This window comes from Moschus berezovskii, chromosome 5 (assembly GCF_049115385.1).
Source record: "Moschus berezovskii isolate FMDL1 chromosome 5, NW_MosBer_1.0, whole genome shotgun sequence".
NCBI classification, from domain to species: domain Eukaryota; kingdom Metazoa; phylum Chordata; class Mammalia; order Artiodactyla; family Moschidae; genus Moschus; species Moschus berezovskii.
Genome location: NC_142464.1, coordinates 115888158 through 116032336, shown reverse-complemented (window position 1 = coordinate 116032336; position 144179 = coordinate 115888158). Strand labels below are relative to the sequence as shown.

The 144179-nt window shown below is 44.0% G+C and overlaps 2 protein-coding genes across 6 annotated transcripts; one reads left to right on the top strand and one right to left on the bottom strand.

Moving 5' to 3' along the window:
- The first annotated feature begins 87027 nt into the window (after positions 1-87027).
- HS3ST1 (heparan sulfate-glucosamine 3-sulfotransferase 1) lies at positions 87028-126248 on the top strand. 5 transcript variants are annotated; one of them, XM_055434595.2, is made up of 3 exons: positions 88033-88229; positions 122722-122905; positions 123659-126248. In XM_055434595.2, the coding sequence occupies exon 3, from the start codon at positions 123770-123772 to the stop codon at positions 124706-124708; it is 939 nt and encodes a 312-aa protein (XP_055290570.1). In that variant the 5' UTR covers positions 88033-88229; positions 122722-122905; positions 123659-123769; the 3' UTR covers positions 124709-126248. The 5 variants fall into 5 exon arrangements, with proteins under 5 accessions (XP_088692619.1, XP_055290570.1, XP_055290568.1 ...); XM_088836493.1 differs by lacking the exons at positions 88033-88229; positions 122722-122905 and adding an exon at positions 87028-87481; XM_055434593.2 differs by lacking the exon at positions 122722-122905 and having other exon boundaries at positions 123659-126247.
- On the bottom strand, positions 87334-88168 carry LOC148777914 (uncharacterized). The gene is made up of 2 exons (XM_088836132.1): positions 87783-88168; positions 87334-87589 (listed from the first exon to the last, which is right to left on the bottom strand). The coding sequence occupies exons 1-2, from the start codon at positions 88166-88168 to the stop codon at positions 87334-87336; spliced, it is 642 nt and encodes a 213-aa protein (XP_088692258.1).
- Positions 126249-144179: the final 17931 nt, after the last annotated feature.

The following is a 144179-nucleotide window of genomic DNA, read 5'->3' as shown; positions in this document are numbered from 1 at the left end:
TAGGAGTAGGAGGGGGCAACAGAGGATGAGATGGTTGGATGGGATCACCAACGTGATGAACATATGTTTGAGCAAGCTCCTGGAAATAGTGAAGGGCAGGGAAACCTGGCGTGCTGCAGTTCATAGGGTCACAAAGAGTCTAACATGATTGAGCTACTGAACAACAACAAAAACAGAAATAACTCACCAAATGCACTCATTTAGGGGCTTCCCAGGTGGTGCGCATGGTAAAGAACCCTCCTGCCAATGCAGGAGAACTAAGAGATGCCAGTTCGATCCCTAGGTTGGGAAGAGTCCCTGGAGGAGGAAATGGCAACCCACTCCAGTATCCTTGCCTGGAAAGTCCTATGGACAGAGAAGCCTGGAGAGTTACAGTCCATGGGGTCACAAAGAGTCAGACAGGATGAAAGTGACTTAACACCGTATTTGCCTTTCCTTTTGTTTGGAATATTCCCCCTCAGATCTTCCCATGATGATCTTCTCATCATTGTGTTTCAGCACAAAAGTCATCTCAGAGCTTCCCACCTCCAGCTGTGGCAGGCTCTCAGCTACTCTTTCTTTAAAGTAATTTTATTCGTTTATTTATGCCTATGCTGCATCTTTGTTGCTATGTGCAGACTTTTCTCTAGTCGGGAAGAGCAGGGGGCATACTCTCTAGTTGCAGTGTCCAGGCTTCTTATTGAGGTGGCTTCTCCTGTTGCAAAGCACAGACTCTAACCATGCAGCACGTGGGCTCAGTGGTCTGACTCCTGATCTCTAGAGCACAGGCTCAGTAGTTGGGCTGCACAGGGTTCGTTTCTCTGTGGCACGTGGGATCTTCCAGAATCAGGGATTGGACCGGTGCATCCTGCATTGGCAGGTGGATTCTTTACCAGGGAGCCACCAGGGAAGTCCTTTCCTCAGCTACTCTTTTGTGTGTGTGTGTGTTAGTCATTTTGTCGGGTCTGACTCTTTGTGACCTCATGGACTGTAGCCCGCCAGGCTCCTCCATCTGTGGGATTTTCCAGGCAAGAATACTGGAGTGGGTTGCCATTTCCTTCTCCAGGGGAATCTTCCCAACCAAGGAATCGAACCCAGGTCTCCTGCATTGCAGGCAGATTCTTTACTCTCTGAACCACATCAATTTTCCCTTTTTAATAGCTCTTACCAGGACCTAGCATTATCTTCACCACATTTTTGTTTACATGTTCCTTTTCTGCTTTTTTCTCTAGAATGTAAGTTCTTTAAAGGCAAGGACTAGGTCTCTTTTGTTTCCACCAATACCAGGAACAATGTCTAGCCCATAGTAGGCACTATACACCTGTTGACCAATTGATTTCTTTCTGAATGTGCAGGTTCAGCCTACTACATGGAAGCTGTTCTATACCTTCAAGCAGCTACCCTGTATGGTGAGCTTAAGAAACCAGATTTCATGGTAATTAGGGAGTTCTGTGGCTTTTTAAAAGAGAGTTACTGTTTCTATGAACCATTTGAAATAAGATGAAGTTTCTTGTTTACGTGTCACAGCTATTCTTTTCTTTAAACCATTATATAAAAAACACGTTTGCACAAAAAAGATGTTACATCCAAAAATAGAATTTTACAAACATTGTTATGTGTTCACCAAAAGAGAGCAACCATGTGCGTCATCTTGTTGCATCTTAAGAATTATCTCTGCTTAGTGACACCGAAAAGGCAAAGAATTAGGATGAAAATGCTTTTTGGAATAAAAGTGGTGAAGTTAAAAATAGTAAACTATATATATATATATAAAGTCAAAAAATATCAAATAAGAATAATCTCATTTCTTAGAGAAACTACAGAGAAACAGCGCCTCTGAAACAGTCTGTACCCTACAGATCTGAGAATAGAGTGTAAGCTTCGTGAGGGCAAGGAAACCTTTCTATATTCACCATCAGTTTATCCCCTGGCTGTACCTCGGGACTTGGGAAACAGTCTGATAAATTGTTACAGAATGAATAAAGTGGACTCGTGCTCATGCTCAGTCATGTGAGACTCTTTCAACCCCATGGACTGTGGACAATAGGCTCCTTTGTCCATGGAACTTTCCAGGCAAGAATACTGGAGTGGGTTGGCATTTCCTTCACCAGGGGACCTTCCTGACCCAGAGATCAAATCCGAATCTCTTGTGACTCCTGCATTGGCAGGTGGATTCTTTACCACTGTGCCACCTGGAAAGCCCAGATAAAGCGGAAACCCTTTATAAAGTGTACTATCAGTTCTATGATCAAGGAATCATCTATTTCACAGGCCCCTGCCATATCCCAAGCGCTGTGTCCGTGGCTAGTGATAAAGAAAGCCTTAAAGAGCACCCTATGATGATGGACAGAGGATGTGAGGAACTCCACAGACCGTGTCTCTTATGTGAGTTCTGCCTCTGTGCAACTTTGGACAGGTTCCAGGACCCCTTGTAACGTACTTCTGCTTTGACTCTTGAGCCATATACTTAAGTATCTATTTCAAAGAAGGTTATCTATATTATCATAAGTGACCAGTCCAGGTTCGACGCATAAATTTTCCTCTGTTCATTTCTTTGCATTTGTGCTTTTTTAATAAAATTCTTTTTTAGAAATAAAAAAAAAAATAAACTAAAAAAAAAAAATATGGCAAAAAAAAAAAAAAAAAACAAAGAAGGTTATCTAAAAAACACACAAAACCAGACTGCAGGTCACAGGACCAGATAAAGATCCAGCACCCCTTCCCTGCCACCAAGTGCCTTTGATTTAGAGATCTTCTTTGGTTTAAATAACTGACATTTTGGGTCACTTGATTTTTTTCTTCCCTTGCTTTAATTCCCCCTCGCATATACTAAATTCACCAATAGAAGTTTGGGATTAACATAGATGTACTGGTGGCTCAGAGGTTAAAGCGTCTGCCTCCAATGCAGGAGACCCGGGTTTGATCCCTGGGTCAGGAAGATCCCCTGGAGAAGGAAACGGTAACCCACTCCAGTACCCTTGCCTGGAGAATCCCATGGATGGAGAAGCCTGGTTAGGCTACAGTCCATGGGGTCGCAAAGAGTCGGACACAACTGAACGATGGAACGGATGGACGGACGGACTGCTATACATAAAACAGATAACCAACAAGGACCTACTCTATGGCACAGATAATTATACTCAATATTTTGTAATAACCTGTAAAGGAAAAGAATCTGAAAAGAATATAACTGAACCACTTTGCTTACACCTGAAACTAACACAACATTGTAAATCAACTATATTTTCCTAAAGGAAATCAATCCTGAATATTCATTGGAGGGACTGATGCTGAAGCTGAAGCTCCAATACTTTGGCCACCAGATGCAAAGAACTGACTCATTGGAAAAGACCCTGATGCTGGGAAAGACTGAGGGCAGGAGGAGAAGGGGACGACAGAGGATGAGATGGTTGGATGGCATCAGTGACTCGATGGACATGAGTTTGAGAAAGTTCTGGGGGATGGTGATGGACAGGGAAGCCTGGCATGCTGCAGTCCATGGGGTCAAAAGGAGACAGACATGACTGAGAGACTGAACTGAACTGAACTGATGCTGGAAAAGATTGAAGGCAAAAGGAGAAGGAGGGCAACAGAGGATGAGATGGCTGCATGGCATCACCGACTCAACGGACATGAGTTTGAGCAAACTTAGGGAGATAGTGGAGGATAGAGGAGCCTGGCGTGCTGCAGTCCACAGGGTCCCAAAGAGTCAGACACAATAGAAGTCAAACACAACTTAGCGACTGAATAACAAGAACAGCAGTGACTCAGGATGAGCCGTGAGTCTGATTCTTCAGTGAGCTCTCCACGTGTGTGATTCAATTTAATCCTCGTCATTGATCCAAGCTGTGAGTTGTATCCTCATTATTAACTGAACCTTGGGGAGTTTATGATATTTGCCCAGTGTCTCAAGTTCAAGGAGTCTGGGACTGAACCCAGCTATTCCTGACTACAAAGCCCAGGCCTTGAGCTTTCCACCTCATGTTGACTGGGGATAGTCCGAGCCTTACGTGGGTACCATGTGCCCAGTAGGATTTTTACTTTGGGACTCGTGGTCCCTCTCTGTTAGAGACAATCATCACATGTGCTCTGTTCCCCCTCTGACTTTCCCCAGAGCCTAGACAAAGTGAGGGACCAGATAGTCATGGAGAAGCTCAGGTGGGGCATGATCACTTGCCTCTGGTTCAAAGAATCTGAGTGGGATCAGTTCCTACAAGGAGTCAGGTGCTGGAGAAATCCAAATTCATTTGCCTAAATAAGAATATGAGTGCTACACTGGTGGTAAGGATTATTATAATAATGGTGGTAATAAAAATAAGAGCAAACAAAACAGTCAGAAAATTAAACATATTTTTCTAACGTAGATTATGTAACCAATTAAGTGCCTCTTTCCCCTGGAGAAGGGAAGGGCTACCCACTCCAGTATTCTTGCCTGAGGGATATCATGGACAGAGGAGCCTGGCAGGCTACAGTCCACGGGGTCGCCAAGAGGCAGACACAACTGAATGACTTTCACTTTTGCATTTCAAAAAGCCCTTACTGGGGATTTGTTCTTTGTCAGAGAAACCGAGGCACTTTATTACCAACATTTTCCCTAAAATTCCTATTCTTTGAGGCTCTTTCCTGTCTCATCTCTAAAATGGAAATAACAGACCCAACCTGACAGAGTGATGAGTGTGTGTGTGTGTGTGTGTGTGTGTGCGCGCTCAGTCATTTCTGACTCTTTGTGACCCCATGGACTGCTGCCTGCCAAATTCCCTCTGTCCATGGGATTTTCCAGGCAAGAATACTGGACTGGGTTGCCATTTCCTTCTCCAGAGAATATTCCCAACCCAGGGATTGAACCCATGTCTCCTGCATCTCTTACATTGGCAGGCAGATTCTGAACCACCAGTACCACCTGGGAAGCCCACGATAGAATGAAGTGATTATCATTCAAAGAGGAAAATGCACTGGAGGGATAAACGAAATGTGCAATCCCCTTTAGTCCCAGTGTCGAGACAGAGTTCTTTATAAACATCAGTGTGTTCATGTACTTTTTTATTCATTGAATATTTTCCATACATGAACCCACATACTCATTAAATAGATGCTTGAAAGAAAAACTGAAAGTGAAGTCGCTCAGGCGTGTCCAACTCTTTGAGACCCCATGGACTGTAGCCTACCAGGCTCCTCTGTCCATGGGATTTTCCAGGCAAGAGTACTGGAGTGGGTTGCCATTGCCTTATGCTTACAACACATATTTTATATGTGAGGTGTGACATGACCACTGGAGATGAATCCAGGTATTACTTCTGAGATGCCTTTCTAGGCAGGTGCCTTGAGTAAGAAGAGGAAGACAAAATCCACAGAATGCCAGGGACCAGGCATCAGACTGGCACTTCACAAACACAATTTCATTTAAATTTCACAGCAGCCCTATGAGGTAGAGGTTCCAATTCACACTCTGCAAGTGAGGAGCTTGACAGCGGGGAGCGTAAGTGATCTGCCCAAGGTCAAAGGTTTGCTTGCTTTCCAGGCATGAAAGCCTGTCTTCTTCCAACACAGCCCCCTTTGTATCCATGAACCTCATGTACTGCCTCCTGGCTTCTTTCATCATCCAGAGATACAGCGTGCCAAAGAGTGATTTAATGCCAATAATAACCACTTCCCAACCACAGAAGCCTTTGCAGTGTTCCCAGCTCTTTCACATTTATTATCTTGTGCTTCCTATGAAACAGGTTCACACCCTCCTCGCTGCCTTTTATTTTCACAGGCATGGCAAGTACAGGATGTGATAAACACCCTGAACAAGGAAACGTTTAGCCTAAGCTAACTATTATCGGCAGCATCTATGACAAATGACTTAATATAACCCCAAAAAGCCCAATGTGATGACTAATTTGTAGTTAAAAGTAGTTGGAAATTTACTCTGTAAAAAAATTACATGGAAGGAACTCGATTAACTTTGAAAGAGAGAAAAAGCCAAGGAAAATACCCCCATAATGATTTACTCTTCCTGGCAGGGGTAGCAATAAAGATAAGAATTACAACCCCAAGAGCACTTAGAGAGGCAATGAACATGCTCCACTTTGCATCCAAATGCACAAAATGTATCAGGGCAGGCAGGGTAAATAGGAAAGCTCTGGGACTTCACTCACCAGGGCAAATTCACTCCAGTTGTCTAGCTCCATCTCCTCACTTAATGGAAAGAAACTGAGTCATGTGTGGGAGTGTCTGATTTGGGATTCATGGAGACAAGATCTTCCCCTTGGCAGGGAAGGAAATAAAGCTTGGTGTCAGGGAAAGACATGAACTCTGGGGTCCTGGCCTCAGCTCGCTATCTCCATTCTGGGTGTCTTGGGACAAATCACCTAACCCTTCTGAGTGTCAGACTCTTTGGATGAAGAATATGATTAATAATGCCAAGCTCCTAAGATTATAAAAGGTAAGTGGCTTATTCCATATAAAGTATCCAGCAAGTGCCTGGCATGCAGTAGTTTCAAAACAAAAATATTCATTGCTTTCTTCCTCTGCCTAGCTATTGTTTTCCCCATGGAAGGTCACATCAGATCTTTCCTAATTCTCTCTCCAACTCTACTCCTCACCGGAGAAAACTGTAAGACTGTTATTGACCCCATAGGAAAAGGATGAAGTCATCTAATCACTGCACAATGTGTTTGTAAATACTTAAGCCCCAGGATTCTATCCTAAATTGTCCAAAAATAAGGGTGCTAAATGTTCACTTTCTCACTATGATTGTTTTGGCCATCATTATACTTATTTGCTGAACTGAACTGAACTGATACTATTTGTCTTCACTTTCATTGTCACTGTTGCTGCTGAATTGCTAAGTTACGTCTGACTCCTTTGCGACCCCATGGACCATAGCTTGCCAGGTTACCCTATCCATGGGATTTCCCAGGCAAGAATACTGGAGTGGATTTCAATTTCCTCCCCCAGGGGCTCTTCCTGACCCAGGGATAAGGTCTCTTGTGTCTCCAGGATTGGCAGGTGAATTCTTTACCACTGAGCCACCAGGGAAGCCTCCACTTTCACTAACTGCAGTTTAGTTAGTGCTCTGGCATGAGGCATGGTGGTTATTCAGGGACTGGAGGAAGTGACTGGACAAACACGACATCCCAGGCAGATGGAAACCTTTCCTAGTCTTGAGCACATCTGGGAAGATAAAACTGCTATTTCTCTGTGATTCCTGATAGCTCTACCACTGCTAATTCTGTGTTGTTAAGACTTTCCCCAAACCTATCCTGGAGACTTTCTACTGTCCCTCTCCTAAAAGGACTACTCTGTTTGTTCTTAAGCATAAAAGGCAAACTCTGTAGCATGGCTTTTGAGTGCTTGGCACCTGTCTCCACTCCTCATGGTCTCTGGCCCCTCCTTTCTCCCCTTGAACTCATCAGCCCTCTCACACTCAGGAGGTTTGCCCACACTTTCACATCCTCCTAGAATGACTTTCCAGAACTGCTACTTTCACCCTTGCAATTGCCTGCTCAGATCTCACGTCCTTTGAGGTGACACTTTCCTGAGTATCGTATTCTAAGTATGCTTCCCTTCCACCTGGTCCTGTACCACGTTCCTTGGGCTAACTTTAAATACAAAGTATCAAAGTTCTGTACCTGTGTTGACATTTATTGGCCTCTACATCCAGGATTGATCTCCTTCAGAATGGACTGGTTGGATCTCCTTGCAGTATAAGGGACTCTCAAGAGTCTTCTCCAACAGCACAGTTCAAAAGCATCGATTCTTCGGCGATCAGCTTTCTTCACAGTCCAACTCTCACATCCATACATGACCATGGGAAAAACCATTGCCTTGACTAGACGGACCTTGGTTGGCAAAGTAATGTCTCTGCTTTTAAACTGCAATACTTTGGCCACCTCATGCGACGAGTTGACTCACTGGAAAAGACTCTGATGCTGGGAAAGGTTGGGGGCGGGAGGAGAAGGGGACGACAGAGAATGAGATGGCTGGATGGCATCACTGACTCTGTGGACATGAGTTTGAGTGTACTCCGGGAGTTGGTGATGGACAGGGAGGCCTGGCGTGCTGTGATTTATGGGGTCGCGGAGAGTCGGACACGACTGAGCGACTGAACTGAACTGAACTGGACTGACTTCTGTTGCCTCCAGTAATGTGAGCTTAGAGGGTGTGTTACATTCCCAGGGCTGCTATAACAAAGCAACACAGAGTGACTTCAAACAACAGAAGCATATTTTCTCCCAGTTCTGAACGTGGTCTGAACTTCTCCAACACTGTTGGAACCAAGCAACTGTGTTGGTTCTTCTGGAGATTCCGAGGGAAATTCTGTCCTCAACCTCTCTCTAGCATCTGGTGGCTCCAGGCAGTCCTTGGTGGTCCTCAGCTTGTAGACACATCACCCCTGTCTCTGCCTCAAATGACCATCTCTGTGTCTGTGTGTCTGTGTCTCAAATTCCCCTCTCCTTTTTCTTGTAGGGACAGCAGTCACCGAATTAAAAACCCACCCTAAATCTAAGATCTCATTCCAAGATTTTTAGCTGAATTACATCTGCAAAGATGTGATCTATAAATAACTTCATCTTCATGGTACCAGGAATTAGGACTTGGACATCCTCTTTTGAGGGAGGAGCATAATATAACCTGCTACAGAGAGCAAACACCTTCTCTCTTGGGGACCAGCTGAGTCCCTGATCCTAGAATAGTACCTTTGCTTTAACAGGTTTCATTAAATATAATTTTGAGTTAATAAACACTGTCACTTTATGACATTCCCTCTCTGATCCCAAAGCCTTGGCAGGTGGCCCCTTCAACCATGAAAGCTGCAGTTTTCTGTCTGAGCATCGCCTCTCCCATTATAGGAGATCCATAGGAAGCCAGGTCCCTGGCAGGAGAAGCCCAGGAGGACTACATGGCTGTCCTCAGACAAACAGTGTCAAGTGATGCTGTGCATGCCACTCAGGGAGTCAGAGCAGACTGTATGTGCTGGGCTCCATGGTGACAAATATCAGGGCTCTTGTTTCCTGCTCAAATGACCTTCCTTTCCCCAGACATTAGACATGGTGGAGTCATGGTTACAAAAATGCCTCCTCCCATTGCCACCCTGACATCACCTATTGGTTTTCCCTCTTCCCTTGATCTCGATCATTGAATTTGTCCCCACCCTAAAATCCCTCCCATAGTAATAAAGACCACTGAAACTGTAGCCTAATCTAGTTAGTTGAATGATTACATGCTCCAGTTCAGTTCAGTTTTTCAGTTGTGTCTGACTCTTTACAACCCCATGGACTGCAGCACACCAGGCTTCCCTGTCCATCACCAACTCCCAGAGCTTACTAAAACTCACTTCCATCTAGTCGGTGATGCCATCCAACCATCTCATCCTCTGTCATCCCCTTCTCCTCCTACCATCAATCTTACCCAGCATCAGGGTCTCTTGCAAGGAGTCAGTTCTTTGCATCAGGTGGCCAAAGGATTGGAGTTTCAGCTTCAGCATCAGTCCTTCCAATGAATATTCAGGACTAATTTCCTTTAGGATGGACTGGTTTAACCTCCTTGCAGTCCAAGGGACTCTCAAGAGTCTTCTCCTACACCACAGTTCAAAAGCATCAATTCATCAGGGCTCAGTTTTCTTTATAGTCCAACTCTCACATCCATACATGACTACTGGAAAAACCATAGCTTTGACTAGACAGACCTTTGTTGGCAAAGTAATGTCTCTGCTTTTTAATATGTTGTCTAGGTTGTTCATAGCTTTTCTCCCAAGGAGCAAGAGTCTTAGCTTTGTGGCTTCAGTCACCATCTGCAGTGATTTTGGAGCCCAAGAAAATAAAGTCTGTCACTGTTTGCATTTTGTCCCCATCTACTTCACCATGAAGTGATAGGACTGGATGTTATGATCTTAGTTTTTTGAATGTTGAGCTTTAAGTCAGCTTTTCCACTTTCCTCTTTCACCTTCATCAAAAGGCTCTTGGTTTCCTCTTCACTTTCTGCCATAAGGGTGGTGTCATCTGCATTTGTCCAAGTACTCAGTCGTGTCTGCCTCTTTGCGACCCCACAGACTGTAGCCCACTAGGCTCCTCTGTCCATGGAATCTTCTAGGCAAGAATACTGGAGTGGGTTGCCATTTCCTTTTCCAGGGGATATTCCCAGCCCATGTCTCTTACATCTCCTGAATTGGCAGGCAGGTTCTTTACCAGCTCAGCCACTGGGGGAGGCTGACTTCCCCAGTCATATCCACTCACCTGCCTATCTGAGGTTATCAGTATTTCTCCTGGATATCTTGATTCCAGCTTGTGCTTCATCCAGCCCAGCATTTCACATGATGTAGTCTGCATACAAGTTAAATAAGTAGGGTGACAGTATACAGCCACAACGTGCATCTTTCCTAATTTGGAACCAGTCCATTATTCCATGTATGGTTCTAACTGTTGCTTCTTGACCTGCATACAGGTTTCTCAGGAGGCAGGTAAGGTGGTCTGGTATTCCCATCTCCTGAAGAATTTAGATTACATGCTTACACAGCATATTTTTCCTTCAAAAGACTCAACCCATCAATAATTAATTGTTAGTGTATTTTCTCTTTTATTATTTTTATTTATTTCTAATTTTTAACCGTGCTGGTTCTTTGTTTATGTGTATGGGTTTTCTCTAGTTGCAGTGCACAGGGCTACTCTCTAGTTGCAGTGCATAGACTTCTCACTGAGATGGCTTCCCTTGTTGCAGAGCATGAGATCTAGAGTGTTGGGCACAGTAGCTGTGGCGCATGGACTTAGTTGCCCCCCAGCCTATAGGATCTTCCCAGATCAGGGATCAAACCTGTGTGTGCAGGCAGATTCTTAACCACTGGCCCACTAGGAATGTCCCTAATGTATTTTCTTATACAAATCTGGCTTCCTGAAAAATCTTGAAGCTACATGGGGGCAGCTTCTGTTCATTTTATAGAAGAGTTCAGCCTCCACGCCTGCCAGCTAGAAGATGCTGAACACGTGCAACTGACCACTTCCACTGGGAATGGCCTCAGCTAGAGAAAACTGCCTTACACAAGGTCACACCTCCTTCCGCAAGGCAGCTGCCTGTGGGCACTGCTAATCAGCAAAAGGGTATAGAGTCCCAGTTCCCTTCTCACAATTCAGAACATCTCTGATGAGCCATCTCCCCTTGGGGATATCTGAAGACTTTGTTGGGGCTGAATCAGCTCAGTTTCTCCCTCTGCAGATTCCTGCTTCCTCTCTCCTTTCCAAGGCCGTACCTCTTTCTCCATTCCACAGCTGTAGATCTCAAGACACTCCTGGAAAAAACGATTCCTGCGTGCTAATCTCCATCTCCAAGTGTCTTCTCAAGGAGTCAGCCTGTGATAATATTTGCAGATGCTATATCCTCTGCCTGGATAGTATTTCTGTTTTATTTTAACCTGCCAATCTATGTATTCTTCACATCCCAAATCAAATGTCATCTAGATGCACATTTCAAATTTTTTCTATATCAACACATATTGCACTGTCCTATAATTATTACTCAGACATTTTCCTTTCTTGCTAAAATAACCGTGTTATGCAAGGATACTGTATTAATTAGCTACTTCTGTGTAAAAATGCCATAAGTTTAATGGCTTGAAATGTTGCTTAGTTGCTAAGTCGTGTCCAGTTCTTTTGCAACCCCATGGACTGTAGCCTGCCAGGCTTCTCTGTCCATGGGACTTCCCAGGCAAGAATATTGGAGTGCGTTGCCATTTCTTTTTCCAGAGGATCTTCCTGATCCAGGGATCAAACTTAAGTCTCCTGCATTGACAGGCAGATTCTTGACTGCTGAGCCATCAGGGAAATAATCCCTTCTTATTATCAGGCTGGTCTGTTGGTTGGTAATCAAGAAGAGCTCAATTAGGTTCTCCATTAAGTATCTCAAAAGACTGAAATCAGGATGTCAACCAGCCTGGCTCTTCCTTGGAGGCATTGGGGAGAATCCATTTCCAACTATTCAGGTTGGTAGAACCCAGTTCCTTGTGGTTGTAGGACTGGGTTCCCTGTTTCCTTGCTGGCTGTCCCCTCAAGGCAACTCTGCTTCTAGAAGCTGTCCCCATGCCTTCTCACATGGACCTCTCTGTCTTCAAAGCCAGGAATGGTGCATCAATTCAACGTCTGCTTATGATCTGAAACTCTGTGGTTTTGACCTTTGTCTTCTACCACTAGCCAAAAAGCTTTATGCCTTTAAGGACTTGTGTGATTAGATCAAGCCCACCTAGATATTATCCCCTTTTATGGTGAACTTTGCCTTATAACACAATCATAGATGTGATATCTCACATTCTCAGGGAATAAGAATTAGAGAGGGCATGGATTCTGGTAGCCTTATGTAGAAATTCTGCCTATTGCAGATGGAAAGGGAATCTTACTCACAGATGATGCTTCTCGGCACCTTGCAGAGCTTCTGATATTAAAGATAATTGATGTTTGTATTAATTTTTATGTCAAACTGACTTTAATTTCAATGACTATTATGCTTTTAAATGCTCTGTTTTAGTTGCATGCATACTGAGCAAAATACCTCAAATGGGGAATTAAAATAATTTAAAAATGAATTGCAATTTTTTCATGATGAGCATTTGATCCATAGAAGAGATAAAAAAATGTAAATGTCAAAAAATGGAAAGAAAGAAAAGCCTCCTGAGATATGAACATGTAATTTTGTAGTTTGGTATATTTTACAGATGAGTCCATCAACTTCCAAGCTCAATAAGCAAATGGTAGTTATCAGTTACCAAAGTTGCTTTACTGTTAATGCCTTGATTCAATTAATGACAGAAGATTTTCTAAACCTGAATCTGCTTAAATTTCAAATATTAAATAGAAATCCAAATTGGGGTTGTAGGAAAATAAGAATCAGTAGACTGCCCCTAGAGTGTGCTGTGATGAACTGATGGTTTTGATTTGGAGATGAGGTTATTTTCAAGCATATACTTATGTTTTTGTTTATCTACATCACTGCCGTGTGTTCAGGGTTGCTGTCTCTCTACATATACACACGCCAATACTGACACTTTTTAGAGCCTCCTTCCCTTCTGCTTATTGAAACCTTCACTTCATTTTGTGCTCAGGCATACAAAGTGACGACAAAGGTGGACAGTTGTTTCTGGCTGAAGCTCGCCCGAATAAAACTGTTTCAGTTGATTCAGAGCACTGATGTCAGCCAAGACCCTATACTTCTTGACATTGCATTTTTCCCAGTGAATAATAAATCACTGTTTTCACCAGCAGCCTCTGTCCCTCTGCCTTTCTTTTCTTCCACCATTAGTCATGCTGCTCCAACTCACCACCTGTCACTTGGCAAGCTTCTGCAAATACTTTTACCCACGTAGAGGCAGATTTGGTTTCATTGAAGTTGGGAACACACCTGTGCTGACTTGAGCCCTCAGCGCACAAGATGTAGTCCTTTTAAAGTTTTTTTTTTTTGGCTGTTTGTATATATTGCAATCTGCTGTTTCTTGGTATGAACTTTTCAAACATTTCTATCATTAGAATTTTGAATTTCAGATGATGTAAATATGCCTCAGGACAAAATATGTAAGTAGTTAAACACATAGTGGATAATCTCGAAAGAGGATTAATGTTACCTAATTAATTTGTATTTAGTTCATCTACCATAGCTCCTTTAATTCTCCCAACAAATCCAATGAAGAGAAATTGCACATTATTTTCAATAAATAGATGAGAAAGTTAGACCCAGGAGGAGCAACATGTCTGTATCATTTACCAACTAACTGAAAGATCCTGAACTCCTTGTAAGGAGTGTCTGATTTAAAGCCCTTGTAATTTTCACTTTGTATGCTGCATTTTCTACTTGGTAACACTGATCCCTCATACCTAGTTCCTCAACATTTGAAGAATTCCCTGCTATGGTGCTAACAACAGAGGTCTGTACAGGCAAGCACACAGTCTTATCCCACATATGCTGGTGCCTCAGCAGAGTAAATGTTCATGTAAACAATTATGATGAAGTTTTTATTAGAAGTTCTGTAACAGAAGTAAGTCTCAAAGTAGATTTATGTAGAGCTGTTCCTCCAAAGAAGTGATCACTACTCATGTACGGTTATTTAAGTGATTAAAACGACTTTGTATGTAAAGTTAGGAATTCAGTTCCTTTCAAGCTCTTGATAGACACAGGTAGCTGCTGCTGCTGCTGCTGCTGCTAAGTCGCTCCAGTCGTGTCCAACTCTGTGCGACCCCACAGATGGCAGCCCACCAGGCTCCCCCATCCCTGGGGTTCTCCAGGCAAGAACACTGGAGTGGATTGCCATTTCCTTCTCCAATGCATGAAAGTGAAAAGTGAAAGTGAAGTCGCTCAGTCATGTCTGACTCCTAGCAACCCCATGGACTGCAGCCCACCAGGCTCCTCCATCCATGGGACCTTCCAGGCACAAGTACTGGAGTGGGTTGCCATTGCCTTCTCCAGACACAGATAGCTAGTGTCTATCAAAATGGGCAGTGCAGAGAATAGAACACATCCATCATTGTACTACTTTCTATTGGACAGCATTAGGCTAGAGGATCAGAAAGGCTTCACCTTCACCTTCAAGTAGCACTTGAGCCAAGGCCTGAAGACTCAATAGAAGCCTTCACGCAAATCAGCAGAGGGGAGAGATTCCAGACAGAGGACACAGAATGTGCCAATGCAGGGAGCTGATGCAAGAAGACAGATTTTCTAGCAAAATGAAAGTGAATCAGAATAACCCCAAGTGTTTAAAGATGTCCTGGAATTGGGAGCATAACATGGATTGCCTGGAAGGTAGGGGCTGCCTCAGTGATCACCTTCTATGATATTATATGTTATAGTATGAAATAGAGGAGGAGGGGATATATGTGGCAGGATGTATGTTGTATGTGTAAGTTGTGCATACATGTTGTTGGATGGCATGTGGGGTTCCTCCTTCACAAGTTTGCAAATATTTTCTGTGACAGGCTTTCTGAAATTCCAATACTTTTGAAAGTGTTGAAGTATTGAAACTCCAATACTTTGGCCACCTGATGTGAAGAACTGACTCATTTGAAAAGACCCTGATGCAAGATTGAGGGTGGGAGGAGAAGGGGACGACAGAGGATGAGATGGTTGGATGGCATCACTGACTCAATGGACATGAGTTTGAATAAGCACCAGGAGGTCATGATGGACAGGGAGGCCTGGCGTGCTGCAGTCCACGGGGTCACAAAGAGTCAGACACTGAGCGACTGAACTGAACTGACAGGCTTTTTAACTTTTCAAATAAAATACTATTGAGAATCCTTTGACATAAGGCAGCTAAAAATAGAACTGGAAGCCTTGTCTCTCGGGCATACCTGGATCCTGAGACATCCTTACTGAACCCTGGGGCTCTGAAGAGCTAGTGGGCACATCAGAGACACACTGATGATTTTCAACATGAGGTGGGTGATCGGACACTGTATCAGGATTATCCCTCTGTCCAGTTTGAAGGAATGGTGGTGGGGACATAAGATGGAAGCCGGGGTGGATGAATACAAAAGGCATGGAAATAGATGAAGAAAAGATGGTAAATGACACTTTAACTAGAGCAGAAAGAATGGTCTCAGGATTTGAAGGAATCTAGACTATAAGAAAGAGAAGCGGAGTCATTTCCGTTTATCCCCCTTGAGCAATTTGGTGGCTGGTGGTATCATTTTTCATGATGTGGTATTCTAAAGGGATGGTTTACTTATTGGTTTAAATTCTCAAGGCCTCGAAAAATAAGAGGATGGGGAGCATGCTGGTTTACATTTAGGCCTTGAATCACGGCTCTGTCATTCTGTCAAAGTCAGAGGAAATATCCCCCAAATCCTACTCACATCAATGAATAATGTATGTCTTATTTCTTTATTCTTCCCCATAGCAAACACCAATCAGAAGCATCTGAAACAAACAGACCCCAGAAACTAGAGTCAAACCAGCATTTTGTCAACTGATTAGATAGCAGTTAGTTTAATGCTAACATTAATCAGGGTCTGATTGCTCCATTGTGAGGAGCAAGAACTGTGTGCAGAGATTAATACGCAACATGTGTTTCAGAATTCTTCTGTAGAAACCCCCACGCAGTAATTAAGAAGAGCACCAAATGAAGGTTATTGATCCATTGTGTTATTGAGAAACAACATAATTGATATTTCAGATCTTAATTGTTGGTTCCAAAGTAAAAGAGACAGTCTGTACAGATCATTAGTAACACAGAGTCTTTGTGTGTGTGTGGTTTTTACCATTTAAACTGAGACATGGAGTTCAAATGTTCAGTTCAGTTCAGTTCAGTCGCTCAGTCGTGTCCGACTCTCCGCGACCCCATGAATCAGAGCACGCCAGGCCTCCCTGTCCATCACCAACTCCCGGAGTTCACTCAAACTCATGTCCACAGAGTCGGTGATGCCATCCAGCCATCTCGTTCTCTGTCGTCCCCTTCTCCTCCCGCCCTGGTTCAAATAAACATTGATTTAATTATCAGGCAATCTTTATTTGTAAGTGTTTAAAGCGCTCACCATTTGGACAAATCAGAGCTTTGTTGTCAGTTTCCATGTCTGACATCTGTGGAGTGAGGTTTTTCATTGTTAAATGAAAGACCGCTATCTGGGTTTCAACACTCTTTCGCAAAGTGACATTGATAATACCCACCTCACAGATTTGTTGAAAGGATTCTGGGAGAAAGTCAGTGTTAAAGAGTCAGTACAGCTTACTGTTTAGGAGCAGACACTGGATCCAACTTCTGTGTTTCAAGCGCAACTTTGCCACTTATTAGCTGTGCAAACGTGGACATATTGGTTAACCTCTCTAGTTCCTCATCTTTTTAAAGAGGTATAATAGCAATAGGCATTCATGACAGGGTTAGTGTAGAATTTTAAAAAAATATGAAAAGTTCTTAGAAGAGAGCCAGGCAGATTATAATCGTGATATAACCATTAATAGTTTTTATTGTTATAATTTGAAAGTATTCAGGCACAGAGTTTATTCTCAATAAATATTAACTACATCCTTTTCCTCTCAACAGGAATTCAGTAGCTGGGAGGCTGGCTTTTTCTTTTTGTGCAGCAATGAGCAGGTAAGGAGGCAAATAGAAGGAAAGACTCTTGGTCTGCATGCCTTACCCACTTGGCCACAGAGCTTCCAGATCGCATCTTTTTGTCTAATTCCTAAATATGACTAGACAACCCAGAAAAAGCTGAAACGTGAAGAAGCTGTGATGGAGAAAGAGTAAGTGAGCTAGTTGAGGAATGAAGATCAGGAGGCAGATTCTAATTAGTACCGACTGGAGACTAAGGGCACACTGCTGTCAAAAAGGAATAATCTGCCATGAGAAGCAAACCATGAAACAACACAGAGGAGTTTCTTTGGAGTTTACACACACACACACACACACACACACATGTATGCACTCATCACTGGAAGGACTGATGTTGAAGCTGAAACTCCAATACTTTGGCCAACTCATGCGAAGAACTGACTCATTTGAAAAGACTCTGATGCTGGGAAAGATTGAAGGCAGGAGGAGACGGGGACGACAGAGGATGAGATGGTTGCATGGCATCACTGACTCTATGGACATGAGTTTGGGTGAACTCTGGGAGTTGATGATGGACAAGGAAGCCTGGTGTGCTGCAGCCCATGGGGTCACAAAGAGTCGGACATGACTGAGCGACTGAACTGAACTGATATATATATATATATGATAAAATTAAAGGAAAAACATATACATGGGTTGAAGATAATGTCAAATAAATGACACAGAAGCTAGAGCTAAAAAGATAAGGAAGAATTTGAGAAAAAGATGAGAAATAAGTCAATGGGCTCGGCATTGGACTCAAATGAATTCTCAAAAGGAGTGATGGCATTGATGGGGAGACTGGTAGAGGAATATTGCCAAATAAATAATACAAGAAAAGTTTTCTGAACCTAAGTACATATGAATACTCCAAAGGAAAGAGTCCAAATCAGAGATACAACTACATATATAACAAAATGTCTAACATTAGGAAATAAATAAAATTAAAAGGGAAAATACTAAGTGATGGGACAATGAGGAACAACCAGTACTCTCATACACTGCTGGTGGGAAAACAGAAAGGTGCGTTCAACTTCAGAAAACAAATCGGCAATATCATATAAACTTAAACATGTAATTATGCTGTGACCCAAGATATGTTGCTTTCAGTTATTCACACAAGAGAAGTGAAAACAAATGACCACAAACAAGTCTGTAAAGAAGTGTCCATGGTAGCTTTATTAATATGATATTTAAAAAATAAATGCAAGTGACCAATTCATCAATTGGTGATTGGATAAACAAATCATGGTACATCCAAATAATGGAATACTACAGAAACCAAAAGGAATACATTACTGATATATGCAACAACATGAATAAGTCTGAAAAGTATTTTAATAAATTCAAGATGTGAGACATGAATGCCTACACACTGTTTGATTGCATCTGAACAACATTCTGAAAAAGGCAAAACAATAGAGACGGAAATAAGATTAATGTTTTCCAGGTTTGGGAGATGAAGGATTAAAGATTAAGAAGTGTTGGAAAGATTCTGTATCTTGATACAGTGGTCCATTTATAATGATATGTTTTGTGAAAACTTGTCAAAATGTGCTTCAAAAAATGGGTAAAATTGCTTGTGAATTTGCCTTTGATAAACCCAGATTAAATAAAAAGATAGAAGATCTATTGAATCAAAAGGTAATATTTTAAGACCCACATTAAGAAATTTCAGGAATGGTGGCAGCAAGATGATAGAGTAGGAAGCTTTGGAATCTCCTTGCCTGTACAAACACCAGTTCAGCAATAATTCATGGACAAATTATCTTTGTGAGAAATTCAGAAATTAGATGAAAGACTCTTACAACCCAAGAGAATGTGGAGCCAAGCAAACAGAAGCCAGCAGGGAGATTCAGGTTACCTTCTCACCTCTGGACCTGCCTCTGACACAGCATCAAATGATCAGCTATTTCTCCAGGATAGATAATATGTTAGATCACAAAGCAAGTCTTAGAACATTTAAGAAGACTGAAATCACACCAAGTTTTTTCTTTTTCTGACCACAATGGATTGAAAGTAAAAGTTAATAAAGGATGCTGAATCTGCAATAGTTCGGCCACTGGAAGAGAAGAGCTGACTCATTGGAAAAGCCCCTGATGCTGGGAAAGATTGAGGGCAGGAGGAGAAGGGGACGACAGAGGATGAGATGGTGGGATGACATCAATGATTCAATGGACACGAGTTTGAGCAAACTCTGGGAGATAGTGAAGCACGGGGAAGCTGGCGTGCTGCAGTCCATGGAGTTGTAAAGATGCAGAGTTGGACACAACTTAGCAACTGAACAAAAACAACAATAGCAGAAGGAAAACTGAAAATTTCATAAATGTATGGAAATTAAACAACCCACTCTTGAATGACCACTGAGTCAAGGAAGAAATAAAAAAAAAAAGAAACAGAAAATACTTCGAGACCAAGGAAAGTGAAAACACAACCTACCAAAAACTTAGGGGATACAGTAAAAACAGTATTAAGAGAAGTGTGTGTGTGTGTGTGTGTGTGTGCGCGCGTGCACTCAGTTGGTCAGTCACGTCCAACTCTTTGCAACTCCCTGAATTGTAGCCTGCCAGGCTCCTCTGTGGAGAAGGCAATGGCACCCCACTCCAGTACTCTTGCCTGGAAAATCCCATGAACGGAGGAGCCTGGTAGACTGCAGTCCATGGGGTCGCGAAGAGTCAAACACGACTGAGCGACTTCACTTTCACTTTCATTTTCATGCATTGGAGAAGGAGATGGCAACCCACTCCAGTGTTCTTGCCTGGAGGATCCCAGGGATGGGGGAGCCTGGTGGGCTGCCGTCTATGGGGTCGCACAGAGTCGGAAACGACTGAGTGGCTTAGCAGCAACAGGCTGTCTATCCATGGAATTTTCCAGATGAGAATACTGAACTGGGTTGAGAATAGTTCACAGAAATAAATACCTCTATTAAAAAAGAAGAAAGATCTCAAATAAACTACCTAAATTTCCATCTAAGAGAGTGAGAAAAAGATGAAACCTGAAGTTAGAAGAAGGAAAGAAATAGCAAATATTAGAGCAACAATAAATAAAATAAAGAATAGAAAAATAATCAACAAAAGTAAGAGCTTGTTTTCAAAAAAGATGAACAGAATTGATAAATCTGTAGTTAACTAAGAAACATATGAGAATACTCAAATATATAAAATCAGAAATGAAAGAAGAGACATTATAACTAATACCACAGAGATAAAATGGATCACAGGAAATTGCTATGAACAATTATAAGCCAACACATGGCATCACCTATAAGAAATGGATAAGTCCCTAGAAACATATCTTGGTTAAACAAAATCATGAATGAATAAAAAGTCTGAACAAACATATCACTCATATGAAATTGAATCAGTAATCGAAACCTCCCAACAACAACAAAAAACCCAGGATCTGATGACTTTGCAGGTGAATTCTACCAAATTTATAAAGAAGAATTAATGTCAACCCTTTTCAAATTCTTCCAAAAAACTGAAGAGGATGAAGCATTTCTGAAATTACTTTATGGGCCCAGGAATACTCTGGTACCAAAGCCAAACAAAGATACAGTTAGAAAAGAAGACTACAGGCCAATAGCCATAATGAACACAGATACAGAATTTCTCAACAAAACACCAGCACACTGAAACCAACAGCACATTAAAAAAATTATACACCATGACTAAGTGAAATTTACCACTGAGGGGCAAGGATAGTTTAAGATAAAACACTTAATTAATGCGACACACTACCTTAAACAAAACAAAAGGCAAAAAACACATTATTGTGCCTATAGATGCAGAAAACATTTATCAAAATTTTGTTTGACAAAATTTAACCTCCTTTTATAATAAACACCATCAACAAGCTAGAAATAAAAGGACATTCAGTTCAGTTCAGTTCAGTTCAGTCGCTCAGTCTTGTTCGACTCTTTGTGACCCCATGAATCACAGCACGCCAGGCCTCCCTGTCCATCACCAACTCCCGGGCTTCACCCAAACTAATATCCATCGAGTCGGTGATGCCTTCCAGCCATCTAATTCTCTGTCGTCCCCTTCCCCTCCCGCCCCCAATCCCTCCCAGCATCAGACTCTTTTCCAGTGAGTCAACTTGTCGCATGAGGTGGCCAAAGTACTGGAGTTTCAGCTTTAGCATCAGTCCTTCCAATGAACACCCAGGACTGATCTCCTTTCAACATAATATAGGCCATACATGACAATGTAATGTCATACTCAATAGCAGAAGATTGCAAGTCTTTCCTCTAAGAACAGGAATGAAGCGAGGATGCCTGCTGACTCTCACCACTTCTATTCAACACCTTACTATGAGTCTTAAAGTAATTAGACAAGAAGAAGAGATAAAAGGCATATAAATTAGAAAGAAAAAAGTAGAATTGTTCCCATTTACAAGTGGCCTGATCTTATATATAAAAAAACATAAAGACTCCATTAAGAACAACACAAACTCTAGAACTAATAAGAACACTAACTCCATTCATGAAAGGTACACCATCATAACCTAAGTACCTCCCAAAGTCCCACCTCCTCATATCATCATATTGAGAATTAGGATTTCAAAATATGAATTTTAAAGGATTACCAACAATTGGACCATATCACATACTCATAACAAATTAAACTCCAACGTATATAAGGAACAATTCAGTGGTGAAAAACAAACAAATATTTAACCTTATTTTAAAATGGGCTAAGGACTTAAATGAACATTCATCCAAAGAAGATATACAAATGGTCAGTAGGTAAATGGAAAAAAAAATGGTCAATGTTGCTAATTGCAAATAAAAACCACCATGAGATATCACCTTATACCTGTCAGAATGGCTGTTATCAAAAGTAAGTAAAAAATAAAAAGGTAGCAAGTATTGGTGCAAATGTGGAGAAACTGGAACCCTTTTAAACAGTTGATGGAAATGTAAAATGGTGCAGCCTCTATGGAAAAGAGTAAGGAGGTTCTTCAAAAAAATAAAAATAGAACTATCATATGATCCAGCAGTCACACTTTTGATGTTTATCTGAAAAAATAGAAATAAAGATCTTGAAGAGATATTAGCACTCCCATGATCACTGCAGCACTACTTACAATAGGCAATACCTGAAAATAACCTAAAGACACATTTACAGATAAATAGATAAAGAAACTGTGGTACATATATACAATGGAATATTATTTAGCCTTTAAAAAGAAGGATACTTTGCAATATTCAATAGCATGACTGAATTATGAGGACATCATGCTTCATTTAAAAAAGCCAGTCACAGAAAAGCAAATACTTCACTATCCCACTTGCAGGAGGTTTCTAAAATGTTCAGGTTCAAAGAATCAGCGTGGAGCGGTGGTTGAGGACTGGGGGTAGGGGTAAATGGAGAGGCAGTCATCAACAGGCATAAAGTATCAGTCAAACGAGATGAATAAGCTTTAGAAATATGCTCTAAAACTTTGTAACTGTAGTCAACAATGATGTATTATACATTTAGAACTTTGTTAGTAGGCTGGGTCTTATGTTGTGTTCTTCTCACAATAAAATAAAATTTAAAAAAAGAGAAATTTCAGTACACTCAAGAGTAAACAAAGTGTTAGCAATCACAGGGAGAAAAATAGGTTATCTATAAAGAAGTAAATGACAGGGGATTCCCTGGTAGTCCAATGGTTAAGACTTTGTGCTGCAAATGCAGAGGGCATGGGTTGCATCCCTGGTCAGGTAACTAAGTCCCCACATGCCCATGTGGCATGGCCGAAAGACTTAAAAAAGAAACAAAGGCCAGAGTATCTTCAGACACGTTAAGAACACAGGATGCCACAAAGCAATAGAGAGAGGATTCCAGAGTAATAAGGGAGGAATGATTTTCAAATTCAAAATTGTATACGATGGCCAATTCTTTAGGACAGACAAGAAGGTATGAAGTATATACTCCAAACATGCACTCCTAGGAAGTTACCCGAGAATATACTCCAGCAAAATTGAAAATAAAAACTAAGAGAACGACATGGCTTCAAAAATAAAGATAGTAAATTTAAATCAAGACAGCAATGAATGTAAGCCCAGCGAACAGGGTGCTGTGAAGCCATTTCAGGAAACGTAAAGTCCACATTCAACCAGGACATGGAAAGACGGATGCCATAAGAAAAAAAGAATTAAACAGAATAAGAATAATGCTGGAAAATGTAGTTCGGCAAGAGTGACATCACCAAGACGGCGACAGTTTATTCCCAACTTTGCTTCTCCCCACCACACACACACCAGACAAGAACAGCTACCAACTATTCATGGACAAGACGCCACTGAGAAAATTCTAGAATCTGGTGCTGAGGTTGAGGCACCCTCTGCACCACAGAGACTCAGAAAGAATGATCGTATGACAAGGGCACAGTTTTCAAGAAAAAATTTTAAAAAGAAAAGGAAAGCTACTAGAAACTTTCAGAAAACAAAAATGGCTTCAGGGAGTCATAATCTTTATTTGAAACAGCCCTGGAATTTTGGAACAGACAGTAGGCTTTGAGATCTTTCAAGAGGATTCCAAGCACCCCTCCTCACAAATTTCAATACACAATATGAGAAAACAAGGCAAATTTGAAGATGCATTGATTTAAAGAGTTTAGCACTGAAACCACATAAAACAAATGCCCAAAGTGACTCAAAAAACTCACTGACACAGAAAATGAAACTTAGCAGAATTACATGTTTATATAGCAAAAATCAAATTTGAGTAAACTGCTGTAGAAAATTGATCTGATGTGTAGGAATTAATGTCTTTTTTTTTCTTTTATCATCAAAACGTAAACTAGGCATATAAAATAAATTAAATATGAAACTGTGCAGAATTAAAACAAGGATTTGGTGGATACGACATAAACATTGGGAAGCATAAACATTACATGTTTCCCTACTTCCCCATCATTCAAGTTAAATTGTTATAGGGAAGAGTGCCAAGTTCATCGGTTAACCTCGTATATCATCTTCCCTGCGCCCCACCCCCACCCCCGCCAGCTCACCAGCATGCAGAACTTGCCTCTTGGTGTAACAGAGTTTGAGAACTTATCTTAACATGATTTTCACTTACTGACTTCAGTCATTGCCAACTGGCACTGATACTGTAAGTACATATGCTCTCTTTTCAAACATCTCTAGCTGGGTCTCAAGGTATCATATTGGCTCACCAGAATGGAGATTTTCTTAAAACCACAGGCAGGTTCTTTTCCTTTATTAAATTCTTTCAAAGAGATCTATTCTATTGGAAAAAAAAAATCTTACTGAATTAAGCAGCCTTCCCAGTCTATGGTTCTGTTCTCAAGTACCTAAATCACAGATATTATGTTCCTTCAATCTACTTGAATAGTATTGAGAATTATCTCAAGTAAGGAAAGTGAAGGTGAGATTTACCTAAAACGCCATAGTTCACTTATTCAGCCATTCATCATTCATGCGATGATGAGTTGTGGTGCTGTTGTTGTTTAGTCACTAAACAGTGTTTGACTCTTCTGCAACCCCATGGACTGTAGCCTGCCAGGCCCCTCTGTCCATGGGATTTCTCACAGAATACTGGAATGGGTTGCCATTTTCTTCTCCGGGGCATCTTCCCAGCCCAGGATTGAGTCTGTGTCTACTGCATTGGCAGGGGGGTTCTTTACCACTGAGCCACCAGAGAAGCCTGGGATGATTAGTTATTGAGCATCTAATACTGACAGGCACGGTGCTGTATTATGGGGGTACAACTGTGAACAGATTGTTATGTAATAAGATATGTGTTTGAAAAAAAACAAAAAACAAAACATAGTTGGCTGCAGGGAGTGAGAAAGTGCTGAAAGTGGAAGGAGACGCCTGAGTGATGGATAACCCAAAGGCCTGATGTTGGGGGAGAGAAAGAAGGATGTATAGAGGTCACCTCCTAGGTGTCAAACTTCTTACCCAGATAATGTTCGAAGGAGAACCTCTAACAACTATCCTGCTGAGTTATGGAAGGAAATCCTTTTCCAGGAAAACCCTGAGAGGCCTCTCGTTAGGGAGGTGTGTCACCACAGGCTCTTGGCTCATCTCAAGAGTTTGTGTGCTCATAAATTCATTGAACTTCAAGACTCACTAATTACATTCTTGTATTTTAAGCCTAGGATGGAAGAAATTCAAACCACATGGGTCTTTGTCTACAAGTCAAAATTTGCTCAAGATAAACCAGTGGTAATAACTTAACCTCAGGCCCGGGGACTCGTGAACATGCTTAAACCTTGATGATTTAAGGGGGATGATGGCTAATAAACATGTTGGAATTCTTTCCAGATGGAAAGCAAATATTTTCTCTTCCTAATTCCCCCTTAAACTTGTCATTATTTGGCAGAGCTGGTCAAAATAAATGTACCATGCTTCAAAGCAGCCAGCACGTGAGAGGCCAGATAGCAGCAAGATGGATCCACTTGTCTCAGCAGACATATGCTCTGAGCACAGATGTTTGGGAAATGGAGGGTGGGCACTTGTGATAATGTATTGCATCATTTCTTTGACCTCAAGATAAAAGCAAACAAGAGAAGCAAAATATGCCACTCACCAGACTATAAAAATGAAACTGCCACACAACTCTGATTCAGTGCATGAATTCTGTCTTTGCCTGAAAGAGTATTTTCATCAGAAGGTCAGTTATTCCTGGTTCTGGAACACATTTTTTTATGAAAGAGTGTACCACTTATTTGCTAAGTCACGTCCAACTCTTTGTGACCCCATGGACTGTAGCCTGCCAGGCTCATCTGTCCATGGGGATTCTCCAGGCAAGAATACTGGAGTGGGTTGCCATGCCCTTCTGCAGGAGATCTTACCCAGATCTCCTGCATTGCAGGTAGATTCTTTACCATCTGAGCCACCAGGGAAGCCCATGGATACTACAGTGGGTAGCCTATCCCTTCAGGGAAACTTCCTGACCCAGGCATCAAACCAGGGACTCCTGCATTGCGGGCAGATTCTTTACCAGCTGAGCTACTAGGGGAGCCCTGAAAGATGGAGTATTTTTATCAGAAGACCAGTTATTTCTGGTTCTGTTATGCTTTTATGTGTGTGAAAGAGGGATGGAATTAGCAAATAGGAAAGAAGGGTTTAAAGTTTCATTTAATTTAGCTATTACATTAGGCCACATTCATGAGCTGCTCCAACCTGCTGAAAGGATAAAGAAAAATGAACACTTAACCAGCTTCTAATGTCACAAACTCTGAACACATATCTTTACTCCTGTTCTTGGCAATCTTGTGAGGATGCAATTATTTTCCCCATTTTCAGATGATGAAGCCAAAGTCTAGCAGTTACACAACTTGCCTAACACCAAGTAGTCAGGCTTTAATATGACCAGGAACAAAACTTGAATCTAATTCTAAAGCTCACATGGCCACCTAAGTCTCCCTTCTTCTCAGTGGTAGATGCTGTGTAAAATATAAGGTTGTGTGGTTGTAATAAATATAAATGAAATAAGATAAGAATAATGGAAGATGGCTCACATTTGAATACTAAGCCATGTGATGCTTAGTGCAAAGCTACAGGATTTCCACAGAAATGTGTAGTGAAAGGAATATGATCTTTGAGATCAAAAAGTCCCTAGTTCTGGAATAGGGAAGAACTAATCCGACTCCATAGTAGACTGGTGTCTTTTAGCTTGATCTTTGTATTGCTTTGCTTCCAGTGAAGAATGTTGGTGGATGAACCTAGAGCCAGTTACACAGACTGAAGTAAGACAGAAAGAGAAAAACAAGTACCGTGTATTAACACATATATATACATATACATATACGTATACATAGACATACGGAAGCCTGGTGTGCTGCAGTCCACGCAGTCATAAAGAGTCGGACATGACTGAGCAACTGAACAATGGACAACAGTATGGAATCGAGGAAAATGGCACTGATGACCCTCCGTGCAGGGCAGGAATAGAGATACAGACCCAGAGGACGGACTTGAGGACACAGTGAGGGAAAGAGAGGGTCAGAAAACTGAGAGGGTAGCACTGAAATATATACATTATATGAATAAAATGGACAGCTAGTGGGCAGTTGCTGTGTAACACAGGGCTCTCAGCCTGGTGCTCTGTGAGGACCTAGAGGGGTGGGATGGGGAGGGTGGGGTGGGAGGAAGACTCTAAAGGGAGCAGACATGTGTATACTTAGAGATGATTCACTTTGTCCTATGGCTGAAACCAACACAACCTTGCAAAGCAATTATCCTCCAATTAACAATAAATATTTTAAAAAAATGTTGCCTCTAGTCTGAAATATATAGGATAGCCTATTCTCAATGCTCTTACCTGTAAGAGTATAGCACTTTTCCATTTATATATAAAAACTCAACATTCAGAAAACTAAGATCATGGCATCTGGTCCCGTCACTTCATGGCAAATAGGTGGGGAAACAATGGAAACAGTGACAGACTTTATTTTGGGGGAGGCTCCAAAATCACTGTAGATGGTGATTGCAGGCATGAAATTAAAAGACGCTTGCTCCTTGGAAGAAAAACTATGACTAACCTAGACAGCATACTAAAAAGCAGAGACATTACTTTGCCAACAAAGGTCCATCTAGTCAAAGCTATGGTTTTTCCCGTGGTCATGTATGGATGTGAGAGTTGGACTATAAAGAAAGCTGAGCATCGAAGAACTGATACTCTTGAACTGTGGTGTTGAAGATTCTTGAGAGTCCTTTGGACTGCAAGGAGATCCAACCAGTCCAACCTAAAGGAAATCAGTCCTGAATATTCATTGGAAGGACTGATGCTGAAATTGAAACTCCAATCCTTTGGCCACCTCATGCAAAGAGCTGATTCCTTAGAAAAGACCCTGTTTGCTGGGAAAGACTGAAGGCAGGAGGAGAAGGGGACGACAGAGGATGAGATGGTTGGATGGCATCACCGACTCAATGGACATGAGTTTGCGCAAGCTCTGGGAGTTGGTGATGGATGGGGAAGCCTGGCGTGTTACAGTCCATGGGGTTGCAAATAGTCAGACACGACTGAACAACTGAACTGAACTGAAGAAGTTTCAGAATGGAGAATATCACTGGTTTTGTTGAAAGTTTACAGAAACATTGTGATCTGACCTACCCCAACAAAAATTCCTGCATCAAGAAGTTTGCAACAACCAACCTTGCTCCTCGCAAACTTGTCTTTAAAAATATTTTACTGAAAGCCTTCAGGGAGTTCAAAGTCTGGGGGGTGCTCATGAACAACCTCTTTCCTTACACATACTTTCCAATATTTTCCGATATTCTTTCCTGGATAATTTGATGGACAGAGGATCCTAGCAGGCTGCAGTCCATGGGGCCACAGAAAGTCAGACATAACTAAGCAAATGAGTGTGCGCACACACACACACAGACACACACTCCACCTCTCTCCTTGTATGGCCCTGCAATAAACCTTTTTCTGCTCTAGATGCCAATGTTTCAGTATTGTTTGCCCTCACCATGTATGGTCACACAAACATGTGTTCTGGGACATTTAGAGTCTCAGCTCTTACCCTTACTTACCCTGTGACCTTGAGCAAATTGCATAACCTCATAGCTGCAGGTTCATCATCTAAAAAAGAAAAGTTGCCCATATCATAGTTTTTGTGAGAATTAAATGAGATGATGTGATTAAATTACTTGACATTATACCTGGTCCATAGTACCTGCCCTCAAAATGTCAACTTCATGTCACCTTGAGCTAGTGACACTGAGAAAGAAAAGTCAAAGAGGAATTCATGAACCAAGTTAATATCTACAAGGCAAGCTGAAAAAGCATTTATGGTAAAATTATGTGTAGACTTCTGTATATGTTTGTACATGAACGCACATATATATGTACCTTTAAGTTTTATGTAGCTAGAAAACAAGTTCATTTCAGAACTCTGCCATTATTCTATCCGAGACATGTTACCCCAGTTCTCTGCCAGAAAAAAAAATGTAAATTTCCTATTAGTTTCACCAGCACCATGGGTGATGCACACTTGTACATTTCCAGCCCAACTCCCAGGAAGAATGAGTGTAAATGCAGCAATTAGCACATTGTTTCACTAAGCTTCAAAACCTTGTCTGCTATACTTAGTATCACAAACTTGACACTGGAGCACAGTTTGGCAAGGAAAGAGTTTATCTCTGGTTAAATAAACACTGTTTTCCATTTTTAAAAATGATAACTCCAATTGTACAAAAAATAGAATATACTCCTCCCCTAAAAATGTCTCTTAGTGCTCCCAAGAGATATTGCCTCTTCCTGTAATGGTTGTTAGCAGAGTTCGCTCACATTGTTACAGTTTTATTATAGATACCCTACCATTTTACCCAGGCTTTTCCTTCAATATCACAAAGATCATTTTTAGCAGAGTGGTTAAATCTCTGAAATGCTCTCTTCCAACAACACAAGAGAAGATTCTACACATGGACATCACCAGATGGTAAATACCAAAATCAGATTGATTATATTCTTTGCAGCCAAAGATGGAGAAGCTCTATATAGTCAGCAAAAACAAAGCTAGGGGCTGACTGTGGCTCAGACTATGAGCTCCTTATTGCCAAATTCAGACTGAAATTGAAGAACGTAGGGAAAACCACTAGACCATTCAGGTATGACCTAAATCAAACCCCTGACAATTATACAGTGGAAGTGAGAAATAGATTCAAGGGATGAGGTCTGATAGACCGAGTGCCTGAAGAGCTAGCCTGAGTGCCTGAAGAACTAAGGACAAGGGCTCATGACACTGTACAGGAGGCCGTGATCAAGAACATCCCCAAGAGAAAGAAATGGAAAAGGCAAAATGACTGTCTGCGGAGGCCTTACAAATAGCTGAGAAAAGAAGAGAAGCTAAAGGCAAAGGAGAAAAGGAAAGATACCCAAAGATACATTTGAACGCAGAGTTCCAAAGAATAGCAAGGAGAGATAAGAAAGCCTTCCTCGGGGATCAATGCAAAGAAATAGAGGAAAATAATAGAATGGGAAAGACTAGAGATCTCTTCAAGAAAATTAGAGATAGCAAGGGAACATTTCATGCAAAGATGGGCAAAATTAAGGACAGAAATGGTATGGACCTAACAGAAACAGAAGATATTAAGAAGAGGTGGCAAGAATACACAGAAGAACTGCACAGAAAAGAACTTCATGGCCCACGTAACCACGATGGTGTGATCACTCACCAGGAGCCAGACATTCTGGAATGGGAAGTCAAGTGAGCCTTATGAAGCATCACTACAATCAAAGCTAGTGGAGATGATGGAATTCCAGTTGAGTTATTTCAAATCCTAAAAGATGATGCTGTTGAAGTGCTGCACTCAATATGCCAGCAAATGTGGAAAACTTAGCAGTGGCCACAGGACTGGAAAAGGTCAGTTTTCATTCCAATCCCAAAGAAAGGCAATGTCAAAGAATGTTCAAACTACTGAACAATTGCACTCATCTCACACACTAGCAAAGTAATGCTCAAAATTCTCCAAGCCAGGCTTCAACAGTACATGAAGTGTGAACTTCCATATGTTCAAGTTGGATTTAGAAAAGACAGTAGAATCAGAGATCACATTGCCAACATCCGTTGGATATCAAAAAAGCAAGAGAGTTCCAGGAAAGCATCTACTTCAGCTTCATTGACTATGCCAAAGCCTTTGACTGTGTGGATCACAACACACTGTGGAAAATTCTTAAAAAGATGGAAATACCAGACCACCTGACCTGCCTCCTGAGAAATCTGTTTGCAGGTCAAGAAGCAACATTCAGAACAGGACATGGAACAACAGACTGGTTCCAAATCAAGAAAGGAGTACATCAGGGCTGTCACCCTGCTTATTTAACTTATATGCAGAGTATATCATACCAAATGCCAGGCTGGATGAAGCACAAGCTGGAATCAAGATTGCCAGGAGAAATATCAATAACCTCAGATATGCAGATGACACCACCCTTATGGCAGAAAGTGAAGAAGAACTAAAGATCCTCTGGATGAAAGTGAAAGAGGAGGTTGAAAAATTTGTCTTATATCAAGAAGTCTGGTCCCATCACTTCATGGGAAATAGATGGGGAAACAATGGAAACAGTGACAGACTTTATTTTTTTGGGTTCCAAAATCACTGCAGATAGTGACTGCAGCCATGAAATTAAAAGACACTTGTGCCTTGGAAGAAAAGCTATGACAAACCTAGACAGTATATTAAAAAGCGGAGACATTACTTTGCCAACAAAAGTTCATCTAGTGAAAGATATGGTTTTTCCAGTAGTCATTCATGGATGTGAGATTTGGACCATAAAGAAAGCTGAGCACTGAAGAACTGATGCTTTTGAACTGTGGTGTTGGAGAAGACTCTTGAGAATCCCTTGGACTACAAGGAAACCCAACCAATCAATCCTAAAGGAAATCAACCCTGGATATTCATTGGAAGGACTGATGCTGAAGTTGAAACTCCAATCCATTGGCCACCTGATGCGAAGAACTGACTCCCTGAAAAATTCCCAGTTCCTGGGAAAGATTGAAAGCTGAAAGAGAAGGGGATGACAGAGGATGAGATGGTTGGATGGCATCACTGACTCGAAGGACATAAGTTTGAGTAAACTCCGGGAGTTGATGATGGACAGGGAAGCCTGGCATGTTGGAAGTCCATGGGTTGGAGAGTCAGACAGGACTGAGCAATTGAACTGAACTGAACTAAATATCTGAAAACCAACTGTGATATCTAAACATCCCCTTTACCTGCTCTGTGTCCCTGAGCTGGTTACTCAAAGTCTGTAAACATCAAACTTTTACATTCAAAGTGAGGATAATGAAAGCCACCAACTTATTACAGGGCCTTGTGAGGGTAAAGTGAGATGATCCATGTAAAACTCTTAGGAGAATCCTGGGTAAAAAGTAAGAACTCAATAAAATTATTATTGTTTATAACTATCAGGACTTTTTTGGATTGCAAATAACAACAATAACAAGAAAATTAATTGACTTCAGTATATGGAAGCACATTTATTTCCAAAATGCCAAGTCTGCACATAGTCCTGGACAGAACTAATCAGAGGGGTGGTTCCTACTCAGAGACAAGCCCTGCCCATCAGGTCGGGAGCAGGTGTTGGTCCAGTCCTCCACAATCCTAATGCCAGCAGAGAGAGCCTCTTCCTGTTATCACATGTACAACTCCCAGGAGTCCTTCTGAATGGATCAACCTGGGTCACTTGCTCACCCAAAACAATGACAATTGCTTGGGGGATTTGATGCTTTGAATGACTAATTGTGGGAGGTCAATTAATAGCCCTCCAAAGATGTTCACTGATCCCAGGAACTTGTGAATTAGATACCTTACAAGGCAAAAGGAACTTTTCAGGTGTCATTTGATTAAGGATTGCGAGAGAAAAAGATTACCCTGGACGATCTCGGTCCCCCAGTAGAATCACAAGGGTTCTTATAAGAGGAAGGCAGAAGGGTCAGAGGTCAGGCAGCATGACAATGGAATCAGAAATTAGAATAAAATAACCACAAGCCAAGAAAGGCCAGCAGGCTGTGCAATCTGAAAGTGACAGGGAACATATTCTTTTCATAGGGCCTCTGAAAGAAAACAACCTGCATGCTGAGACCATGAGATTAGCCCCATGAGAACCATTTTTGACCTCTGACCTCTAGAATGGTAAACCTCTACATTTATGATCATTTGTTACATTTGCACCAAGAGAACCAAGATGCCAGTCTTGGGTCATGAGCTTCACTTCCCTGTGTATTCAGATCACATGCAGGAAAATGGAGGAGGAATAATTCTCAAGAAGGAAAACGGAGATTCTGTCATCAGAATAGAACGAATATTGGGGTAAAAGTTCACGTCTGCATATCAGTGTTGGCTTTGTTGCTGTAGCCTTTTGCTGTTATTCTTTTTTAAAAGTCTGTATAAAAAACTCTACCATTGTTGACTATATTTTTGAGTAGCTTTCTACGGTATGTTTACTTCATCTTCTATACTTCTAAGTTGTATCCTTAAACAAGGTATTTTTCTTTGTTCATCCTGGACATGCATGATGCTGAGATAACAGCAAGGTGACCTGTGAAGTCATTTGGCAGGTTATTCTCCTACTAGTGTTGATCACATGACAAAAGCTACCTTACAATAGTTGTAACCATGATCAGACAATCGAACAACGAAGTCAGCTCTGGCAACTTAAGTGCTAGGCCTTCTTCTTTCCCTAACAGGTTTGTCCATCTTAAAGACCCCGCTTTCCTTCTTTGGGTCCTGATTCATGATCTGCAGATTGTGTGTGTTCTGTGTGTGTTCAGTCGTTCAGTCTTGTCTGACTCTTTTCGACCCCATGGACTATAGCCCACCAGGCTCCTCTGTCCATGGGATATCCCAGGCAAGATTACTGGAATGGGTTGCCACTTCAGTCTACAGATAAGTGGGAATTGAATGAACAAAGTGATCTGAAAGTCAACTTCTGGGTTTATGGCTCTGTAAGTCACTCCACATTAGTGGCATTGATTGTTAAGCGAAGTGTTTTCTCTCTTATGTACTATCACGCTTGTGCTCAATCAGGTCCGACTCCTTATGACCCCATGGGCTGTAGTGCACCAGGCTCTTCTGTCCATAGGATTCTCCAGGCAAGAACACTGCAGTGAGTTACATTGCCTTCTCCAGGGGATCTCCCCAACCCAGGGATCACGAACTTCATGAATCCTTATCTCTGTGTCTTCTGCATTGGCAGGGAGGTTCTTTACCCATGTGCCACCTGAAAGACCTCTTATGCAAATGTAAGAACAATGTATACGATCCACAGCCAGGATAGTAGAGGAGAATAGTGAGTGAGGAAATGGACAGGGAAAATTATTTTTCTGAGAGTGGCAGCAGTATACTGAAATCATCTGGGAGATTTTTGTTTTAATTGCCAATGATGGAATCACAGAAAAATGCCCCTCAGCCAAGTTAATTCTGATAGTGTCTTTAAATGTCAGGATTCAAGGCGCAGGGTCTTGGACAATGAGATCAAAGTCTCACAAGTGATTTTGGCACATCTTCATTCCCCAATCTACCCCAGCTGCCCACCCGCATTGGGTCTAGATTATATGTAATGTCTTTTGCCCTTTCTGTCTTAATTTGGATTTACCTTCTATGCACTGCTTTTCCCTGTGCAGGAACTCAGTTCACACTGAAGAAAGACACAGAACTATCCCCATCACCTTATTTTTCCACCCAATAACTTTTCCTGGGCCACGGTGCAGACAGAGCTTTATGCCAGCCATGTCCAGAGCTCAGATCACTAACCCAGCCCAAATCTAACTCCATCTGACAGGTTTAGGTGACAGAGGTTCCCCCAGGGCTCAAAGGTAGAATCTTGAGCTTCCCAGACAAAGGCACACAGATCAGAAGTCAGAAGTGGCTAACACAAAGAGGCTATCCCCCACACTGGGCTTCTGGCCACGACACAACATGGCAGGTTCAGAAACTTGATTTTTCCTGACAATTCAGTGTCAGGCTCTGACAAGACAAGGTACTTCAAGATCTGTCTGGTAAAGAGGGCCAAACAATTTTGTTTGATCTGTAATGGTCGATGGGGGTAGATGCTCTATCCAGGGAAATGTCTGTCATCTAGACCCATGCTGTGTTGGACCATTCACAAGTCTTTCTAGGACTGTTCTAGAAAAATAAGAACATCTTTACCTAATGTGGGGTCATTATCACTATTTATGACTGAGAGCAAACATTCAAATCATGGGGAGATGGAGCAATTAAGCAAATGAGAAGAGACTGTTGCTACTGCTAAATCCCTTCAGTCGTGTCCAACTCTTGTGACCCTACAGGCGGCAGCCCACCAGGCTCCTCCATCCATGGGATTCTCCAGGCAAGAGTACTGGAGTGGGTTGTCATTGCCTTCTCCAGAGAAGAGACTAGAAAACTAAATAAAAAGAACCACTGGGCCATAGGACATCTCTGCTTTATCAAAGACATCAACACTTAAAAAATTAGAATATAATTGCTTTACAATGTTGTGTTAGTTTCTGCTGTACAATGAAGTGAATCACCTACATGTAAAAATATAGCCCCTTCCTCTAGGACCTCCCTCCCACCCCAGCCCCATCCCAAACATCAGGTCATTACAAAGTACCTAGCTGAGCTTCCTGCTAGTAGGTTCCCACTAGCTAGCTACCTTACACGTGGTAGTGTATATGTGTCAACCCAAGTCTCCCAATTTATCTCACCTTCCCCTTCCTCTCCTGCATCTGCTTGGTCAGTCTCTTTGTCTGCTTTTCTATTTCTGCCCTGGAATTAGGTTCATCTGTACCATTTTTATAGATTCCACATATATATATTAAGAAGCCATAATTTAAAATGAAAAGACTACATCATGCCTTTCACAAGGAAACGAGGAGTCAAAAGACCTATATGGAATGATTTGAAAGTGAAAGTGAAGTTGCTCAGTTGTGTCCGACTCTTTGCAGCCCTATAGATTGTAGCCTACCAGGCTCCTCTGTCCATGGGATTTTCCAGGCAATAGTACTGGAGTGGATTGCCATTTCCTTCTCCAGGGGATCTTCCCAGCCCAGGACTTAAACCCAGACCTCCCGCATTGTAGACAGACGATTTTACCATCTTAGTCACCAGGGAAGTCCTTTACTTTATGTCAAAAACTGTGTTACTTCCTTCCTGTTCACAACCTTATTTAATCTTCACAAATTTAGAACTGTGTTGATTCTATAGATGAAAACATTGAGGGACAAAATACCAGAATGTATTGCACTGGTGCATATATGAGAAGAAAAATCTCTCCTTCTGCCCTTTCTCGCACAACCTAGATGTATCTCTTGGTTTGAACTGAAGACTCTTTGCCCTGTCATGCAAAATATTCCAGGGCTCCCTTCCTGGAGGAGTTAAGGGGATGGAGGTGCCTAGAACAGGACCTTAATAAGGTGTTAATAATACCCACCAGTCCCTGCGCACCCGATCAGATGCTTGTCTGGGACTCCTTGACAAGTCACATGTGTGATTTTAGAATTTTGTTTCCCAGTGACAGAAACCAGCATCAGTTAGCAAAAGTAAAACAGGAATTTGGTATAGACCAAACATTGGGGCATTTGAACAGAGGGGCTAAATGAGGTGAGGGGATCAATATAGGATCTGTTGGTTTTTAAGACAACTGAAACCAGGAGCACAGATTGCTGCCAGAATACATTCTCTTTTTATCCCTATCTTGGTTTATTCCTATAGTCTCACATGACCCTCAACCTTTTGCTAAGGGTGGACTTTCTCCATGTAGTAGGAAACCTGCCTCTCACCTTCCAAGAGGGACTGACTTATATTCATTCTGGTCCCAGATTTAGAAATTAGCTCGCCTCATCTTCTTTATCCTTTCCTCTGTTGATGGACACTTAGGTTACTTCCATGCCCTGGCTATTGCAAATAGACTGCAATGAACATTGGGGTGCATGTGTGTTTCTGAATTATGGTTTTCTCTGGGTATATGCCCAGTAGTGGGGTTGGTGAGTCACATAGTAGTTCTATTTTTAGTTTTTTTTTAAGGAACTTACATATATACGATGGAATACTGAAAGTGAAAAGTGAAAGTGCTAGTTGCTCAGTCGTGTCCAATCCTTTGTGGCCCCATGGGCTGTAGCCCGCCAGGTTTCTCTGTCCATGGAATTCTCCAGGCAAGAATACTGGAGTGGGTAGCCAATTCCATTCTCCAGGGGATCTTCCCAACCCAGGGATCAAACCCAGGTCTCCCAGACTGAAGACAGATTCTTTACCAAAATGAGCCATCAGAGAAGCCCCAGGGGAATACTATTTAGCAATAAACAGAAATGAAATTGGGTATTTTGTAGAGTCTAGATAGTCTAGACTGTCATGCAGAAAGAAGTAAGTCAGAAAGGAAAAAGCAAACACCTTATATTAAAACACACATATAGAATCTGAAAGAAAAATTGGCACAGATCATCTTATTTACAAAATAGAAGGACAAACGTATGGATAGCAAGGAGGAAAGGGAGGAATGGGATGAAACAGGAAGTTATGGATACCATGCATAAAATAGATAATTGGTGAGAACCCGCCATACACCCAAGAACTCTACTCAGGGCTCTGTGGAGACCTAAATGGGAAGGAAATCCAAAAAGAGGGCATGCATGCATAGGCACAGCTGATTCACCTTGCTGTACAGCAGAAGCTAGCACAACATTGTAAAGCAACTGCTCCTGCTGCTGCTGCTAAGTCGCTTCAGTCATGTCCAGCTCTGTGCGACCCTACAGACGGCAGCCCAACAGGGTCCCCCGTCCCTGGGATTCTCCAGGCAAGAACAATGGAGTGGGTTGCCATTTCCTTCTCCAGTGCATGAAAGTGAAAAGTGAAAGTGAAGTCGCTCAGTCGTCTCTGACTCTTAGCGACCCCATGGACTACAGCTATATATCAATAAAAAATGTTATTAAAAAAAGAAAGAAAGAATTTCACCTCACGTTGGGTGTCCACCCTTGGACTATCAACTAAGGCCAGAGAAGTAGCTCTGTATGTTCGTGGCAGCTCCTGTTCTGACCACACAAATAAAGAGGAAAAAGAGAACTTTCCAGAATAGTAAGCCTACTGGGCTTACCATACCTAACTATACCTAACAGAATAGTAAGCCAAACTGTACCACTGGCACCCAGGACAATGGAGGCAAACATCCATGGGGCAGGAGAGAAGTTTCTGCTAAGTCTAAGGTAAACATTTCAGCATCCTGGAAACTCTGTTACGTTTTAAAACTAGGAGTAGGCGGTTGTCAAGACTTTAGAGCCTGCCTGCACTCACTTATTCATTCCTCAGACATTTACTTGTGCTAAAATAGAAGAGAAAATAAGAATAAGATATGATCCCTACCCTCAGAGTTTACTGCCTGCCGGGGGAAACAGACAAGTATACTAATGATGTCAGTATTGTGAGCGGAGTGTATTAATGAAGGTCCGTAGAGGGCAGTGTTTTTCACGCTGTGTGTTGAGACCCATTGGCAGGTCATTAAATCAATTTAGTAGGCTGCAGACAGCATTTTTAAAAAAAGAAATAAAACAGACCAGAATATATCAGTGGGCATTGCACAGCAGTAAAGATGCAAGAATTTTGGTGAGACAATTGCATTTCAACTGTGTGGGAAGCTGTGTATGTGTTGGCTTGCACACCAAGTCATGATGTAAAATATACTTCTAACTTGAGGTCACTGTCAAGAGTCTTTGAAAGATGCTAATATGGTGTGAGTGGGATCATGGAGTAGAGATATCTAGATGAGACTCCTAGGAAATAGTAGAGGAAGTTTTCTGAAGAAGGGAACTCCTCGGCTGAATCTTGGAGAAAAGGCAGTAATTCCAAGAGAAATGGCTCAGTCGTGTCTGACTCTTTGCAAACTCATGGACTATAGTCTGCCAGGCTCCTTTGTCCATGGAATTTTCCAGGCAAGAATACTGGAGTGGGTTGCCATTTCCTTCTCCACAGGGATCTTCCTGACCCGGGGATTGAAGCCGTGTTTCCTGCATCTCCTGCATTGTTAGGCGGATTCTTTGCCACTGCACCACCTAAGAGAAATGTCAGCTTCTGAAAAAGGCACAGAGAATTCATTCAGAAAGCACAACAGACTGAAGAAGTCTTGTGACTGCAGAGTAGCAGTTGTTGACTTACAATGGGTCATGCCTTGTACCTTGATCCCTCAAGTTACCACCCGAGGACCAAGAGCTGATGTCGAAGACATGGGAAGTTGAAGAACACGTTTATCAGTGCAGGCATGAAGTCATGAATGACAATCAGATTAAAGTATTACAAAAATTTAGAAGTGTCAAATGTTGCTTTTGCTTAAGAACCCACGAAAACTTCATGAAAGAGAAAGTGATTATTTTAGTTATCTATGAGTATTTCGCAAACTTGGCACAGGGATCAAACAGGCAGGGTTTATGTGCCTGAGTGTGGGGAGCTGGGTGGGGAGGAAGATTGAGAAAACACTCCAGGAAAATTTCAGAGCCAAAGAGCAAAAGGAGACTTTGAATAAGGGCACCTCTTGCATAAGTTGCACCTCCCTCCAACCAATGGTTATTGTTGTTTAAGTTCTTTGTACAATGGCAGATAAAATCCAATTCATTATTTGACACTCACACATAAGCTCATCGGAGGGAGTCCATCTTGTATCTTAGTTAAAAGTCTAAGATCTGCAGACAGGCTGCCACTCACTTGCTGTGTGATGTTGGACCAGTTGCCTCATCTTTCTGGGCTTCAGAGTTCTCATGGGTAAAACTGATAACCGTGGCTGCTGTGGAAGTCTGCTGCTCAGATCCTGAAGAAAGAACTTGACAGAAAGCTGACAGTAGTGTCATTAGCTATCAGCCTTCAGCAGCAGTACCACTGGTTTCCACTACAGAATTCAAGCTGAGGCCATGCCCTTCAGTGAAAGTGAAAGTCGCTCAGTCGTGTCCAACTCTGTGACCCCATGGACTGTATAGTCCAGTGAATTCTCCAGGCCAGAATACTGGAGTGGGTAGCCTTTCTCTTCTCCAGGGGATCTTCCCAACCCAGGGATCGAACCCAGGTCTCCCACATCGCAGGCAGATTCTTTACCAGCTAAGCCACTAGGGAAGCCCAAGAAGACTGGAGCGGTTAGCCTGTCCTTTCTCCAACGGATCTTCCCGACCCAGGAATCGAACTGGGGCATCCTGCATTGCAGGTAGATTCTTTACCAACTGAGCTGTGAGGGAAGCCCTATGCCCTTCAATGGCCCTAGTCAATGACAGAGCATGGATACACACAACCTACCACCTTTTGTCCAACCTGGGGCCTTGTTAAAGGGCAAGCTTCATTTTGGATCTCCTCCTTGGCATTGCCAAGACATTGTCAAGGCTTTCCCCATCCTCTCCTGCATCTTCCTTCTTTATCTTTCACTGGCAAAACGGCTAAGGAGCCCTGTAAACTGCTCAAGCATCTATTTCCCTGAGTGGACACAACACCCAAATACTGACTGCTCCAGGTCTCAGTTCTTGAATCGCTGTTCCTTCTTATTTCCCAGGTAAGCCCACTTCATTTTTTAGGGTTTTAATGCCATTCCTATGTTGAAGTCTCTCAAATTTGTGACTCCAGCCTCAAACTGTCTTCCGAACTCCAGATATATCCAATCCCTCTTTAACATCTCAACTGGCTCTCCAACAGGAACCTAAGACAAAACTGTCCAAGTTTAAACAATCCATCTTTTATCCTAAAGCTGTCCTTTCTTCTTTCTTTCCCATCTCGGTAAATAGCAACTCAACATTTACAGCTGCACAAATGCTTTAGAGTCATCTTTGATTTCTCCCATTCTCCATATCCCACTCATCAGCAAATCCCACGGGCTTTACCCCTCAAAATATAAATAAACCAAAAGAACAAAAAACAAACCACTGAACCCAAGCAGTTCCCATCCCCTGCGCCAGTACAGCCCTGTCTCAGCCACCTGTCCGCCTCTCTGGATTACTGCCATGGTCCCCTATTTGGGCTTCTGAGTTGACTCACTGGAAAAGACTCATGCTGGGAGGGATCGGGGGCGGGAGGAGACGGGGACGACAGAGAATGAGATGGCTGGATGGCATCACCGACTCGATGGACATGAGTTTGAGTGAACTCCGGGAGTTGGTGATGGACAGGGAGGCCTGGCGTGCTGTGATTCATGGGGTCGCAAAGAGTCGGACACGACTGAGCGACTGAACTGAAGTGAACTGAACTGAACCCTGCCCTTGACCCATCCAATCTATTCTCAACACAACCAGTGCTGGGTGCTCTGCTATGCTCAGTCACTCAGTTGCGTCAGATTCTTTGCGATCCCAAGGACTGTAGCACACCAGGCTCCTCTGCCCATGGAATTTTCCAGGCAAGAATATTGGAGTGCATTGCCATTTCCTACTTCAGGGGATTTTCCTTACCCAGAAATTGAACCTGAGTCTCTTGAGTCTCATGCATTGGCAGGTGAATTCTTCACTACTGAAACCAGAATACTCTTTTAAAATGCAAACCAGCTCATGTCATTTTCACCTCAAACCCCCCAGTAATATCCCCTGCCACTCAGAATGAGCCCTTCACAGAATAATCTGTGAGACTCCTGTTAGCTGTTCCTTCCTCTACAGCGTTCTCCTTGTTCACTCATTTCTTATACTCTATGTATTCATGTATGGATGTCTATGTACGTATGTCTATGTACATATGTCTATGTATGTATGTGCTTAGTTGCTCAGTCATGTCCAACTCTTTGAAACCCATTTACTTGACTGTAGCCCACAAGGCTCCTCTGTCCATGGGATTCTCCAGGCAAGAATACTGGAGTGTATTGCCATTTCCTTCTCCAGGGGATCTTCCCAATCCAGGGATCACACGTGCATCTCCTATGTTTCTTGCATTGCAAGTGTATTCTTTACTTGCTGAGCCAATGAGGAAGCTCCTGTACTCTAACTACATGAAATTCACTCCTGATCCCAAATATTCCAACATGTCCCTAGCCCAGGATCTGCATGCACATCCTGATACCTGAGTAACTCCCCCTCTTCCCTTCTCCCCATTTCTGCTCATATGTCCCTTATCAGTAAAGTCTTCGCTGAGCTCTCTCTGAAAAATTTCCTTAGCCCAGCACTCCCTTTTCCCTTCCTTGCTACATTTGTTTGTAACACTCTTAGCATTTAGCTTAATTGATGTTTGTCTTATTGCTCTTATGCTCTGCTAGGATGTAAATTCCAAGGGGCCAAAATGTTACACTTATTTTAATCCCTATCATATTTCCTAATGCCTAACTCAATGCATTGGGCTTCCTTTGTGGCTCAGCTGGTAAAGAATCTACCTGTAATGTGAGAGACCTGGGTTTGATCCCTGGGTTTTGAAGATCCCCTGGAGAAGGGAAAGGCTACCCACTCCAATATTCTGGCCTGGAGAATTCCATGGATTGTATAGTCCATGGGGTTGCAAAGAGTCAGACACAACTGAGTGACCTTCACTTTCACTTTCATTTCAATGAGTTGTATGTGGCAGGAACCTGATATGTGTCTGGTGTATAAATTAATGAATTAATATAATAATAGTGCTGACTTCATACAGGGGTTGTGGTCTCCAATAATTGATGTAAATACTTTAGAATAGTAACTAATACATAATAAGTACTCAACAGCTGTGAGTTTGTGCTACTAATATAAGCATTAACAAGTATTAGTCATGTCTCCCTTGTATAAAGGGAACACATAAATGCAGTCTCCATTCTGGGGACAAGGTTTAACTGCAATAATCAGGTAGGGGCTACAGAATCTAGACACATCTATAAAATGGTCTGTCCAGGAAAATTTAGGACAACACATCCCATGCAGGTGAAAATGTAAAATTCACCCACAAAATGAGAACTCTAAATAGCTTACTGTCTTCCTAATAAATACATTGTACTGTAAATACTGCACAGTTAGATTTCTAGTGTAAATGTCAATTTCTTCTTCAATAATGTGAAGGATTTTAGCTAGGTTGAACTGAAAGGCCAACTCTAGTTTGGTTTGCCTGGATTTTTTCCTCTTTCATCTCCAAAGTTTAGAAACCATATATATATTTTTTTCAACAAATATTTTTGGAGTGCCTGATATATCAAGGCACTGTGTAAGGGGAAAATGATTCAGCAGTTAACACAGGCTTGGTTGCTGCCTTCATAGAGCTTATGCTATCAGGGGGACTTCCCTCGTGGCTCAGCTGGTAAAGAATCCACCTGCCAATGCAGGAGATGCAAGAGACAGGGATTCGATCCCTGAGTTGGGAAAATCCACTGGAGAAGGAAATGGCAACCCACTCCAATATTCTTGCCTTGGAAACCCGTGGACAGGGGAGCCTGGTGGGTTACAGTCCAAAGGGTCTCAAAGAGTTGGATATGACTGAGGGCTCAAGCACACGCACATACTTAGGCTACCAGGAAAGGGGCTAATTAAATAAAGAAATCACAGTAGAAAACTGCTACAGTAGTGGAAGCACAGGATGCATATGATAGAAACAAGTAACTTAACTCGGGGTGAGGAACAAAGATGGGAAAAAAGAACTCTTTGCTTCTCCAATAAGAAGATAATTAAGGTGTGTGACATTGTCCTTATAAAGATTAAAACGCAGGACAAAATCAAATAAAAACCCTCCTAACAAAGAAGTTATCCTGGTAAAGTGAAGGATACTTGTAGACAGATGGGAAATATGTACAATGGCTTGAAGCCTGGCGAGAACATCATATCTCCCAGTCTTAAAAGTTCTGGAAGGTGTTCTTTAAGGTAAAACAAGGCTTACCTGCTGTGTCACATGAATGACTTGCCCATAATGAGTTGAGTTTCTCAGACTCCATTAGCAAGTACAGAAAATTCTTAATCTTCCTTTAATGCATGTTCAAAGTTGTCATTAAATATTAATAAACAAGGTTTCATTTTTAATATGGTACACTCCAAATATGTCTCCTGAACACTTTTAAACTCTGGCCAGGATTTCCTGTCTGTTCTCATGGCCCTGCAATCTGTCTCACTCAATGGCAAGAGTATACAGCTGGCCTTCCCTGCTGGCACAGGGGTAAAGAACCTGCCAGCCAATGCAGGAAACACACACAAGACACAGGTTCAATCCCTGGGTCAGGAAGATCCCCTGGAGAAGGAAACAGCAATCCACTCCAGGATTCTTGCCTGAGAAATCCCATGGACAGAGGAGCCTGGTGGGCTACAGCCATGGGGTCACAAAGAATCAGACATGACTGGCTTTGGACATTGACCTTCTTTCCGGGCTGACTACTATTGCCCCTCCAACTTAGTACTGGAGACAGTTCAGCTTAGTCTCTCAGTCGTGTCCGACTCTTTGTGACCCCATGGGCTGCAGCACACCAGGCCTCCCTGTCCATCTGGAGGCAGAGCTGAATGTAAATCCTGAATGCAGGCACCACAGGAGAATTTGCAAATTCCATCTACTATCAGGCCAGAACTACAGATGTTCTACAGGGTGCTGGAGAGAGTGGCAGATCCCAGGAAATCTACAGAGTGAATAAGGAGATAGGGCATGGAAACGCAAAAAGACACTTAACAACACAGTATGAGCTTTGTGGAGCGACCAGTGGTTTCCCCAGATAATAAAATAGAAAATCAAGAAAAGGAAAGACAGGCATGATCAGGAAAGATATCTCAAAGCAATAGCAGTTTGAACTGGGTCATGAGGAATGAGTGGGCTTCTGAAAGATGGGTATCAGCTGGATAATTCACTCAGGGAGAGGGAAGGCGTGAGAGTGGGAGGCAGAGAGGCAGTGGAGAGAGCATAAGTCATGAGATTTGTAGAAACCTGCGACCAGCCCTCTGAGGTTGCAAAGAGACCCTTTCAACCTTGGTGATCTCTCTGCTTGCAAACTTAGACTCATTCACACATCTAAATGCAGACGTGGTTATTCAAAACCTAAGATTCTGCAAAGTTTTAGGATAGGATTTAAATCAAACCAAGGAAATAAAAACCAATGTTTAAAGAGTAAAGTCATGAATCATAAGAGTCAGCTATTTTATATTTTGAGCTATTTAAGTTTGAAGCTCAAGAAATTACATGTTTAAGTGCCTAAGTAGTCTTCAGCTGACTTTTAATTAACCTCTTTTTCCCATTTCTCAGCTAGGGAAATTGAAAAATATTTTTATAGGCCAACAAAAACTTACTATAGAAAAGAATTACCCAAATTTGAAAGTCACTTCTAATAATCGTTCAAAACACATGATGCCTGCAGTTGAATCAAGCCAAATTGTATTTATCCCTTATCAGTCCTAGTTATCTTGGCATCATTCTCCTATTAATAAGATTCAGGCAAAGCTCAGCCTTCCAGTGCAGAAGTGAAAACGCACAGTGATTTTGAAATGATTTTCTCTAATCAGGTTGCATCTCGTTCGTTGTGATTCCTTTCTTTTAGATTCTGATGTTTGCAGATGCTTTTTGTGGTAACAATATTTAAAATGTTCCCCCAAGTATACGCCTGCCTCTTCCTACAGATCCTTCTTTCTCTGTCCTTCTGGGTTGGAGGAGAAAGATTTTTTTTTCTATTTAGCTTAACCTATATCTCAGTACAGAAAAAGGAAGGAGTTTCTATTTCTTTACACCTCCACCTCCAGCTCTAAAGAACAAGATCATGGTAGATTTGCCATATATATATATATATATGGGGGGAGAGAGAGAGAGACAGGTTAGGTCATTCATTTTCGATTTTGATGGTGGTAAGTGGAGTCGCCTAGCCACTTTGGAACCCCAGATTATGAGATTCTTATGCCTCCCCTGATAACTAGCCACTGAAAAATGATCCCCTAGCATGTCAGTCAGGGTAGGCTAGATTGCGCTGCAGTAACAAATATACTTCACAATCATGGGGGCTTAGAACAACAGAAGTTGATTTCTTCCACATACAAAGTCTGATGTAGCTTGCCCGGGATTTTCCTCCATCCTGTGATTCAGAGATCCAGGGTTTTTCTTCAGCTTATAATTTAGCCTCTTTAGCATGTTCCTTCTTAAGGTCACTTTAGCATGGGGAAGATAAACGGAAGAAGCTCACTGGCTTGTTAACTGTCTCCACCTGGAAGTATCATATCATTCTTTTTCAGATTCTTTGGACAGAAGGAATCATTGGCCTCAACCTAATGGCAAGTGCAAGCGAGAAATGAAGGGAGATGCCCAGAATATTTGTTGAGAAATAACCATCTCTGCCTCAGTCAGATGATTGATTGCACTTGGTTATCCTAAATCAAGCTCAGAAGAAGCAAATGGAAAACATATTATTTTCAACACATTGAAATGAAATCACTGTCCAGAAGTAACCTGGAATGCAAAGCATATACATTCTGGAGAAAAAGTATACTTATTGTCCCTTTCCAGCAATAAGACTTTTGGCAGGTCTCATGGACACTTTGAGTCTCCATGTCTTCATCTGTAAAATGGAAAGAATACCGATAAAACAGTTGTGAGGATGGGAAAGGATGTAGCAAAAATACTACATATTCAATTTGAAAAGCAGTCATTATTATGATTGCATTTTGTTGATACTAATAAAATGGTGATATCATTATCATCAAGCAAAATCATGTTTGTCATATTTAATTGACCAAAAATAATTAAGACAATTTTGAAATGGAAGCATCTCTGAGACTTCCTAGTTAAGCTCAGAGGTGGCTTTTGAGCATTTAACTTACTATTAGCAGGAAATATAGCATATTATTACCTTCAGAATTTCTCATTTCAGATTTTTTTTAAACACCAAACTTTTGAAGTAATGGCAACAATTTTAAAGAGACCTCAGCATAAGCAGAGAGGTGTGTTTCCATGACAATATCTGAACAACACAAAGGGAAGAGAAGAAGGAAAAGGGGTGGGCATTTAATGAGCACCTACATAATGTAGTGTAGTGTCCTTTAGATTCAATTTCTGTCTAGAATGTGGGGAAATGCTATGACGTTAGTGTGATGATCACAGTTTTATGGAGGAACAAACAGGGTTAAGGGTAGAGAGACTTTCCTCAACCATTTAGAATGTGGCCCGAGTGGGATCTGACCCATCCTTTGCCTGCAGCTCCTGCCCAGGCTCTCCCTGAACCACTGAATCTCCTGCAACTGCAACTTCTTTCTGATTCCTGTGCTGAATTTCCTATGATCCCTTGGCTATATTTCTCTTTGTTCCGAGACATTCTCGGGGCTTCTTGGGGGTTAACATATAAATTTTCATCTCCTGCTTGCTCTCTGACCAACATACTAGTCCCCAGTCTCTTCTGAAAATAGGATAAATATCCTTACATGCATCACCTTGCCTACTCAAAAAGAGTTCTTTCTTATTGTAGAATGCCTGTGATAAAAGTGGAGAGAGGGGCCTTCCCTGGTGGCCCAGGGGTTAAGAATCCATCTACCAAAGCAGGGGACATGAGTCTGATCGCTGGGAAGATTCCACAGGTCGTGGGGCAACTAAGCCCCTGTGCCACAACTACTGAGCCCTCACACCTAGAGCCCACTCTCCACAACAAGTGAAGCCACTGAAATGAGAAGCCCATGGACCACAGCTAGAGAAAGCCCACGCATAGCAATGAAGAGCCATTGCAGCCAAAAATAAATATATATATATATGTTTAGAAAAATGGAGAGAGCTAGAGTACTGGAATCACAATGCTGATCTATCCTAGGGAGGATCCAGTAGCCAAGGATCATCGATGCCGATCCAAATCTAGGGGAAGATGTGGTGAGGAGAAGAATACTGGCATGATGTCAAAGCAACTAAGATTGCTTCTTAGTTGCAAAAGGAAGACCAGTCACCATACACTGGTGAGAACAGATGACACTTAGGCTTCGTGCTCAGAACTAACCCTAGCAGTGAGGAGCAGGCGGAGATCACAGCCTCTGGATGTAATGGGTTGAGGAGGAAACACCATCCCTTACAAGTCACCCGAATCTAATCAAAAGGGAACAATCAGGCAAACCCACAGTGAACAGTCTATAACTGGTCTGGATTCTTTAAGGACGGAGAAACCTTCCAGAAAAAAGGAGACTAAATAGACATGACCACCAAATGGCCACCAGACCCTGTACTGAAGGAGAAAGAGCTTAATAGACATCATGGGACGAGTGACAAACATGGGATATTGGAAGGTAGATTTAGTGAAAGCATTGTAATAATGTTAAATTTCCTAAATGGAACAGTGAAAGTGAAGTGAAAGTCACTCAGTCGTGTCCAACTTTTTGTGACCCCATGGACCATACAGTCCATAGAATTCTCCAGGCCAGAAGAGAATGGAGCGGGTAGCCTTTCCCTTCTACCAGGGGATCTTCCCAACCCAGGAACTGACCCCAGGTCTCCCAAATTGCAGGTGGATTCTTTACCAGCTGAGCCACAAGGGAAGCCCAAGAATACTGGAGCGGGTAGTGTATCCCTTCTCCAGTGGATCTTCCTGACCTAGGAATCAAACCAGGGTCTCCTGCATTACAGGCAGATTCTTTACCAACTGAGTTATCAGGGAAGCACCAATGGAACAGTAGTATGGCTGCTTAAGAGAATATTCTTATTCTTAGGAATTACACACCAAAATATTAATAAGTAAAAGGGTGGAATATATGTAACCAACTTTCAAAGGGCTCAGAAAAACAATATTTTAGAATTTATAATTTACACATACATAGGTGCATGTATATGCAAACACATGTGTATGGATATATAGCTGTTGATGCTGGGAAAGGTTGGGGGCGGGAGGAGAAGGGGACGACGGAGAATGAGATGGCTGGATGGCATCACCGACTCTGTGGACATGAGTTTGAGTGTACTCCGGGAGTTGGTGATGGACAGGGAGACCTGGCGTGCTGTGATTCATGGGGTCGCGGAGAGTCGGACACGACTGAGCGACTGAACTGAACTGAACTGATGTATGCATATATATATACGTATATATATATATACGTATATATATATGAAGAGAGGACGATAAACCAAATGTGGCAAAGTGTTACAAACTGGTCAATCTGGCAGAAGTATAACTATAAGTTCTCTAGAGAGAGAGAGAGACTGTTTTTCTGCCAATTCAATGAGCTTTAGAAGTTTAAACAAATTGAAGTTTCTATTAATAGTGATTAATTACTGTGTGCCCGTCATTTGCTATGGTGTCCTAGGTAGGTCACAGGCATTCTTTCTAATTTTTTTCAGTAGCTCTGGATGTGGAAATCATTTTCATGTTTTGATATGAGGAAATGGAAACAGGATACACTCACTGCTGGATGTGGCAGGGTCCTGGATCTGAGCTCAGACCGGGCTCATTTTGTATCACTAGAAGGGATCATTCATTTGTGGTCAGGCAGAAAGAGGTGGGGCTTTGGCCTTCCAGAGCTCACAGACCTTGCAAGGCTAGAGAAGGGATATAGAAAAGACAAATACCATATGATAACCCTTACACGTTAAATCTATTAAACAATACAAAATACCTTATTTACAAAACAGAAATTGTCCTACAGACATAGTAAACAAGCTCATGGTTGAGGGAGAGGGATACATTAGGAAAACGGGATTACCACATATACACAACTGTATCGGGACTTCCCAGGTCACTCTGCAGTAAAGAATAAGCCTACCAATGCAATAGCCTCAACAGACAGGAGTTTGATCCCTGGGTCAGAAAGATACCCTAGAGGAGGAAATGGCAACCCATTCCAGTATTCTTGCCTGGAGAATTCCACGGACAGAGGAGTCTGGTCAGCTATTCGTAAAGAGTCTGATGTGACTGAGCAACAGAGCACACGCATGCAATACTGTATATAAAATACATAAACTGTAAGTATCTATCATACAGCACAAGAAACTATGCTCAATTTCACAGTGACCTACAAAGGAAAAGGATCTGAAAAAGAACAGATATGTGTATATGCATAATTGAATCATGTTGCTGTACACCTGAATCTAAAACATTTTAAATCAACTGTTCAGTTCAGTTCAGTTCAGTCACTCAGTCGTGTCCGACTCTTTGCGACCCCATGAATCACAGCACGCCAGGCCTCCCTGTCCATCACCAACTCCCAGAGTTCACTCAAACTCATGTCCACAGAGTCGGTGATGCCATCCAGCCATCTCTTTCTCTGTCGTCCCCTTCTCCTCCCACCCCCAATCCTTCCCAGCATCAGAGTCTTTTCCAGTGAGTCAACTCGTCGCATGAGGTGGCCAAAGTTTCAGCTTTAGCATCAGTCCTTCCAATGAACACCCAGGATTGATCTCCTCTAGAATGGACTGGTTGGATCTCCTTGCAGTCCTAGGGACTCTCAAGAGTCTTCTCCAGCACCACAGTTCAAAAGCATCAATTCTTTGGTGATCAGCTTTCTTCACAGTCCAACTCTCACATATACTTCAATAAAAAAAAAAAAAAAAAAAAAAACCTAAATAAAGAATAAAAGCTTAAACTTGAAAAAAGGGAAAAAAGTAACTGGATGGCATAGAGTGCTGTGAGAAGTACTGCTATAGTCTTCCAACACTATTCATTGAGGACCTTCTACGTGCCAGGTGTTATGCTAAGCTGTCTGGGGCCAGAGCTATGGGGAGCAGGGCCCAGAGCTCCCGTTGCAGTGGGTGCAGTGACGCTTGAGGCAAAGTACCTCAGGAGCACCTGTGATGGACGGGCGGCTCATCCAGACTGGGGGCTTCTCAGGGAGGACGTGCCTGCTGCCTTAAGATTCCTAGAGATGATGAACCTGTGAGATCTGGCTCACCTCTATGTTCTCAAGCCTAGCATGTAGGGAACTCACTCACTGGTGAACTTGAAAATAGAGGTATTCTATCTTGTGTACCTAGAGAAGGAAATGGCAACCCACTGCAGTATTCTTGCCTGGAAAATTCCATGAATAGGGGAGCCTTGTAGGCTACCGTCCATGGAGTCACAAAGAGTTGGACACGACTGAACGACTTCACTTTCTTTCTTTCTATAGTTCTTTTGGAGAAGGAAGTGGCAGCCCACTCCATTGTTCTTGCCTGGAGAGGCCCATGTACAGAGGGGCCTGGTGGGCTACCATCTATGGGGTTGCAAAGAGTCAGACACGACTAAGCAACTATCACACACACACACACACACCCATCTTGTGTACAGACTGCAGTGTTCCTAATTGAATGAGTGAGTGAATTCATGAACAAGTGAATAAATCCTCACCTGCAAGGAGCATAGTGAGACAAGCTCTCCCTTCAGGTGAGCTTCTCTGTCATCCTTCCACGCCAGCAGTGTCAGCAAGCCTTTCCTGCACTGATCTAGCATTTAGAGGAATTTTGGGGGCGGCAGCCAGTAATTAACCCATCAGGGTGGTTCCTGGTTGCCCTGGATTCTGTGTTTTCCTTTCAGTTGGAGTAAATGCTTTATTAAGAAAAGACATTCAGATCTCTCTTTCTTTCACCGTCTCTTTCCTTGCTGCTGCTGCTGCTAAGTCGCATCAGTCCTGGCTGACTCTGTGCGACCCCATAGACGGCAGCCCACCAGGCTCCCCCGTCCCTGGGATTCTCCAGGCAAGAATACTGGAGTGGGTTGCCATTTCCTTCTCCAATGCAGGAAAGTGAAAAGTGAAAGTGAAGTCGCTCAGTCATGTCCAACTCTGTGACCCCATGGACTGTAGCCTACCAGGCTCTTCCATCCATGGGATTTTCCAGGCAAGAGTACTGGAGTGGGTTGCCATTGCCTTCTCCCCTCTTTCCTTGAGTCGCTCAATACTTTTTCAAAATCTTACTTTTACCAAAGAAAATCAAGCCACCTTTCTGAAGCTCTGCCTCGGGTTTTGTCTTAGTTAATGTTGGGCGAAGCCAGCAGCCCACAGGCCTTCGTAGGTCAGAAACAAAGGTCCTTCACTCCATCCAAAGACCATAATCATCACAGTAACACAACTCCATCCTTCCGGTTTTGCTAGGGGCTTTTCCATGTCTCTTTTCATGCACAGAGTACTTTAAACAAATGTGTACAACGTGTGTGGATATACCGTTAGGGATTTCCACGTTCCTTTCGATTGTGCTGCAAAAACTAGTTTGGAAGCTTCGGGGGTCCTGTTCTTGGTGGGAGGGGAACCCCTCAGAGCAGGAAGCTCACTTATTTCTCTGCCCTTAGCTCCGCCAACCACACCGGCCAACTCAGCTGCTTGCTCCTGCAGCAGCAGTAGGAGTAGCAGCGCTATAGCTCAGGCATGTCTGACTCTTTGCCACCCCACGAACTCTAGCCCGCCAGGCTCCTCTGTCCATGGGATTCTCCAGGCAAGAATACTGGAGTGGGTTGCCACTCCCTTCTCCAGAGGATCTTCATGACCCAGGGATCCAACCCAGGTCTTCTGCATTGTAGGCAGATTCTTTACCATCTGAGCTACAGGGAAGATCTATACATGTTCCATATATTGAAGTCCACAATGGCAATCCACTCTAGTACTCTTGCCTGGAGAATCCCATGGACAAAGGAGCCTGGAGCAGTTACAGTGCATGGAGTTGCAAGAATCGGACATGACTTAGTGACTAAGCCATCACCACCATGGGTAACATAGATTTCATTTGATACATAGATCTCATAGCAGGGGGAGAAAAAAAATATCAGTTGGAGACTAGTAATCTGTGGCAAAGTTACAATATCTTCTTCATAGTGTTTGTAAAGAAATATAGGCCTGGAAAGGGAAACTGTTCACCTAAAATCACAAAGCTTACTAGTGAGGGAGCAGAAACTAAGTCCTCATCCTGGGCATCATTCTGATTTCTACTACAAAACATGTGACTGCTGCATCTGGCCAAACCACTCACAGTGAATGAAAAGCACAAGTGATCTGAACCAAGAAGGGAAAGAAACATAATGATTTTTTTTAAAAATCTTTAAAACTGAAGTTTCTGTGTCCCTGGCTCCTGAGAGGTTCCAGAAGGCCTGGTGTAGCCACCTCTCCCACTAGGAACCATACATTCCCTCCAGAAATTCACCACCATCTCTTCTGGCTCCAGAATGTTCTTCTAGGCACCCCCATCCTGACTAAGTAAAAGACTGGATCAGAGGCTTGAATGAAATAATGGAAGGGGACACTTTCTTTCTAATATAAAACAATAGGACTTTATCATGTTCAAGCTGCCTAGCAGCAGCAGAGAAAGGCCAACAGCTTTAGGTGATGGAATCATCAGGGCTTCCCTGGTGGCTCAGATGGTAAAGCATCTGCCTGCAATGAGGGAGACTTGGGTTATATCCTGGGTTGGAAAGATCCCCTGGAGAAGGAAATGGCAACCAACTCCAGTACCCATGCCCGGAAAATTCTATGGATGGAGGAGCCTGGTAGGCTACAGTCCATGGGATCGCAAAGAGTCGGACATGACTGAGCAACTTCACTCACACACTCACTCAACGAAATCAAGGACTTCACTGGTGGCTCAGCAGAAGAGAATCCACCTGCCAATGCAGGAGATAGGGGTTTCATCCCTGGGTCAGGAAGATCCTGTAGAAGAAAAAATGGCAGCCGACTCCAGTATTCTTGCCTAGGAAATCCCATGGACAGAGGACCCTGGTGGGCTACAGTCCATTTGGCCACAAAAGAGATGCAACTCAGAGACTAAACAACAAGGGAAACAAGCCTCCACCACAGCTTTCAAAAACCACAGAAGGGAGAAGGTCCCCAAGCTGCACGAAGTTCCTTTGAGAAGGCAAACTCAGATCTATTTTAGCCTCTTCCTGTGAGTGAATGGCAGCCCTGGAGATGATCCTTGGGGGCACGGCCACGTGTTGTCCCCCAGAGGCTCTGGGAAAGTAGGGGAGACCAAGGCAGTGGTTGCAGTTGAATTAGTACCTCCAGGAGGGCCAAAGGACAGTTATTTACAAATTTTCATCACTTTCAGCACACTCTTTCCTTCTGCAAAGAAAGAGATGTTGGTTTATAGCTTCCTTACCTATAATTTCTTGCAGTGGTTTTCATACTGTGTCTTTCTTCCTTTTTTCCTTCATTCCTTTCTTCCTTCCTCCAGTAATTAATCTCTCTCTCTCTTTCTCTGGCAAAAACAATACCACATTTTCCTGTTCAATCCCTGAAGAGTGTACCAGTTACACTTAGTTTAAAATGATGACAACAGTATAATTACCGAAAACCATTAAGAGCAGTTAAATCCTAAAAGCGTCAAAGTGCTGATCCTCCACGAAATTATACTGATTTGATAGATTTAAGAGTTGAACATTGCCTACTTCTGTCATGTGAATAAAATGTTATCTTTTCATCTTAAAAGAAGTGGCTATATTGGTATTTCTTTTATGATGTCTGGGTTGTTTCCTCTCTGTGAAGAAAGAACTTTCATTTTCACAGTCACAAAGGGAATTAAGGAATGCCTATTCAACTTTTACAGATTGGGGCAGGTACTAATATTGCCAGTTTCCTTCCCACTCTGATTACCTGGCTAAGCAAAAGAGAAATAATTTTGTGGTTGTTTGCTGTATTGCAAAGCAATAATATTGACCAATGAACAAGTGAAATGACCTGTCAAATTTTCCACATGTCCCATAGGTTAGAGTTGACCAAGTGGCTTCACAGTTTTTCAATACACTTTTTTTTAAGATTAACCTAACATTTGATTCTCGGAGAAGGCAATGGCAAGCCACTCCAGTACTATTGCCTAGAAAATCCCATGGATGGAGGAGCCTAGTAGGCTGCAGTCCATGGGGTCGCTAAGGGTCACACATGACTGAGCGACTTCACTTTTCACTTTCACACATTGGAGAAGGAAATGGCAACCCACTCCAGTGTTCTTGCCTGGAGAATCCCAGGGACGGGGGAGCCTGGTGGGCTTCCGTCTATGGGGTCACACAGAGTCGGACACGACTGCAGTGACTTAGCAGCAGCAGCAGCAACATTTGATTCTACTCTCTCATGTTTGCTGAATCTGTGAAGCTGAACATGTTACCTTACTTCTCTGAAAGTCTCTTTCTGCATATGTAAAATGGAGACAAGACCAGTATTCACAGGACTGTGGGTAGACTGAGCAAGAAAAGACGAAACTTAGTGGGATGCCTCACATATAATAGGTCCTTCATCAATGTGGTTTCCTCTAATTTCACTGGAGCTATGCTCTGACCTGATGAGGCTGACGGTGCAGGTGAAAAATATAATCCGTGTCCCACATGGAGGCAACTGAGCTCAGAGAAATAAAATGAACTGACCAGAATCTCACAAGGGGTTAACAATCACTTTAAACCACTAGTTCTCAACCAAGGGTAATTTTGCCTCCAGGGGACATTTAGTGATATTCAGAGATCGGGACTTGTCACATTAGAGGGATTATGCTATTGGCATCTAGTGGGCAGAGGCCAGGGATGCTATTAAACATCCTGCCATACACAAATACAACCCCCTACAGAAAAAAACTGTCCAGACTAAAATGTTAATAGTGCCAAGGTTAAGAAACCCTGGCTTAGATCCATGTATTTTGACACCAAATCAAGAGTTCTTTTCAATTCGCCTTACATTTCCCAAAGTACATCAAAGCACCTTGTAAAATGCACGCACTATTTTTGTTATTTGAAAGGCAGTAGAATAGAATAGAAAACTTTAAGGTTTGACATATCTGGGTCTATTCTCAGCTCTGCTATTATTAACATTTAATCTGTGTGACCTCAGGCAAAATTAACTCATCTGAACCCTGGTTTCTCTATCTATGAATTGTAACAGGGCACTTCAAAAGTTAGAAATAATATAACAATGCACCATTCACAGCAGCTACAAATACATTTATTATTACAGTTGACGTATCATTTATGGATGCAGGTGTAGATAAGTGAGGTACTTTCCATTTTTTCAACAGATACTTGGAAGGAAAGTTATGACCAACCTTGACAGTATATTAAAAAGCAGAGACATTACTTTGCCAAAAAAGGTCCGTCTAGGCAAGGCTATGGTTTTTCCCGTGGTCATGTATGGATGTGAGAGTTGGACTGTGAAGAAAGCTGATCACCGAAGAATTGATGCTTTTGAAATGTGGTGCTGGAGAAGACACTTGAGAGTCCTTTTTACTGCAAGGAGATCCAACCAGTCCATTCTAAAGGAGATCAATCCTGAGTGTTCATTGGAAGGACTGATGTTAAAGCTGAAACTCCAATACTTTGGCCACCTCATGCGACGAGTTGACTCACTGGAAAAGACTCTGATGCTGGGAAAGGTTGGGGGCGGGAGGAGAAGGGGACGACAGAGAATGAGACGGCTGGATGGCATCACCGACTCTGTGGACATGAGTTTGAGTGAACTCTGGGAGTTGGAGATGGACAGGGAGGCCTGGTGTGCTGTGATTCATGGGGTCGCGGGGAGTTGGACACGATTGAGAGACTGAACTGAACTGAACTGAACTGAACTAATGAATACCCACTATGTCCTAAGCACACAGGGGAAAGAGGGAAACAATACAAAAGAATGCACATTTAACTCCATGGAAATCCATTATCCCCAGAAGGGGGGACTCCAGACAATCTAAATTATTGGATAAGATTTAATTTTCCAGATAATTTAAATTTAGATTATCTTCCATAACCCAGTAGAATAGAAAAACTAAATAAGAAACAGAAAAATTTCTTTGCACACTTTGGGGGTGGTTGTTTAGTCTCTAAGTTGTATCTGACTCTTTTGTGACCCCATGGACTGTAGCTTGCCAGGCTTCTCTGTCCATGGGATTTTCCAGGCAAGAACACTGGAGTGGGTAGCCATTCCCTTCTTCAAAGGATCTTCCCAACCTAGGGATCAAACCCCCATCTCCCTCGTTGCAGGCAGATTCTTTACCACTGAGCCACCAGGGAAGGGCTTTCAGTGTACTATGAATGTGTGACAAAATAAGAGAAAACAGTTGAGATCAATGTAGAAGTTCCCCAAATGGAAGGTGAGCGCAAAAGCAAAACTGTTCATTTTAGAGAAATGAAAGAAGGTAAACAGGTCAATATCAGGCGGGGGAAGAGCGTCCCCCTGTAAGAGGGCCAAGTCCTCCGGGGGCGTGGGGATGTCTGACCTCATCCTTTGCGCCTGTCTTTTCTTTCTTTCTACCTTTGAGACTCACCCTCAGTGCCTGCCCCAAATTCTATCAGCCTGTTAATTGAGGATGTGTCAGTTCTCTGCCTGGGAAGGGCCTGACTTTGGTAAAAGATGAATTTATGATTAGGGCTGGTAGATAAAATACAGGATGTCCAGTCACATTTGAATTTCAAATAAATAACAAATTAGTTCTTGTAAAAGTATAAAATCCCAAATGTTACATACAAATATTAGGACATACTTATAACAAAATGAATTATTGTCTTCCTGAAATTTAAATGTAGCAGGACGGTCCATAGCCTTAATCTGGTAACCCTACTCTGAACAATGGCAAACCTAGATTCTGATCCAAAACCAAGTTGAAGGGGAAGAGGGTACCCATATCATCATCCATCCACACTGTGCCCCATCTAGACTGAGGGACAGGAAAGACCTCACCTCTAGTACTCATGAATGTATAAATATTAATACAATACAAATATAACTTTAAATAGAAGTATATTCAAAACTGAAGTTTTGGGGGACAAGTGCACTGGAAGGCTGAAAGTACCCAACCACCCTGGACCTCACCAAGGAAGGAGGCCTTCTCTTTTATCAATTTTATATCAATATTATTGGACCTCACAAAGATCTCCTGGACAAGCATCATTATGTGTATTTCACAAATGGGAAACTTAAAGTCAAGGAGTAAAGCAACATTGAATCTTAGTCAGAAGTGAACTAGTGTATACCCTCTGAGTGAAAGTCTCTCAGCCATCTCTGACTCTTTGTGACCCCATGGAATATAGATTCCGTGGAATTCTCCAGGCCAGAATACTGGAGTGGATAGCCTTTCCCTTCTCCAGGGGATCTTCCCAACCCAGGGATTGAACCCAGGTCTCCCACATTGCAGGCGTATTCTTTACCAGCTGAGCCACTAGGGAAGCCCAAGAACACTGGAGTGCATAGCCTATCCCTTCTCCAGGGAATCTTCTTGACCCAGAAATCGAACCAAGGTCTCCTGCACTGCAGGTGGATTCCTTACCAACTGAGCTACTAGGGAAGCCCCTAGATATATACCCAGAGGGCTAAATTTTTTCTTTCAGCTCTGTGCATATATTACTACCAGAAATACCTTAACATTTTTTGGTCTCTGATTATCATCTTGCGGCAAATAACACAGAGACCACTGGGTAGAGAGAATATTTCATATTTGATGAATGCAAAATTAAAACTAGTACTGAAAGAGGTACCCAAAAACTGATAACTGCTGGTGTTAATTTCTATGGAGTAAGTTTCCCATGAACAGCGATGCTGTGACTAAAATCAGGGACCTGGTACGTAGCAGTCATGGGGACATGGAGTTATTTAATAAAGCAGATTTAAATTCATGCCTAGTACTCAGATAATTTCTTCAAATTAAGCACTGACCTCCCCTATAACCCTATTTTTAAATGTAAATTATAATGTGATACTTTAGTAATATCTTGAATCACACACATGTTTAATGAATTCAATTTATCAAATCAATTTTCTTATTAACAGCAGACTCTGGCCAGTGACATGTCCTGCCTGTAAAGTTCTTCATGGAGAATAGACCCATTCTTGGCTCATCTCTGAGAAATTGGAAGAGAGGGTATCAACAGGCAAAGATAAGGTGGTGGGGAAATCTGGAACACAAGTAGGGAAAGTGAAGGTCAGTGAGTGTTTATAGGAACTCTTTTGATGCACATCTCTTTGATGACAGATATTTTCCATAATTCCCATCTCTTTAAGAAATACAACACCTGTAACATTTTCCAATGAGGCAAAATCATTGTTATTTGCCACCAGGGATCTTAATCTTGCAAAAGGATAAAGTTAGTAATATAATTTTACTAATGATTATATCACTAACTTTAAAGTTAGTGATATAAATAAATAAATAAAGTTAGTAATATAAATATTAGTGATATAGATATAGAGTTAGTGATATAAATATAATATCACTCAAAAAAATTTTGAGTGAAAGTCAGCCTCCCTCATTTATACTGGAGTTAATAGCCAAGAGTCCTGGGACGTGGGAAGTGGAGGGCTGAAGATAAATGCCATTAGTCCATGCCCACACATCACACCTGTTCCCAACTCCAACCAACTTTGGAGACCTTCTTGGGAGCTGACTTGAAGGAGTTTTTGTTTGTACAAACCATCAAACTTACTACTTGCTATTTCTTTAATGTACGATGTAATTAAACTTAGAAGTATATCAGGTAAATTTTATCTAAATATTTAAACAGACTTACTCTATTCGTAAATCAAAATTTAAACTATAAATCATCTTACACATTGAAAGGTTGATAGCAAACCTTAGTCAAATTCTCTACCTCAACAAAAGCATAAACCTAATGTATAACATTCCTTTAGTGCTTCAAACACCTTAGAAACGTATTCACAAATACATGATATTCACAAAGTATCATAATGCTTATAAAATATATTGTTATATTCATACTCAGCCTAGCATAAAATTAGTGATCGTACAGGTTTAGCTAATTTCTCCATTACTCACATACTTTAATATTTTGTAATGCATCTTTCCAGGTTACAGAGATGTATTGAATATAAAGCAAAGAGATTATGACTGATCAGCTGAGATGGTTGAGTTATCAGTGAATTCACTGTTAGTCACACCAAAGGCCACAGTTTGAACTTCTAAAGTGAGTGAAACCCTAGCAGGTATTTCTTATCAAGGTTGTTTCATTTTGTCAATCAGAATGCCCATGGTTACGTCTTTCCCTGCAACTTGCTCTCTCTGCTCTCCACCTTCGTTACTTCTGTGTCATGGACACATTGAGCTCTCTTCTGTCCTCCCCAAATTCCTATTATGAAGTCCTAACCCCCAGTATCTCAGAATGAAACCATAATTGCATATGGCATCTTTAAAGAGACAATTTAATTAAACTGAGGTCATATGGGTAGACTCTAATCCAATATAACCGATGTCCTTATAAGCAAAGTAAATTGGGACATAGATGTATGCAGAAAGAAGACAATATAAAGACAGAGCAGACAGCCACCTATAAGTCAAACAAAGCTGCCTAGAACAGATTCCTCCCTCATGACTCTGAGAAGGAACCAAGCTGCTGACACCTTGATCTCGCATTTCTAGCCTCCAGAATTGAGAAAGTAAGTTTCTGTTTAAGCCACTCAGTCTGTGGTATTTTGTTCCAACAGCCCTAGCAAAGTAAGACATTTAACTCCAGTTTACAATTTAATTCAGCTTACAGTTTTTGCATCTCAGGAAAATTGATGGAGTCATGCAGACGTTTCATCCTCTAGGTGATAAGAGGCTGCATTAACCTATCAGGTCGTCTTCTTGAATTTGACCCATCATATGTGGTGCTGGAGAAGACTCTTGAGAGTCCCTTGGACTGCAAGGAGATCCAACTAGTCCATTCTAAAGATCAATCCTGGGTGTTCATTGGAAGGATTGAAACTCCAATACTTTGGCCACCTCATGCGACGAGTTGACTCACTGGAAAAGACTGATGATGGGAAGGATTGAGGGTGGGAGGAGAAGGGGACAACAGAGAATGAGATGGCTGGATGGTATCACCGACTTGATGGACATGAGTTTGAGTGAACTCCGGGAGTTAGTGATGGACAGGGAGGCCTGGCGTGCTGTGATTCATGGGGTCGCAAAGAGTCGGACACGACTGAGCGACTGAACTGAACTGAACTGAACTGATGGAAACCATAGGGCTTCCCTGGTGGCTCAGATGTTAAAGTGTTTGCCTGCAATTTGGGAGACCCGGGTTTGATCCCTGGGTCAGGAAGATCCTCTGGAGAAGGAAATGGCAACCCACTCCAGTCCTCTTGCCTGGAAAATCCCATGGATGGAGGGGCCTTGTAGGCCACAGTCCATGGGGACACAAAGAGTCGGACACGACTGAGTGACTTCACTTTCACTTTCTTTTTATGGAAACCGACTGGCAGGCTTTCTACTCTCATTTTTGCCTGTGGTTTCTTGTGCTCACAGACCTTTGCTCCTCTGGGTATAATTTCTATTTCCTAGGTAAAGAAACAAAAAGACAAAAATGTAATCCTTATATTTACTTGGAAAAGCAGAATGTAATCAATGACAATAGTTTCTTACCAATTTTAGCTCATTTAAAAATTTCATTCACCCTTTCTTTGTATTATAATTATCACCTTATACATTTTAATGAACTTATTTCATCTTTGAATGTCATAGCTTTCTTATAGACTCAATTCATTCCAATTAGCTGTAGTTAATATTCTTGTTTGATGCTTAAACTGTTATAACTTGACAAGTAGGAGTTTCATAAAACTATCTCTTTTGTCCTTGCAGTATGACTTTTTAAAAAGTTTCCTTATCTTCTGGCACTCACTGTAGCTCAAACTCCATCCTAATTTTTCTCTATCCCATGGAGTCAGCTGATCTCCCCAGAGTCCTGGTTCTCTCTTACCTAGTATTGGAAGATGAGATGTGGCCACTTGGTTTTCATTGCTATGTTTTCCACATAAGTGATGGGAGATGGGAAGACACCAATGCTGGACCACCCTGGGGATAAAACTGAAAACATCTAATTGTCATCAAGGTCATGAGGCTCACACTCTCTAATTTAGCTTTAAGATTAACATGCGTTAAGTCACTTCAGTCATGTCCGACTCTTTGTGACCCTATGGACTGTGTAGCCCTCCAGGTTCCTCTGTCCATGGGATACTTCAGGCAAGAATCCTGGAGTGAGTTGCCACACCCTACTCCAGGGAATCTTCCCAACCCAGGAATCGAACTCAAGTCTCCTGCATCTCCTATATTCCTGGTGGATTCTTTACCATGTGGCACTAGTGGAAAAGAGCCCATCTGCCAACGCTGGAGACAGCGAGAGACATGGGTTCAATCCCTGCAACTGGAAGTTCTCCTGGAGTAAGGTATGGCCACCCACTCCAGTATGCTTGCCTGGAGAAATCCATGGACAGAGGAGTCTGGCGGGCTAAGGTGATGAGGTGGCAACGAGTCGGATACACTGAAGCAAAGCATTCTTTCATTCTTCATTGCCACTTGTGTCACCTGGAAAAGATTAATACTTTATTTTAATTTATTTCCATTTCAATGTGCTTAACTTATATTTTAACCCATCACTCCAATTGTAATCATGTCTCCATTTTCACTTCCTTTTTATGTCTCACCAACCACCATTTGCAATCGCTTTACTGACCCCAAAGAATCGAAAGCACCTCCTAAATTGCCTCTGTGTATCCTCCCTCACTGTCGGGACAGATGCAAAGTAACCCAGCCCCTTTCACACACGCGATCGCAGTTAGGTCCCAGAAGGTGATATTTCAGAGGCTTCAGGCCTCATTTTCTAAGGATGTAATTTACAGGCTGAGTGACCTTTACTTACTCTCTTCCCCTCTTTGGACTTCACTAAGTCATCTATACTGTATTTTATTTTTAACTGAAAAAAGAAAAGAAGAGGAAAAAGAAAAGGCCAAGTCTCAAATTCTATGATTCAGGAATGCATCCGGTCCAGGATCAAGTCTGCTTCATTAGCTAAAGTATCTTTACGGAATGAATATGGAGGGAAGGAAGAACAAAAGAACTGGGAGCTCTCCTGGTTCCTATCAAACCAGACCCCGAAAGCCACTCAGCCATTCTTTGCCGATGCGAACCCGAAGATGAAGAGGGTTAACCTGGCTGTGAAAGCACTTTCTAAACTTAAACCCTGGGTAAATTTTCTGCATTTTTATTACGAATTAGCAATCACAATAATTACTGAGTTAACACAGGCATCAGGCTGTTAAAGCCCTCACCTCCGTGTCAGCAGCAAAGATCTTCCAAAGTCCACAGACCCTGGATTTCCAATTCAGGGCTCCATCCACCAGGCCACGCAGCATTTCAAATATGAAAATGAACTCCGTGGATGAAAAGCAATCATTCACCCATGGGCCAGGCTCTCATCTTTCTCTGCACACCTGTCAGGAAGAGAGCCAACCGGAAAGGCCCCACTTACCTGAGATAAAGGCCAGTCCACTAAGAACTGTGACGCGTTTGCACTGCCCTCAAGGCCCGTAGCACACGAGCTGCATCAAGGTTGTAAGTCACACAAGTTTTCCTGGCCTATTTTATTCATTCCAGGTCCCAGGGATAGTGATCCAAACTCTGAACGAGAGGCACACTTTTGTTTCCACCCCAGTGTAGCCTAAGAAAGCAGGCTCATGATACAGCAGTCTATTTAGAGTTTGCAAATCACTATGCTTCCATTCTCTCCTGTGTGTTACCAGTTGTGTCTTATTTACAGGAGAAGAGAATGCAGCTCAGAGAGGCGGTGGGGATGATCAGAAAAAAAAAAAAGGAAGCAATCTGCCCTCCTCCAGAGGGAAATGTGCTTGTGAGGATGGTGAGGGAAAAGGGTCACAAATTTGCTCTCCCCATTCCCATCATGTGACACTACTCAACATGCTCGACTTGAGAGATGACTCTGGTTAAACTATGTCCCTTCAGCATGGCTGAAAAGTGAGGTGCATGCATTGTAAACAACACATGACTTTTGTAAATTTATTTTTAATATACAGACTCTAAAGTATACTCTTTTATTATTGAAGTATAGTTGATTTACAGGTTGTGCTAGTTTCCTGCAAGGCAGGAGACCTGGGTTTGATCCCGGAATCAGGAAGATCCCCTGGAGGAGGGCATGGAAACCCACCCCAGTATTCTTGCCTGGAGAATCCTATGGACAGAGGAGCCTGGAGGGCTATTGTCCACAGGGCCTCAAAGAGTCAGACACAACTGAAGTGACTTAGCATGCACGCATGCATGACTCTATCAGTTGACACATTGATCTTCATTTCATTTCCATGTTAGAATGGCAAATAAAGAATTCCATTTTGGACATAAGTTTCTAATATCTGAGAGAGATTTGAATGGAGCTGTCAAGTATACAGTTAGACTAGCAATCACAAGAAAAGGTGAGTTGGAGCCATAAACCAACAAGGTGTCAGGACAGAGAGGGGAGTTGATGGGCTCCTTTAGTAACAACGTTTTAAATAGAAGGGAATGCTAACATTGGGCTTGCCAGGTGGCTCCGTGGTAAAGAATCTGCCTGTCATGGCAGGAGACATAGGCAACATGGGTTCAGTCTCCTATGTTGGGAAGATCCCCTGGAGGAGGAAATGGCAACTCACTCCAGTATTCTTGACTGGAGAATCCCATGGACAGAGGAGCCTGGTGGGCTACCGTCCGCAGGGTCATGAAGAGTCAGACAGGACTTGGCATCTGAGCATGTATGCATGTTATCATTTAGGGCTTAAGCAGGAGAGGGAAAACAACTGAAGAAAACAGAGAAGGCAAGTGCAAAGAGTGTGCAGAGAAGCAAGCTTGTTCCCAGGAGAGAGTGGTGTTTCAGAAAAGGGTAGCCAAGGGTGTCAAGAAAGACTGATGAACCATATTACATTTTGCTGGAGGGTTTAGTAAGATGAGAGGAGGACAGCCTACTGGATATGATTCCCGGGATGTTTGATGACTTCATGGTGATCTTAGCAAGAGGGTGGCCATTTCAGAAGACTCCAATGCAAAGTGAAGCACACAGGATCCATGCCCCAGGAAGGCATTTTCTTGTTATTGTTAACAGAAGCGTATTTTATTTTGGTATAAAGAAATACATGCATGTTCTGACTGGAAATTAAGGGAATTAAAGAAATGCATGAGATGACCAACAAAAATGTATTTTAAATTTAATCATCAATAATCCTCACCTAAAGGAAAGCCCTGGAAGAATGTTGTGTGTCCAGTTCCTCTGTTTTCTGTTGGTAGATTCTGTTCCTTTAATTTACTCCATGTAAATTAGATCTAATTGTAATTAGATTTTATGCACTGTTCTTTTTTAACTTCAGTTTTTAACAAACTTTAAATGCTTTGTAAGCATAGTCTACCACAAAGTGTGCACATCATATATTCATCCCATTTCGATTGTTTCTAATTTGAAAGCTATTAAAAATAGAGCTGAAATGAATGTATTTCTAGATAAGCCTTCTCCACAATTATTCTGGATTAAAAAAAAACAGAAATATTCATAAGGAAAATTCTAGGTTAAATGGAAATATAGCTGATTTGGGGCTTCCCTTGTGGCTCAGCTGGTAAAGAATCTGCCTGCAATGCAGGAGACCTGGGTTTTATTCCTAAGTTGGGAAGATCCTCTGGAGAAGGGAAAGGCTACTCACTCCAGTATTCTGGCCCAGAGAATTCCATGATAGTCCATGGTGTTTCAAAGAGTTGGACATGACTGATCAAATTTTGTATTTGCATTGTATTTGTATAGCTGATTTATAGCATTGCCTAAGTTACAGGTGTATAGCCAAGTGACTCAGCTCTATATTGACCCATGTCTTCTGCATTGGCAGGCAAGTTCTTTACCAGCTGAGCCACCAGGGAAGCCTGGTGGGCTACAGTCCATAGGGTCATAAAGAGTCAGACACAACTGAGCAACTGAACACACACAGTCTGTGCAAAACAGTAGGTCCTTGTTGGTTATCTGTAACTTTTTAATGAAAATTTCAAACATACAACAAATTTGAAAGAATTTTACAGTAAGCACCCATACATGCAAACCTAGACTCTACTATTAGTATTGTATTATACAGTGTGTTTGCTAAGGACTTATTTTTAAAATGAATATTAGTATGCTGTAGAATGAAAAAAAAGAACCACAAATTGATCCATAAACAAGATAATAAACTCTTGGTAGTTTTAATTCAGCAACTTCCATGAACATAATTTCTAATTTCCTTTCTCACCATTCAGAATATTACTTTCCTACCTTTACCGCCAAGGATTTAGAACTTGTCTAATACTGGGCAATAGAACATTGCTGCCAGTACAAGAAGACAGAAGTGGGTCAGAGGAGAGAGAAAAGCAGGACAGGAAAGGAAGGAAAGGAAAGGGAAGGGAAGACCATTTGCTACCATTGATTTCAAGAAAGCCTTTAAAATTGTGTAAATTTTTTCCCCACAAATATTTGTGTTGTCCAAATCAGGAGCATCCGTTTCTGCTTCTGGGGCAGCCAGCCTCCTTTTCCTACCACCCTCAGTCTGGTATTTGAGAAACTCCTATTAGGTGGAGTACCAGGGAGAAACACCCATCCCTCACTAGGCAAGGAGAAACAAAACAGTTCTTCTTGTTCTGTCTCGGGTCAGTAGGACGCTGACACATGGACTGCGCTCTGCAAGTTGGTAATCAATTTGAGCAATCAATTTGGATCTTGAGAGAATGACGCACTTATGTGGGAATATAGGTCACAGTCATCACGGTTGCAGCCTGAGCAGGCCAGCCCACACACCTCTGTAGTACCTTCTGCTGCAGTCTTTGGTGGTCATCTGTCCCTGGCTATCACTTGTTTCTACATCTGCTCGTCCTTCTCTTGTCATTTCTATGAGCCCTGAAAACCCTTCAATAATCTCCCTTTCCACCTAAGTTGCCACAGTTCAGTTCAGTCACTCAGTCATGTCCGACTCTTTGTGACCCCACAGACCGCAGCACACCAGGCCTCCCTGTCCCTCACCAACTCCCAGAGTTTACTTAAACTCATGTCCATTGAGTCGGTGATGCCATCCAACCATCTCATCCTCAGTCGTCCCCTTCTCCTCCTGCCCTCAATCTTTCCCAGCATCAGGGTCTTTTCAAATGAGTCAGTTCTTCGCATCAGGTGGCCAAGGTATTGGAGTTTCAGCTTCTGCATCAGTCCTTCCAATGAACACCCAGGACTGATCTCCTTTAGGCTGGACTGGTTGGATCTCCTTGCAGTCCAAGGGATTGGCAAGAGTCTTCTCCAACACCACAGTTCAAAAGCATCAATTCTTCAGCACTCAGCTTTCTTTATAATCAAACTCTCACATCTATACATGACTACTGGAAAAACCATAGCCTTGACTAGATGGACCTTTGCTGGCAAAGCAATGTCTCTGCTTTTTAATATGCTGTCTAGGTTGGTCATAACTTTCCTTCCAAGGAATAAACATCTTTTAATTTCATGGCTGCAATCACCACCTGCAGTGATTTTGGAGCCCCAAAAAATAAAGTCTGACACTGTTTCCACTGTTTCCCCATCTCTTTCCTATGAAGTGATGGGATCAGATGCCATGATCTTAGTTTTCTGAATTCAGTCTTTAGTGCTTTAAAGAGGTCTCTACCTGATCCCAGTGGGCAAGTCCAGGCTGCATTAGGATTTTGGACTTTAGAGTGATGGCAAGTTTCTGGTGGGTAAAAATTCTTTCATCACAGGACTGGAAGGCTGTGAGACCTCCCTGAGAAAGACTGACAGAACAAAAGGACAAAAGGACACACGGGAGTGAATGCCCCCAGATGGTAAGAAGCTGAAAGAAAGCTGCTCAGAGTGACTGACACCCTGGGAGCAAGGACCTTTTCATTTTCCCATCATGCAAAGACTCAGGACACCAGGGAAATGAAGACAAGAGGCTGTGATTGCACCTGAGATTTCCAGGGACAAATGAAGATGCCAGTAGAGGCATTCCATGAGGCTCCTGTGTGACTCCGGAGCGTGTTTTTCCACCTCATGGAGCCAAAAAGAATGAAAAATTGATAATTATCGGTTCTTCTGACAGCTCCTGACTCCTTAACACTCATCTCCAACATGTCAGGTGGGAAAATTCCACCCAGCCTACAGCCCCAACTCCCACCTTCAAGAATAGTTTCCTAACTCAAACAGGGGCTCTGTTTTAACCTAGAGGGTTAGGATGGGGAGGGAAATGGGAGGGAGGTTCAAAAGGGAGGAGATATATGTATACTTATGACTGATTCATGTTGAGGTTTGCCCGAAAACAACAAAATTCTGTAAAGCAATTATTCTTCAATTTAAAAAATTAATTAAAGAAAATAGTTTCCTAAACTTCACAGATAAGATTTTAACGTGAAACTCTGGTTAAAAACCCAGCTTCCCCAACTCTGCCCCCAGAGGGCATGAATCAGAGAGTAGAGGTGAAAGCTGAAACTGATTTTTACTATGACTCCAGTTATCATGGAAGTTTGTGAAACAACATTTTAAAGTCCCTTACCTGGCAAAGGTATAAAGTAGATACCTAGCAGGGATCTCCCTGGTCATCTGTGGTTATCATCACAGATAAAGGTGGTTTGAAGGGTGAGACTAGTGGTTCTTGATACATCCCAGCATCTCCTGGAGTCTCCTGGGGGATCTATGACAAAACAGATCACTGGTTCCACTCCCAGAGTATCTTACTCAGAAGATCTTGGTTGGGGTCTTAGAATTTGTATTTGTGACATTCTTAAGTGAAGCTGAAGCTGCCAATCTTGGACCACATTTTGAGAATGACTGATCCAGAAGGAACACAATGTCCATAGGTATTCGCATTGAAGTAATTACCACGGTAATTATCACTCACCTATATCACCAAAGGAAATCCCTCACCAAATCAATAAACTGGTAGAAAAGGACAGGAGATTCTCAGTCAAGAATTACGTACCCTGAGGCACTGCTGCTGCTGCTGCTAAGTCTCTTCAGTCGTGTCCAACTCTGTGCGACCCCATCGACGGCAGCCCACCAGGCTACTTTGCCCATGGGGTTTTCCAGGCAAGAGTACTGGAGTGGGTTGCCATTGCCTTCTCCACCCTGAGGCACTAGAGGCCAAGATTCTCCCTCCATCATAGTATATCAGACAATAAGATCTAGAATCCCCAGGTTGGTCATCATGTAGACTCAGACATGCAACGCGAATCCTAACCCTCTTTAAACTGAATAAAGTAGGAGGTTGTTGGAACATGGATGCCTGTACAGTGTTTAGTGCTTGTATAGTACAGCCTTGGGAAACCCAAGGCAGAGTCAAAGCAAGAAAATGAGACAAGGACACCTGGGCCTTGGGACCCATCCCTAGTGTCAGGAAGAGGACAGCGGACAGTAGGGAGGTCATTCCAGGGGGGAGGGGACAACTGGGGAGAGTTGACAAAGCCAGGCTGGAGCTTGCAGTTTGCTCTGCCACGCTCTGGTGGGATGCCACTAGGTGTAGAGTTGGACTATAGAACACAATGCACATGGTCTACGTTCAGATGGATGGGAGTTCGCTCAGTTGTGTCCAATTCTTTGTGGCTCCATGGACTGTAGCCTGCCAGTCCCCTTTGACCATGGAATTTTCCAGGCAAGAATACTTGAGTGGCTTGCCATTCCCTACTCCAAGGGATCTTCCCGGCCCAGGGATCCAACCTGCATCTCTTGCACCTCTTGCATTGGCAGACAAATTCTTTACCACTAGCACCATCTTGGAAGCCCTATTATTGGAGTGCTTTGTAAATGCCTGATGATGCAGTGTTCTAAGAGCCTTTCATGAAACATCTCCTTTAACATACCCTAGTCGTGTCCGACTCTCCACAACCCCCACAGCACGCCAGGCCTCCCTGTCCATCACCAACTCCCGGAGTTCACTCAAATTCATGTCCACAGATTTGGTGATGCCATCCAGCCATCTCATTCTCGGTCGTCCCCTTCTCCTCCCGCCCCCAACCTTTCCCAGCATCAGAGTCTTTTCCAGTGAGTCAACTCGTCGCATGAGGTGGCCAAAGTATTGGAGTTTTAGCTTTAGCATCAGTCCCTCCAATGAACACCCAGGATTGATCTCCTTTAGAATGGACTGGTTGGATCTCCTTGCAGTATAAGGGACTCTCAAGAGTCTTCTCCAGCACCACAGTTCAACTGAACTGAACTGAACTGAACTCCAGTTAGCAGGTACTAATAACATTGACCTTTACTGATTAAGGAAATAGGGCACAGAAAAGCCAAGGATGCTGGTGGAAGACACAAGGCCAGCACTCAGTGGAGCCACATATCAAATCCAGGTCACGTGACTTCAGAGGCTCTTGGCTTACCTCAGTGTGTCACTGCTTCTCCTTAAAAGACTATGTAGTTTATGACTTATTGTTGTTTAGTCACTAAGTCATGTCCAACTCTGCGACCTCATGGACTGTGGCCCACCAGGCCTCACTCCATTGGGTTTTCCAGGCAAGACTACTGGAGTGGGTAGCCACTTCCTTCTCCAGGGGATCTCCTCAACCCAGGAGTGGAACCTGTGTCTCTTGCATTGGCAGGCGAATTATTTACCACTGAACCACCAGGGAAGCCTTATTTCATGATTATCTGCCACCTTTAAGTCCTCATTTTAGCCACCTTCTGTGGGGTCTGGAGGAGGGCATGTAAAAGAAAAAAGATATTTTTCCTGGAGAAAGATGATCATCTAGTAAGACAGACAGACCCACTTACAGTTACCAAAACAGATGACAGGTAGAGGTATCTATGTCCAGCTAAAGGCTGTGAGGATGCAGAAGAGGGAATTGAGGGAGTAGATGGTCAATTCTGAAGACCTGGTTGATAGATGCGACCTTCAATCTAGGCCCTAAATGGATTGCAAGCAAAAAAGAAAAGTCCTTCCAAAGCGGACACTTAAAAGAGAATATCTTAGAGGAAGAAGCCCCTGATGCTGAGGTTCTGACCTCATTTTTCAGATTCTCCTTTGCTCTGCATCCCTCTCTGGTTCCTGCTATCACCATGCTGCTGGCCTCAGAAGGTAATGATCTTCTTCAAATACCCTGGTCCAGACAGAAAAGACCTTTCTATTAGCTCCCCAACGTACAGCCTAGGCCAGGCTGGAATTAAAAATAATGAAAATCAATATGTCTTTTGCTGAATGCTCAGGAGCAGAAACAAGGAAATAAACAGTCCTATCATATCAAAACTTTGTCTAAGAGGTCTGCTCCTTCTACATGGGATCCCTGGGGTAAGAGCATCAGGGCTGACGCCTTCCCTTCCTAGACCCTGGTCTCCCTCGACTTAGCAGATACTATTTTCACCCCCGCCTGCTATCAGGACTCCTCAGAGTCTAGACAGGAGGAGGACAATGGTCTTCCCTGGATCTGTGTGCCTGTCCTTTCAGGTCTGGCCTCATGTGTTCCCACCCACCTTCCCTCTGAGTAATTAGAAGTGATTGACTTTCTCCTCTGGACTTTAATTTCTTTACAGCCTTTTAAAGAACACCATGGCTACCTTGTCTGAAATCAAGTCTGGACGCAGCCATGAATTAACTGCAGAAATTTGATCCAAGCGTTTGACTTTTCTGAGTTTCTGTTTTTCTGCTGGCAAAATGAAGGGTTGGAATGAGTGTTTAGTTCAGTCTCCTTTCTGTTCTCTCTATTATTCTAAGGCCATTTAACAGGCATGACTCAAGTTGCTTGTCGCCTAAGTTTTTGCTCTGCAGTGATACATTGGAGGAAATTGCCTGAACCTGAAAGGTCATGGCTAAGATCCTATTGCTTTTAAAGAACAAGCCTGGCTGAGTAGAGTCTGGGCTCCTAGATTCTCTGTCTCTATAGACATGGTATTTAAAGTACCTGAGGGGGACTTCCCTGATGGTCCAGTGGTGAAGATTGTGCTCTCAATGCACATCACAAAACCAGATTCTGAAATGCTGTAATTAAAGATCCCATGTGCTAAGACCCTGTGCAGCCAAAAAAGAAAGAAAGAGAGAGAGGGAGAGAGGGAGTACATTAGGTCTAAAGAAATCCAGAGCCCTTCCTATCTTTTGCAAGCTCAACTGCTTGTAAAAATAGCACGGCTGATACAAACTCAAAAGCCCAATCATCAGCTTCCTCCTCAGGCCCCAGTATCCAGTCTCTGACGTTATAAGCAGGATTCACACTAGATTCATGACAACAAGCACTTTTTCAGAAACAAACAAATTGGTATGGCTGGGACATGCCAATGGGCCATCAGCATATACATACAAACAACTCTGAGCTAAACACTGGTAGTCACAGTTTCCTTTTCATATGGGAAGATGTACACAGAGTTTTACTATGATGATGATAATGACAAGATTCATGTTCAAAGAGTAAAAGAACTCAAGTGAAAATAATAAAATGTTTGAGGTGACGCCACTGCTATCAGCACTATCTAAGATTGTGTGGAAATTCACACTATTGCCTGAAGGCTTTTTACCAGTAAGGATCTAGAATATTAGATGCTTCCCTTTTGGCAGGAGACCTGGGAGAACTAGACCTGAAAAACATAGATATAATAGAACCAAGATGGAGACACCTCTCAATAAAAGTCTAGGAGGCAGCAAAACCAGGAACCCTCATCCAGTGAAGAAACAAAGTTAAGAGATCAGAGTGCAGGAAGAAAAATCAGACTTGGGTACAGAAGCAAGGAATTCAAAGGCAGGAAAACAGAAGAGAGGACCATTGAATGAAATGAATTAGCAGAAGGTCATTTGGACAAATACTAGAAAAAAAATCTTTATTGTCTGAGGTTGGATATTAAGGTGATCTTCTAATGTCCTGATAATACGTTACACAGGGTTCACCAAAGGTTCTATAAGTCAATCCAACCCACCAAAAAAAGACAAAGGATGTGTGTTTTCTGGGTTTCATGATGGCTTTGGCTTCCAACTGAATTGGTTTCATGATATATTAGTACATATCCTGCTACAGATCCTTGAGTAACAATTAGCAAGAAACTTAGCAGCTTAAAACAGCATATCTTTATTGTATCACAGTTTCACTTCAGTATTCTTGCATGGAAAATTCAATGGACAGAGGGGCCAAGTGGGGTCGCAAAGAGTCGGACACGATTGAGCACACACACCATTATTCTGTGGACCAGGAGTCCAGGCCTTACTTTGCTGGGTTCTCCACTTCAGAGTCTCATTTGAAAGCTTCAACTAAGGTGTTGGCCTGGGCTGCAGTCTCACCTTGAGTTTCAGCGGGGAAAATATCCTCTTCCAGGGCCACGTGACTGCTGGCAGCATCACCACTGAGGCTGTGAGACAGACCTCAGTTTCTTGCTCAGTTAGAAGTTCTTCTCAGTTCCTTGTGATGTGGCTTCCTCCGCAGGGCAGCTCATGACATGCCCGGCTTCTTCGGAGCCAGTTAGGAGAACCTTCTAGAAAGACAGTGTTACAGTCTCATGTAACGTTACCATGTGCATGCAGTCACATATTTTCCATCACCTTTGCCATATTCTAGTGATCTGAAGCAAGTTAGAAGACACACAGGCACTCAAGCAGAGGGAATTATGCAAAGGCATGACTGTTAAAAGGTGGGGATCATGGAAGCCCCTTTGAGTCTGTCACCTGTAAATAGAGGTGTTGTTTGTTGCTGGATCTCAGTATTCTTCCATTCCCCTTGACAAATTCAGAGAAGACACCACACGCTTGGCAATGTACATCACATAGTTAAGTACGGGCTGCTGGACCAGACAATGGAGCTCTCTAATCATTCCTTAGTTGATGACACAAGGTTGTTTCTCCTTTCTCTTGGCTAATAGCTGAGTTTCCATTCCCAGAAATCAAATCCTTTTCCCAACTAGACAGAAACCACGAACCAGATGAAATGAGGTAAAGAATTTAACAAGGAAAAGTATTAGGGTTGACATCTGGGTGCCTTAAACCTACCTCACAAGTTGGGGCACGATGTGGTCATAAAGACTCGTGAATAAGGCTTAAGGGATTTGATTGAGTCACTCTGAGTCAGCAGTGTGATGAAGCTGCCAAGAACAGCAAAGGCTGCGTTAGAAGCAGTGTAATTAGTCCAGATGGGCGATTACTCCAGAGGAGATGACCCTTTCTCACTCTGGGCTGCTCTGACCACACACTAAGACTGGTGCTGATGCCAAATCTCATATTCTAGAGGGGACATGGGTACATCATGCTTAGTCGTTCAGTCGTATCCAACTCTTGGCAACCCCATCAACTGTAGCCTGCCAGGCTCGTCTGTTCATGAGATTATCAAAGCAAGAATACTGGAGTGGGTTGCCATTTCCTTCTCCAGGGGATCTTCCCAACCCAGGGATCAAACCTACATCTCCTGCATTGGCAGGCAGATTCTTTACCACTGAGCCACCTGGGAAGCCCATGGGTACATCTCTGCACCGAAAAAGTAGAAACCCCAGGAGGTTGAGGAGGTGAAAGCTTGAAAGATAATAAACCAAAAGGAACAAACTCCTGAATAGTGGACAGCACTGTTTTCAAACCCTAGAGGGCTGTCTTATGGATGGGTATGAGATGGTTTTATGTGAGTCCAAAGGAGAGCACTGATACCCTTAGTGGAAGTCCTAGAGGATCAGAGATCTGCTTAGAATGAGAAATATTTTTCAAAAGGCACAGCTGCCATAGAAGAGGTTAGATGTTCGTCACTGGAGAGCTTCATCAAGTCTTCAAAAGTTGTTCAACAAACTTTTATTAGTTTCTGCTGGCAGCCAAGCACCAAACTGTGCACGTAACCAACAAAGCAAATGCATTCCCTGTTTCAAGGAAGGTACCTTGAATAAAACAAATCAACAGACAATTTCAGTGACAAGAAATATCCAACAGCCTCCAAGCCTTAGTCAGTTCTTGCCGATGGCTCATGTAGGAGACCACAGCTTGGCCCCTGGCATGCCCCGTGCATGCTCCTTCTGGAACCAGAATGAAGGAACTTGGGCCAGGAGAAGAGTGGTGTCTTTGAAAGCTTCCCCTTAGATGAGACTTGTCTACTCACATCACATTGGTTAAAGCACATCACGTGGCCAAGGCCAACGTACATGACTTTACCAAAAAGTACAGTCTTGCCACAAGCAGTGCTACAATGACACAGCATCAGTCAAGTATGTATAACCCTATACAGGAAGGTGGGTTCGATCAGTTCAGTTCAGTTCAGTCGCTCAGTTGTGTCCGACTCTGTGACCCCATGGACTACAGTGCGTCAGGCTTCCCTGTCCACTGCCAAGTCCCGGAGCTTACTCAAACTCATGTCCATTGAGTCGGTGATGCCATCAAGGCATCTCATCCTGGTTGGAAAGGCCTCTGTCATCCCCTTCTCCTCCTGCCTTCAGTCTTTCCCAGCATCAGGGTCTTTTCCAATGAGCCAATTCTTCATATCACGTGGCCAAAGGATTGGAGTTTCAGCTTCAGCATCAGTCCTTTGCATGGATATTCAGGACTGATCTCCTTTAGGATGGACTGGTTGGATCTCCTTGCTGTCCAAGGGACTCTCAGGGGTCTTCTCCAACACCAAAATTCAAATGCATCAATACTTCGGGGCTCAGCTTCCTTTATAGTGCAACTCTCACATCCAGACATGACTACTTGAAAAATCATAGCTTTGACTAGATGGACCTTTATTGGCAAAGTAATGTCTCTGCTTTTTAACACGCTGTCTAGGTTGGTAATAACTTTGCTTCCAAAGTGGGAACAATATCAGGGACAAAAACACAGTTTATACGTTATCCTTGAAGTCAGTTTGTAGAAGATGAGAGAACAATATTTTATGGACTATGTAACTCTCTGAAGGGGTTTCAAGGATGAAGACTGTCTTCTTGACAGTCTTGGACCAATCACTCTCCCTTTCCAAAAATCATTCTCTATTCACACGTATACTTATATAGATTATTACAGTGTGGATGTTTATAATTTAGTTAACTCTGGTCTAAAGGAGATGGTTTTCTTGCCTGGGGAGAGAATTGAAAAAATAAACAAACTTTCCACTCAGGAAAGAAATCTCCAGAAATTTAAATGAGGTAAATGAAATTTAACAGTTGAGAAATTACAACTATGAAGAACTAGGTTAATCCAGGAATGAAACAGAGTGAATCAGGAAAAAAAAAATATAAGAAGCTGAATTTAATTAAGGGACCAAGAAGGAAGATATTAGTAGCTGTTCTCGGTGAGGGATGATAAATGAAAGATTGTCATTTTCGGTTGTAAAGGCCTAAATTACGGTCCTCTGCATGTTTCTCTCCTCAAAAAAGAATGAATTTATCTGTAAAAATTTCACAAATGGAAGGAGCCAAGGCAGGCTGACTACAGTTTGTTGATTTGTTTGTTTATAAGAAATTCTACTCCCTTGGCTACTAGAGGCAATTCCCAAATGGGGAGAAAAGAAATGTCCTTTTTTTCCTAAGTGTGGTTGGTGGACCAAGAGAAGTTGTTTGAGGCAGAGATGGGCACTTAGCCTAAAACACTTCATTGCGCACACTGCATAACTTCAAACACATTTAATTCCTGTGTTTGGAGAGGATTGTGTGTGTGTGTGTGTGTGTGTGTGTGTGTGTGTGTGTGTGTTTAAAGTCCTGGTGCAAAGTCATTCTATAAAAACTTCTGGAATCTTGGAATCAACATGCCAAATGCACAATACAATGGCAGCGAGTTAACTGCTACTTCAGTAATTTTCAGTCAAAAACTGCTTTGTTCTCTTCAGAGGGAAAAACACAATTTTAATATTTTAAAAACAGTGTGGTGATTATAGTAAAATCACAACCAACATTTTCCTCTAAAGCTATGACTAGGGCCTTGTGTATGTTGCTCAGTCACGTCTGACTCTTTCAACCCCACGGACTGTAGCCTGTCTGGTTCCTCTGTCCAAGGGATTCTCCAGGTAAGAATACTGAAGTGTGTCCCTTCCCCAGGGGATAACCCCAACCCGGGAATTGAACCCACACCTCCTGCACTGCAAGCAAGTTCTTAACCACTAAGCCACCAGGGCCCTAGTTGGTCCCGATTAGGGGTGACTAAGGTGAGTTCCCGGAGAAGGCAATGGCAAGCCACTCCAGTACTCTTGCCTAGAAAATCGCCTGGACAGAGGAGCCTGGTGGGCTGCGGTCCATGGGGTCGCTACTAGTCGGACACAACTGAGCGACTTCACTTTTAGTTTTCACTTTCACACATTGGAGAAGGAAATGGCAACCCACTCCAGTGTTCTTGCCTGGAGAATCCCAGGGATGGCGGAGCCTGGTCGGCTGCCGTCTATGGGGTCGCACAGAGTCGGACACGACTGAAGCGACTTAGCAGTAGAAGCAGCAGCAAGGTGAGTTCCAATCTTTCTGGATCTGTAAAGTAACTGTTTGCAAGGCAATGTCGGTAAACGGGAGTTTGAAGCCTCTTTGGAGTTCTGTGTCCATGATGTGCTAGCCATGGGGACCTGACCGGTACCAAACGCAGACGCTTATGGAGCACTCACTATGTGCCACATAGGGTTCTAAGTGTTTACATGCACTAACTCATATAGCCCAGCAACAACAAGATGTAAAGTAGGCGTTACTATTATTCACATTTGTAGGCAGCAAAACAGAAGCACAGTAACCTGCCTCAAACATATAAAGATTTTCTATAAATCAATAAACACAAGACAATAGAAAAATGGGCAAAAGACATGAATATTGTAAAGCAATTACCCTCCAATTAAAATTTTTAAAAAAGATTAAAAAAAAGACATGAGTAGGTATTTTATAAAAGAGGGACAAATTAGGGGTATGGGATTAACAGATACAACCTACCACATATAAAATAGACAAGCAACAGGGTTATGTTGCAAAACACAGGAAATTATAGCAATCATCATATCATAGCCTATAATTGAATGTAACTGCAAAAATACTGAATCACTATGCAGAAACCGCATTCCTAAGTTTACAACAAACATAAATGTTTACATTTCTGCACCAAAAGGACACACACTGGAATGTCCACAGACGCATGATTTGGGAAAGTCCTAAACTGGAAACAACCTGAACATCATCAACAGTAGGACTAAGAATCTCCCAACACTCATACAATATTCAGCAGTAACAAAGAATACCATCTCCAAGCAATGGCATGGATGAATTGTATAAACAATGTAGAAAAAAAGGTCTGGGACTCAGAATAGTGATGTGTGCTGTGCTGGTATTTAAATCACATTCCAGTTTGCAAATGTAATCTCTAACTTTAAAATTGAGGAGAGGGAGTGACTTTGGGGAAGGAGGAGGGGGAGGATGTCTCATGAGGAAGAGGCCTGAAAGTCTGGGGGAGGTAAAGACCTGCTCCTCCATCTAAACCCTCTTCTTCATTCCTGGCTCAAGAACTGGGTGAGAGTGAGTTGCTTGACGAGTTGCCCTTCTTCAGACTTCCATGTGTCATCAGACAAGAATGTATTTGTTCATTTCCTATATAAAGTAAATATCGAAGTATTACTAAAACTGATTTTTTAAAAATCAGAGACCAGGCCCTGGTTTGCACCCTTTCCTAAGAAATCAGAAATCCAAATATACAATAACATTATGTTTAATAAAGTTAAACATAAACAATTTTAAATGCTAAAATACTCCAGTACCACAAACTTGTGATTTCAATTTTGATTTTCATTTCAGTTATTATCTGCTGCTGCTGCTGCTGAGTCACTTCAGTCATGTCCGACTCTGTGTGACCCCTTAGACGGAAGCCCACCAGGCTCCCCCGTCCCTGGGATTCTCCAGGCAAGAACACTGGAGTGGGTTGCCATTTCCTTCTCCAATGTGTAAAAGTGAAAAGTGAAAGTGAAGTCGCTCAGTCGTGTCCGACCCTTAGCGATCCCACGGACTGCAGCCTACCAGACTCCTCCATCCATGGGATTTTCTAGGCAAGAGTACTGGAGTGGCTTGCCATTGCCTTCTCCGTCAGTTATTATCTACCCAGTCTTAATCCAGGAGTTGCCTTCAAATAGTGGTATTATTGTTTTCTTTTTTTCTCGGTCTAATTTTCTGTGATTTTTTTCAAACTAGCTGTAATGAACAAGTATTACTATATAACAAAACAAATGCCAAAGTAAATTTAAAATTTAGCTTAACCCTTAATACTGGGGTGTGGACGTTTAAAAACAGTATTTAGTCCTCGCTTGCGTGTCATTGGTGGCCTGTGTGCTTTTTTCTCCTCTGACTTGTTCAGTAAATTCAGTAGAGAATTTTGTTATTTGAAACTTCTACTGAAACTAAGAATTATGTTACATGGATGTGGCCCAGATCCCACATCTTTGTGAAGGATTCTGTTCCCTGATCAGCTAATCTTTTTCTCTGAATCCATCAAACACTTTGAGGGTAGGGCTTCCCTGGTGGCTCAGTTGGTAAAGAATCTGTCTGCAATGCAGGACACATGGGTTTGATCCCTGGGTGGGGAAGAGCGCCTGGAGAAAGGAATGGCAACCCACTCCAGTATTCTGGCCTGGAAAATCCTATGGACAGAGAAGTTTGGCTGGCTGCAGTCTATGGGATCACAAAAGGTCAGACAAGACTGAGTGACTAACACACTTGCACATGCACAAGGGCTTCCTGGGTGGTGCAATGGTAAAGAAACCACCTGCCAATGCAAGAGACTCCAGTCTCAGGTTCGATCCCTGGGTCAGTAAGATTCTGTGAAGGAGGAAATGACAGCTTACTCCAGTATTCTTGCCTGGGAAATCCCATGGACAGAGGAGCCTGGTGGGCTACAGTCCATGGGATTGCAAGAAGCTGGAATGACTGATCATGCATGAAGCAGCTGTCACATGCATAGAACTTAGTGGTATCCATCTCTTGACTGATTAAATGATTTACTAATTAAGTACCTCAAAATTTGATTCCACGGTTTGGGCTTTCTTTATTTTCTATTATAACATATAACTGCAAAGGTAATGTGAAAATTACAAGAAAAAAAAAATAATACATCATGTAGGGGTGCCATTTCAAAGATTCTAAGAAATAACATTGCATTTCACTGATTTAAGATTTTTTTTACGTTTTAATATTTATGAAACCGAGATTATACCACAGTTGGTAGCATCTCACCATTGTGGTCGGCCAAGAAGTTGTCATGAGGCTGATATCGCTGCCTGCTCGTGGATGGCCTTGCCTGTTGCCGATTTGGTATGTACTATGTACCAGGTGCTTTCCATGTAATAAGAAGAGAAGGGGGCCATTTTCATGATTTTAGAGAAGAAGCATCTGAGGCTAAGTAACTCAGGTGACATAACAGAGCTCATTCTGCAGATCTAGGATCTGAACCCTGGCAACCTGGACCTGGAATCTGCCCTCTTGAAGTTTGTCATATGTCCTGAATGTTTATTTTGGAGGAGTTCACTTCATGTTCTCTTTCCAAGAATGCTGCTGCTGCTGCTGCTAAGTTGCTTTAGTCGTGTCCGACTCTGTGCGACCCCATAGATGGCAGCCCACCAGGCTCCCCTGTCCCTGGGATTTTCCAGGCCAGAACACTGGAGTGGGTTGCTATTTCCTTCTCCAATGCATGAAGGCAAAGTTGCTCAGTCGTGTCTGACAGTTAGCAACCCCATGGACTTCAGCCCACCAGGCTCCTCTGTCCATGGGATTTTCCAGGCAAGAGTACTAGATTCCAAGAATGAGTAGGGCCTAAAAGGCATAAACTATGAATCCAACAGACTGACATTAACCCCAGGAATTGTCCTTGGCCATGGTAACAATTAGAGCACGGGATGGTAGAGAATGAGTGCTGATTACAGGTGGTTCTGGGGTTCAGCTCAATGAAACTATGAGCCATGCCATGTAGAGCCACCCAAGAGGACAGGTCCTGGTGAGAGTTCTGACAAAACGTGGTCCACTGGAGAAGGGGATGGCAAGCCACTCCAGTATTCTTGCCTTGTGAGAACCCCACGAACAGTAAGTAAATTAAGACAAAGGGAAAAAGAGTTCATCAGTTGGGAGATTTTAAATCAACTTCTGTAAGTGGCACGCCTACTCCATGCCCATGCCATGAAGACCAAGATGGACGTCAGCTAAATAAGTCCTTTATTACTGAGGGAAATGAGATTGCAGAAATTTACCATGTGAGAGCTAAGAGAGCTGCATAACTGAACCTCAGAACTGGGCACTTACTCAGGGAAGAAGAGACAGCCTCAGGCCAGAACAGACATCTCTCCCATAGAGATGGATCCCAAAGAGGCAGCAGAGGAGTTGAGCAGGTCGGACACTTCTGAAAGGCATCTTGCTTCCAAGAGGAAGAAAGCCAGAGCTAATGGATAATCTGAAGATATACTTCCCAGTTTGTCCACAAGTAAGTCCATTCACTGGGCTTCCCAGGTGGCTCAGTGGTAAAGAATCTGCCTGCCAATGCAGGGGATGTGAGTTCAGTTCCCGGGTTGGGAAGATCCCCTGGAGGAGGAAATGGCAACCTGCCATTCTTACCTGGAAAATCCCATGGACAGAGAAGCCTGGTGGGCTACAGTCCACGGGATCGCAAAGAGTCAGACACGACTGAGTGACTGAGCACGCACACACACACTGACACACAAGTCCACCCTCTTCCCTATGCAGGCAGAGTGTCTCTACCAATCAGAACAGCTTCCAGGTAAAATGAATCCAGAAAGGCAGGCTGACTCCTGATAAGGAACAAGAGCTGGGAAGGGCATTCAACCCTCCAAAGGATGTTCGGATAACTTCCTGATTTTCAGCTCTAAGACGACAGGGAGTGCTGTCCTGTCCACTCCTGTATCTCCAGGGCCCACCCCTGAGCCTGACACCGACTAAGAACTAAACACTACGTGATGCTGGAATAAAGGAAAGAATGACCAGACACAGAGCTGAGATCTGAAGCCCTGCATGAAATCAAGGGCCACAGTGTGAGACAAAGTTTGCCAGCAATACACCTTCATCACAGATGCATACAGGGCGAGAAAAACAGTTACAATGAGAACTGAGCTTTTAAGCCTAGAGGAAGTTTACTAAATGCAATTACATCAGTATCATGAATAGAGGATTTAAATACCTTATGGATAATTCCTAGAATGTAAGTATCTTTTCAAGGCCTGAAGAGAACCTCTGATTGCTTCTTCATTTGGAAGAGATAGACCATAAACTCCACTGGACTCTTCTTTCTTTTATGAAGTGAATACATGAAATTAAGCAAGGAAACAGAGATTATATCATGAGACAGGGGTGGAGGGGGGAAGATACAGAAGGACTTGATGTTCACCTGGTCCTAAATCCAGCATTGCTGGTTGTATGCCCTTTAGGAACTTCCTTAACTGCTCCATGTCTGTGCAAAACGAGGATAAGAGATATTCAGATCTCCTAGCACAAAGCTTATCAATAAATGCCATGATTTTTATTTATCTCTTCATACCTCCAACTTATTTCTCATGCTGTCTAATACATTTTCCCAACTTTGTACAAGTTAGCCATTTTTAACATGGAATTCAAGCATGGTTTCATCTAATCAAAGTTGCTCAGTTGTATCCGACTCTTTGTGACCCCATGGACTATACAGTCCGTGGAATTCTCCAGGCCAGAATACTGGAGTGGGTAGCCTTTCCTTTCTTCAGGGGATCTTCCCAACCCAAGGCTTGAACTCAGGTCTCCCGCATTGCAGGCGGATCCTTTACCAGGCTTCATCAAGTCTCTGTCCTAATCCGTCCTTGGTCCACTTGTTTTGACATCTTCTGTGTCCTGGAGGTCAGACTTTGTTTCCATGCTGAAGTCTCTCATGGTCACAGGATAGATACAAAAAGGAATTGAGGTATCATATTTACAAGCTACCCATTTTAGCATTTTATAATAAATACTGTTACCAATATATTGAGATATGTCAACTTGATCATTTTAAATATCAATTTTTTTTTTCATTTAGAGCTAAGTTGTCTGAGCTTCAAAGTATTCTATAAAATACACATTACTACCATAAAGGAGAAAAAATGCATATATATATAGCTAGTTCTTTCTGAGTGTCATTGCAAACTCTTTTATTAGAAAAGTATTACAAAAGTCAGAAAGAGAACTTGTGAGCACCTTTCAAGACTTTTCTCATGGTTTTGATTCTATTTTAAATCTGGAATCAAAATAAGGCTCAGAAGTGAGAAGGCAGCCCTGCCGGTTTTCAGGGACAATAAGGCCACACTCTGGAGGACTTCAGCAGGGACTCCAAGAGGAGAGATCTGCTAGAAATAGCAAGTGCTGCTTGAAGCTGCTAGTTCAGGGTAGAATGTAAGGGCATGAGAATCACATCCCAAATGTTCCATTGACCTTGCTAGTACACAGGGAACCTGAGCGCATGAGAATCGTCAGGCTGAATTGTAATTTTTATGTTCTGCACATCTGTGAGCCCCTTCGGGTTAGGGCTTACACTTTATTCTTCTCTGTACATCTCCACCCAGGTACTTACCACTAGGCTGCTATCTAGGACGTACCCAGTAAATGTTTCCACTGAATTGACAGGGCTAGAGAGAGAGATAAAGATGCATTTTTTTTTCCCCTGAAGAGTTTGAACCTCTCAGGATCCTTGAATAAGGCCTAAAAGAGAGAATCAGCAAGACCCACTTGTCAAAGCGTCATCAGCTTTGGTCCCTGCAAACCTGAAATCAAAGAGAGTGCCACAATTTCCCATGGCCCTGAAGGTTTTCTGGCACTCAGCAGGGTCTAACAATTTGAACAAGAGGACCACTTCAGGGCTGCAATATTGCAATTTTTGCAGCACTGATGTGTGTAATTTGGGGCAAAGCTTGACACAGGGCCAGAAATAAAAGCAGCATGTTTTCTATAGTTGTTTATCCAGCATAACAAATGGACCTTGGCGTATGAGTCTGGAATTGCGGTTTTCATACATACTCTGTGTGATCAGTCTCTCAGTCATGTCCAACTCTTGGCAACCCCATGGACTGTAGCCCTCCAGGCTCCTCTGTTTGTGGGATTTTCCAGGCAAGAGTACTGGAGTGGGTTGCCATTTCCAGGGATTCTTCCTGACTCAGGGATTGAACCCATGTCTCTGTCTCCTGCATTGGCAGGCAGATTCTTTACCACTGCACCTCCTTACAGAATCAATTAAGCATTCATCCCCAACAACATCACCACCAACACAGGGCCAACCACTGCATTAGAAGTCTTGAGAGCCCAAGGTACTTTCAGGGCCTTTCAAAAATAGTGTAATTTCATTTAAACTCCCAAGAAATACTAATTTGGGGGGCCTCAGAAAATATTTAAATAAATAAAAATAATATCAGTATATTCTTTACTGGAGAAGGAAATGACAACCCCTTCCAGTGTTCTTGCCTGGAGGATTCCATGCACAAGGGAGCTTGTGCCTGGGAGTCAGATCACGACTGATCGACTGAACACGCACACACATGCTTCTTTACGGCAATGTAGACATGCCATGCAATTTTAATGTTTAATTAATTACATAAGCAATATGGGAGAAGGATAGGCCCTATAAAGGCAAAAGTTAGAACTGAAACTTGTCACCACATGTGCCGTGAGTATGTCCAGTGTTATAAAGGGGATTAAAGTCCTGTTTTCAGAAAAACATCCCGTAGTCTATTAATCACAAAGGCGTGAGTCATTTTCAAGGACACACAGATAAGGCTGGGAGTTGGACAGGCTGGTGGGGTAGGCAGGTGACAGGTGCGCTGACTGGGAGGAATCACAATCCTACGTATTTTCTGGATATGACCATCATTTTTCTACTCTCACAAGCCTTCTGCTCCAGCTAATTAGCAAGTCAAAAGAAATGGAAACAATTCTAGACCTCAGCACAATCAAATTAGAGGAGTTATTTGAGGATACCATTTTCACACAGTGCAATCACACTCCCTTTGTTTTGGTCAAATGAGTGAAAACTATCTTTCAAACCGAACGCCCTCTCCTCTCCCAACCAGCTCTGGGCACAGCGGCATTTCATATCTGCTCTCATCCATTATACGTGATCTTTTCTGTGAAGACAGGGATGCACAGTCTACAATTAAACGACACCCATGCAGCTTTCTCTACAACAAGGACCTTTTAAAAATACATTGACTTTTAAGGTGATTCAGCACTGAAAGCCATTAGTGCATCATCTAAATCAAGACTTGGAAAGTTTATTAAAATTGGATTTTTAACCTGATCCCAATTTCCTCTGCTTATAAAGAATCCCATTGGACTCCTTAATATTCATGCTATTAACCTGAAAGTTTCAAATGGCCATTAAGGGAGGAAAGGCTGAGGCTGTACAGGGGAGCCTTACAGATAAAATCAGGTTGAGATCAGAAAGGTAGAGTGACTCTGTGTCCTCGACGTCTTTCGAGGAAGCAAGCCCTCTCTTTCCCTCTCTCTCTCTAATTCTCCTTCTCCTGACCTCTCTCTTCCATCATACATTTGAGGAAAAGTAGAAAACCAGAGACAACAAAAGCAAACATAAATTATTCAAGTACAGAAAGCAGTAGGCTAGGAATTTTTTCATGGCAAATAGATGGGAAAAAATGGAAACTGGCAGATTTAATTTTTTTGGGCTTCAAAATCACTGTAGATGGTGACTGCAGCCATGAAATTAAAAGATGTTGGCTCCTTGGAAGAAAAGCTATGACAATCCTAGATAATGTATTAAAAAAACAGAGATATCACTTTGCTGATAAAGATCCATGTAGTCAAATCTATGATTTTTCAAGTAGTCATGTATGGATGTGAGAGTTGGACTACTAAGAAGGCTGAGCACCAAAGAACCGATGCTTTGGAACTATGGTGCTGGAGAAGACTCTTAAGAGTGCCTTAGACTGCAAGGAGATCAAGCTAGTCAATCCAAAAGGAAGTGTTAGTCGCTCAGTCTTGTCCAACTCTTTGTGACCCCATGGACTGTAGCCCACCAGGTTCCTCTGTTCATGGAATTCTGTAGTCAAGGATACTGAAGTGGGTAACATTTCCTTCTCCAGGGGATCATCCTGACCCAGGGATCAAACCTGGATCTCCCACATTGCAGGCAGATTCCTTACCATCTGAGCCACCAGGGAAGCCAGGAAATCAACCCTGAATATTCATTGGATGGACTGATGCTAAAGCAGAAACTCCAATCCTTTGGTCATTTGATGCAAAGAGCCAACTGATTGGAAAGGACTCTGATGCTGGAAAAGACTGAGGGCAAGAGGAGAAGGGGGCGACAGAGGATGATGTCACCAACTCAATGGATGTGAGTTTGAGCAAACTCTGGGAGACAGGGAAGCCTGGCATGCTGTAGTCTATGGGGTTGCAAAGAGTCAGACAGGACTTAGTGAGTTAACAACAATAACAGCAAGAAAAATAAGAACAAAATAACCAGTGAATACTTTCTTATTTACCTAAGCATAAGAATATTGACCATTGATCAGTGAACGCTGGCCAAAATCAAAAAAGAGAGAGAAGCTAAAACACCAGTCCTTGCCTGTGGCCAGATCTGTCTGGGGCCATTTGAGGCAAGAGAAGCTTGTAACAGAGTCTCAGGGCTGCAGCCTGAGGTTCTAGTTCCCTTTTAGGGCTTGTAGTGGGGAACTGAGTAGATCAGTTAACCCGACTTTGGCTCCCAGGGTGCAAATGGAATCACTGCCAGTCTCACTGTGCATCTCACAAATTAGTTGTGAAATCCAGACTGTGGGCCCTTAAGAAAAAGCAATCTTACCAACTTAGGACATCAAAGTGGCTCCCTATTTTAAAAAAAACTTGTGATCTGCGCTGGGCTTAGCTGCGCTGGTAGGAGCTTAAGGACTCCATTACTTGGCAAGGGTATATCTGAAACTACCATTTGACCTGCACAACCTCATCATACATAATTTTACAGGGTTTCATCGAATGAGGCAGGAAAAGTACTTTTTTTAGAAGCTAATGCAAATTTGAATGTTAAGCCTTTTCAAAGAGGGGCTTTAAACTGACTGTTTTTTTCCAGGTTTACTGAGATGTAATTGACATACAACACTTTAAGGCGTAGAGCCTACTGGTTTGATTTACATCTATTGTGATATGATTATGACAATGAGTTCAGCTAACAGAAACCTTCTCACATAAACCCAATAAAAGGGAAGGAAAAAAGAAAAGAAAAAAGTCTCTTTGTGATGAGAACTCTTGGGATTTACTCTATTAGCAACTTTCCTATATACCATACAACAGTGTCAGCTGCAGTCATTATGTTGTACATTATACCTCTGATATTTGCCTATCTTTTAACTGGAAGCTTGTACTTTTTGACTACCTTTCTCCACACCCAGCCCCCACCCACAAGTTTGATTAAAGTGACTTTTTAAAATACATACGTGTGTGTGTGTGTGTGTTTAGTGGCTCAGTCGTGTTTGACTCTCTGGAATCCCATGGACTGCAGCCCACCAGGCTCTTCCGTCCATAGAATTTTCCAGGCAAGACTGTTGGAGTGGGTTGTCATTTCCTTGGGCTTCCCAGGTGGCACTGGTGGTAAAGAACCCACCTACAAATTCAGGAGATATAAGAGAGGACTGTTGGATCCCTGGGCCAGGAAGATTCCCTCCAGGAGGAAATGGCAACCCACTGCAGTATTCTTGCCTGGAGAATACCCATGGACAGAGGAGCCTGGTGGGTTACAGTCCATAGGGTCACAAAGAGTGGAACATGACAGAAGCAACTTAACACAAAGGTACTCCAAATGCATTTTAAAAGTTCTAAAATAATATGTCAATATTAGTCTGGCTCAAAGAAGCCATCAGGATCATGAAAACTCCTATAATCTTATTTTCCAAAATAAGACTTGGCTTTGGCCTCCAGGTTCTACTGGTTTTATTAGACAGCCAGAAAATGCTGATTGTTTTGCTTTCTAAAAGGGCAGTGGGTAACATTACACAAGAAAGAGGTCAATTTCCTACAGGATTTATTACTTAGGTTGGTGTGTATTTTTAATCTGAGCTAAGTTAATGAGAGGTTTTTTACACTTGAAGGGCAAATTTGATTTCTTCCAAACATTTATTTTCCAATACTTAAGATATGGAAGAGCGACTGAAATTTCATCTAAAATAAATTACTTTGACACTCATCTGGAACGTTTTCTTTTTCTTTTATTTAATTCCTTAACGTATTGGCTGATCTGCCTTTTAGGGCCACTAGTTTGGGCTCGGATAGACGGGCAGCCTAGCTTCTCTCTCCGAGGGGATTCCAACCCCGGGTCCCTGGAAACCTTACATCGAAATTAGACTGAAGGCTGGTCTAGTTCTGACACAAACTTCCCAGATACAGGAACGCGGGGGAAGGGGGCAGGGGGACCGGCTTAATTTCAGAGCTGACGTTTGCAATCCCAATGCACTAGCGAAGGCAGAGCTAAAAGCTCTGCGCTCTCCGAGTGAATCCGCATCCGCTCCGGGGACGCGAAACCGAAGAGGGAGGGAGTGTTCAATGGCGACACCGAGCGCTGGGGAGCCGGCTCCTCGCGCGGATCTTCGCTCCGGCTGCCCGGCCGCCGGCGTCCGGGTCCGGCTGCGGTGCGAGTGGATGGCTCCGCTCGCTTCCTGGGCGGCGCAGGGAGCAACCGATGCCTAAGGTGGGCACCTGCCCTGACGGAGATCGGCCGCGCTGACGCACGTGGGAGGACCCGGCGCGGCCCGGGAGTGGAGGAAGACGTGGGCTCGGGGTTAGGACCTCGCCTTCCCTAACAAGGGTGACGGTGGAGACAGGATGCCCCAGGGTCGCAGGCACGGCGGTCGCCCGACCCACAGCCGGCCCCACCCTCCCGGGAGCGCGCGCTGGTCCCCTCCGCAAGTTCCATCCCCACCCCCAGCTTCCCGGGGCTGAAACCCCGGGACTGCCGCGCCAGGGAAGGGCGGGGCTGACTAGTGCCGTACCTGTCCGCTGGATTTCCCCAGCCCTGCCCGGCCGCCCCGGGAGCGGTGCGGCGAGCCGGACTCCGAGCCGACCCGACCCCGGGGCAGCACCGGAGCGGACCGGGCAGCAGTGGGCGCTCGCGATCCTCCGCGGCCCGACGCGCTCTCCCTGCGGGGCCGGCCTCCCCGGTCCCCTCCTCCCGCTCCCGCTCCTCCCCCTGCTCCTCCCCTCGGCGGCGGTGATAACCTCGCCTCCCCGCCTGCAAAGTCCCCGGCGCGAGGGCAGCCGCGGACCGCCGCCACCGCCGGGTCTCCGCGGGCGCCTGCGCCCGTGTCTCGCGCGCCGGCCCGGGTCGTCCTGAAAAAACTCGCTCCGCCGGCCGCCGGGGCTCCACGGCGCTGCCCATGGCCAAGCCCAGGAGCCGACCTCGGGCGCCGGACCGGCTGGACCGCCGAGGCGCGGCTCAGGTGAGTGCGGCGCGCGCTTGCGGCGGCGGGGGTCGCCGGTGCGGGGAGCGGCAGGACCGGGGGCCATCGAGATGCCCCGACCTGGCATCCTGGACTTCAGGGCGAGAGCAGAGCCCAAGGTGAGTGGAGGCTGGCGCAAGTGGAGTGCACGTAGGTGGGGGAAGGACGGAGAGCCCAGAGCTTTCCCCATCCTACTAGCCCCCTGAAGTCGTCCCTCAACTAGGCAAGTCTTCAGGGACTGGTTTTTTTCACGCAGGTTTCTGACTTAGTGGATTTTTTTTTTCTTTTTTTTCCCTTACCCCCTAGAAGAGTCAGGAGGTTTGCTTCTGCCCGACGCGTCTCTCTAGGACCGACCGTGAGGGGCAGTAGGAGCGCAAAGCGCCGCGGAGCCTGGGTACCACTCTGGCTGGCAACTGGGGAGGGGATAACAGCACAAAGTCCGCCTTGAGGGAGCATCCAGGGTGGGGAAACCTCAGGGCGGTTAGCTTTGAGAAGGAAGCAGAGATGGGACATCTCCCGAGGGGCGGGGAAAGCTCGGGAGGAGAGCGATGGAAGCGGCGGACAGTAAGTAGCCTACCCCCCCGCCATGCCAAAGATGCTCGGTTCTGGTTTTTCGTGTTACTTTTTACTTTTTTTTTTTTAATCTTGCGTCTGTTTCTATTTCGAGCACCTTGAGTGGTGATGGCAGATGAAGGTGAGGGGAGGAGGGGCGCCAACCCGCGGTGGAAGCGCGTAGACCCGGACTCAGAACCGGGCACACTCGCGGAGCCTGAAGTCTCCAGGTGCGCCCTCCCGGCCAGGCGGCCGGCAGCGCGCGGCTCGCGCTTCTGACCCCAACCTGTCCCGGATACCGGCAAAAAAAAAAAAAAAAAGAGAGAGAGAGATGGAGAGGCGAGAGGGAGCAAGAGCTGGATGCAGGGCGCGGGGCCGGGGCGGGTTGGGTGCGGGGAGCGTGAGGTGCGCTGTGCTCCGCGGCGGTTTGCGAGCTCCGCGAGTCTTCCATCTCCTCCCCTCGGCGAGGCGAGCGTCCACGCTTCTTCGCGCACCCAGGCCCCTCTCTTGGGAGGGGATCGCACCCCTCTTCCTCCGCCCTCCACTTTGCAGGACCAGTCGGCTCCTTGCTTAGCCTTGCGTGAGTCTCGCTCCTCCCTCCCCCCACCGGCGCGGTCCGCTGGCTATTTTTATCCACTACTTGTACATAGATGCTTTCGGGGGGGATTCTGGGGAGGCGACTCCAAATCTGGTGTCTTCTCGCTCCGCTCCCAGAAGCGGTCCACTCCTAGCAGGGAGCAGCCGCGAGGAGCGGCCGAGGGATGAAGACGGAGCTCTGGAAACCCCGTTTTCACCTGCCCCGCTTCTCCGCCTGCTGCTAGGTGCGGGCGCGGATCTCCGAGGGTACCATAGCGCCCGGGCGCAGGTGCTTAGCTGGCTTTTGTGGCCGCAACCCGTTTACACTCAGGATCCTTTGGGTCCTAATTGGGCGTTACTGCTCTGCAGCCACATCTTACCCTATTTTGTTGAGATGCAATTGACCACTAACGTTCAAGGGTTAATTTCAGGAATTTTATGTTAAAAATAGAAAGAAAGGAAGGGAGCTAACCCAACTTCTGCCTCCTTGCATTTCGGAATTATTCTTCCTTTCTGCTTCCTCGGTACTGATTGGGTGCGACTCGAATAAGCCTAACCAAGTGAAATTCCAGGAGATGAACGCTTCAGCTGCAGATCCCCGCGTTGCTCTTTGTATTTCTAGCGGTTAGATTTTTTTTTCCCTTTCCTCCCATAGGATTGCAGAAATAACATATTGAAATGGTCCACTGTGTTACATAAGGTTTTCTCCAGCGCTCGGCAGAGCAAAATCAACTTCTCATGGAGCGTTTCAGGGCTTCAGCTGGTCCCTCTAACTCAGCCGAGTTTGCCTGGGATCAACAACTTCGTGACTAAGCACTCTTAAGTCGAAACAGTTCATTACCATGACAGCATCAGCTGAGGATCCCTTTCTGAGGCATCCTGAGCCTTTCTTTTGGGGCTTCTGATCCAGGCTAATGCTGCCTGCTGTACAGTGCACTGTAGCTTTAAGCTGAGAGAGTCTTTGCTTGGGAAACTGGTGAGAAAGTGATACCTGGAACTCTACAGGGAAGAACAGAAAAAGTCCATGGTTCTTAGCTGTGTTATTGGTGTGCCTTGTGTGAAATTTCAAGTCTTCCACGTTGTTGTTCAGGAACCCTTTACTTGTATTATCCCATGTAATTGGGGATGTGCATTTGTTCTGAAAAGAAGACCGTTCTCTTACTGGAAATGTCCAGAGAGCTCCTTGAAGGGAAATGCAGTGTGGAAGCTTTCCTTATCTTGAATTAAAATTTGATGATGGAAGGCAATGGCAAGCCACTCCAGTACTCTTGCCTGGAAAATCCCATGGATGGGGGAGCCTGGTAGGCTGCAGTCCGTGGGGTCGCTAAGGGTCGGACAGGACTGAGCGACTTCACTTTCACTTTTCACTTTCATGCATTGGACAAGGAAATGGCAACCCACTCCAGTGTTCTTGCCTGGAGAATCCCAGGGATGGGGGAGCCTGGTGGGCTTCCGTCTATGGGGTCACACAGAGTCGGATACGTCTGAAGTGACTTAGCAGCAGCATTGGAAAGAGCCTAGGGAGAGGGACTGGCTGATGTAATGTGCTTGATTGGTACACAGTGGCTTTTCCAGAACAGAGCATCTACCCAGGGTGGTCCAAACCCACAGTGAGTCCTGAGTAACGTTCTGGCTATAGAAGCCAGTTTGGAGAAAGGGATAGTACAAGGTACTGATGTCCTGGTGGAACTGAGTCTGTGTTCAGGATCAGGGCTGAGAATGCAGGCTCCAGGGCCTGCTTCTGTGCCAGGGTTCTTGTGTAAGAGACAGTCTTGGAGGAGTAAGGCAAGTAGAAACTTTGGTGAGTAGCAGCAGCCTTCTGGCTGCTCTGTGGGAAATGAAGTGACTTTCTGGCTGTTGCTGAAAGCTGTAACTTTCCAGCTGGTATTAGAAAAGATCTGCGTTTTCCCCCATCACTTTGATGTAAGTATCTTCCTTCAACCCCACTTATGGCCCAGTGCTTCCCAGTCAGGCCAACCTTTACCAGTGGAGAATGACAAGACTGCTAGTGGGATTTGGAACCAGCTTCTTGCCTCAGGACCCTAAGCAAATTCTTTTTCCTCTCTGAGCCTCAGATTCATCCTCCAAAAAATAGAGCTCGAAAGATTATTATGAGAAAGTGGGAAGATATATGTGGAGAGCATTTGGGCAGTTCTAAAACACTGGTGAAAAACGGACTGGGTTACTTAATTTCCTTTTCCTGCAAATTTCATTTGGTCTATTTTAATGCTAATTTTCATTTTAGTTTGTGAATGTCTGTGTGAATTACATATTCTAAACATTCAATGAGGAAGAGGATTTCATATAATGTGCCAGTATCTCCTGATTATTCCACCTGAAATTCACCAGCATCAGGCTTCACTGCTTCTGAAGACCATTAGTTTCTTATTTGTAGAATAAGAGTTAAAGTTTTTGGATGCTTTTCTTTTCTTTTTTTTAGCTTAATGCATTTTGTATATCAGAAGGAAATGTATGTTTCAGGAAGGGCCTTGGTATTGATTAACCAAAAAAGGAAGAATGTTGCAGATGAGTATTAGCAGTTGGGGAAAAGGGATACATGATCAGTTTTAGAAGATGACCTGGGTCTCCGTTGTCTACATCTGCCATCTAGCATAAAGCACTGTCTCTTTGTTGCATTTTTGGTGTTCAAAATTTGTCCCCAGGTGCTAGCTAAGTGGCTTAGTAGATGCTCAAATAGTAATTTCAAAATAAGTGAATGAATGCTTGAACTGAATCTTCACAGCAAGCTCATGCGGTACACAGGCAGATGGCAACATTTCTATTTTAAAGATTTGGAATCTGCCGATTAGAAAAGTTAATTAATTTTCCAAAGGTACAAAGGATTCCAGATTGGAGTTGAGGTCTGCCTGTTCTCATTCCATTCCGCTCTTCAGCCTGTGTTGCCCTCTCTCCCATCACCACTTAAAATTCTCCTAATCCATAGTGGACTTTTGCATTTTGTAAGGTTTCCAGCAATCAAACACCCTTCTTCAGGGAGGTACCAATCTTCCCTCAGGTTGGCTTAGCGGTAAAGAATCCACCTGCCAGTGCAGGTGACATGGGTTCAATTCCTAGGTGGGGAAGATCTCCTGGAGAAGGAAATAACCCACTCCAGTATTCTTTGGAAAATCCCATAGACAGAGGAGCCTGGCATGCTACAGTTCATGGGGTTGCAGAGAGTTGGACAGGACTTAGCCACTGCTGTTGCTGCTGCTAAGTCGCTTCAGTCGTGTCCGACTCTGTGCGACTCTATAGACGGCAGCCCACCAGGCTCCTCCATCCCTGGGATTCTCCAGGCAAGAACAATGGAGTGGGTTGCCATTTCCTTGTCCAATGCATGAAAGTGAAAAGTGAAAGTGAAGTTGCTCAGTCGTGTCCGACTCTTAGCGACCCCATGGACTGCAGGCCACCAGGCTCCTCTGTTCATGGGATTTTCCAGGCAAGAGTACTGGAGTGGGGTGCCATTGCCTTCTCCGGACTTAGCCACTATTCAACAGCAACAGCAACCTCCCCTCATGGAGGGACTTTTCCATGGGGTGGCAGGGGGTGCTCTTTCTCTGTATCCATATCTCTGAGCTCTGAACTGGGGCTCAGCCTGGTGATCCCACCTGAGGCTTGGAATCTCAAAGGACTGACTGAAGGACAAAAGGACAGTTGAGCGTTTATTTACCAGCGTGAGTAATGAATCGAGAGGCGTCAGCTGCAGCCTCCGTGTCTTGGGATGTCCCAGGGATGCTATTCCACGGGCATAATCCCGATGCTTCCAGCTTCTCTTCGTTCCTTCTCATTTCCAAGCCTGACTTTCCAGCTTCTCATGAATTCCTCGAGGTAATTCATAGTCTTCAAGTAAATTCCTTCCCTCTCGGATTCAGTCAGTATTGTAACCAGCTGATGTCAGCCTCTCACAATCCATCTTCAGGCCTGCCGCGGGCATGAAGCTTTCTCAGCTTCCTCTACCCACAAGGAATTAAGTTTCATAGCTTTTTCAGGCCCTTAGAGTAATATTTACTGGGCCATAGTATGTCAACAGTTATGTGATACTACCAGAGTTCTAGAAAAATGAATACATTATTCTTCTGAGAAATAGCCTGAACATAACGGAAATAGGTCCCAGTGGGCATTTTCTCTCTCTCTCTCTCTTTTTTTTTTTTAATTCATGCTGTGTGTTTTTTGGTAACTTTCCAGCAGGGGTTGCTCACTCAAATGCCTTCAGCAACCTGGCTGAAGTAAATAGCCTGAGTGAAACAGGTCTAGAGACAGGCTGGGTAAGGGGGATGTCTTGGCTCTGACCCAGCACCCAAGGTGGGACCTCAGGCTCTGTCTTGCCGAGTATGATTTTATTTTCCAAGATAGGCTGTGAGTTTACAATTTTATGTAGAATCGACTGACTTAAGTTGTTGTGTTTGTTGTTCAGTGTGTCCAACTCTTTGTGACCCCGTGGACTGTAGCCCACCAGGCTCCTTTATCCATGGGGTTTTTCAGGCAAAGAAGACTAGAGTGGGTTGCTATTTCCTTCTCCAGGAGATCATCCCGACCCAGGGATGGAACCCACATCTCCTGCATTGGCAGGTGGATTCTTTATTGCTGAGCCACCAGGAAAGGCCTTGACTTTTAATTGTGTCTGTGTGTGTGATCGGTCATATTGGATTCTTTGTGACCCTATGGACTGTGGCCTGCCAGGATCCTCTGTCCGTGAAATTTTCCATGGACAAGAATGCTGGTGTAGAGTGAAATTTCTTACTCCAGGGGATCTTCCCAACCCAGGGATCAAACTCCAGTCTCCTATCAGCAGCTAATTCCGTATTTTTAAAATAATACGATGTGGACCAAACAAAGCACGTCTATGGGTAGACCGCCTTACTCATCTGTACCTGCATCCCACAGGCCTCCAGTTTATGGCCTCTGGGTTCCAGGCATAGAAAAGAAATTGGTGGGACTACAGAGGCTCAGTATAATCAGTTATTCATAAGCTTGAGGCACGAGTGCATCAGAAGTGTGGTGTAAGCAGCGTTCCTGAGTTAAATTTTGCATTCACAGAATTTCTGTTTGCGGTGTTACTTTTTCCTTGTCCTGTAAGCAGCCACACCAATCACATTTATGCCCTTAACACGTTTATTGAGTTCCAGTCGTGTACCCAGTGCTGTTCTTCTCACTGGTGACACAATAGGGGATAACTCGGATGGAAAGCTCTGCTTTCCTGCTTGTCTTCAGTGGAGCAGACAGGTAAAAGCAAGATGGGGAAGGACAGTCCATCTTAGGTCAGACTCTTAGGTGCTAAGAATAAAGATCAATTAGGGGAAATGTCAGGGTACCGGGGTAACAACTTTGGCAGGGGGCCAGGAATCTCCAGGTTCAGTCTCTGATCCAACATAACCGAAGTCAGGTCCGATGTAAAGGACATAAAGGATTTGAGGATTTGGGAGTTCGGACCTAGTATTATATTCCGGGAGTTGCTACTGTGGGTAAACCCCTAAGAGCAGACTCTTCTCTTAGTTTTAATGAGGTCACCTCTTGAGCCCATTCATTGAGTGTCCAGCAGGTGGTAGGTGCTACATTAGGTGCTAGAATCCATTAACACAAAATTTCCCGTCCTCCAGGAAATTGTAGGCCAGTGTGGAAGACATGAACAAACCCCCACAAAAGAGGAGACTGCTAAAACGAGCGACGAGGGTGAGAAGGGACTCGTAACCATTGAATTTTGACACAAGAATGCTGACGTTCAGCATCTTTTTGACTTTTTATTTTTTAAGATTTTTTTACTTTTTAACATGGACTGTTTTTAAAGTCTTTATTGAATTTGTTGCAATATGGCTTCTATTTTATGGTTTGACCTGTTGCCTGTGAGTCATGTGGGATCTTAACTCCCAAACCAGGGATCGAACCCAGGTGCCCAACACTGAAAGGCAGTCTTTTTTAATAGACCATCTGATATGTACCAGGAACAGTTTAGATCTGTGCTTTTCAACCTCCCCATCATCAATAAAAAATTTTTGAAGCTTTTTTTTTTTTTAAACCTAGCCATGACATTTTGTATTCTTAACCAAATTTCATTTTGTGTCAAGAAAATGGATTCTTTAAAAAATCTGTTCTAAGTGTGAAATGTACTTAGGCCCTTTGAGACTCACTACATCTCCCTCTCCAGTCGACTCTGCCATTGATGGCGACTGTTGTTGCCAGGATAGCTGCACAGAAGCAAAAAAAAAAAAAAAAAAGTTGTTCTTGAGGAACTTACAGTTTAGTATGGCAGTCAGATAAATGAGCAATTTTTTTTGCGTATGAACCGAGAAAGGCCCTGTTTGGGCCTTTGCTTGTGGCATCAGGTAGGCCTGCCTTTGAGAACAACTTCTTTCCAATCACTCTGTGTATTTCTTTCACGGCAATCCTCCTTCCCACAGCATAGTTTTGCAGCCATAATTTTTTCTGGAGTCATCCTGTTACTTCATTGGTTCACGTGCTCCCCACCTTTCACGCCCCCATCAGAATATATGCCCGGTCTGAGCAGGCATCTGGAGCCCCAGGTTTGTTTCTGCCACCAGTTTGCAGAACAGTGTGTCTGATTCCAAGTAGTTGCTCAGAAAAGAAGCAAGAGGCAACATTTCTGCCTGGGGGAACTGGGAAAGGCTTCATGGGGGAAAGAAATATTTAAGGAAAGAGAGAGACTTGTGGAGAAAAGCCAACGAATGGTAATGATACAAGATAATCAAAATATGGCCCCAAGCCATCTCATTTGTCCATTTTAGAGATCCTCAGTGTGGTCAGCCCAGGTGAATAGCTGGCATGTTAAACACAAACCCTTCCCTGAATAGATTCTGGCAGCACAAAAGCACTCTGGCATGAAAAGAATGAAAATGATTTAAATAGAATGAAAAAATGGGAAAAAAAATAAGAGAAAAGAATGAAAATGATAAGTCTTCACTTCCATCTAGAAATTTCATACCCACTGTCTGCTTTTTCTCTTATACCCGGTCCTTCAAGGGAGACAGGGATCTCTTAGCATTTTTATTTTATATTTAAGGAAACCAAGATTCAGAAAAGTGACTTTTCTTAGATCCTCAGAATGAAGGCAGCAGACCCTGAGTCCAGGGCCACAATTCTCCACTTGCAGTGAGCAGATGGTTCAAGGTGGAGACTGGTTAAATCCCTGGGGGTGCTGAGTAGCCCACATTTTCTATAAGCAAAGAAATGTATTTAGATTTCAAACATTCACGTCTACTTTGATTTGTTGAGAACTTCCACTTCAGCACTTTCCGAGATGCATTTTGTGTCTTGATGAATTTCCCCTAGAATTCCTCCAGATTAGGTACACCCTGCAGTAGGGTTGTTTTTGTGTAAATATCTTCATTCTTTAGGGAGAGTAAGTCAGAGTCCTGTATCAGCAGTTAACATACAGTGGGAGAAAGGTGATTGCAGAGGCAGCTGAAATGAAAAGGCTTGCTCTTCTAGCTGCGCTCAGAGAAATCCATACTCGAGTGGCACGGAGTGAAAGCAGACCAGCACGGCACCACCTCTGAAAAACTCAGTTTCACTTGATATAAATTCCATCTTCAGCCAAGTTTTTCCCAGTGCCCCAGATAAGAAGGCCAGAGAGAGTGTCAGTTACAGGTTTCTGGAATTAGGTGTAGCAGTTATTCTCGAAGAGTGTGGCTTTTGAAGTCGTGTCTGTTTGAATTTCTGATCTCCTCCTTACTGATGGTATCACCCCAAGAAAGACAGTTTTTCAGGGTCTCAGATTTTTCAGTATTCTAATAAGGATTAAAGGAGATTGCCCTTGTCAAACGCCTAGCCTAATGCTCAAGAAAATGCACGTTCTTCTTATGCAGGGTTGCCTGATTTCACAAGTAAAAATACAGGATGATCAGTGAAATTTGAACTTTGAATAAAGAACGTATACTCTTTTAGTATAGGTCTATCCCAGATACTTCATATTAAGACATGATTGATTGTTTTCCTGGAATTTAAATTTAACTGGAAGCCCTATATTTTATTAAGCATCTCTATTCTTGCAGTGACAGTTGTAGGTGATGCCTTTGGTGAAACTTCTGGAGCTGTAGGCAGTGAGAGAGGGAAGAATCCAGTCATTTGGAGGTGAAATAATTTAGCCACTGTATGATCCAAGGAGAGAAGGAAGGGCAGTTTTCTCTGATGAGCTTAGCAACAGATCAAACCGAGGCAAATTTACTTGTTTCTGAAAAGAAGCAGAATTGTGGACAAGTCAGATCTCTCCCATCTATGCGGCAGATTATAACCAGCACCCTTTGGGAAGAAGGCGTTTCAACCCTTGAGGCCACCAGGGGAGCAGCCAGTCCACCAACGCAGCACATTATTCAACACAAACATTGCGCTGAGCTCATTACTGCAGGACCGGAGTTGGAACCATGAGATGCACACAAGGGCTCCACTGAGTCCACTGAAGGAGTGCTTTGTGCTTGGAAAACTCACGCTTGCAGTTGCTCCCTCCTCGGATGAATCCAAAGCTAATAAAATAGTGAGAGGGCCTTTCAGACTGGCTCCTCCCAAGCAGATGACCTCAGGTTATGAACTGAGTCCGAGATCTCCCCAGGACTGCTGGACTATGTTGTTCGGAGGATGGCCATGGAAATGTGTTTCCATTTCAGGTAATAACCTGGCAGAAACTCAATAAGCAGTACTTTGGTTGCCAGTGTACTTTTCCCAGGCAGAGTTTAATGCTATAGTGAGATACTGCTTATACCAAAATGATGCTTCTGTTGCCTTCGAAATTACTAACTCTTCATTTAACTTGAGCTGCTTACTAGCTCTGTGATTATATGGAAAATGGACCAGAAAGAAAGCAAAGTGGCTTGGCAGGTTGCATGTAGACTGACTCAGCCAGAGAGATCTGGTTGCATCCACTTTGCTACCTCTTGGCCATGCAACAGGAAACGAGTTATCTCCCATCTCTAAACCTCAGTCTCCCCATCTTCAAAATGGGCATAATTAAAATTATAGCAGATAATTGTTTACTGCACATTAAGCTAAATAAGTAATGTCAAACATTTACACAATGCCTGACTCATCAGCATTAAAAAAAAAAAAGATGCTGTTAATAAGATAACTAAAGAAAGCAGTGTAGACTTCTAGATTGCAAACTCAATGTTATATCACAGAGAGCGTGGCTCTCATAACTCACATTCTTGGGAGACTGTCTGAGTCTTTTGCCCTTTGTTTCTTTAGTCTTAATTTATATAGTGTGAGCAAATCTTATAATTTCATTTTCTGGGCCAAAAGCTTAGAAGCAGCAATGCAGAAAGGGTAGAGCAGGAACCATCAGGGGAAGACAAAGTACAGAAAGAGAAGGGAAGGAGGAAGAACCCGGGAAAGAAGGAGGGAAGAGAAGGGAGGAGAAGCCAGGACAGAAAAGGATTATGAGCAGACAGGATTCGTAGCCCAAGGAAATGCAGTGGCCTCTTGTAGCAGGAAGTCCCTGGTTAAAGCATATCTGGATACAATCATTCAAGTAAATGTCACTCCCTCTCCCTGTCCCAAGGCTTCTCAGGATCTGTGCTTAATACCTATGACCTTGAGGGAAGGACGTACAAATTGTACTGGTGGAACTGGAAAGACTGTGGAACATGATGGAACTAGAGAAGCTGAGGCCTTTCTCCCTGCTCTGAGTCAGCTCGAAGTCCCAGATGACAGCTGAACACAAGGGAACCCAGTGCCATCTGGTGGAGACACCGGCCACTGTGCCCCTCATGGTCCTCCACGTGGTGCCAGGAGTGGGTCTGTGACTTTGGATTTGGTTTTATTTCCATTCGTTACACAGGAGCTCTTTTTATTTTAACTTTATTTTTTCCTGGGGTATAGCCCATTAAGAATGTTGTGATAGTTTCAGGTGGACAGCAAAGGGACTCAGCCATACACACACGTGCATCCATTCTCCCCTACCCCCTCCTCCCATCCAGGCTCCCATATAACATTGAGCGGAGTTCCATGCGCTGTACAGTAGGCCCCTGTTGGTTATCCGTTTTAAACATAGCAGTGTGTGCGTATCCATCCTAAACTCCCTAACTATCCCTTCCCCTCATCCTGCCCCCAGCAACCATAAACTCCTTCTCAAAGTCTGTGAGTCTCTTTCTTAAACATGGGCTCTTATTAGAGAGAGTTTCGGGTGGCATCTCTCCTGCCCTGCTTTCTCCCTGTGAAATGGTTCCTTCCCTCCTGACCTCTCAGCCCCATCTACACACACATCAGAGGAACTGACCTTTTCTGGGGGACAAGTCAGTCCTCAGTTGTTCAGTGAGGCAGGAGCATCCTTGGGACCAGCGTATTATTGGAGATCACGGAACCACGCCTGCTCCCCATGGCACTGCATTATTTGAGGTTTTGACATTGGAGAAAATGCTTTTGTTTTTCCCAACCTTGACTGACCTGTTAAATGGCAGGTTACTTCCTTATGAACCTTTTGGGCTTCGCTGGTGGCTCAGTGGTAAATAATCCACCTGCCAATGCAGGGAATGCAGGTTTGATTCCTGGGTTGGGAAGATCCCCTGGAGAAGGAAATGGCAACCCACTGCAGTTTTCTTGTCTGGGAAATTCCATGGGCAGAGGAGCCTGGTGGGCTACAGTCCATGGGGTCGCAAAGAGTCAGACACGACTGAACAACTAAGCAACAGCAACAACCTGGACCTTTTGCTGGTAGAAACATTGGATAATATATGTAAAATACCCATTGGAAAGCCTGGTACTGAGCAAATAAGGCAGCACTTAGTAGTGATTACGAGCTTTTCTTGCTGGTAAGCCTGATCTTGTGTGAAAAGCAGATTAAGAATGTTACTAAGGCTGTGTATCCCCACTCAGACTGCCTTGTCCTTTGCTGATCTGTCTAGATGGGGAGAAGCCCAGAACGACCCTGGCAGCTGCCCTTACCCTCTGCTCTCATGCAAGAAGGGAACAAAGTTGAGGGACTCTTAATCAGGGAAGAAAATCTTTCTTAAAAGCCTGCAGGAGATTTCCCTGTGAAACAGAGAAATTTGAAAGTTAGTCACTCAGTCATGTCTGACTCTGTGACCTCATGGACTATACCCACCAGGTTCCCCTGTCCATGGAATTCTCCAGGCAAAAATACTGGATTGAACCCAGGTCTCCACATTGCAAGCAGACTCTTGACCAACTGAGCCACAAGGGAAGCCAGATTTCCTTGTAGGTCCCCTTATCCAAAAGTTCGGTCACATGCACACAGGCCAGAAGTGCGGGAGGAGAAACAGGCACAGCCATTTGAAACTGTGGAAGAGCCAATTAATCAAATAATAAGCCAATTATTATTGGGTCATCCAGAATCTATCCCTTTCCCCTTTGAGCAACTACAGGAGCTGTAAGGGAGACACAGGTTCGATCCCTGGGTTGGGAAGATCCCCTGGAGGAGGGCTTGGCAACCCACTCCAGTATTCTTGCCTGGAGAATCCCCATGGACAGGGGAACCTGGCAGGCTGCAGTCCACGGGGTCGCAAAGAGTCAGACACAACTGACATGATTTAGCATGCACAGGCCTTTGAGCAGCAAATACATTTATGTTTGTATCTTGCAATTGGTGATGGATGCTGCTCCTCTCTGTAACATCTTTGACTGCTGTCTTCAGCCGAGATGTAACTCTTATGTTCTTCTGGTTTTGCTTTTCTTTCCCCTCTCAGCTTTATAACTTTTACAACTGTTTGCAATTTACAGTATTTCTCTGTGTTAATTTCTCTAGCTCTGACCCACTGTGCAGAACACAAATAGAGTGTGGTCCAGCCCTGTCCCCAAGTGCACAGTGTCCCATGGAGCCCATGGTTTACAGCATTAGTTTTTGAGTACAGGACAGTTAAACGCAGATGAGCTCTGGACCCAACTATGTTGCTATATCACAGTCTCCCTTTGGGCAAGGTTATCATTTCTGCAAACCTCACATACTCTTCATGATTTTTTCATACACTTATTTAATGTTTAATCTGTTCCGGTAGATTAAATCACAGGAGGATGGAGGCTTTGTCTGGACCCCTCAACCCCTAGATCAATCCTGAACCAGGGTGTGGTAGGCAGTTGTCACCCAAGAAATAACTACTGACCAAAAAATCTAAGGACCCCAACATATTCGGTTTTATTGGTTTGTCAGGATTAAAGGCAGTGGTGTATAGAGAACATTTAGTGTTCATGTTGTTATTTAGTAGCTAAGTCACGTCTGATTGTTTTGCAACCCCGTGGGACTGTAGTGCTCCAGGCTCCTCTGTCCATGGGATTTTCCAGGCAAGCATACCGGAGCGGACTGCCATTTCCTACTCCAAGGGATCTTCCTGACCCAGAGATCGAAGCCTCATCTGTCCTGTCTCCTGCATTGGCAGGTAGATTCTTACTGAGCCACCAGGGACGCCTTAATGCCCGTAGTGGGTGCTCCAAACCCAGCTGTTAATAATGCAAGGAATGATGCAATTCCAAGTCCCGCAGCCTGGCGTTCGCACGCCACTCTTCCAAGCCTTGTCCCTTGCCATCCTCTGTTCTGACACCCACCTCGTGGTCTGCCCACAGGACTGCCCACTGTTCCCCAGATGAATCAGGGACGTGGCCATCCCCACCCTTTGCCCGGGCTGTGCTCCCTTTGCCAGCCCCCTCCCTTTTCTTCTTAGCTCCAGACTCCTGTCTTTCCCCCAGATCTGTCTTGGATGCTCTCCTACGCCTCCGCCTCCCATCCACAGTAAATAATAATGCCTGCGGCAGCATCCTGCTGTCTGTCTTTAGGTTCAGAGTAGGGTTGCACTCCCCCCTTCTGAAGGTCAGATGGCCTTGGGGCTTGCTGCGGGCAGTGAAAGTGACAGGAAGCGCTGCGTCACTTCCTGGAGCTGGAAGGGCCAGCTGAGGTTCTATGCACGTTCTCCCCGCTCTGGCCCCAGATGGCTGGCGCTGTCTTTCTAGGTCTCTGCGACCCTCGAGTGGGCAGAGTCCTGCCACCAACCCGAGTGGGACAAGAAGCTGAGGATTGGAGGTGCTGAGATGCAGGGTCTATTCTTGGTGCTCCCGGCTCCTCTGGCGCTGTGACATTGCTGTAATTGACACGGGCTTGGCTGCTTCCCGCAGGAAACGCCTGCCACGGGAGAGCAGGATAAACCTCTGCTGTCAGCTCTGCACCCGCTCCTGCCTGGTCCCAGATCTCAGTGCAGGATTGTGCAACAGAATGTGGATCTATGCAGAGAGAAGGCAGCAAAAAAAGCTTCCCATTGAAGCTGCTGGAAGTGAAAGTACCGCTACCATAAACAGAAACAGGAGTCTTTGAGAGAAGCCTGAGGTTTTAGTCCAGATTTGTGAGCTCAGATGGGCAGCTGTCGTTGGTGGTCCATCAGGGAATGAAAGTGACCTGAGTAAATAGTCTCTGGGTAACATCAGTGCCACCCTGTGCTCTGTTCTTTCCTGAGCCTCCTGGTTGCAGGCAGCCAGAGGACTCCATGCCTCCCCCAGCCTGGCAGCCCCTGTTCCAAGGACGGCTTTACATTATTTAGTCTTGAAAGTGGGCTTCCCCGGTGGCTCAGCTGATAAAGAATCCGTCTGCCCGTGCAAGAGACACAAGAGATGTGGTTTCAATCCCTGGGTCAGGAAGATCCCCTGGAGGAGGGAATGGTAACCCACTCCAGTCTGGGAAAATCCCATGGACAGAGGAGCCTGGAGGGCTCCAGGCAATAATGTGGCAAAGAGCTGGACATAACTGGGCACACGTGCACACACACACAGTCTTGAAATTCAAGCTTGCCTTGACCTTCCTCTGCTCCCAGCCACGCTTCCTGGCCACACAGATTCCAGCAGAAGCTGCAGAAGGACTCAGGGTTGGCATGGAGCCACTTAGGAGGATTTGCGTTACACAAGCCACCGGACCCTGCTGATTGAAACAATCTCGTGTTCAGAATTGCCTTCACCTGCCGCCTTTTCTTACTTGAAGAGTTCTTTACAAAGATGGTGCCAAGGCTAATTATCTCATAAACGTTGTCCTTTAAAAATGTTAGATTAAGAGCCACTTTGTGGTTTTCATTCTATTTTCTTTGTCGTCTCTCTCTGTGAATAGCTCTCAACGCTCAAAATTTTCCACTTTCCCTAAAGAATACTTTTTCTTACATGTCAGTTTTTGGAATGTTGTGATTCCTTTCTTTACTTAGAACTATTATTTAAGCAGGCTAGGTGTTATAAAAATCTGAATTTTAATTGCTATTATTGTCCTTTTACTTCTCTTTTCAAGCTGATGTCATCATGCTACTGTTACTCTGGTATTTTTTAACTCCTTTGTCTTGAGGGTTTAACCTTTTATCAGGTGAGCTAAAGTGTTTTTCCTCAATATCTCATTTGAATCTTACAGTCACTCAACAATGTAGGAACCACCAATTTTTTTTTGCGTATGTGAGTGCTTAGTTGTGTCCAACTCTTTGCAACCCCATGGACTGCAACCCGCCAGACTCCTCTGTCCATGGGATTTTCCAGGCAAGAATACTAGAGTGAGTTACCAGTTCCTTCTCCAGAGGATCTTCACGATCCAGGGATCAAACCCACATCTCCTGCATTGGCAGGCAGATTCTCTACCACTGAGCTACACCAGGGGAGCCCCCCCACTTTCTTTAGATGGGAAAAATAAGACCCAGAGAGATGTGTGACTTTTTCAAGATCAAACAACTTAGCCAGGATTTAAACCCCATCAGATATCAACTCACTTGCTTTGATCTTCCCACGCCATTCTATTTATTTCTCTGTTTATATGCTTTACCCTGGATGTCATTTAAAAGCACACTAAACTTGGTTTTTGCCCTCACCAGCCTTCTGAGTGTTCCCTTGGTGTTTTTTCCATGAAGTATGTCCCAAACTCCGTCTTCCTGGCTTCCTTTAATTTGCTAAGATAGTGTTCACCCCAGAGCCTCCTCAGACTAACTGTGCCAAGTGTCTATTTCCACATCCATCTTCCTCCGTCCACAGGGGGCCTCTGGGGGCTGTGCAGGGACCCATCTCCTTCTTGGACCCCTGACCAGTGTCCAGAAGGGACCTGTGCTCTGAAGACCTGGTGTCCATGACCTGAGCAAACGATGTAGTCTCCTGGGTGGTATCTGAGAGAAGAAGGAGGATAATGTGTGTGAGAAGGAGGATAATGTGTGTAAGAAGAAATCTTTACATTTGATTTAGTGATTCACATTATTAAATGTCTTTCTTCCTGTGATTCCAAATACTTGAAAGACACTTGTGGACAGCCAAACCAGAAATGTCAGCATAATCGTCAATACCTCATTTAAAGGGAACCTTTAAATGGGCCAATCCCCTCATTTGCCCCGCATATGGGACACCAAATGCTGAAGAATTGGTGCTTTCCAACTGTGGTGTTGAATAAGATTCTTGAGAGCCCCTTGGACTGCAGGGAGATCAAACCAGTCCATCCTAAAGGAAATCAATCCTGAATAGTCATTGGAAGGACTGATGCTAAAGCTTAAGCTCCAGTACTTTGGCCACCTGACTCACTGAAAAAGACCCTGATGCTGGGAAAGATTGAGGGCAGGAGAAGAAGGTGACGACAGAGGATGAGATGGCTGGATGACATCACCGACTCTATGGACGTGAGTTTAAGCAAGCTCTGGGAGATGGTGATGGACAGGGAAGCCTGGCGCGCTGCAGTCCATGGGGTCGCAAAGAGTGGGACACGACTGAGTGAACAACAGTGAATCCTGGTATGATTTGGATCCTAATCTGAAGCACAAACCAGGCCATCAAGTTCACACCAGCTAACAGGGAAATGAAGGTGATTGTCAACATGGGACATCTGTGTGGCTCAGTGAACAAGATGGCTGTAGTGATTTATTCTTCCATCTTTGAAAATGTCCCTTTGGAAATGCATTGTCATAGAAACATCTCATAGGCAAGACCTCAAGGCATGTGTTAGCTTCCTTCAGTTCAGTTCAGTTCATTTCAGTTCAGTCGCTCAGTCGTGTCCGACTCTGCAGTGTCATGATTATCTTGAGAGGATGTAAAAGTTGCAGAAAGTCTTAAAAACCTGGTCTATCATCAGAGCTCTACCACAAAAACACACATGTATACACATACATACAGACTTTATGTAGCAAATTCCCTTCAGAAGGAACTGGAATAGGGAATCCCATGGATAAGCCTTCATGTTGTATGTGTGTGCTGATTTTTTTTCCAGGCAGGAATTCTAAGGCCAGTTGCCATTTCCTACTCCAGGGGATATTCCCAACCCAGGGATCGAACCCATGTCTCTTGTATCTCCTGCATTGGCAGGTGAATTTTATTTATTTTTTTTACCACTGACTCCACCTAGGAAGTCTGAACCCTATTGAAGTCCCATCAAATCAAGGTGACACCGTGAAAGAAGGAGCAATGGAGAAATTCACACGCAGACGCCTGTCTCTTCTCTCCCTCTCCCAGCACCTTTGCTTTTTCCTTCTTGTTCACTAAGACTCGGAGGAAGAAATTCTACCTATTATTGGGACGTGATAACTCATTCCCACTCCATTTTGCCGCCTTTGATTTTGACAAATAGAACAAACTATTTCTAAATGTAACTTTGTTACAATTCTTCTTGCCTCTTGACCTGTTCATATGACCAAAATAATTTGATGTGTGATGCATATATACCCGGCATTCCATTGTCTGTGAATCTTTATGCTAGTAAGCAGTGTATTCATGGCCATTTCTCAGCCCTAACCTGAGTGCCGTTATCACGTATGTTGCCTCCTCTCTCTCATCTGCCCCCCAAAACAACCTATACCCCTGCGTCTACCTGAGTTATTGGAGGGAAGGAACAAGGATGCAAGCTGTGTCTTTTAATTCCCCAGGACCTGAGACACAACAGATCCGTTTAGGTCTTGGATGGATTCTGGGTGTGTTGGACCAGCTGATAATTGTGTTTTGCACTTCCTATTATTCTTCAAAGGTTGCATCTTCATTGATTTAGGAAGAGACTGGATGTTATGTGTGGTCAGGACCGAGAAGCAGGACCCCTCTGGCAGCCCTCAGTCTTTCTCTGTTGTCTTAAGGAACTCTGCTCACTCCAAAACTTCCCTCCCAAACGTATCCAAGCGAAAGTCCTGAACTCAACTGCCTCCATCCAGCCCAGAAGGTGCTGAGGCTCACCTTTTGGAGTTGGGTGTGGGGAAGGCTTATTCCATGACACACAACACCTCAGCCCCCACCCCAGCTGGAAGGACTTGGTCTACTTTGTATATTTTCCTTTCATTGAGAAGCTTTTATATAATGCTATTTTATTGATCTTTTTTTTTTTCTGGGGGTGATGAAGCCTCCTTCAGAGAGGGTTCCCCTATCCTGCATATCCACCTCTTAATCAGGTACTGGGTTTGATTAGTATTTGTTGATTGAATGCTGAATATGATCTGAATAGAACCAGAGCAACAGGTAGCTTGGGAGACCCTACACCTGTCAATACAGGAGACATAAGAGACATGGGTTCAATCCCTGGGTTGGGAAGTTCCTCTGGAGTAGGAAATGGCAACCCACTCCAGTATTCTTGCCTGGGAAATTCCATGGACAGAGGAGCCTGGCAAGCTACAGAGTCACAAAGAGTAGGACATAACTGAAGCGGCTTAACACACACACCCTCAAAGGGAGTCTTTCCTGCTAGAAGTTATATGATTCTCCTTGAATATCAAAAAGACCTCAGAAGTGTAGAAATTCAATATATATTGCTCCCTTTAGCCTATGAAATGGAAGGCTGATACCAAGTGACAAAACATTATTAAGATTTATTTTTAACAGTGATTGTTTTGTTTAGAATCTTGGATAATAGTGTCTTGCTTTGACAGACAAGAATGTTTCTTAATTCTCTAAAGCCTTCATATTGTAGATGGATATGAGGGCAGATGTTCTGAGAATTTACGGTCCAGTTGTTTTCTTTTGTAAAAGAGGCTTAAGAGTATTTCTGGGTCTTGGCCAAGGTCACACAGAAGTCAGGACAGAACTTGGGACTAGACCCCAGCTCAACACACTGCTCACTCTTGTGTGTGGATCCTTTCAAGCCAAGATGACTCTGTGGAAATGCATTTTATGTGCCTGAAATGATTGGTGTCAGAGAAATTGATTACCTGGATTAAAGATGGAAAACAGAGTTCTGTCAGGGCTGATGATCACGTTTGGTGAGGGTTTTCCACATGCCAGGCCCTCTTCTTAGCACTTCACGTATGTGGTAATATCTCCTTTAAGCCTCACAACAATCCTGCAGTATTAATGCTTTTGTCATCCATACATGTTATGTAAAAAAAAAAAAAAAACAGAGCACACGGAGGTCACATGACTTTGGTCACACAGTGGGAGAAAAGGATGGAGCTGGGGTTCAAACCCACACTCTTAACCACCAGCTGGCCCCTCTGAGCTCGTCATTCTTGAAGATTCCTGAATGTCTCCCTCAGGTGCCAGATTGTTTCGGGTACATTATTTAAGGAATAATAAATTGAAAATATTTTTAAACTATAAACCACTTTGCAACAGCGTTCAGAAAGAATACATGATCAGGCTGACAATGGTTGAACTTACTGTAGAGTATTGCAGTTAATCTGAAGATACTGAAGTTATCACAAGCAGTAACAAGAGGTCACAGAGAAGGTTGTGTCAAGTGCAAGATCTAGGTGTAGTTCTTCTGGGCCGATTAAACAGCATTTAAAGATTCCAAGATGACTGAGATAATAAGGCGGGTGCCTTCTGTTGAAATTTATTATAGATAAGTTCAAGCTCGATTCAGAGGCAAATGGGACACTAACTCAATTTGTAAAACCTGAAGCTTTAAGAATAAGGAAATATTTAACTTGAATAGTATTTAATTTTATTTTTAAGTAAGGGATGAACAGAAATCACAGTTCTGTGTGTATGTGTGGGGGGAGGGAGAAAACAGCCGTTACTTTATTCAGTGCTGTTACAGGAACAGCAACAGCTCAATTCAGAAAAGGAAAAAAAAAATTACAGACAGTGTAAAATCGAAACCAGCTAGGGTCCCGTGCTTTAATTCTGCCCATGCCTGTTTCCCCTTCAGCAACTTGCAGTCAGGGGTATCTCAGTCCTTGCCCCTCCCTGGTGTCTTTCGAGGTCAGTACTGAGCTCACACTAAAAAGTCTGTTTTTAAATGATCACGTTAAACCAAGAACACGCGTATCCAAGAGGAAAGACAAAAACAAGCTCTTGGACCAAGAGTGAGCAGTAGTTTCCAAGATTTTCCATTAACGTGTCCCAACTTGGAGTCTGTGAGTGGCGTTTCTGGGACTCGGGCTCAGGACTTTTTGCTTTGTTCTATCGCCAGGGCTCTTTCCCCTCCCTGTGCTTCTGAATCTCAAGTTGTGGCCCGACGGGCTCCTTCTGTCTCGTATCATCTGCCACTTTCCCCCAAAGACCTTACCTCCACAGCCAACCCCAGCACGGGCCGAGTCCCTGCCCCCTGCTCAGCCCTGATTCTGCTGCAAACTCTTTCTGGGCTGATTTTCCCCGGGGACTTCTGCCTAGCAGACCCCAGGCCTCCTCCTGGATTATTTCTGTCCATTGATGTTGATTCCTTTTCGTGTAATGATGCCAGGCCTTCCCTGTCTTCTTCCTGTGTGGCTTCTCTCCCCTATGCTCTGATACAGCCGTGCCTGATCCCTGCTCACCGCGGACACCATAATAGGTTTCCTTCCACGGGTATCTTGTATACCACAGGGTGCTCTGAGGGCAGTGACTGGGTCATTTCTGTGTCCCCAGGAATTCCCTCCTCCCGGGGATCACATTCTGTTGGAACTCTTCGCTGTGACCCATCTATCTTGGGTGACCCTGCACGGCACGATTCATGGCTTCATTGATTTACACAAGCCCCTTTGCCACGACAAGGCTGTGCTCCATGAAGGGGATGGAAGGGTCATAGGTGTCTTGTAAAAGTGTGAAGTGATCTCCTGTGGGCAAGCATAGACCTGAGGCATCAGTCTTTGCAGACTTGCCTTCTAATCCTTTCTTTTATTTTTAACTTCACCTTTTTGAGCATCCATAAAAGTCAAGAATTTTCATATCAGTTCAGTCAGTTCAGTTCAGTTCAGTCGCTCAGTCGTGTCTGACTCTTTGCGTCCCCATGTATCACAGCACACCAGGCCTCCCTGTCCATCACCAACTCCCGGAGTTCACTCAAACTCATGTCCATCGAGTCGGTGATACCATCCAGCCATTTCATTCTCTGTCGTCCCCTTCTCCTCCCGCCCCCAATCCCTCCTAGCATCAGACTCTTTTCCAGTGAGTCAACTTGTCTCATGAGGTGGCCAAAGTATTGGAGTTTCAGCTTTAGCATCAGGTATCCATAACAGAGTCTCAAAAAACCCAAATATCAGATGACACTGGTCCCTCTTCCCCAACAACATTGGCCAGAGTTATGGCAGCAGCTTGCTCGTTACACTGCCCATGTACACACGGGGCTGCTTGCTGCTGTCCCCCGGCCCCAGCCACCCAGTTTCCAAGGTTCATGTCACCTGCCTGGATCCAAGAGACCATGGTGTGCCACCCTGGGAAGACTCACCCAGTGGAACCAGTCCCAGGCAGACTCTTTCTTTCTTCTTTCTCCTAAGGGCTGTGTATCAGCCCTGGTGGCTCAGATGGTAGAGAATACGCCTTTAGTGTGGGAGACCTGGGCTCGATCCCTGGGTTGAGAGGATCCCCTGGAGGAGGGCATGGCAACCCTCTCCAGTATTCTTGACTGGAGAATCCCCAGGGACCAAGTAGCCTATGGGCTACAGTGCATGGGCCATGGGGTCGCAAAGAATCAGAAACAACGGAGAGACTAAGCACAACACAGCCCTGAGTGTGCTCAGGCGACTGTAACAAAATGCCAGAGACTAGGAGGCTTAAACGACGGTAAGTATTTATTTATTCCCAGTTCAAGTTCAAGATGTGAACAGATTCAGTTCCTGGTGAGAGCTCTCTTCAGGTCGCAGATGGTTACCATCTAGCACTGGGGCTTCCCCGATGGCTCAGTGGGTAAAGAATCTGCCTGCAATGCAGGAGACACAGGTGATGCAGGTTTGATCCCTGCGTTAGGAAGATCCCTTGGAGGAGGAAATGGCAACCCACTCCAGTATTCTCGTCTGAAAAACCTCATGAACAGAGGAACCTGATGAGCTATGGTCCACAGGTTCACAAAGAGTCAGACACGACTAAGCAAGCAAGCAAGAGCATGCTCAGGTGGCAGAGACAGAGCAGAAATCTCTCTTCCTCTTTTCCCAGGGACGCTCATCTCATTACGGGTCTTATCCTCAGGACTCTATCTAACTCTAATTACTTCCCCAAGGCCCCATCTCCAAATATCCACCACACCAGGGACAAGGGCTTCAACCTATGAAATTTGAGAGGCAACAACATTCAGTCTATCCAGCCTGGCTCAAGAAATGAGACAAATTCACCCTCCACCTTTGTGTACCCAGGGGAAGAATTTACTTTGACTTGTATATATTTATTTTCAGTGGCAACTATTGTAGGGCTCCGTGACCCCAAATAAAAGAAGCACAGGTTCCCATGTGTTTGGAGTTTGGTGCCTGGGTATCAGCAGACCTTGCTTTCTGATTCATTTCAGCCCCTGCACCCTTGACCTTGGGGCTCCGGTTCTCAGTGACCTGTGTCCTCATCGACAGGGATGCAGACGGGATAGGGGGTTCTTTGGCCTCTGATTCTCTGTGTGTCTTTCCTGTGCAATGAATTGCACGGGTGCTGGCCATGAGTGGGGTGATGAGAACTGTCCACCTCATCCAGGGACGTTCTCGCAGTCTGATGGCACCTGTCGGGAGGTTGGCTCACACCTGGAGCGGGAGCTGAGCTGTGCGTATCTGAGCGCACCGAGGCAGTCGAGATCCTGTCTGAGTAATAAGAGAGGCCCCGACCGCCCTCCTGTCACGGAGCTCAGCCTGTGCCAGTGTGTTTCTGCTTTTAATGAAGGATTTATTTAGGTCACCACTGCCTTCTGTGCACGGCACCGCAGATTAAACATGAAGGGGGCGGGGAGCTCCTCTTCATTCCCCCCTGCACACACCCGGCCGCCCATCATTCAGGCAAGGGGCCTTTCTGGAGGACCCTCTGCTCCCCCCTCTCCAGACAGAGTGCCTGGATCGCCTCTGTGTGTCACTGTCCTTTCTCCTGCAAGCCTCTGTCTGGTTGAGTCACTGCAGTACTTTGGATCATGAACAAATGCGTTTGACTAATTATCATCCTTGATTCCCATTTATATCACACAGCCTCCTTTTTTTTTTAAAGAGACAAAAATAGCTGCCACAATTGAAGGGCTTGCCATCGGCCAGGCAATATGGCAATATCGTAAGCACCCTCATAGGCTGTTCTGTTTAATCCTCACAATAGTATACGTTGGCCAAGGCATTCGATCGAAGGCTCTGAGTTTTCAGTGCTCTCTCGTGGATTTTAAGTTATAAAGCTGAGATTTGTGCTTGGGTTTTTGGCTCTAAATCCTCTGAATTCCAGCATCAGCCCTCCGCCTCCCTCCACAGATAACACCACCTCTGTGACCAGACCGATCCCTCTCTATTTTGTCTGCCGCAATTGTTTCCAACCCTGGATTTAAAAACAAACTACCCTAACAACCAAAGGAAACCAAATCCAAAGGCAGCCTTCCCAGCCCAAGGCCAGGGACATCAGGCTCTGAATCTGAATGGATGCAGTTGTTCCAAGCTCAGGGAGTTCTTGAGTTCTTGCCATTCCAAAGGCTGTGGGTGGGCAGACTAGTTCTCCAGGCAACTGGTTAGAAACGCAGACTCCCAGGCCTCTGCCCAGAACTCTTGGATTAGAATCTGCATTTTGAACTACATCCCCAGGGAATCATGTGCACTTGTAAGTCTGGAAAGCATTGTGCCTGGCGGTGGTGATGGAGCAGCCAGAGCTCCTGGCAGGGGTGTGGAGAGCTTTAGTTGCCTCCCACTAGCAACCCCTTGTCCAGATCCTTCAACCTAATCTCTCACCTAATTTGGAAAAGTGTGTCCTGTGGGTTGACTTCAGGCTACCTATGGGGCAGTTGGCATTCATCATCCATCATTGGATCAGGGAATTCTCAGAAACTTGGAAATAACATGGTTATTAAAATCCACTGGCCCCAAATCCTTGCCCACCATGCTGCTCTCCCTGGCTGACCCAGGCACCTCCTTCCTTCAAGCCCGGGGAGTTGCATTCATTATCCAGGTACCCTTCTGTATATATGGAACCTCCCTTGTCATGGAGGTAACGGAGCCTAGAAAGTAGAGCGGGGAGTGTTGGAAGAGTCTTGGTCTTTTTCAAGAGGAAAATAGGGCTGGTCACTCCTCCTTTCCCCAGGCAGTCAGAGTGGCCCAGAGAAACTTTTTTTCTTTAAATTGGAATATGGTTGCTTTACAACGTTGTGTTTATTTCTGCTGTACAGAATGAATCAGCTATTTGTATACATATACCTCCTCTTTTTTGAATTTCCTTCCCATTAGGTCACCACAGAACCCTGAGCGGTATTCCCTTTGCTATACAGTAGGTCTTCCTTAGTTATCTATTTTATGCATAGTACTAATATGTATAAAACAGATATATATCAACGTTCATATGTCAATTCCAGTCTCCCAACCCATTCCAGTCCGCCCTTGGTATCCACATCTTCTCTGCATCTGTGTCTTTATTTCTGCTTTGTAAATAAGATTGTCTATGCCAATTATTTTCCGATTCTACATATGTGCATTAATATTCGATACTTGTTTTTCTCATTCTGACTTACTTCTCTCTGTAGTAACATTATGTGAACTGACCTTGGGTCTTTTGTACCCTGAGCTCTTTTCTACCCCAATTTATCTCACAGCAATTACCATGAGTAAATCCAAGCAAAAGTCAATGTCAACAATTGTTGACGAGTGTCATGTGTAGACAGTTTCAAGAAAATAAATATTTATGGGAGTCTTGAGATCTTGCTGTCCTTCTGTAGACTGACAGGCAGGAGCTAAATCTGTTTCCTCTTTCTTGGTTTCCAAGATGACCTGCCAAGGATGGAAAGTTGACCCTGCTTCCACGTGCTCTTCAGTTAGCCACGCAGAGATAAAGGTCTCCTAAAGGCAAACAGAAAATCATATACCGTTGATTGCTCGGAAGTTTGGTTGGATACAGAAAGGACAGTTCTGATCAAACCGTCTTTACTCGGGTATTAGTGCATTCCAGAAAGTTAAATCACTCAACACCCCAGCATGCGTGGAGAGAGGCAATTCTTGGAGAGCAGCACAAGAGCTCTCATCCTTCCTGCTGTGTTCTCAGGCTTGGAGCAAGCTCGCCCCTCTGCCTGGAATGTGCTCGCCGCAGACCAAGGAAGGCATCTCCACTCAGAGGCAAAGCAGCACACTTCTTGGTCCTGTGACATTTTTGTTCTAGTTCAGTTGCTCAGTTGTGTATGACTCTTTGTGACCCCAGGGAATGCAGCATGCCAGGTTTCTCTGTCCCTCACCATCTCCCGGAATTCGCCCTAACTCATGTCCATCGAGTCAGTGATGCCATCCAACCATCTCATCCTCTGTCGCCCCCTTCTAGTCCTGCTTTCAATCTTTCCCAGCATCAGTGTCTTTTCCAGTGAATCAGCTCTTCGCATCAGGTGGCCAAAGTACTGGAGTTTCTGCTTCAGCATCAGTCCTTCCAAAAAATATTCAGGGTTGATTTCCTTTAGAATTGACTGGTTTGATCTCCTTGCCGTCCAAGGGACTCCCAGGAAACTTCTCCAGCACCACAGTTCAAAAGCATCAATTCTTCGGCATTTAGCCTTCTTTATTTGAGAAAGTCTTTTAACCTTACTCAGCAGAGCCACAAGGGAAGCCCAAGAATATTGGAGTGGGTAGCCTATCCCTTCTCCAGCCTTCTCCAGCGGATCTTCCTGACCAAGGAATTGAAACGTGGTCTCCTGCATTGCAGGCAGATTCTTTACCAACTGAGCTATCAGGGATAAAGAATCTGCCTGCAATGGGGGAGACCTGGGTTAGATCCCTGGGTTGGGAAGATCCCCTGGAGAAGGGAAAGGCTACCCACTCCAGTATTTTGGCCTAGAGAATTCCATGGACTGTATAGTCCATGGCGTCTCAAAGAGTCGGACACGACTGAGCAACCTTCACTTTCACTTTAACCTTGATAGCATGTCTCTGCGTCTGCCTTGGGGAGAGAGGCAAGCCGTTAGCATTTATAGTATGCCCTGTAAATGCCAGACGTTGCCCTGTCTCTTTGGCATGGGTAACCTTTGGAATCATGATAGCATCCCTATGAAGTAGATTTTAGCCCATTTTGCAGAATGGCACACCGAGGCCCAAAGAGGTGATAAACCGACCTGAGCTCAGTTCACTATAAGAATTCTAGCCTGGGTCTGTCCAGTTTGCTTTTCTGTTACCACTAACTGCCCTTTTACTGCTTAAAAATATATAAGATGAAAGGAGAATAGCCACCCCCTTGATACTATTACAAGTATTCGGGGGGATAATTTCTACACGGGGGCCTACTGCCTGGCACACAGTGGGCACTCAGGGAGAGAGTAATTGCTTCCTTTCCAGCCCTCCTGTCAATTCCCTTGGATGACTTTTGTCCCCCAGATAACCATCCCTGTTATCCAAGAAGATTCTCGCCTGTGCCGACTGGTTCACCATCTTTTTCTGAAGGGCTGAAAAGGTTTTCCTGCAGACAGAGGGACCGCAAGCATCGCTGTGCTTGATATACTGAATGTCCCTCCTGTGACATATTCTAGTTCTTTAATTTTATCCATGAATATGTTCTAGTGATGGGGCTGAGAGCAAATGTGTTGTAGTGGTTACATTTGAAATCTTGGTCATAATGTGAATTATGTAGTAAGACTTAAGAAGAAAATTAAAATATTTTTGAACGGTTATCTAACTTCTTCCCATCCTTTTTTAATGAAAATGCGTTCTAGGCCCTCAGGCGGTTTTGTCTGTCCTCCATGAGAAAATTTGAGCCCCCTTCTCAACATCTGGTTTCTGCTTGATCCTCTAGGAAGGAAAACTTACTACTTTTTGCCACTGTCTTTTTCATAAATGGCAAACGGTTAAGTTTCTCTTTCTGCTGAATGAAAAGCCTGTCAGTGCCTTCAGTCATTTGCCTGACTTTCCACTACATTCCATGTGTTCATTCAGCAAACGGCGTCTCTAGCACCCGCTGGGGACCAGCAAGCACACCAGCCCCCGAGGATGCAGCGGAGGGAGGGAGAACGCTGATAAGGAAGCTCTGAATTGACTTTGTTGGGTGGAAAGGCAGGCAGTAAACAAGCAAACATAATTTTGGGTAGTATATCAGGAATATAAAACAAGATGATGGGAAAGAAAATGATTAAAGGCGAGAGGGTGGGCGCATGTTGCCAAGGAAAGCTAGCGTTTGAAATAAAATCCGTGACAGGGGACAGCAGCCTCAGGAAGCCTGTGTGGGTGGAGCATCCTGGAAAGACGGAGCAGAGAACGCCAAGGCACAGAGCTGTTATGAGCTTGGTACCTTCAAATGAACCGGAAGGCCCGAGTTTGGCTTAAAGGGGCAGTGAGGTGGGAGGGGCAGACAGATCCTATTCTAGGTTCATTCCTGACCTGAAAAGGATTTGAATTTAACATTTATTTTTTCACCTCAAAGAATGTGGGTTCCCAGTTCCCCGACCCCATGCTTCCTTCAGTGGAATCTAGGAGTCTTAACCACTGGACCGCCGGGGAAGTTCCCTTGGATTTAATTCTTAATGCAGGGGAATCTCCACCTGGAAAATTCTGTGTCCCATCCCATGTGTCCCTCATGCCTGGTGTGTGGTCAGCGTCTTCATGTGGAGTCCAAGGAAGCCTGGTGCTGCTGATGGGAAAGACTTTTGGCTTCGGAATTCTTGAAACTCAGGGCTTGGTTTATCACCGCAGGATGAAGCAAGCAGCCTCTCTGGTAAAAAGGACTGAGCAGAGAGTGAGCTGGATCTCTTTCAAGGCTCTTTTAACACAGGGAAGGATGGGACTTCCCAGGTGGTGCTAGTGGTAAAAGAGCCCGCCTTCCAGCGCAGGTAAACAGAAGAGATGTGGGTTCGATCCCTGGGTCGGGAAGATCCCCTAGAGTAGGAAATGGCAACCCACTCCGGTATTCTTGCCTGGAGAATCCCGTGGACAGAGGAGCCTGGTGGGCTGCAGTCCTTAGGGATGCAAGGAGACGGACATGACTGAAGAAACCACTCCGTTTCTCCGAGCCTCACTTTCTCGTGAAGTATCAGTTCTGTCCAGCATGCAGTGCGCGTCACACGGGTCCTATGTGCAAAGTGGCTAGCCTAGGGTCTGCTCAGTAGCAAGTGCTCTGGATGACTGCTGCCAACATTGCTTTTTGGAGGAATGTGGACTGGCCTCCAGGTGCTGTTGAACAGTCTCTGTGCTGATGCCAGCTCAGGCTCCAGACTTCCAGAAGATTCCCTTTGATAGTACTTAGTTTACTTCTGAAGAGAGAATAATCTGTTTATTTTTGTGCTGCTTGCAACTTCAAACTTGCCTTCCTGGTTCCTTTCCTGTTTGAGACGCTCCTGATTTGTGAGTGGGGTCAAGGATCTTACTTTTGAAGAAAGCACTTTCCACAATTAAAGAGCTTTCAGAGTAAGAACTACAACACTACTCAGTGTTGTGGATCTCTGGGCTGTCCTCTCCAATTGTCAGAAGCCGCAAGTGGCCTTGGGCCCCAGAATCACCTCAGATGGTGATTTCAGCCACGAAATTAAAAGATGCTTGCTCCTTGGAAGAAGAGCTATGACAAACCTAGACAGCATATTAAAAAGCAAGCCTGGCTTTGCAAAGGGGTTGCAAAGATTCAGACATGACCTAGTGACTGAACAACAACAAAACGCGGCCTTGAAATGTCCTGCAAATGTATACACACTGGCTTTTGAAGACGCAAGACAAAGAACTGCAAGATATCTCCATTTTATCTAGTGATTATGTGTTGAAGTAAAAGCATTTTGAATTAGTTCAGTTCAGTCGCTCAGTCGTGTCCAACTCTTTGCGACCATAGCACACCAGGCCTCCCTGTCCATCACCAACTCCAGGAGTTCACTCAGACCCATGTCCTTTGAATCAGTGATGCCATCCAACCATCTTATCCTCTGTCATCCCCTTCTCCTCCTGCCTTCAATCTTTCCCAGCATCAAGGTCTTTTCAAATGAGTCAACTCTTTGCATCAGGTGGCCAAAGTATTGGAGTTTCAGCTTCAACATCTGTCCTTCCAATGAACACCCAGGACTGATCTCCTTTAGGATGGACTGGTTGGATCTCCTTGCAGTCCAAGGGACTCTCAAGAGTCTTCTCCAACACCACAGTTCAAAAGCATCAGTTCTTCGGCACTCAGATTTCTTTATAGTCCAACTCTCACTTCCATGCATGACCACTGGAAAAACCATAGTCTTGACTAGACAGACCTTTGTTGACAAAGTAATGTCTCTGCTTTTTAATATGCTGTCTAGGTTGGTCGTAACTTTCCTTCCAAGGAGTAAGCGTCTTTTAATTTCATGGCTGCAGTCAACATCTGCAGTGATTTTGGAGCTCAGAGAAATAAAGTCAGCCACTGTTTCTACTGTTTCCCCATCTATTTGCCATGAACTGATGGGACTGGATGCCATAATATTAGTTTTCTGAATGTTGAGCTTTAAGTCAACTTTTTCACTCCTCTTTCACTTTCATCAAGAGACTCTTTAGTTCTTCACTTTCTGCCATAAGGGTGCTGTCATCTGCATATCTGAGGTTATTGATCTTTCCCCTGGCAGTCTTAATTCCAGCTTGTGCTTCTTCCAGCCCAGCATTCCTCATGATGTACTCTGCATATAAGTTAAATAAGCAGGGTGACAATATACAGCCTTGACATACTCCTTTTCCTATTTGGAACCAGTCTGTTGTTCCATGTCCAGTTCTAACTGTTGCTTCCTGACCTGCATACAGGTTTCTCAAGAGGCAGGTCAGGTGGTCTGGTATTCCCATCTCTTTCAGAATTTTCCAGTTTGTGGTGATCCACACAGTCAAAGGCTTTGGCATAGTCAATAAAGCAGAAATAGATGTTTTTCTGGAACTCTCTTGCTTTTTTGATGATCCAGCGGATGTTGGCCATTTGATCTCTGGTTCCTCTGCCTTTTCTAAAACCAGCTTGAACATTTTGGATAGGGTTACAGAAAAAATTGATTTTTAAAACGAGGCTCCTGGGAAATGTTCAAGTGCATATGTGGATCATTTTATCATCTATAATAAAATTAACAATGAGACATGATCCATCTTAGGGCAAGCTGTGACTAAGTGTCGGAGACATAAATAATCAGTGGTTACTGTCAGCTTTGAGAGGGGTTGCTCTTACCTTCCTGAGCAGTTCTTAATGACGTGTGGAGATTTAAGTTTTTCTGAATATCTTGTAAAACAGTGTGTTACACTTTTATTTACATAACTCTTTTGGGGAAGGCAGTGTGGTTGGAAGTGTGGAGGGGAGAAGGTATTGGTGAAAGTAGGGAATACCAGACCACCTTACTTGCCTCCTGGGAAACCTGTATGCTGGTCAAGAATCAACAGTTAGAACCAGACATGGAACAGCGGACTGGTTCCAAATTGGGAAAGAAATAGATCAAGGCTGTATATTGTCACCCTGCTTATTTAGCTTATATGCAGAGTACATCATGCAAAATGCCTGGCTGGATGAAGCAAAAGCTGGAATCAAGATTGCCGAGAGAAATATCAATAACCTCAGATAAGCAGATAATACCACCCTTATGGCAGATAGTGAAGAGGAACTAAAGAGCCTCTTGATGATGGTGAAAGAGGAGAGTGAAAAATCTGGCCTAAAACTCAACATTCACAAAACTAAGATCATGACATCCACCCATCACTTCATGGCAAATAGATGGGGAAACAGTGGAAACAGTGTCAGACTTTATTTTCTTGGGCTCCAAAATCACTGCAGATGGTGACTGCAGCCATGAAATTAAAAGACGCTTGCTCCTTGGAAGAAAAGCTCTGACCAAACCAGACAGCATATTAAAAAGCAGAGACATCAGTTTGCCAACAAAGGTCCATCTAGTGAAAGCTATGGATTTTCCAGTAATTGTGTATGGATGTGAGAGTTGGACTATAAAGAAAGCTGAGTGCCAAAGAATTGATGCTTTTGAACTGTGGTGTTGGAGAAGAGTCTTGAGATTCCCTTGGACTGCAAGGAGATCTAACCAGTCAATCCTAAAGGAAATTAGTCCTGAATATTGAACTGTGGTGTTGGAGAAGACTCTTGAGAGTCCCTTATACTGCAAGGAGATCCAACCAGTCCATTCTAAAGGAGATCAATCCTGGATGTTCATTGGAGGGACTGATGCTAAAGCTGAAACTCCAATACTTTGGCCACCTCATGCGACGAGTTGACTCACTGGAAAAGTCTCTGATGCTGGGAAGGGTTGGGGGCGGGAGGAGAAGGGGACGACGGAGAATGAGATGGCTGGATGGCATCACCGACTCTGTGGACATGAGTTTGAGTGTACTCCGGGAGTTGGTGATGGACAGGGAGGCCTGGCGTGCTGTGATTCATGGGGTCGCGGAGAGTCGGACACGACTGAGCGACTGAACTGAACTGAACTGAACTGATTCTTTGGAAGGACTGATGCTGAAGATTAATTATTTTGGCCACCTGATACAAAGAGCTGACTCATCAGAAAAGACTCTGATACTGGGAAAGATTGAGGGCAGAAGGAGAAGGGGATGACAAAGGATGAGATGGTTGGATGGCATCAGAGACCCAATGGACATGAGTTTGAGTAAGTGCTGGGAGATATTGAAGAGCAGGGAAGCCTGGAGTGCTGCAGTCCATGGGCTTGCGGAGTCGGACACGATTAAGTGACTGAATAGCAGCAAGGAGTTTTTAAACTACATACTAGTCTTTTGGTTGTTTTGGAGGGGGCGTTGTTTTGGAGTGGTTTTGTTTTTGTAAAGGACAAACTATATTTAGTTTCTTCTCAGGAATTCCCGGTGGTTCAGTGGTTAGGACTTTAGGCTCTCACTGCTGAGGGCCCAGATTTAGTCCCAGCAGGGGAACTAAGATCCCACAAGCCTGGTGGTTCAACTAGGGGGAAAAAATTTCTTCTTTTTGCTGTCTGCTGGTAACTCCCCTTTAGGAAAGTGATCTCAGATGCTCACTGTGCTAACCGGCATGCCTAATAATAAAGTGAAAAGAGCATGGACAGTCAAAGGATGTGGATTTCAAGTCTGGCCTCTGACTCTGTTCCTTCAGTGTCCCAGGATCGGGTTGTTTTCTGGGATGTGAGGCTGTGAGATGGGGAGAGTGTAGCTGCTCAGTGTGGAAGAGCTGCTGTCTCCCTCACCTCACCCACCCTGCAGCCTGCACATGCACACACGTGTTCACACATGTACACATAGACGTACAGACACACAAGCACACATGAGCACCTGCTCACATACCCAACTGGTCCCTGTGGCTGACCCACACCAGCAGTGGAAAAGGAAATAGAATTTCACTGAGTCATGCTGAAACATGCATTTGACTAAAGCAAGTGGCCCATTAAATTGAGCTCATCCAATCAGTAAGACCAACCTTGAACCCCATCTTGTTTGACCATCTCTCTGAAACGCTTTTTTTTTTCTTTTTTTTCCCCCTAAATGAGCATGTCAGGAGATTTTGCAGGTTCTGTGATTTTTCAACTTTTTAATCGTTTGATCTTGAATATACATTTTTCAAAGTGGTTAATACAGTTGATATCTGAAGGATATCAAATCAATTTGATCATAAATAGGGAAGCCTGTATATTGTTCTTCATTTACACATTTAAGACAAGTTTTAGTACTTCTTTAGTGGATCAGCCAGTAAAGAATCTGCCTGCAATGCAGGAAGTCTGGGTTCAATTCCTGCGTTGGGAGGATCCCCTGGAGAAGGGAATAGCAAGCCACTCCAGAAGTCTTGCCTGGGAAATCCCATGGACAGTGGAGCCTGGTGGGCTATATAGTTCATGGTATCAAAAGAGTCGAACACAACTAGCAACTAAACCACCACCACCAGAAAAGTTTTAAACTAATAAAGTGAATTTTAAACCTGGCATAATGCAGATGATGGGCCTTCTTGATCGAAAATATGTTTTATGGCTTTGTAAGTCCCACAGTCCCCAAACTGGGCCTGTCTCCAACTCTCCCTGAGCTGTGTTTAGACAGAGATTATTTAAAACAGAGCTTCCAATCGCCTCTTTCCTGGAGAGGGTCAAACACGGATTGCTGCTTATCAGCCCCGTAAAAACATCAACCGTGGCTCATGTGTCTTGGGGGCCCATGCGCTGCAGCCCCAGCAGTGCCTGTGTTCCTTAGGGACTTTAGTGCCCAAATGTGATAAATCTCAGAGAGTTAAAGAGGAGAAGGCATAAAGGAGGCAGTTCATGGGAAGAGCCCTGCGTTTAGAGCTTTAAATTTGGACCGTGAATTTTGAAATGGAATAAATTTTTGTGTCCCTGGGCATGACCCTCATTATAACTGTCTTGCATTTCTACCTTCCACTGTCATGTTGGGATGACATTCCACTGAGCAGACTGCAAGACTGCTCTTTACAAACAGTTAACCTTTGCTTGTGTGAAAGTTTTTTGTTCCTTCCAGTAACCCCACCTGTTCATCTCTCTAGGTCCACTGCACACACTCGCTCCACTAGGCAGACATCCCTAATCGCTTCAGGCAAAATGAAGGAACACAGGTCCTCAAAGTACCTAGACTGTGGTCATAACGAACATCGCACTGATGCTTGCAGTCAGGGTGTGTCAGCTAACTGTTGCCAAATTTGTATTGCAATACAAACCACCCCAAAATGCAACAGCTTAAAACCACAAGCACGCATTCTCACACATGAGGGAGACAGCTAGGCTGCACGCAGGGCACAGGGGGAGAGGCTCTGCGCCAGGTGTGTTTCATCTTCCTCCTGGGACTAGGGCACAATTATTTTTTTGTCACCGAAATGGTGTAAGGGCTGCGGGCATGTGAAAACACACGGTCCTCTTAAGGCCTGTGCTGGGCACTGGCACACTGTTGTTCCTGCCCACGCTGTGCTGCAGTCACTGAGTCATGTCCAACTCTGCAACGCCATGGACTGTAGCACACCACGCTCCTTTCTCCTCCACTATCTCCTTGAGTTTACTCAAACTCATGTTCATTGAGTCAGTGACGCCATCTAACCATCTCATCCTCTCCAGCCCCCTTCCTCTTCAGCCCTCACTCATTCCCAGAATCGGGGTCTTTTCCAGTGAGTCAGCTCTTTGCATCAAGGGGCCAAAGTATTGGAGCTTCAGTTTCAGCATCAGTCCTTCTGATGAATATTCAGGGTTGATTTCCTTTAGGATTGACTGGTTTGGGCTGAGCGCCAAAGAATTGATGCTTTTTGATTGTAGTGCTGGAGAAGACTCTTGAGAGTTCTTTGGACTGCAAGGAGCTCAGACCAGTCAATCAGCCCACGTAGCACTGGCCAAATCTAAAATCACTGGGAAGTCTACTACTCCTGCACTGAGGCCACAGCAAGAGCTGGATCCAGGGACAAGTGAACAATTGGAGCTAACCATTCCATTTCTCAAACAGGTTTGTAGGTCCTATTAAATCAGAAGCCCCTGGTGGGTACGGGAGCAGAAACCATCCTGCTTCGCTGTCACTTGCCCCTCTGCCTGTGGCTCAAAGCTAGTTGCTATTCACTGATGTTTCCTGAGGTCCAACAGACCTTCCCAGTCTTTTTCCTTTGTGGCAGAGGTTGGCAAAATAGGACTACAGGCCAAATCTGGCCTGGTTTTGTGCCAAATAGAGCACTAAACATGTAAATGTTTGGGGAAAAAAAGTAAAAGAATAATTTTTAATGACCCATGAGGCTTTATTGGAACACAGCCACACCCAGGTCTCTGTGCATTGTCTGTGGACACCTTAGAGCAAAACAACATAGCTGGGGGAGTTCCCATGGAGACTATATGTCCCCCAAAGCCTAACCGTTTACTCTCTAGCCCCACACAGAAACCGTTTGCCACCGCTGCTTGGTAGGATAAGTGAAAGTCACTCAGACATGTCACACTCTGCTACCCGACCCTGTGGACTCCTCTGCCAGGCTCTTCTGCCCATGGGATTCTCCAGGCAAGAATACTGGAGCGGGTTGCCATTTTCTTCTCCAGGGGATCTTCCCCATCCAGGGATCCAACCTGGGTCTCCAGCATTGCAGGCAGATTTTTACCATCTGATAAACTGAGAAAACCCCGAGGAGGTGAATGCCTTGCCAAAGACGCCAGAGTTGTCAACTTGATTAAGCCAAGTATTTACGTGGGGTTAATACTTTCCCCCTTTGTTTCCTAGTAATCAGAAGCCTGTGATACCCATGTGTCACTGATCTGGAGACGTACCCACGCCGGCAGCGCTTCATGACCCAGCGGCGCCCGGCCCAGTGAAGCCACCGTGGTGTCCGGCATGGCCCTGCTGCTCCTGGGCGCGGTGATGCTGGTGGCCCAGCTCCAGCTAGTGCCTTCCCGCCCCGCGGCGGTGCCAGGGGACGAGCCGGGCCAGCCGGAGCTGGTGCGGAAAGTGGCGACCCTCCAGGACGAGATCCCCGACGGTGCGGCCCCCAACGGCTCCACCCAGCAACTGCCGCAGACCATCATCATCGGTGTGCGCAAGGGCGGTACCCGCGCGCTGTTGGAGATGCTCAGCCTGCATCCGGACGTGGCGGCCGCCGAGAACGAGGTACACTTCTTCGACTGGGAAGAGCACTACAGCCAAGGCCTGGGCTGGTACCTCAGCCAGATGCCCTTCTCCGCCCCACACCAGCTCACGGTGGAAAAGACCCCCGCGTACTTCACGTCGCCCAAAGTGCCTGAGCGCGTCCACGGCATGAACCCGGCCATCCGGCTGCTGCTTATCCTGCGGGACCCGTCGGAGCGCGTGCTATCCGACTACACCCAAGTGTTCTACAACCACGTGCAGAAGCGCAAGCCCTACCCGGCCATCGAGGAGTTCCTGGTGCGCGACGGCCGCCTCAACGTGGACTACAAGGCTCTCAACCGCAGCCTGTACCACCTGCACATGCAGAACTGGCTGCGTTTCTTCCCGCGGCGCCGCATCCACATCGTGGACGGCGACCGCCTCATCAGGGACCCCTTCCCCGAGATCCAGAAGGTGGAGCGCTTCCTGAGGCTGTCGCCGCAGATCAACGCCTCCAATTTCTACTTTAACAAAACCAAGGGGTTCTACTGCCTGAGGGACGGCGGCCGGGACCGCTGCTTACACGAGTCCAAAGGCCGGGCGCACCCCCAAGTGGACCCCAGACTCCTCAATAAACTGCACGAATATTTTCATGAGCCAAATAAGAAATTCTTTGAGCTTGTCGGCAGAACATTTGACTGGCACTGAGTTTTGTTTTGCGATAAGCTAGGCTCGGAACCTTTCCTATTGTAAGTTCTGGTGTACATCTGGGGTGGGGGAAAGAATTTTAAAAGGGCATTTAAGTATAATTTATTTGTAAGATCCATAAATTACTTCTGTACAGTATTAGATTCACAATTGCCATATATACTAGTTATATTTTTCTACTTGTTAAATCGAGGGCATTTTGTATTGTTTTTCATGGTTGTTAACATGTGTAATATGTCTCTATATGAAGGAACTAAAATATTTAACTGCAAAAAAAAAGAAAGAAAGAAATTCTGGAGATGCAGTCTTTTTTCAATATAATTAACTTGCCCCCAACTCCAAATAGCTGAGTGTGTTCATTCATCGCATATATTTCTTTGTTACTCTTTAAAAAAAAAAGTTTTTCATAGTTATTACCTTCCTCTCCCCTTCTCTCCTTTCTTTGTCTTTTTAAAATTTTTAATGTCTCCCTGAGGTCATCAGATTTATTTTTTACTTGCATTGCAAGATTTCTCTTCATTGAGATGCCCTGTTATTCTTGGAGGTGACAGTTTCACCCATTTCCAGCTTTAGCAGGGCCCTGAGTGTGGATTCTGACTCCAGGTAAACTCCAAGAGGACAAAGCAATTAAGCTGGAGAAGTTGGTTGCTAACCAGCAAGAGGCTTGCTTTAGAGAGTGCTTACACTTCCTTCTGATGGCAGCAACAGATGAAACAACAATAAAAGAAATTAAACCCGGCTCTCAGAATGATCTCGGGGCTGTGTACTTTGCCCCAGGTGGCAGTGGGTCTCCGGAAAGTCACTTAGAATAGAAAAGAGGAATTGCAGAATCTGTGCATGTCCCCATCTGTGAAAAGCTGACTAAAGGGATAACGGTTTGCTTGGGCTGGTAGTCTATTAATCTATTTCCTGAAAGATCAATATGCACTTATAGACTTATATTCCATATGCTTTGAGATCTGGGCGTGTGCATGTTTAAATATCAGCTCCAAATTTGGAGTCCTGAATGTGAAAGGAAGTTTAAATTCCCAAGGGTTGAAATTGAAAAGAGGGAAGTTCAAAGCGGCGGCGGATATAGGTTTGGAACCCCTTGCACCTGCCTCAGAGACGAGGGGCCCAATTTCAGTTTCACTTCTGCCCTCAACAACTGGGTTGTTAGGAATGATCAGATAAGCCTCTCTGAGCCTCAGTTTTCTCATGCATTCTTTGTTCAGTCAGCCTCACACAGAATTAAATAAATCAAATTTTTTTTTCTTATTATGAATACAAATAGGTTCATTACAGTAAAACAACAACACAACAAAAATACAAGGACACAAATGCATCTCCTGACATAGTTCTTATTTAAGGCAGAGGAGTGAAATAGACTTTGTAGAAGAACTCATTGAGATTTCCCTCAAGCAACCCCAGGCAGGAGGAATTATCGTGGCAAGTTCAAAGTTGACAAAGCAGGCACAGTGAAGATAAGGAACTCGCCCAAGTTCACTTTGACTATAAAACAGAGCTCAGAGTCCACTTACAGTCAAAGCCCAAGGTTCTTTTTGTGTGTGTGGGTATTTTTTTTTTCCTCTACCCATTTTTTCCCCAAATGCAAATGGAAAGACCTAGAGACAGTTCTTCCTGACGTATTCCTTTTCTGGTGCCAAATGTCTTCCATCCCAAGAGGTGAGTCTGAGCCAGAGGGAAAGGGCAGGAGGAGCCTGAGGTTTTCTCAGCCATGATATCAGGGAAGTGAATCACCTTAGTTAGGCTTCAGCAGCTTCAGCCTGGCTTGACCTTAGCATGGCCTGCGCCCCACCCTGGGCCCTGCACAGACAGCAGAAAATGCCTTGTCTGCACCTTCATTAAGTGAAAGCGAAGTCGCTCAGTCATGTCCAACTCTTTGTGACCCCATGCCTACCAGGCTCCTCCATCCGTGGGATTTTCCAGGCAAGAATACTGGAGTGGGTTGCCATTTCCTTCTCCAGGAAATCTTTCCAACCCAGGGATTGAACCCAGGTCTCCCACATTGTAGGAAAATGCTTTACCATCTGAGCCACCAGGGAAGTCAAGGTTGTCATTAAAAAAACCAGCTCCCCAGAGGGTGCGGCAGCCACAGAGTGGGCTTCCTGTTGACATGGCACTTTGCCGTCTGCAGACTGTTTCCCTGTATAGTGCATCACTGGATCCTTCTTCTAGTACACCCACTGCTGAAAAAAATGAGAGACAAAGGTGAAATCAAGTTAAGGTTGCCCAGGAACTGGGTGACTAAGTGGAGACTGGTATGTGTTTTCTAACTCCAAAGAGGATGCTTTTTGCAAAATACCTAAGCATGCCAGCACCCTCAGGATGGTGTACTTGAAGCTTGGGCTGTTGGGGCAAGAAGGTGGTAGGCAGGGATGAAGGAGGGAAGAACCAAGCACCGGAGACATGATCTACCTTTTGTGGCTGATACAGCTGATGCTAGGGGATGACCCAAGTTAAGATGATCAATGGATATAAATTCAATAATTGTTGGTTTGGAGGTGTGCTTGTGTGCTCAGTTACATCTGACTCTGCAACCTCACGGCCTACAGCCCGCCGGGCTCCTCTGTGCATGGGATTTTCCAGGCAAGAATACTGGAGCAGGTTGCCATTTGCTGCTCCAGGGGATCTTCCCAACCCAGGGATCGAACCCATATCTCTGGCATCTCCTCAATTGGCAGGTGGATTCTTCACCACTGAGCCACCTTGGAAGTCCGATGGAGGTGTTGTTGACTAAAAATGCTGTCATGGAGGTCTACCACAGGCAAGGGTCAGGGGCCCAAGTAGCTATTTCTACTCATCCGTTTTTGGTACCACCTGAGCCAGCCATTTGGAAGGGATAAGCAGTATGAAGCCGTTGCTCCAGACCTGTTCCAGGCCCTCAGCTGTCATCTGAGCACGGTCAGATTCAGAGGGGTCCTGCCGTAGACCAAGGTGGGCCTACTCAGAGGCCAAAATGCAGTGGCTCAGGAGTCAGATGGACACCTGATCCGTCTCCAAACGCCTCATAGAAAGTCTATTAACGAGAGACGCCGAGGGAGTGAGGTTGCTGCCCGGACTAGTCTAGGCTCAGGGCCAGCCTAGGTGCCCTTGGGTGATGACCTCCCAGCAGGGCCTCAGCTATTGTATTTGGGATATTTGGAATATTCACTTCACTTGATGTTTCTGAGGTGACAGAACAGCCCCCTCCAGTCCTGCAGGAATCAGATAGTGCTGAAACCCTGGTAACACTATTTTGGTTATCAGCTCACCGCCTGGAAATTTGCTATTTTAGCAAAACTGCTGGTGTGCCTCTGAGCAGAGTGCCTTGCTCTTTCTATCTTGGGAGACGGTACACAGCAGAGAGGAGATGTGGGGCAGAAGAGGCCAGTGTTCAGAGTGCCCGCCACCCGCAGAGGTGGAATCAGAGATCACTGCTGAGAGTTCGGGTGTTCATTACAATCGTGCTTTTGTTTTGAGACCCTACTATGTGCTTAGCATGGCACTAAGCTCTCAGGAGAATGAAAATGTTAATGCAGGAATAAATAGTCATTAACTGTTCTGTGTTTAAAATAAAAAAAAAAAAACATAGAAGTGCTAGGAAGGCTATTCTGTGTTTAAAAAAAGGAAAGCCAAGGAAAGCAGGCAGCTTAAACTGTATACAGATTAGCCAGTGTAGTTTGCTTAGTGCCTTCAATATGAACTCAAGATCATCCCCGAGAGAAGTCAGTTAGCCCCAGGATAGAGTAGGCTAACTGAGGCAAAAGACATGGATCGGCACCATTGTTTTAAAAGAAAATAAATAGAGGGAGCTTCCCTGGTGGTAGGCTAAGACTCTGCATTCCCAATGCAAGGGTCCAAGTTGGTCCCTGGTCAAGTAACTGGATCCCACAAACCACAATTAAGAGGTTGCGTGCTGCAGTCAGGAATTTGCCTTCCTCAGTTGGGGTTCACGTGCTGTGTGGGATCCCACACGCCACAACTGGGGCCTGGAGCAGCCAGATAAATAAATAGAAATATTTTTAAATGATGACAATAAAGAGAGGATTACTATTCCCGCTATGGGGATGGTGGTCCCAGAGATGGGGATGTTGGCATCGAGGATCATATAAAGTGAGAGATGACAGAGGTATCATTTAACTGCACCACTGCTCAGGAGTAGGAAGAGATGGATGGCAAAGCTGTGACCCAGATCGCTTATCCTGTGGGCCAGGGGACCCTGTCCTTACCAGCAGGAAGGCTTCTTGGAGGAATTGCCATAGAGCTGGAGGGCAGGAGGCAATGGAGGTAACCAGAGCAGGGCGTTCTGGACAAGAGCAGGTTAAGGAATCAAGGCAGTGGGGTTGTGGAGGCGGAGGAAGTAGAGATGCAAGCCGGAGACGGTCTCCTGGGCATGGGAGTGGGTTCATCGCACTGGGAGCTCACTCTGTGGCCTTGACATCTGCTTCCCAAGTGGCGGAAGCTTGCTAGGCAGGCATCCATGTGTCTCTCTCTCTCTCCTGTGCAGGTGTGTATCTGTCATATAAAAATAACTACCATTTTTGCATACCTGCTATGTGCTTGGTATTTTAAATATGTTGTTTTTAACCCACGTGGCAATTCTGAGAAGTAGGAAATGACATAGCACTAATTTTACAGGGGAGGAAACTCAAACTCAGATGCTGAAGGGCTTGACCCCGATGCCAGAGCCACTGATGGCTACAACTGGAATTTAGGGTCTAGTGTCCACGCCCTGCTACTAAAAGTCTGTGCAACTGTGAGTCAGCAGAGGAAGAAATAGAGCATATGCATCAGGCTTCTCTGCCCGTAGGATCTCCCAGGCAACAGTACTCGAGCGGGTGGCTACTTCGTTCTGCAGGGGCTCTTCCTGACCCAGGGACTGAACCAGGTCTCCTGCACTGACAGGCAGATTCTTTACCACTGAGCCACCAGAGAAGCTCCTAGAAACATAAGCGGCATCCAGAATCTCAGGAGGCACTCTCTAGTGCTACCGGATCATCTTCAAGCCAAGAGTGACTGGATCCTGACACAAAAGGAATGTGATAAAGCAGATTCCTTACCAGTAGATGTTCATTTAGAAAGTCTGAGCTTGAGCTCAAAACCAGAGCAGCACAAAGGCATTCTTCAAATGGCAAGCGAGGGGTGAGGACCCAGATGCTGAGATGCTTGACTGAGGCGCTTACCTGAAATATTTTGGTGGAAGGAGTGACCCTGACTCCTCTGTTCACCCTGAAATGAAGATCCTCACTCCACTTTCCTCAAATTCCCAAGTCAGGTGACCTGAGCGAAAAAGCCAGGAAAGCTCGGAGACCGGAATGAATGTGAATCCCAATTCCACCAGTTATTAGGCTCAAATTCCCAGAAACTCACTTTTTTCCCCTTTTCTGAATATAAATGAACTGACATTTACTTAACTCTATTTTGCGGAGAATTCAGTGAGATAAAGTAAAAACTGTTAACTTTGTGGGTATGTGGTTTAGTGGTTAAAAGCATTGAGAACTTTGGGAAGTAGATCAAGATGGGTTTTGAAACAGCAGGCACCAAGGCCTTGGTTTCCCACCCATTTCCCAGCTTCGGGACCATGGCCTTTGCTGTCGGTGTCCCTTCTGGACTCCATTCACCAGAAAAATACTCTGCTTCCCCACCCCTCCGATCCCCACCCCCATCTGGCTGCTAAAAGCTCACCCTGTGTACTGTGTTCTGGGGCATTCCTCTTAATTGTCGGGTTCTGCCTTCCCTGGAGGTGCCCACCCTTCTTCTCTACTCTCCATTGGGTTGCCTGTGACTTAACAATTGACTGATGTGGCATGAGGCATAGGATGGCAGGGAAGCAGCCCAGCCTCCTGGTCTCAGGACAACCTCTATGGTACAACTCACTTTCCAGAATTCGTGGGATCAAGTGGAGGCTAGACTTCTCCTGAGGGCTTCCCAGGTGGCGCTAGTGGTGAAGACATGCCTGCCAATGCAGAAGATGCAAGAGTTTGATCCCTGGGCTCAGAAGATCCTGTTGGAGGAGGGCATGGCAACCCACTCCAGTATTCTTGCCTGGGGAATCCCATGGACGGAGGAGCCTGGCGGGCTACGGTCCATAGGGTTGCACAGAGTCGGATATGACTGAAACGACTTAGCAGACATGCATGCACGCAGACTTCTCCTGAAGCCACACTTCTGCCTAGTTTCTTCTCCTGTTTTATTCTGTGTTCCGAATATCTATTTCTTCCACAATCCCATTCTTAGTAAATGACCTGCCCAAGAATACTGGCGGAGAAGGAAATGACAACCCACTCCAGTATTCTTGCCTGGAGAATCCCAGGGATGGAGGAGCCTGCCGTCTAGGAGGCCGCACAGGGTCGGACACAACTGAAGCGACTTAGCAGCAGCAGCAAGAATACAGGAATCTCCATCTCAAGCTTCGCTTCTAGAGCATCCACTCTAAGATAGCAAACTTGCATACAGGGCTTAGTCTCTCTGTATTTCATATGAGTAACATGACCAGCCAGTAATACAACAGGGTTATTCTAAATTTTCCTGTAAGGAATGAGACCACTTTGTGCTCTGACACACAAAAGTGCTAAATACAATGATAAACATAATCATTATCAAGGAGCAGTCTCTTCTTTTGGCTTCTCAGACCATCAACAATGTCCATGCGTTACTGTCAACCTCCAGCTTCATGAAAGCTTTCTGGTTCTCACCAATATGAGGGCATCACTCCATCTTACTTATGTTACAAGATATCTTATCTCTATTGTTTGGTTAGTATTTAATTTAGAGCTCCTGAAGGAATGTCTTTTCCTCTTGGTTACGACACCCTGGCGCTCAGCACTGTGCCTGGCACATGGTAGATAGCAAATACTTGTTTGTGGATTGAATGATAATTCTAGCCCAGATGTCAATCTGATGTGAAAACCCCCTTCACCATATCCTAGCTTAGTAATCTGATGTCCTGGAACACCTTCTCTGGGCCAGGCACTGTTAGCAGTTCACAGTATACTGTTTTCAGTTCAGTTCAGTCGCTCAGTGTGTCCGACTCTCCGCGACCCCATGAATCACAGCACGCAGGCCTCCCTGTCCATCACCAACTCCCAGAGCTCACTCAAACTCATGTCCATCGAGTTGGTGATGCCGTCCAGCCATCTCATTCTCGGTCGTCCCCGTCTCCTCCCGCCCCCAACCTTTCCCAGCATCAGAGTCTTTTCCAGTGAGTCAACTCGTTGCATGAGGTGGCCAAAGTATTGGAGTTTCAGCTTTAGCCTCAGTCCTTCCAATGAACACCCAGGATTGATCTCCAATCCTTAAAAAACCCGGGGTAAATCAATCCAAGCTCATTGTTTTTTTCTGACCATCATATCCCAAGCAAATAGAACAATGTTTGGCCTAAGAGTTACAAATATTTATTCACTAAACCAATCATTCCAGCGTCCAAGCTCTCTCTACTATGCCGTATGATACAACCTCTTCCCGAATATTGCGCTAGTAAAGAATCCGGTATTCCCTAAGGCAAGCCATTGCATTTCCAAATTGGCCACTAAAATTCATGCTTCCTGTAACTATATCTCAATTCTCCTAGCCTCCTCCAGTGGATATGAGTTCTATACCAGGTCTTATGAAGTACAAATCTCATTCTACTTTTTCATGTTGGCACACTGGAAAGAACACTGACCTTGGATTCTGAAGTCCTGAACTTAGAGAGTTAATCCTGAACCTAGCTTTTCACAGCAATGTGACCTTGGGCAATTTCCGTAGATTCTCTCAACTTCTGGTACCTTTCTGCACAGCAAGATAAACGATGCCTTCTTCACATAGATTCTATGAGTCTTGCATGGCGAGTGGCCAATGTCCAAATATAAGAGATCATAATTCTACAAAAACTCATCAACACTGAATAGTAGTTTAGCTCTCATGACTGGTGTCACCCCATTTAGAGGGTAATGGAATAATACTGAGTATTGATGAAAAGCTGTGTATGTATTATCTTATTTAATTTTCAGGTCAGCCTCTGAGGCAGACATTACTATTAACCTCATTCTATGGATGGGAAATCCAAGCCAAGAGACATTAAGTAGTTTTCTCAAAGTCACGTGACTAGTAAATAGAGCTAGATTTGTTCCCTGGACTGTCTTCTTGGTTAGCCTAAGTATGTAGTACTAGCTAGTACCAGTAGGGTAGCCTAGTATCTCCAGGTTACCCCACCTTTCAGTGCAGAAGAGAATCCTTTCTTTAACGTACTTGCTCATAAAAAGAGCTGGAGCATAAAGAAAGCAAACATAGAGATTAGGACCTTAAGATAAACATCAGCAAAGAGATGTAGTAGGTAGAATTCAAGAATGTCCTCCCAAGATTCCTAGTCCCTGGTGTATATACTCCATGTAATTTTCTCCTCTTGAATGTTAGCTGGACTTGAAATGAGATGGGATATTTACCCTCTTGATTGGATTACATTATCTGGTAAGGATTATCACATGTGACGTTATCAGGTTTTCTGAGGCTCCCACTTAGCATACTGGGAAGGGAGAAAGATTCTCCTACTAGTTTTGAAGTCACCTGCCATGTCAGAGGCTTAGCAAGGGACTGCAGTGGCCAGCGATACTGGAAGTATCCCTCTGCCAGCATCCAGCAAGGAAACAAAAGCCATGGTCCTACAGCTGCAAAGAACTCAAGTTTCCAAACAAGATGTCAACTTGGAAGAGGGCCCCAAGCTCCAGATGAGAACACTCTGGCTGAGACTTTGACTGCCACCCAGTGAGGCCCTTCTTGGACTCCTGTCTCATGGAAACTGAAATAGTAGAAGTATGTTGGTTTAAGCTGCTAAATTTATAATTATTTGTGATGCTTTTGAACTGTGGTGCTGGAGAAGACTCTTGAGAGTCCCTTGGACTGCAAGGAGATCCAACTAGTCCATTCTAAAGGAGATCAATCCTGGGTGTTCATTGGAAGGACTGATGCTAAAGCTGAAACTGCAATACTTTGGCCACCTCATGCGACGAGTTGACTCACTGGAAAAGAGTCTGATGCTGGGAAGGATTGGGGGGAGGGGGGAGACGGGGACGACAGAGAATGAGATGGCTGGATGGCATCACCGACTCAATAGACATGAGTTTGAGTGAACTCTGGGAGTTGGTGATGGACAGGGAGGCCTGGCGTGCTGTGATTCATGGGGTCGCAAGGAGTTGGACACGACTGAGCGACTGAACTGAACTAAATAATAGAAAATTCCCTGGTGGCTCAGATGGTGAAGAATCTGCCTGTAATGTATAAGACCCAGTTTGATTCCTGGATGGGGAAGATCCCTTGGAGAAAGGAATGACTACTCACTCCAGTATTCTTGCCTGGAGGATTCCATAGGCAGAGGAACCTGGTGGGCTACAGTCCACAGGGTCGCAAAGAGTCAGACACGACTGTGTAACTAACACACACACACACTACAAAGTCTTAAATCTACTTTTTAGCCATTCTTCTCAATTTATACCTACTTTTATATACTCTCTCTTGAAAGCAAACAAAATGCATGAGTTTTTTGCTACGCAAGGAATTCATGTTCGTTATATGAAAACTGAATCCTTCCAGTAAGATTATCTAGAAATAATCACTGCCAACATTTTGTCTTGCTTCAGATTTTTCCAACACATGAATGTGTGTATTAAAAATAAATTACATCTTTTTGATAATTCACTCAACAAACAACCTGAGGGTAAACATCAGCTGATACCTATTCTCTGGTAAAATTGAAAGAGATCTTAGAAATCATTGAAGCTAAACTTCTTGTTTTATGGAAGAAGGGTGTGAGTTCTAGAGGAGTCAAGTCACTGTTCATGCTGAATTTATAATAGATGAGAACTCAGAACTACCCCTTAACACCTTTCACACTGTATGTTTGGTGTCATGTCATTTGTGTAACTCCCCACCAGAGAGTCTGGTCGCCAGGTGCAGTCCTGTTGCGTCCTACGAAACCACTGCCTCACAGTGTTTTGCAGGAAACCAATATCTAGGTGACAGCGGCTGAGTAAAGTTAAAGTCTTCATTTAGTAGTGGTTTTGGTGCAATGGGAAAAACAACAAAAGCTAGGTAGACTCGGTATTCTGGGCTTAACTGATGGTGCAGTGGTAAAGGAATCCACCTGCCAATGCAGGAGCAGTAAGAGATGCAGTTTCAATCCCGGGGTTGGGAAGGTACCTTGGAGTAGAAAATGGCAACCCAGTCCAGTATTCTTGCCTGGAAAATTCCATGGACTGAGGAGACTGGCAAGCTGCAGTCCAGGGGGCCATAAAGAGCAGGATATGGCTGAGCAACTGAGCACACACACACACACACACACACAGACCTAGTATTATACTTGCCTATTGTGATGTTACAAACTACTCTAAAACTTAGAGTCATTCACATTGATTATCTCTGGTAGTTCTGAGGGCGGGCTGGGAAATTATGGCCAGTTCTTCCTCGGGTGCTAACCCAATTGTAGTCAGATAGTGGCTAGGATTGAAGCTGCCTGAAGGCTGAGCTGGGTTGGAGATCCAAGGCAGCTTCGTTAATGACATGTTTGATGCCTTTATGTTTTTGGGCTCCAAAATCAGTGCAGATGGTGACTGCAACCATGAAATTAAAAGACGCTTGCTCCTTGGAAGAAAAGTTATGACTAACCTAGACAGCATATTAAAAAGCAGAGACATCGCTTTGCTAATAAAGGTCTGTCTGGTCAAAACTATGGTTTTTCCAGTAGTCAAGTATGGATGTGAGAGTTGGACTATAAAGAAAGCTGAGTGCTGAAGAATTGATGCTTTTGAACTGTGGTGTTGGAAAAGACTCTTGAGAGTCCCTTGGACTGCAAGGAGATCCAACCAGTCCATCCTAAAGGAAATCAGTACTGAATATTCATTGGAAGGACTGATATTGAAGCTGAAACTCCAGCACTTTGGCCACCTGATGCGAAGAACTGACTCATTTGAAAAGACCCTGATGCTGGGAAAAATTGAAGGCAGGAGGAGATGGGGATGATAGAAGATGAGATGGTTGCATGGCATCACTGACTCGATGGACTTGAGTTTGAGCAAGCTCTGGGAGTTGGTAATGGACAGGGAAGCCTGGTGAGCTGCAGTCCATGGGACCACAAAGTATCGCACGTGACTGAGCAACTGAACTGACTGACTTGATGCCTCAGCGGGAATGACTGCTGTGCCTGGGGGCTGGCTGGGTCTCCTTCCCTCTGCCCTCCAGCAGCACTTGTGCTTCCTGACCTCATGGCAGACTTAAGGTCATTGGTGGAAACTTTTCTATGGTACCTGACTTTCCCCAGAATGAGTGTTCTAAAAGAGCAAAGCAAAAGTTGCAAGTGTTACCTAGAGAAACTACTGCTTCACGGTACTGTTACAGTGGGGCCAGCCCAGATTCCGTTGGAAAGGACTATATAAGGAGCTGAATAATAGAAGGCGTGGTTCACTGGGGGGACCTCGTTGGAGACTAGCTGCCATGCTTGGTTGTTCCTTGACAATAAAATGGACAGAACACCTACTTAATGGATTTTTGGTCATATTTAAAAGAGAGATTAATATAGGTATGAGCTTTCATGAATCTAAGAATCCATTATACAAATGCAAGGTATCATTATTAAACGTCCTCAGGCCAACTATGTAATTTCAACTCTTTTGACCTAAAGCATTTGCCTATTTTCAGCCCAATCTTTTGATTGTGTGTGATGGTGATTAAGTGATTTTTGCATGAATCATTTGTTCCGTGATACTTACACTGTGTTTTTATTATAGCCCAACGAAACTTTATGAGGTGAAAAGATACACTTGAAACAAATTGTGGACTGGGTCAGCAGGGAAATTTTGTCCTCTGTGTAGGCAGAGCTACAGGACCTCTCAGATAATCTGTCAAACACAAAAGAAAGTTACTGAGACATTTAACACTGCATATTAGAAGCTGTGTACAGCATTCTGAAAAGAATGCATGGCAGATTCCATTTCTACTTTCTTTAATTTGGAAGTTCTATCTTTAGTAGCAATTTACATTTTCCACACAATTAAAGACTCTACCTAGTTCTGATTTGCACTTGAAGTATCCAATTCAGCTGTGATTTACATTTTTTCCTCTATTTATCAATTTATCTGCTTCCCAGTTTTAAAAAAAACCCAAAAACTATGTCTTAAATCTTGACATTAATTGGGGGTAATACTGGACAAATGTGAATAACTATTTCAGAGAATCAATTTCAGTTCAGTTCAGTTCATGCTCATATGTTAAATAGGAATAAGATATTATTTAAGAAATGAAGATCATGGCATCTGGTCCCATCACTTCATGGGAAACAGATGGGGAAACAGTGGAAACAGTGTCAGACTTTATTTTTGGGGGCTCCAAAATCACTGTGGATGCTGATTGCAGCCATGAAATTAAAAGACGCTTACTCCTTGGAAGGAAATTGGAAGGAAAGTTATGACCAACCTAGATAGCATATTAAAAAGCAGAGACATTACTTTGCCAACAAAGGTCCGTCTAGTCAAGGCTATGGTTTTTCCCGTGGTCATGTATGGATGTGAGAGTTGGACTGTGAAGAAAGCTGATCGCCGAAGAATTGATGCTTTTGAACTGTGGTGCTGGAGAAGACTCTTGAGAGTCCCTTGGACTGCAAGGAGATCCAACCAGTCCATTCTAAAGGAGATCAATCCTGGGTGTTCATTGGAAGGACTGATGCTAAAGCTGAAACTGCAATACTTTGGCCACCTCATGCGACGAGTTGACTCACTGGAAAAGAGTCTGATGCTGGGAGGGATTGGGGGTGGGAGGAGACGGGGACAACAGAGAATGAGATGGCTGGATGGATGGCATCACCGACTCGATGGACATGAGTTTGAGTGAACTCCGGGAGTTGGTGATGGACAGGGAGGCCTGGCGTGCTCTGATTCATGGGGTCGCAAAAAGTTGGACACGACTGAGCAACTGAACCGAACTGAACTGAGCTGTGCATATTGAAGGCCACAAGCACAAAGGGCATGTGGTAGTCATTCAACACATGTGCATTCATTGTTCTTTAACACACTCTTTGTGGATCCCTTCAAAAGGTCTGCAATAAAGAACTGGCTGTTGGAAACAGAAGAGCTTCTTGGTATCACTGCCCATTTTGAACATCAAGGTCAACACTTCAAAAAATCAGTGAAATCTTGTTGTGCCTCTGAATATAAGCATCCACATAAATCCAGGCCATTGATGAGCAAACACAATTTTTGAGACAATTCTCTGAATGATAAGGGTCTATTTGTTTTCCTGAAGTATTCAAGTATTGAAGAAGATAAGTCTGAATGTCTTCTTCCTTCCTTTCATTTCTATACATGTCAGATGCAGATTACAGGTATGTTAAAAAGAAAATCTCTTTCACTAAATAGTTTGGAAATTTACCTGTTTTGGTAGAGAAGGCTCCTAACTATTTGCTAAAGACATAAAGTTAAAGACATCATTCATTTAAGATTCAGTTCTCCCATCTTCCAATGTATGAACTTTGAAAAGGAAACTTGAAACAGTTTGAAATTTCAAGGGATATTTTACCCATGCTCATCATCCATCTATTAAAATCCAATCTTTTATTTATAATCACCCACTGGTATAAACTTGAGAAGGAAATGACACCCCACTCCAGTACTCTTGCCTGGAAAATCCCATGAACAGAGGAGCGTGGTAGGCTACATTCCATGGGGTCGCCAAGAGTTGGACACGACTGAGCGACTTCACCTTCACTTTCACTGGTAGAAACAGCTCAAGTGTCCACACACAGGTGACCCAGTAAACCAATGTTTTATCTCCATGCAATAAAAAGCTATTCAGCTGCGGAAAGGAATGAATTCTTATATATGCTACAACATGGATGAACCTTGAAAGCTTTATGCTGACTGAACTAAACCAAACACAGAAGAGCAAACACTGTATGATTCCAATTATAGGAAATAAATAATTGATCAAATTCATAAACACAGAAAGACAATTAGAGGTGATCAGGGGCTGGAGGGGAAGGAGAAATGAAGAGCTATTATTTAATGAGAAGAAAGTTTCTGTCTCAGGGCTTCCCGGGTGGCTCAGTAGTAAAGAATCTGCCTGTCAACACAGGAGATGGGGGTTCTATCCCTGGGTTAGGAAGATCCTCTGGAGAAGGAAATGGCAACCCCAGTATTCTTGCCTGGGAAATCTCGTGGATAGAGGACCTGGTGGGCTACAGTCCATGGAATTTCAAAAGAATGAGACACAGCTGAGCAACTAAACAGCAACAACTGCAAAGTTTATGCTGGGATGACAAAGTTTTGGAAATAGACAGTGGTGACCAATGTACATTTTTTTTGGAAATAGTGATGACTGATATAATTAAAGTGTATGCTTAAAAATGGTTAAAATTAATATTTCTTATCACTTTATATATATATATATGTATGTATATATGGACACAAATTCAACCTTAGGGTCTATATTAACTTTTTGCTTAATTGCAAGCAAGTCAACCATGTTCTTAATTCATATGCAATTTATGCAGGTGGACTTTCATAAAAGTATTAACTCCATGCATCACCAATCATTGCATAACAACTGTAGTTTATAATTGCTGTATTATATATCAATTTATAGATGGAAAATAAACATGATACTTATTGTAAAAAAGGCCTAATTGGATCTACTTTTCATGTGCCTAACTGGTGCCTTATCTTGAGACCAAATACATCATTTACAGTTATAATTTAAGCTACTGTCAGGGAGGAGCCTGGTAGGCTACAGTCCATGGGGTCACAAAGAGTTGGACGTGACTGAGCGACTTCACTTCACTTTAAGCTACTGTACACAGTTTTACACTGTGGTGTTGAAGAAGACTCTTGAAAGTCCCTAGGACTGCAAGGAGATCAAGCCAGTCCATCCTAAAGGAAATCAGTCCTGAATATTCATTGGAAAGACTGATGCTGAAGCTAAAGCTCCAAAACTTTGGCCATCTGATGGGAAGAACTGACTCACTGGAAAAGACCCTGATGCTGGGAAAGATTGAAGACAGGAAGAGAAGGGGATGACAGAGGATGAGATGGTTGGATAGCATCACCAACTTGATGTACATGAGTTTGAGCAAGCTCCAGGAGTTGGTGATGGACAGGGAAGCCTGGCATGCTGCAGTCCATGGGATTGCAAAGAGTTGGACAGGACTGAGTGACTGAACTGAACACAGTTTTCCAATCCCTCCCATGAGAAGTGCATTATTTCCTCTCTAAATGGTGCTCTTCCCAACCTTCCTTTGAAATGTTCAACATAACAACCTTAGGGTGTCTATATCATCCAGGATGAAAATTAACCCATGACACTGTCAGTTCTGTTTGACAATAATTTCTCATCATGAGTTGGGACTAACTGATCAAACTGTTGGAAACAAATGATAAAAAAAAAAAAGATTACCTCCTCATAAGCAAAAACAAATTATATACATAATTAGAGTGTCTGCCTTGTATAGGAATGGGTTTTTCACCAACATGTTGGTTAAGATCAACCCAGAAGACCCATCAATGTGCTTGTATTTTCTTCTGAAGGATGTTGCAACAAATTACATGCTCAGCCACTCAATTGTATCTGACTCTGGGACCCCATGGACTCCTCTGTCCATGGAATTCCCCAGGCAAGAATAGTGGAGTGGGTTGCTGTTCTTCTCCAGGGGATCTTCTCAACTGCATCTTCTGCATTGGAAGGTGAATTCTTTACCATTGAGCCACCTGGGAAGCCCAGAAAGGACTGTAGGTGTATACAAAATGGAGGCAGTGGATGGGATTTTTTATTTTAACAGCTCTGAGTTTTGGCCCGGAGCTTGTTGGCCTCCCAGCCCTGGGCAAGCTGAGAAATGGGACCAGAAAAGGCAGACTTGTTTTCACTCAGTTTCTTTTCTCCCCATACCATCCTGTCCTGTTGTCTCTTTTTATAGTTTGTGTCTCTGGGTCTGCATGCTGAAATCCTAGTGTAAGTACCCATGGGCATTCTTTTCAATTCATGCAGTGCATTGCAAGAGGTCTTTAATGTTTGCAAATGGGAACATGGCGTCTGCTCTGGAGGAGCCTATGCCCCAGGAGAAGGGATGTAACCACATATCCTGCCAGCTGTGATAGAAAGGTGGACAGAGAGGAGGTAAGAAGGGACATGGCATCACCAGGTCTTGAGGACGGTCCTGAATTTGTTTCCATCCACCACTGACTGAAGCCCCCATTCTTCAGCAGATTCCTGAATAGATATGCAAGGTTTTCTTGAATTTCATTCCACCCCAACCCAACCAATGTTGTCAATCATCGCTAGATGTACAAGTCACCAAGGTAGCTTTTTGAGAAGCATAACTCTACCATCCTCCACTTCCAACACATCCTGATTCACAGCGAGGGGTGGGTAGGGTCCTTTGGATTCTGAGTTTTTGTTGATTCGTTGGCTGGCTGGTTAGTTTTGAGGCATCGCGGATTATGAAACAGGGCATGACTGACTCTTTGTTCTGTCAGTTGGATCTGGAGAAGGGGTTGTTCCAAAGCTTGAGAATGTATCCCCACTTGATAGAATTGAGGCAGTGCCCCCCATAATGACTGAAGTCACAGCCCCAGAGTCAAGCTGTAGGTCTCAAATCTCAAGCTCTTCTCTTTCCAGCTGTATTAGCCTGGACAACTTACTTGATTCCCGTTGCTTCATGTCATCGGCATTAATATGGCCAATGTTAGACACTTCCTCACTGGGCTACATGAGAGCTGACTAATTTAACACGTGGAAAGCTGTTAAGAACAGTGTTTACATGACTACATGATTCATAAAACGTTAGCCATGATTATTACTTCACTTGAAATTAGATCTCTGCTCAGATATCACCTCCCTTTAAGGGCTTCCTCTATTCTGCAACTTTTTTTCCCACTCTGTTTTATTTATCTTCATAGAACTAATCATTACTGGAGATGATATACATTTGTCTTTAGATTATATACATATATAATTGAAATAAGAGAGACTGTTTATATAAATATATACAGATGTAATTTGTTCAATTGAATAAATATATTTATAATAGTAATATGTTACTATATTACAATATTTATAATAGTAATATATTACTAGTCTCTCTTATTTCAGTTTTTTGTGCCAGATGGAATTTATTCAATCATTCCATGGATATTAACTGAGTACTTTGTGGGCCAGACACTGTTCACAGGGTAAGGAATGTAACAGTGGATATAAAGCCAAGTTTTTTCCATCACGAAGCTTGCCTTTGGTGTTGGCTTACTGCCCTTCCCCGCTAGAATTCCAACACCATGAGAGTAGGGATTTGCATCTTCCGTTCCTTCCTGAGCCCTCAGAGCCAGCAGAGCGTCTGAGCCCTACTGTTAATATTTAGTGAACGAACGAACAAATGATCTTTCATCTGGCACACAGAGATTGACACCAGGGAGGAAAGAGTCTCTCACTGAGAAACTTGAGGATCTCTAACAGAGAACGGGAAATTGAATTCTTCTCCTATTTCACTCTCGTGATTCCTTGGGGTCTGTGTTTGTCCCTGTGTTCAGCTATGGACAGTGAGAACCAGAGACATCCTGTAACTTCCTCAAGGACACACAGCTAGACAGAAGCAGCGTCTATTTGACCCCCCAGCTCGACACTGCACATCCTGTGTCTGTCCAGAACTGCACAGGCTTACTGGTTTGTGACTGAAGGAAGCAGTGAAGGATTGGCGAGGGCCTCAGTGACACACAGCTTCTCTACACTCTCGGCACCACCACCGCACTCCGCGTAAAGTAGAGGTTGGGATGAACAGCTAGGCTTTAGAGACCTGAAAGCATAAACCATCTCAGAGAAGAAGGAGAAAAAGAAGGAGGAGGAGGGATCGGGGGAGACAAGGAGAAGGAAGAAGAGAAAGAAGAGGCTAACAGTAGGGACATTTAATTGACTGTTGGCTCACATCAGTATTTCATCCTGGCCTGCAATTCTGCACTTGATGGTGTTTACCATCTTAGAGGGATTTCTCACTAGTTTCTTAGGCCCGATTCTTACGCACTCTTCAGCTGAGAGCCAAGATTCTCCTCCCAGCTGGGTGGCTCCCTCCCATTCACTGCAGTCCCTCGATGCTTGTCCAGAGCCCAGCTCCCCTGGCCAGTGGCCAGGAACTCAAACAAGCATAAAATGAAGTACATTTATACAAGTGGGCGGCTAGACTCTGCAGTTCAAATCTGGACCAGAAAATCACTGAGCACACCTTCCCCTTATCTAATCTGTTGTTTATCTAGACAACAGGGGACTATGGGAAGAGCTGCACAAAGTTTCAGTTCATCCATTCACTGGCGCTGTGGTTTTAGACACACATTGTCATCTCTCTGAAGCCTGAGATTTCCTTCTTTGAAAAGGTTGGTAGAACTAGTTGATCTTTAAGATCCTGGAAAGTTCTAGAATGTTGTAACTTCTCCTAGGTAAGAAAAAAAAGAAAGTTTTGTCTTCGATCCCTCCCTTCCTTCTATTCCCTTTCTTACTCCTTTTTCTTTCTTTACTTTTTCTTTATGCCAAGATTTTAAGTCACAAGCTGCTCTGGCTGAAATCAGTACCTTAAATTTTTGAAACTGTTTTGGGTAGAAGCCAGAAAAAATAATCTCTTAAAAACTGCTACCATTTTGTTATGCTCTTAGAAGAGGGAACTGAAGGGCTCCTTTGTGGGCTGTGTCCTGAGAACCTCTATTTACAAATTTTTGAAAAGTCACTCACCCCTCCGTCCTGACAGGATGTAGAGACAGGATTTCAGCATGAGTTTGAAGGTGCAAACCCATTTTCATTTCACGTCTTGTTAATCAGTCACTGGTGAGGTGTGAATGGCTAAATCAGGCTGTCATGGTCTAGAGTTGGAGCCTTGAATGTTCTGCAAACTGTACTTTATCGCTTTAGAAATGAAGGTGATGTTTTAATGTTTGCTTTTTGAGACTTGCATACAGGAGAGGGGCCACGGAAGGGGGGAGCTGAAGGTACTAATTTCATTGGAGATTTTGTGAAATTCTGGGTAGAATAGGGTTTCCTTACCAAATCCTGAAAGATGATGCTGTGAAACTTCTGCACTCAGTATGCCAGCAAATTTGGAAAACTCAGCAGTGGCCACAGGACTGGAAAAGGTCAGTCTTCATTCCAATCCCAAAGAAAGGCAATGCCAAAGAATGCTCAAACTACCGCACAATTGCACTCATCTCACACACTAGTAAAGTCATGCTCAAAATTCTCCAAGCCAGGCTTAAGCAATATGTGAACCGTGAACTTCCAGATGTTCAAGCTGGTTTTAGAAAAGGCAGAGGCACCAGAGATCAAATTGCCAACATCCGCTGGATCATGGAGAAAGCAAGAGATTTCAGAAAAACATCTATTTCTGCTTCATTGACTATGCCAAAGCCTTTGACTGTGTGGATCACAATAAACTGTGGAACATTCTGAAAGAGATGGGAATCCCAGACCACCTGACCTGCCTCTTGAGAAACCTGTATGCAGGTCA

Coding starts and splice junctions, on each gene's coding strand:
- LOC148777914 (XM_088836132.1), bottom strand. CDS start 88,168: ATGGGCAGCGCCGTGGAGCCCCGGCGGCCGGCGGAGCGAGTTTTTTCA. Junction 87,590..87,782: donor TGGGGAAATCCAGCGGACAG/GTACGGCACTAG, acceptor CACCCTTGTTAG/GGAAGGCGAGGTCCTAACCC.
- HS3ST1 (XM_088836493.1), top strand. CDS start 123,770: ATGGCCCTGCTGCTCCTGGGCGCGGTGATGCTGGTGGCCCAGCTCCAG.